This window comes from Mesocricetus auratus, unplaced genomic scaffold, assembly GCF_017639785.1.
Source record: "Mesocricetus auratus isolate SY011 unplaced genomic scaffold, BCM_Maur_2.0 Super-Scaffold_100013, whole genome shotgun sequence".
Lineage (NCBI taxonomy): Eukaryota > Metazoa > Chordata > Mammalia > Rodentia > Cricetidae > Mesocricetus > Mesocricetus auratus.
Genome location: NW_024429196.1, coordinates 79,556,864 through 79,663,553, shown reverse-complemented (window position 1 = coordinate 79,663,553; position 106,690 = coordinate 79,556,864). Strand labels below are relative to the sequence as shown.

General features: G+C 48.1%; 2 protein-coding genes and 1 pseudogene across 4 annotated transcripts; 1 reads left to right on the top strand and 2 right to left on the bottom strand.

Annotated features, from left to right (window-relative positions):
* The first annotated feature begins 5,038 nt into the window (after positions 1–5,038).
* Golm1 (golgi membrane protein 1) lies at positions 5,039–51,643 on the top strand. Its single transcript, XM_013119311.3, has 10 exons — positions 5,039–5,166; positions 15,503–15,652; positions 16,792–16,971; positions 38,800–38,854; positions 39,776–39,878; positions 42,565–42,694; positions 43,677–43,803; positions 45,017–45,247; positions 46,737–46,844; positions 49,326–51,643. The coding sequence occupies exons 2-10, from the start codon at positions 15,524–15,526 to the stop codon at positions 49,433–49,435; spliced, it is 1,173 nt and encodes a 390-aa protein (XP_012974765.1). The 5' UTR covers positions 5,039–5,166; positions 15,503–15,523; the 3' UTR covers positions 49,436–51,643.
* A 183-nt stretch (positions 51,644–51,826) lies between these two features.
* Positions 51,827–97,916, bottom strand: Naa35 (N-alpha-acetyltransferase 35, NatC auxiliary subunit). Of its 3 annotated transcripts, none has more exons than XM_005078418.4 (23): positions 97,820–97,916; positions 97,117–97,243; positions 87,259–87,292; positions 84,804–84,918; positions 83,991–84,065; positions 81,918–82,085; positions 81,314–81,380; positions 81,183–81,226; positions 80,541–80,591; positions 79,897–79,980; positions 79,135–79,249; positions 74,744–74,922; positions 70,824–70,883; positions 67,066–67,172; positions 63,517–63,583; positions 61,838–61,936; positions 60,807–60,985; positions 57,435–57,571; positions 56,707–56,774; positions 55,609–55,749; positions 55,168–55,290; positions 53,126–53,206; positions 51,827–52,195 (listed from the first exon to the last, which is right to left on the bottom strand). In XM_005078418.4, exons 2-23 carry the CDS (start codon positions 97,235–97,237, stop codon positions 52,136–52,138), a joined length of 2,175 nt encoding a protein of 724 aa, XP_005078475.1. In that variant the 5' UTR covers positions 97,238–97,243; positions 97,820–97,916; the 3' UTR covers positions 51,827–52,135. The 3 variants fall into 3 exon arrangements, with proteins under 3 accessions (XP_005078475.1, XP_040612047.1, XP_021087706.1); XM_040756113.1 differs by lacking the exon at positions 97,820–97,916 and adding an exon at positions 97,324–97,415; XM_021232047.2 differs by lacking the exon at positions 97,820–97,916 and adding an exon at positions 86,693–86,865 and having other exon boundaries at positions 97,117–97,196.
* Positions 97,917–98,701: 785 nt separating this feature from the next.
* On the bottom strand, positions 98,702–100,145 carry LOC101833002 (annotated as a pseudogene).
* Between the last annotated feature and the right edge of the window lie 6,545 nt (positions 100,146–106,690).

Sequence of the window (106,690 nt, the reverse complement as noted above, 5' to 3'; positions counted from 1 at the left end):
ATTTCTCGGGATCGCTCACGACAAAATCGGAGGGTGTCTGCTCTTTTTTTTTTTTTTTTTTTGCCTGCCTGCCTGCTTCTTTTCTGTTTTAATGGCTGTCCAGTCTCCCTGTGAGGAAGGCTCCTGTGGTGTGGGTGGAGTCCTAACGAGGAGTAGTGGTCACTTTTCACTCTTCACTACAGAGTCTAGAGACGTTTCCCCATGCTAGTCTGGGGGAGGGTCACACCATTAGACCCCTCCCACTGGTAACCCTGGTTGAGAGCCTAAGCAAGTACTGGGGCCTGTTTGGAGGGTCCTGCTCCTCAGAAGAAACAGCAGCGTGCAGCAACACACAACCCTGAGTAGAACTGCACATTTGTTTCTCTGCTGGGCGCTAAGTTTGCTTCCAGCAGGTTCTCAGCCCTGGCTCTGAGGCCACATTGGAGAGCCGGGCTTTGCTTGGAGTAAAAAGGAACCAGGCCCACAGATGCCGTCTACGGAGATGAAAGAGAGTGTGTGGCTGAGACGGGCAGTCCCAGCACGTCCTTGTGTTCCAGGACTGGAGTAACGGACCATCTGAAGTAACGGGTCTCTCTTGTAGGCAGAAAACGTCCCCTCAAAAGCTGTTCCTGTCCTGGAACCTGTGACTGCCTCCTTCCGCGACTGAAGGGACTTTGGGAGTGTCTGGTTGAAGAGTCACGGTTGGTGGCAGGGAGTAATTCTGGAGTATTCAGGTGTGACCCGCATAAACTCGGGAGCCCTGGCAGTGATGACGCCCTCCTAACGAGGAACGGGGTTGTAACTGCGGAAACAGGGTTAGAAGACCCTGGACTACTGACCCAACAAGGAGTGTCTGCAGGAAGGCTGGGACACAGACCCTCCCCGAAGCCCAGAGAGGAGGCCCTGCAGACAGCCGGGTTTTAGTTTAGCCCAGTGACATTTCCAACCCACAGAGTGTAAGTAAATCTGTGTTGTAGGGGATTGGCTCTTGTGGCACACACCTTAATCCCAGGACTTTAGTCAAGGCCAGGCAGGCAGGTGTACATAGAGAGTTCCGGGTCAGCCAGAGCTGCAGAGCGAAACTGTATCTGACAAAACAAACAAAAATGTATTGTTTTAAGACTTTAAGTTTGCGGTAATGCGAAAAACCAAAAAAAAAAAAAAAAAAAAAAAGCCGGGCGTTGGTGGCGCACGCCTTTAATCCCAGCACTCGGGAGGCAGAGGCAGGCGGATCTCTGTGAGTTCGAGACCAGCCTGGTCTACCGAGCGAGTTCCAGGACAGCCTCCAAAGCCACAGGGAAACCCTGTCTCGAAAAACCAAAAAAAAAAAAAAAAAGTTTGCGGTAATGTGTTGAGCCAGCAAAGAGAAAGCTGATCCCTCAACATCCATCCCTCAACTTGGGGAAGACATTGCTTTGATTGAGAGACCGACCAGAGACCCCACTCCGGGAGAGCAGACAGGATCCTGTGACAGTCAGGGGGCATTTAGCAAGTAAAGGGAAAGAGGCTGTGAAGACAGAATGTCAACATGTCTGGAAATCGGCTGCACGTGGATGCTGGGATCCAAGAATTCGATAGGGAAGATGAAGGAGAAAAGGGCTGGAGAAGGGGGCTCAGTGCAACCTCCACACCTACTCAGTGCAACCTCCACACCTACTCAGTGCAACCTCCACACCTACTCAGTGCAACCTCCACACCTACTCAGTGCAACGCCCACACCTACTCAGTGCAACGCCCACACCTACTCAGTGCAACCTCCACACCTACTCAGTGCAACGCCCACACCTACTGAGATGCACACAGTAGGGACTACAGCTGCAGCTTAAAAAATCCTGAGCTTTGTCCAAAAGGAAACAGGGAACCTTGAAAAGGAGTGGGTCTCCGTAAAGACGGAGCCAGCTCAGGCAGATGCCTCGGCACCTAACCACACAGACCTACTTGCTGCACAACGGGCTCCAGAATCACTGGTTGAGCCTCACCAGGAGGCGCCTAGAGCCATCTTTGTGTAGAACGGTGCTGTTTAATAGAGACTCACAGCTTGCCAAAGTGCAGAGGGTAAGTGTCTACGGACAGCTCAGCCACAAACGGGACGTCTGTGTCCCACACCCCCCCCAGCTCACAAGCCTGGGCAGAGAGGGTCAAAGGTTGGGGAGGGTTGAGGGTACAGCGTCTTTTTTCTGGACGGGACGGTGCCGTTGCTCTCATCAACCCCCCCACAGCTATGGCTGCCGCACGAGATCAAGCCAGCCAACATTCCTCAGCGGCCCCTGAGCCTGGATGGTTGACATAGACAACTGGTGATTTCTTCCTGCAACTGAAGGGGGTGGGAGGCTGCTGATGGCTGCCCTGTGTGAACAGGCGGGCGTAATCACAGGGCAGTTTGACAGGGGCTGCGTATCTGTTCTAAACAACAGTAGAAGCTTCCCCACTGCAGCTGTGACCTCGCTAGCCACACAGGGTTTTGTCTTGTGGGATATTATTTTAAGATGTGTCACTTTTGTTTATGCTCTGGGACATTTGTCCAATGACGCAAAGATGTGTTTGATTAAATAAAATTCACCTGCAGACAGGAGGCTGGGCCAGCAACTGGCTGACAGGAAGTTGGGGGGGGGGGGGGGAGCCAGGCGGAGAAGGGTTTATAAGGAGGGGCGAGAAAGCCCATGAGGACTTTCTTGAGAGGCTCCAAGAGGTGAGCGAGCTGAGCTGCTTGCTATTCAGCCTCTCTGGGAAGCGGGATTCCACCTCAGCCTTTGAATCTTGAGTTCTTTAGTGGGACAGAGATTTAAATAAGTTTCCTTAGTAGCTTTCAAAGAGTCAGTGCCTTTGAAAGGAACAGAATTCCCTCAGGCTTTGACTCTAGTGCACAGCCGCTGTTGGTAACTGCTTGGAGTTACAGTTGCTGAACAGGATAGCCATAGCCTAAAAGAAAAACAATGATTTTTGTGTGAGTAACAACGATTCTCACTTCATAAAGAGTCCGGGGGCTCCGAGTATTGGAAGTCAAGAAGTTTATTTTGCAGATTTGCGAAGTTGGAAGTCAGCCTTGAATGGCAGGTGCACTGAATTTACAACCACTAACACAGGGAGCACTTTTGTGAATAGTCTTACAAGTCGTCTGGTCTCATATTGCGGGCCTTTTACTCAACAAGGCCCACCCATGGTTCATCTCTATCATCTCTATGCTTTCAGTCCATGTTAAAGCTTTTTTTTTTTTTTTTTTCTCGAGACAGGGTTTCTCTGTATTGTTTTGGAGCCTGTCCTGGAACTCGCTCTGTGAACCAGGCTTGATCTCGAACTCACAGAGATCCTCCTGCCTCTGCCTCCCGAGTGCTGGGATTAAAGGCGTGCGCCACCACCGCCCAGCTCCATGTTAAAGCTTTTTAGGGCCATGACCTTGTAGGCAAGCCTGGCTGTTACTGCTTTTCTACTCTATAAACTTGTAGTTTGTGTGTGTAGGGGGGGCAGGGGGAGGGCGGTAGCTTAGCAGAGTCGGGAAGGCTGCTGGACGAACAGGTATTAGCAGGGATCTGTTTTTGTTTGTAACTGGGCCTAAGCTGCCTCAAGGCACCTTTGAATCGCCAGGTGCCTCCCTGTGAACTCTCGGCCAGTGGGCAAGTTGCTGGACGCATCCAGAACAGCCTGTGCCTCTACTATGTCCCTTAGCATGCTAATAGCAGGGTGTGAAGAGTCCCCAACCCAGCCTGGGGTGACCATGTTCCTGTGGCCGCCTGCACAGTACCTTCTAACACTACAAGCGCTAGTCAGTGGAGGAACTCCCCGCTCGGCCCCGGTTTGGCTTCTCCGTGCCCCTCAACCACATGGTGTGCAGTCTTCAGCAGCCACAGGGTCTTAGAGCTTAGTTCTGGCGTTCAGTCCACAGCTGTGACAGCTACCTGCATTGTTTTGGTGGCCAAGAACCCTTCAGAACGCAGAGCAGCCCGACAGGGGTACTCCTTGGAAGTCAAAGTCGGGGCACCCTGGCAAGGTGATTCTGAATCAACAGCCTATGGCTCCGGAGAGGGCCGCCCACCCCCACAGGTCTTTGAGTTTTCTAATAATGAACACTGGTAGGTGGGTCCTGAACAACTTCCCTATGCTCTGAGAGAGCCCCGTCTAGAAAATGTCAGTCTCCAGCCACTGTTGTATTGCTGTGAAGAGACAATGCAACCAAGTTAACTTGTAAAAGAAAACATTTAAAATTGGGGGCTGGTTTACTGTTTCAAAGGGTGAGTCCAGGACCATCATGGTGGGGGGGGGCACGCTTATGTCTTACCTACCAATGGGAGGCAGAGAGCTGGGGAACCCGGCCCCAAAGCCCAGCCCATCGACACACCTACCCCAAAAGGTCAGGCTTCCTAATTCTCCCGGAACTGGGAAGCCAACACACAAGCGAAATCAGCCTGGAGGTTCCATTTTCATTCAAACTACCACAGGTTGTCTACCGGAAGAATAAAAGCGGGTGGGGGATGGGTGAGGTCATGGGGCTCTGCTCAGTTGTTTATTGTGGTGGGGTTTTAAGGAGGTGTTCAGAGAGAACCGGCTTCCTCGGCCAGGCAGGGAACCTGGGAAGCCTCGAAAGAGAGCTGTTCTCAACCCTAGCCATGTACTAAGAAAGGGAGGCTTAAAAAAAACCTGGGAAAGAATCCCAGCACTTGCGAGGCAGAGGCAGGCAAATCTATGACTTCTAGGCCAGCGTGGTCTACATAGCGAGTTCCAGGACGGCCAGGGCTACACAGAGAAACCCTGCCTTGAAAAAAGCAAAGCAAAGCAAAACAAAACAAAACAGACCGTGCGGACAATAATACCAGTGTTCGGAGCCAGAACCCAGGACCGTGCACCCCAAAAGCCAATGGTAAATGCTGCCAGAGAGGCAGAGTCCCGGAGGGACTCCACGAGTTCGAGGCCATCCTGGGTTGCACAGTGAGACCCGTTCTGAGAGACAAAATCCTGCTTCGCGGCTAGCGCGGAGGTCACCCGTCTGCGGTGTGGCTCAGGCCTGGAGGACTGCACGCCGGGCGGCTCGCACAGGGCGGGGAGCAGGCGGAGGAGGGCGGCGCCGCGGGGCTGGGGCCTGGGCTGCAGCTCCGCCGGAAGTGCCCGCCCGCCTGCTCGCCCAGGGCCGCCTCGGCGCAGAACGCGGTCGCACGGAGACAGGACCAGGCGGTCCCTCAGCCCCGCAACCCGCAGGTGAGCGCCGCGCCTCTCCCGCGGGATGCAACGCGGACCGCCGCCCGCTGCCGCCTCCCTCATCCTCCTCCACCCCTTCGCCATCCCTCTCTTCTCTGTCTCTCCCTCCTCCTCTTCTCTCTGTGTCCTCCTCCGGGCTTTCCTCTCCTCTCCTCTCCTCCTCCTCCCTCCCCGGCAAACCCTGCAGGTGGCCCCCGAGTCCCCCGGGTCGCCAGCCACAGGCAGCTGCAGCCGGCTTTCTGGGATGCTCCTTGCTAGCTTGGGTGGAACCGCCTAACTTTTGTTGCGTGCTAGAAGCGCTCGCTGGGGTTTTCATACTCTTGTCTTTAAAAAACGTTCACGATTGCTTTAAAAAAAAAAAAGTAAGACAAGATTGGGAGACAGTCCCAGTTTTGATGAGTTCTTTCTAGCAATTTGAGAATGGCGAGTTTGGTTGGGGAAGTTATCAAGGGCTAGCCATTTCCAGGTATCATATGTCGAAGTCTTTTTTTTTTTATTTTAACTTTCAAGGTTTGAGGTTTTCTTTGTCTGGTTAGAGGGTCTCAATACACACACACACACACACACACACACACACACACACACACACACACACACACTGAGCAATGTTCTTTAGAAGCGGGGTAAAATGCACACCAGTTTGATGAACTGTTCTGCGGTGATGGAATGGCCTGACCACGGGTGAATGAATGGTCATCAGCTTGGGTCAGCTTTGACGGTTGTGTTTCTGAAGGTGAAGGCTGGAGGTCTGGGAAGCCACAGCAGTACTCCTGTTGGGTGTTAGGGCATTGCAACTCCTGCAGCTCGTCTTAGAGACAGGTTCCCCCGCCGAGTGAGTCCTTGCTATTGGCAAGAATCATTTTCCCTTGTGAATCGAAAACAGTAGTCAGCAGACTACTGACGACTCTTTGTCAGGGCGGACGCTCCTGAGAGTGCTCGTGGACAGTAAGTTTCATTCTTAATGAATGTGAAGAAAGTATGTGGGTTTTCAGGCCTAATTCTCCCTCCTAGGGGATTAGGGGATGCTTATTATGTTTTGCCTGTTTAAATGAATGGGTTTTGTGCAAAAATAACAGAAATGTTTCTTGTAGGGGAGCCTCTGTGTGTGTGTGTGTGTGTGTGTGTGTGTGTGTGTGTGGTGATGAGACACTCTGACCTGTTCTGGCCTTAGGCGTTGGAGTCCATGTGCATTTTAATTACTGGTGACCAGTCTGGTTATTGGTGGGGGATGGGGAGGGTTTACAATTGCTTGTCTTTAGGGTAGAGCACAAAGAGCAGGGAGCTCTTTCTGTGTGTTTCCATGGCCACCTCCAGCAGGGAGGGCCAGCCAATATCCTGTCAGAGTGCCAAAGCAGTAAAGATAGGACCTGGGGAGCTGGGCCTCCGAGGGGCAGCTGGAGGGCGGGGAAAAGCCACTGGAGTTCCCTGGTGCTGAGGGGAAAGGAGGAAGGTTGTGAGGTCTTTGCTAGTCCCTGGAGTTTCTTGACTTAAGGGTTTGTTTCCTTTAAGGCCCAACATGAAAAATAACATCCGTCATTTCTTTTGTAAAGCATTTCTTGTTTGGGAAAAGAAAAAATAAAATAAAGGTAGGAGGAGTGGCCTTAAAATGCCTTTGCTTTCCTGCTGGGGAAATGTCTGGGGTGTGTGTAAAGTGTCAGTGCAGGAGTTCATTCCTCAGTGAAAAGCCACACTCGCCCTGTGACCCCAACTGGGGACAGGACAGAGGCCCCTGGAGTCTGACCAGCTAGCCAGGCAGAATCAGTGAACGGCCCTGGCTGAAAAGTGAGGTAGACAGAGAACCACAGAGGAAGATGGTGCACATGAAGGGGTACCCCCCCACATGTGTGCTCACCAACATGTCATACACATACACACAGACACCCTCCACATGTACATGTAAGCATGCATAGCACATACAAGCACTTCTTCACATGTGTGCACACCAACATGTCATACACACAGACACCCCCACATGTGTGCACACCAACATGTCATACACATACACACAGACACCCCCACATGTGTGCACACCAACATGTCATACACATACACACAGACACCCCCACATGTGTGCACACCAACATGTCATACACATACACACAGACACCCCCACATGTGTGCATACCAACATGTAAACATACATAGCACACACAGACACCCCCACATGTGTGCTCACCAACATGTAAACATACATAGCACACACAGACACCCCCACATGTGTGCACACCAACATGTAAACATACATAACACACAGATACCTCCACATGTGTGCACACCAACATGTAAACATACATAGCACACACAGACACCCCCACATGTGTGCACACCAACATGTAAACATACATAACACACAGACACCCCCCACATGTGTGCTCACCAACATGTAAACATACATAGCACACACAGATACCCCCACATGTGTGCACACCAACATGTAAACATACATAACACACAGATACCCCCACATGTGTGCACACCAACATGTAAACATACATAGCACACACAGACACCCCCCACATGTGTGCACACCAACATGTAAACATACATAACACACAGACACCCCCCACATGTGTGCTCACCAACATGTCATACACATACACACAGACACCCTCCACATGTACATGTAAGCATGCATAGCACATACAAGCACTTCCTCACATGTGTGCACACCAACATGTCATACACACAGACACCCTCAACATGTGTGCATACCAACATGTAAGCATGCATCGCACACACATAGGCTTTGGCTTTAATCTTAGAAACCACAAGAGGTATTGAACACTTTAAAAATTCTGTGGCAGTTTCACACCTAGAAACATTCCTATAGGATCACCCATGAGTTTGCTTTCCAGGCTTTTGAAGTTACTGGTGGAATTAGTTAGGGAAAGACTTGGCTTGAGGTTTTCAGGTGTTCTGGTTCTCCAGAGTGACTTTCTCGTGTCTTGTCAGGTGTTGTATTAACAGCCTGACTGGGATCTGGGTGCCTGACACAAATGCTCACATAGACTGTTAAATGGTGACAGTTGCTTATGTCTCAGTCTGATAATTTTCATTTCCAAAGCTGGCACCCTTCCCCACGTGTTTTTATTTCTCTATAAATGACATGACATGCATATACTGATACCCTCGTGGTATTTCTGAAGAGTCAGTTTTCACTTTTAGCTGATCACGTCAGTGGGGATAAGAGCATGCTTCAGACCTCTCACTTAATTTGGGACTGATTTCCTGTTGGGTCTGCTTATATCCTGAGGGTTTTTTCTTTTTAACTAATTTTATTTTGTGTGCATCGATGTTTTGCCTGCATGTATGTCTGGGTGAGGGTGTCAGATCCTCCGGAAATGGAGTTACGGACAGTTGTGAGCCTCCATGTGAGTGCTGGGAATTGAAACCCGGGTCCTCTGGAAGAGCACCCAAAGCTCCTGACCACTGCGCCATCTCTCCAGCCCCCATCCTGAGGGTTTCTACTCTGTGTGGGGGCTCATGTTCAGAGCCTGTGCCTTGCCTGACCCTTTTTTTTTTTTTTTTTTGGTTTTTCGAGACACGGTTTCTCTGTATTGTTTTTTGGACCATGTCCTGGACTGGAACTCGCTCGGTAGACCAGGCTGGTCTCAAACTCACAGAGATCCGCCTGCCTCTGCCTCCCGAGTGCTGGGATTAAAGGCATGTGCCACCACCGCCCGGCCTGACCCATTTTTTTTTGTGTGTGGCTTTTGTAAGTTTCATTTGCGCCTTTGACGTCCATCCTGAATGCTTGCTATTCCTTGTATGGTTTCCTGCAGCTGAAATCCGCCCATGTACCCCGCCGTAGTTGGAATGTGATATTGCCCATGCTCCCACCTCTCAGGCACGCCGGTGACTTTCTGACGGAGGGACCCGTGGGGGGTGAGGGACCCATGGGGGATGCCCACTTGTGCTTCCTCGGGTTCTGTCAGTGTTTTGCGATCCTGTGATACGGTTGGAGGGAAGCCATGAAGTATGAGTGCTTCGTGGACAGTATACATACGTGCACACCGCATGCAGGTGTAATGCCATGCTCATGACATGCCCTGCCGCTCTGTGGCTGGATGAGGAGGAGCGTCTTTCTTCCTGGCTCGGTGTTGCCTGTCACCCTCACCCCCACGGATGAAGTGCGCCCAAGGGGACAGCTGGTCTTCGGCTTAGGCAGTTCTCTGATCCCCAGGAGGCGGTGGCAGCACTGTCCCCTCTGTGTTTACACCTTTCCGTGAAGGTGACTGGTTCCCCCACATCCCTTACTCTCTTTAGGTTTCACAACCACCTCAGGCAACAGTCGCCAGGTGAGCCAGTGAGTTTTTTTGTTTTTTGTTTTTTTTTGGCACAAGCTAGGGTCATCTGAGAAGAGGGACCTCGACTGAAGATTTGCCTCCATCAGATTGGCTTCTGGGCAGGATCTGTGATGCTTTTCCTCCGTTAAAGATTGATGTGGGCTGGGGTGGTCCCGCCCCTGGGCAGGGTGGTCCTGAGTGGGATTCTGAAGCGGGCTGAGCAAGCCATGGGGGAGCAAACCAGAAAGCAGCATTCTTTCGTAGCCTCTACGGCAGTTCCTGCCCTGAGTTCTTGCCCTGACACCCCTGCATGATGTGGGAAGTTTATAAGTCAAGTAAACCTCAGAAGGAGGCAAACTAGGATGGCAGGGTTACCCTCACGGAGTGGCCTGCAGGTTCCAGTTAGAAACAGGCTCCCAGTTTACCAGGCTAAGATGGCAAAATCTTCTGTGTCTCTTTGGAGTGGAGGCCTCTCTCTTCTGCCTTGTTCTTTGGGTGGTGGTGTCTAGTTCCCTCGGCGTGAAGGGGACCAGCTTTCCCACTTCCTGGTGCACACGGGGCACTGTGGCTGCATTGAACAAGGACGGCGTAAAGGACTACGAGATGCAGCTCTAAGATTTGCCAAAGTCTCGGTCTTATCCCTTTCTTTCTTTTTTCTTTCGAGACAGGGTTTCTCTGTGTTGTTTTGGAGGCTGTCCTGGAACTCACTCTGTAGACCAGGCTGGCCTCAAACTCACAGAGATCCGCCTGCCCCTGCCTCTCGAGTGCTGGGATTAAAGGTGTGTGCCACCAACGCCCGGCTCTTATCTCTTTCTTACATTGTATTTATTTTCACCATTTTGCTCTTGTGTTAAAAACATATTCATCGAAGAATAATGAAATTAGAATAGTGGGGAGAACAATTCTACATCATGCAACTTATCGGTGTCCTTGCTGCTTTTATGCATTTATTTCCCATGTATAGATAGGAAAATGTATTCATGCACTGGATGTTTTTAAGTTTGTTTTTTTTTTTAATTTTCCAACAAGCGCAGAAACATGCTCTATTGGTTGTTCTGTAACTTTTTCACACTCTAGTTTGTTCACTGATGATTTGTTTTGCAGATTAAACATTATGATTTTACTCGTGCTAGTAATTCCCTGTGTTGGTAGCTCTGCTAGGTGATTCTTCTCCACACAGTACTGGCCAGGGCTGTAGTCCTTAGGAAACTCAGCTTGGGAAGCTGAGAGTTCAAGACGGCTCATTGGCTGTTACCAGTTTGAAAAATTGTCTTGCTCATTTCTTAGCAGGGACAGGATTTTATTACCCTAGCCAAACAATTGATTGGTCTGGTTTTCCTGGAACTGGAGAGCTGGTGTTTACCATCTGTTCCTCTCTGTTGCCGGGACTGAGGCAGCAGACAGGTTATTCCTTACCCCACCCCACCCCACCCTCGCACCCCCCCCACCCGCTACCCCCCACAACGCCACCACTGCCCACTTCCTTTCTGCTCACTGTTGCCAGGTCCCGCAGAGACAGGGCTGCTCTGCGCTCACTCTGATGGGCACACTAGCCTTGCCTACCCTGTGCAGAGACTGATCGATGCAGAGATAACCTTAGACCAGGAAGCTGCCTTAGACGGCCACGTCCGCTCTCCTGCAGAAAGTGAAAAACAGAAAGCCTGCGTACACAGGGCAGACAGTCAAAAGGTCCCGCTGTGGGGAAAAGGCTCTTCTGTGTAGAGGCTCTGGTGCTAACGCTGGGAGAGAACCAGGCGGCCACAAAACAGCTAGGAAAATGACCAAAAACCTCAACCCCCCAGTGGCAGGAAACACGACCATTACTCCAGAGATAAATGGGTCACTTCCTCTGGTGCCTCGCCAGATCCGTGTTGGCCCTGTCTGGAGGGAACTGAGGAGAACAGGTGTGGTCTCCAGCCTTCCTTGGCATCACCGGCCTGTGTGTCTGCTCGTGGTAGCCTGAGTCTTTGAAGTCTTGTGCGTTTGCCTTGAGCCTGGAAATCTGCGCTTTCAACAATTCTAACACGGACCCAGCGAACACACTTAAGAACTGTTAACCTGGGTCTGGAGAGGTGGCCCAGTGGTTAAGAGTACTTGTTGCTTTTTGTGGAGGGCCTGGCTTTGGTTCCCAGCACAGCATGTTGGCTCAGAACCATCCTTAACTCTGGTTCCAGGGGATCCGAAGCCTTCTTCTGACTGCTGAGGGCGCCAGGCACTCACAAGGATAGGCTTTTCTTGTCCTTCCCTAAGCAGTGTGGCTCCTGGGAGGACTTGGCCTCACCTCTGTGGGTGTTTCCAGCGGTGTGGCTCCTAGGAGGACAAGTATAGATAGGCTAAGCCATTCATGATAGGGATCACGCTGTCTTAAGAAGCCGGTGTCCCCCGAGGGCTCGTGGCATGGAGGATGCGTCGTCTACCTGGTGGCTCAGCGCTTGTAGACGTGGCACATGGTAAAGCCAGCACTGTGCCTAGGAAAGTTTTAGTAGGCACCCAGAGCAGGGCTTGTTTTGCCAGAGAGTCTTGCTCTGTGTGTGTAGCTCAGGCCAGCCTAGAATTTGCCATCCTGCCTTATCTTCCTGAGAGCAGGGATGGCAGGCATGACCCACCATGTCCAGGTGTGTAGTCATGTTTTTTTACATTTCGCTTTCCAGAAACTATAAACATCCAGAATTTGGGGAACCGTGGTTTACCCTTGGGGGGGGTGAGAAGAAAGCCACGTCTTGTGTTTCCTGGTGACTTCTTGAAGGAAGTTAACCAGACTTGCTGGATTTGACCTTGCATCCGTATTAGAGGAAGCGTGTGACCATATAACGATTGTTAATGTTTAAACCCCACAATGGTCCTATTCAGAGGTCTCTGATTAAACGGCTCGTTTCCGTCTTATATCTGGAAAGCGGTTACAGAAGCCATGGTCATATCAGGGAAGCCACGTTTACAGGGGTTGCCTGCTACGGGCCATGGGCTGAGTTTGATGATCCCTGACTCAGAGGCAGCTTGAAGACAGGGCTTACTGATTTTTTTCTAAACGTCAAAAGTGACGTGATTGATGGCGCTGCTGTGCAGGACACAGCTCTCAGGGTGGTGGCGTTTGAACTAGCTGCTCTTTGGCTTGCTGTCCGGGTACAGGTGGGGCCCGTCCTGAGGGTAGGGACAGGGGGTGCATTACTTTCTGCTTTGGTGACTTTTGTCTCCTAGGCAGGCTTTCTGTTGATGTGAGAGAGCACACTGCGTCCAAAAGCCACTTGGGGAGGAAAGAGTTTATTTGGCCTGTGGGTCATAGTTCATCGTTGAAGGAAGCCGGGGTGGGACCCTGAAGCAGAGACCATGTTGGAATGCGGCCTCTTAACGGCCTTGCTGCCCATGACCTGCTCAGTGTGCTTCCTGATACAACCCGGGACCACCTACCCAGGGGTGGTGCGGCTCACAGTGAGCTGAGTCCTCCCGTGTCGGTTACTCCAGAAGATGCACCACAGCCTTGCCCACAGGCCAGTCTGAAGGAGGCGTCCCTGCCAGTCGGTTTCTCTTCCCAGGTGACAAAAAAAAAAGACCCCAAAAACAAAAAAACAGAAGCTGACTGGCAAGCGTGGCTATCCTGACCCTTCTCATTTGTTGCTCAAATGTATTTGGTTATATGATTAAAAATCTGTGCAAAATATGTTTTTTTTTTTGTTGTTGTTTTTTTTTTTTTAAGGCTGGTTTCTTTCTGTAGCCCTGGCTGTCCTGGAACTCACTGTGTAGACCAGGCTGGCCTTGAACTCAAGAGATCCACATGCCTCTGATTAAAGACCTGTGCCAAAACCAACACCTGGCCTAAAAAAAAGAAAAATTTCTAAATGGGAAATTCTTAAAGTGTTTGAAATGCCCGTGTGTTTGATAGGTCATCCTTTCTTATATGCTCGCTCCCCCTCCTTCCCTCCCTCCCTCCCTCCCTCCCTCCCTCCCTCCCTCCCTCCCTCCCTCCCTCCCTCCCTCCCTCCCTCCTTCCCTTCCTTCTTCCTTCCACCTGGCCAGGTGTGGTGGCACACACCTTTAATCCCAGCACTTGGGAGACAGAGGCAGTTGTATCTATTTGAATTAGAAGTCAACCTGGTCTGCATAGCGAGTTCCAGGACAGCTAAAGCTACATAGAGAGGCCCTGTCCAGGCAGACAACCTTTAAATGAAGGTCTTCATCCCCACCGCCTACGTGGTGCTGAGATTCTAACCCAGTGCCTTGTTTGTGCTAAACACAGGCTACCATTGGGCTACATCCTCAGGGTCCTTTCTGTTTTCTGTTAGGCATAGCATTGTGGCTGCTGATGCCGGTAATCCCAGCACTCAGGAGGCTGAAGCAGGAGAAACACGGAGGGTTCAAAGCCAGCCTGCGCTACAGAGTGTGACCCTGTCTTAAAAACAGATAACATTGTCTTTTAAGAAAATATTAACTTTAACCAGTTGGTTAAAGTTTTAAGACACAGTAAAGTTGGCGAGCAAGCGTTTCTGCTTTATGGAGACTTTTTATCCTGTTGTGGTGGCTCGTGTCTGTAGTCCCAGCAGGTGGGAGACTAGGACTGGAGGCTGGGGAGTTCAAGGCCAGCCTGGTCTTCATAGTGGAACTGTTCTCCCAATCCCACTGCCAAAGACTGAAACTTTTTTTTAAAGATTTATTTATTATATACGCAATGCTCTGTCTGCATGTATACCTGCAGGCCAGAAGAGGGCATCAGATCTCATAACTGATGGTTGTGAGCCACCATGTGGTTGCTGGGAACTGAGCTCAGAACCTCTGGAAGAACAGCCAGTGCTTTTAACCACTGAGCCATCTGTCCAGCCTGCTTTTTTAAACAAACAAACAAAAAGCCCACAAAACAGTCTTATGTTCACAGCAGGAAAGCCTGGACACGGGGAGGTTTGCAGAGTTCAGACGGGTTTGGATTTTATAGTCTAAAGTGGGCCACAGAAAAGTGAGGAGTCCTGCCTGCCTGCCGTCCTCATCCAGCGTAGCTGCTCAGACCCTCAGCTGTGTGGCCTTGCCAGTCAGGCGTGGCCTCTCCCTCTTTGCGGCTGCTTTCCCACATGAGACCCTTGTTCCCACCCACAGGCAGGGTGGTTGCTGGCTTCGAAGGAAGTTTGCATGCCCTCCCGGGCGGCCACTCTCTGGGCCACAGTGAGGAAGGAGCTCCTTTTTCTCGGGTTGTTGTGTGGACATTACCTTCTGTGGTCACAGCCGCAAGCCACCCACTGGTGATGGTGTTTATCAGCCCTGCCTCAGCGGGCAGGGGAGTCAAGGGACAGCAGCCAAGCAGGACTCAGTACAGGAGGGAGCAGACTTGGGGGGGGTCTGCCTGTCGCTGACAGTTCTGTGTCACTGTAACCAAAGCTGTGGATGGAAACAATGAATCAATTTAAGGAAAAAGTGTATCTTAGCTCCTGGTTTCACAGGGATTTCAGGCTCTCATGGTTCCCACCCCGGCCTCAGCCCTAGTGCACATCTGACTCCCACCCACCCCCTGCTCCTGGGAAGGACAAGTAAGTCCTCTCTACTTGTGACGTTGCTCACGATGTAGTTAACTCAAAAAAACAGTTCACACTCGCCTCCAGCGCGGCATGCCCGCGTTGCCCACGAGGCTTTGTTGGTGCGGCAGCTGTTATGTGAGGACGAATGGCCAAAGCCTCCCCCACTCTCTGGATAGCCTGGAAAGTGTGAGATTTCTCACAGACGTGGACACGAGGTTTTGTTACTCCTGTTTGCCAGCTTGAGTAATCTCAGATGATACTGGAGATGTGGGTGCTTGCGCTGCACCCATTATACAGATGAGCGATTTGGGATTCAGGAGGCACGGTGCCGTGCGTTGAGCCCCGAGTGGCGTCCGGGCACAAGCCTCAGCCTGGAGCACTGACCTCACCATGCAGGCATGTGGAGACCTGTGGCTGTGCACCGTGGCTCAGACTCTTCATGAAAGGGTCCACGTGTGTGACTCAGAGAGAGGTTCCTCACGGTTGCCTTCCCGTGGTCTGACGCTTTGGGGATGGTAGACTTAGCGTGCAAACCTGTGTGTTTTTACTTGGCAGATTCTCCGCCCTGGTTTTAAGATGATGGGATTGGGAAATGGGCGGCGCAGCATGAAGTCTCCGCCCCTTATCCTGGCTGCCCTGGTGGCCTGCGTCATTGTGCTGGGCTTCAACTACTGGATTGCGAGCTCCAGAAGCGTGGAACTCCAGGTATGGTGTTTCCAGTGTATGGAATCCACGAAATGTTTAAAGTGGCTGGACGACAGCACCACAGCCTCCCTGTTCAGCGTTAGTCAGCGCCTTGGGTTCCGGGAACCCACACAGACAGTATTTTGGGTACCAACCCCCTCCCTAGACTTGGTCTCACGCCCCAGCTCAGCACCACTTACTCTGTGACTATTGAGTTAACAGTCCACACCTCATGTGGGGAGGCCTGGACTGCCGGCCTACAGCGATGGACTGGATACTACCCGCTGCTGGCCTTCGGTCCACCGGAGAAACCAAGGGCGCTGTGGACATTTATGTTAGCTTTCTCACATGTCACGGCCGATTCTGGGTGAGGCCATGCAGTCCTGGTTGTTGTCGTTGTTGGTTTGGCTTTTGTCAGCTTGACACAAGAGTCGTCTGAGAAAAGGGAACCGAGGTTGAGAAAAACCGCTTCCGTAGATTGGCCCGTAGGCAAGCCTGTGGGGGCATCTCTTAGTTAGCGGTTGATGTAGGCGAGCCTGTTCCAGTCTGGGGTGGTGCACGTGTTGGTAGGAGAGAGGAGTCCCTGGGCAGATAGACCGTAGTTGCACAGAAAGAGAGCGGTACATGAACAAGGGGATCAAAGCAGTGAGCAGCACTCCGTTTCCGTTCCTGACTCCGGGTCCCTGCCCTAACTTCCCTCAGTGATCAGGACACGTCAGCCAAACAAAAACCCTTTCTTGCCAGGGTTGCTTTTGATGGTCCTGGTGTCCATCATAGCAGCAGAAACCTACCTCAGATGCATACTGAACAACGACAATGTGTCTGCCTGACAGACTAGAGCTCCTCTGAGGTCTCCTAGGTCATGATCACTCTTTTTGCTCTGCCAATCTTGAGTCCTGCAAGGGATATGCTCATCTGTCCCCTAGGTGTCTAAGGTCGTTGGCTGCCTCTGGCAAGTGTCTGATTAAAGTGTGTTAGCAAGTCCCCCTACCCCCCTTGCATCCCTTGGGTAAGCTTGCACCCACCACCCCTTCCTTCCCTTGCTCCGCTCTTTGCTGGGCTGTAAGCTTCGGTCTCGTGAGATCTTTGCGGAGGGGGCTGGCATTGTCTCTGCCGCTGCCGCGGACCTCAGACCCTCAGGGCTGTGGTCTCCCTCGCAGACGCGCGTTGTGGAGCTGGAAGGCCGGGTCCGCAGGGCAGCCGCCGAGAGAGGAGCTGTGGAGCTGAAGAAGAAGGAGTTCCAGGGCGAGCTGGAGAAGCAGCGACAGCAGCTGGACAGGATCCAGTCTAGCCACATCTTCCAGATGGAGAATGCCAACAGGTTGCACGAGGACGAGAAGGTAAGAGCCCACTGGTCCCCACTGCTCTCTTCCGAATGACACACCCCGGCCGCGTGCCTGGGTTCCCCGTGTAGGTCTATGTTGTTGCATGGAGGTGTGAGCACGCTGGTGGCCGCGTGCCTGGGTTCCCCGTGTAGGTCGATGTCGTTGCATGGAGGTTTGACCTTGGGCGCCGGCCCCTAAGCGCCACTGTTCCCAGCTGACATGTTTGCAGTGCCAGTAGCAGGGCAGGGGTGGGGGTGGGGGCGTGGGCTGGGAGGGGTGGGGGGATGGAGTGAGCAGAGCAAGGTGGGGTGCAGTCGCCGGCTGCTGGCAGTGCCAGCTTTCTTTTCTGCCAGGCTGTGTCAGATACTGGTCACCGGCAGATTTTTGCGTTGTGTGTCTTCAGAGATCTCACACACACACACAGATTAGAAGCAGCCTATAAACTAAGGAGGATATGGGACATACATGTCAAAAACTAGTCTCTCTAAGATCTAAAAAATACAACCGACCCATGCAGCGAAAGACCAATGCCCTCAATGACTTTTTTTTTTTTTTTTTGGTTTTTACGAGACAGGGTTTCTCTGTATTGTTTTGGAGGCTGTCGGTCCAGCCTGGCCTCGAACTCACAGAGATCCGCCTGCCTCTGCCTCCGAGTGCTGGGATTAAAGGCGTGCGCCACCATCGCCCGGCCCTCAATGACTTTTTTAATGGAAAATATAAATACAAAATTGGAAGAGGAAGAAACAGAAAGCTATACAGGAAAAGACTAATGCAAATTAAATATGAAATGTACCTTTAGGCAAAAATCAAAACAAAATAAAAAATGTCACTCAGAGGGAAGGTATTGCTTCCTAGCACTATCAGGAAAGAGGGGCTCAGCGCGTGGCCGTAAGCCGCACCTTAGACCAGGTCCTGTTCATCACCTGCCTGATCCCCCTTGGTTTTTCTGAGGGCTATATGACTAAACTCTCTTTATTCGAGTTTAAGATGGTGGAAGTCATTAGTGTTCATCAAAGCCATGGCTACTTATCGTAGCCTTCCTGGTTCGCGCCACGCAGCAATCTCTCCCTGGCCACGGCTGCTTTGTTGGAAGGAGGCTCGTGTGAGGGCTTCGTTCACAGGTCCCAGGTGTTGTCCCCTACCCAACAAATGCCTGTGAGAAATTGCTTCATGGAGCACTGTTCACAGAGTGCTCTGTTCACCGGAGACTCTGTTCAAGGAGGACTCTGTTCACGGGGGCTCTGCTGCTCCCCTGGTGGTCCCGGAGGCAGGGCAGCAGCTCCGTCATGGTTCAGGGAGCAGGTGGTGCTCCTTTCCCCTTTTATCCTGCCTCAGCCCCCGGCCTGGGGCGTGGTGCACCCATTCAGTATGGCCTCCCGCTTAGTCACTGTGTAGAAAGGAGCCGCAACTCCTTACCAGTCTCCGAGGCATCCCTCAGCCTGGTCAGGGTTCCTTGTCACTTCAAGCTGAGCCTTCCACAGCCTTCTTCTCGCCCTCTCGAAGTCGTGGAGACTGAATCCAGGGCTTCCCACCGGCTCCCTGCTCCACTTTTTCCGCAACGGTTTTAGGTTTGGGGGTAGGGCCCTACTAAGTTTCCCAGGCTGGCCTTGACTTGACTGTGTAGCCCAGGCTAGCCTTGAACTCGGTGCTTTTGCCTCAGTGTCCTTGATGTTGGCGTTTTTGTTGAAGATGTGGGCACAGCAGTCCCTTGGGGGCCAGATTCTCCTTTGTTTCCGGCCGCCTTCTTCCTTCGGCGTAGACACAGTGTCCCTTCCTGGGTGCACCCGAAGGTGGGGTTGCTGAGGGGCCGCCCCGGGTCTGGGAAGGTCGCTGATGTGACTGGATGGTGCTGTCTGCCTTTTCACCACGGACACTCCCAGCACAACCCTCTGTGTCTGTGCTGTGGAGACTGTGGCGTGCCAGCTAGCTCTGTTTGACAGGCCTGCTCCTTCTGAGGTGGCCAGGTCCGGCTCCCAGTCCAGTTCCTCAGGGTCTCTTCTTGGGTCTTTTGAGGTAGTCTCGCTGAGGAGCAGTGAGTGCTCAGTGGTGGAGTTTTCTTAATGGTCGTTGTGTTGTCTGTCTGTCTGTCTGTCTGTCCGTATGTCTGCCCGTCCGTCTGTCCTCTGCAGCACGGCAACTGCTAGCAACGTGAGGCAGTCAAATGCTTGAATGGTGGCTAAAGGGGCCAATGGGCAGAATTTAGCTTTTGTTTTTTTAAAAAAGATTTTATTTATTACATATAAAGTGTTCTACCTACTACCAGAATAGGGTACCAGATTGAATTGTAGATGGTTGTGAACCACCATGTGGTTGTTGGGAATTGAACTCAGGACCTCTGAAAGAGCAGTCAGTGCTCTTAACCTCTGAGCCATCTCTCAGCCCCCCAGAATTTACTTTTAACCAACTGAAATAAAACTGCTGCATGCGGTCAGTGGCTGTATTAACGGTGGCGTAAGTATGGGTGATCGGTTAAGGAAGCTGACTTGGGCTGAAGTTTTGGGAGTCGTGTTCCATGAACAAGCAGGCTCGTGGGCGAGTCCCGGGAAGTTCTTAGTTTTCCTCCCTGTCTCTGCGAGGGTCACGTGTGTGTGTAGGGCTGGGCACCCCAGTTCTGACAGTCTGATATCTGAAGTGCGCCACATTCTGAAGCTTTTTAAGCACCCCACTCAAGACGGTGGTGGATTTGGGCGCACGTCGGACGCCATGTTCTCAGATGCTGAAAAGTTTGTGGAAATAGGGCTAACAGCTGAAAAGCTGTGGCCCTGATACACTGGCGGTCCCAAGCATTTCCCCAGCAGGAGTGGGTAGTGGGGGGCGAGACCGCCCTCGGCGGGTGCCTGCTCCCCCCAAAGTCTCACTGCTTGCAGCTGGGTGGTTGGCAGCTCATCGTGCTGGCTGCTGTTGGCGCCTCCCTGTGGGGTTTGATCTTAACCTGAGCTCGTGGGGAAGACATAAAGCGGTACATGCTGTCCCAGGCTCTCCAGGGCTCGAGGGCTACCTAACTTTTAAAGGACTGCCCACATGTTCCCGTGCTGCCTCATTTTTCCCAGTCCCCAAGTCACCCCGACACGGAGGCTGTAGTCTGAGACCTCATGGTTGGTGGCATCAAAGCTAAAAAGTAGATAATCGGGCACTCTCTTCTCAGCCGTTTGACGTTTCCTAAGTGTATGGTTTTTGTTTGTTTGTTTGTTTTGGTTTTTGAGGCAGGGTTTCTCTGTGTAACAGCTCTGGCTGTCCTGGAGCTTGCTTCGTGGACCAGGCTGGCCTCAGACTCACACAGATCCACCTGCCTCTGCCTCCCGAGTGCTGAGTTTAAAGGCGTGGGCCAACACATCCAGCTAGTAAAGTCCCCTGTGATAAGCGATACGATTCCTTTAAACAAGTTGACAACAGTGTTGAACTATTTAAAAAAAGATTTACGTATTCTATGGTGTGGGTGTTTTCCCTGCATGTAAGGGCTGCAGGCATGTGCCTGGTATCCACAGAAGCCGAGAGCGGGCACTAGATCCCCTGGTGTTACGGTTGGTCGTGGGCTGCTGTGCGTGTGTGCTGGACACGGAACCCAGGTGTCCTCTTCGAGAGCAGCCGCTGCTCCTGATGGCTGAGCCCTGAACTAAACTGTATGTATTCAAGCTTACTGGGATTGCGGGAAGTGACGCAGACTTGGAAACTCACTTCTCGTCATTACACCTCTCACCAGATGGGCTGCCTTGCCCAGAGTTTGATCTTGGGACCCTTAGCGCTGAAACCAGCTTCTTACTCAAGGACCCTTTCCTTGGACCAGGGTGTTGAGCAGGTGCGAGCTGCCACTTCAGAAGCTCACCAGGACCCAGCAGTCTTCTTAGCCTGGGGGCTCCACCCTCATTTTATCCAGTTAGGGACAGGATCCTTGAATCCCAGGCTACCCGAGAACTCTCTGTCCTCTGCTTCCCAAATGGTGGGGTTACAGGTGGTTAATCCCCCGGGGCAAGAATGAGACCACCACCATAATTCTGGAGGCAGATTTGAAGCAAGCTGTATTAAACGCTGACCGGGATGATGGACACTGGTCAGGTCTGTACCAGGGGATCCCAGAGAGTGGATGTGAATAACGTTAGCCCAGTACTTACAAAGGCAAAACCTGCTTCCTGCCTTTGCCCAATTGGGGGCAAGCTTACATCCTGATGTATCTTCTGCCTGTATGTGGCCAAACCCATCTTGTGCTGTTGAGGCAGACAACCTCGTTGACAGAAGTAAAAACATGTGGCTTGTTATCTTTTTTTCTTATTCAAATTCATTTTCTTTTCTTTTTTCTTTTTTTTTTTTTTTTTTTTTTTTTTTGGTTTTTCAAGACAGGGTTTCTCTGTATTGCTTTGGAGGCTGTCCTGGAACTTGCTCTGTAGACCAGGCTGGTCTCGAACTCACAGAGATCTGCCCCCCTCTGCCTCCCGAGTGCTGGGATTGAAGGCGTGTGCCACCACCACCTGGCATCATTATTATTTTTTATTCATTCATTAAAAATTTCAGTTATTTTAATACCAGCCACAGTTTCCCCTCTCTTCTCTCCTGCTGTCCTCAACCCCCCACCCCCCACCATATCCACCCCTTTCCCATCCATTCCTCCTCTGTCTGTGTCTGTCTAGAAAGGGGTGAAAGGGTCAGGCTTCCCATGGGCATCAACAAAGCATGGCACATCAATTTGAGGCAGGACCAAGCTCCTTCCCCTGTATCAAGGCTGGGTGAGGAAACCCAGCTCCTGAGCCAAGTGGGGCTTACAGGTTAGAGGCATTTCTGTGTTATAGATTTTCTTTCTCTCTCTCTCTCTCTCTCTCTCTCTCTCTCTCTCTCTCTCTCTCTCTCTCTCTCTCTCTCTCTCTCTCTCTCTCTCTCTCCTTCCTTCCTTCCTTTTTTTGGTTTTTCGAGTCAGGGTTTCTCCGTATTGCTTTGGAGGCTGGCCTCGAACTCACAGAGATCTGCCTGCCTCTGCCTCCCGAGTGCTGGGATTAAAGGCGAGCACCACGGATGCTGGGCAAGCCCTTAGTTTTGATAATATTTCATTCTTCTCTCACCGCTTTCCTCCCGTGTGCCTGTCCATTTAGGTTCTTTCATGATGCTCGCCGACACTTAATAAGAAGCCCAAGTGTTTGGTTATGGAGTGAACTGAGGCCTGTGCAGTACACACAGACTTACTGAGAGGCACAGATAGGACTTTGGCCCTGTGTTGTAGGTAACTTCCATTCAGTTTTCAAGGAAGATGAGATTTTTTCTCAAGTATTTAGGCAATATTTAGATGAAGTAGTCTTAAATGAGACGTGGAGTTAATGCAGAGGTCAGCACACACAGCAACGTAGGGCAGGGTAGGACAGATCCTAGCTGACTGGTTAGTTTGTTAGGGGATTTTATATATATATATATATAATGCAGGTGTTGTTGACAACTTTGTCTAATCATTCCTCCCACAAACGATCTTTTCCTACGTCGCTGCCACTCTCATAGAAGGATAGGTGTTCTCAGAGAAAATGTGGAAATAGGATGGAGTCTATCTCTTGGCCAAGACGTTGACGGACCGGCCAATCAGGTTCCCTTGAGCCAAGTCCCAGAGACTTGGTTTTGATCTTTTAGCAGTACTGATTGAGTGTGTCGTGTCTAAAATGCTGAAGACTAGAAGTGTTTCCAGTTTTTAAAATTACACACACAGATACACAGACACACACACACATCGCAGACAGACAGACAGACAGACAGACAGACAGACAGACAGACACACACACACACACACACACTTTACTTAACTTTCCTGGTTGAACACCCTTAAACTGAAAATCTGAAATCCTCCAAAACTCTTGGTTTATTGAACATTTGCTTTTGGCACGATGGCACATGTTTGCCTATTGGCCCAGCAGCTGAGGCTCACTTGAGCCCAGGAGTTGGAAGCCAGTCTGGGCAGTGTAATGAGATCCCATCCCAGAACACTTCTTTAATGCTTTAGATTTTTGCTCTTTGACTAGAGCCACTTAGCATGCACGTAAGTTTAGGTAAGAAAGTCTTCAGCTGAGGAATGTAACTCAGTAGCAGTGCTTGCAAGCATGCTTGGGGGTCCTAGGTTCAGTGACAAGTCTCTAGAATGTAAATCCCACTCTCAATTTTGCTGTAGAAGAGTCATTAATTTCTTAGGATCCATATTGAAAGAACCCTCACAACGGTCTAATGTTAATTCCTTTTCTTCAGTCCCCAATAGTGGGCTGCTGTTTGCCGTAACTGGCCGCTGTCTTGGTCCATTTAAACCCTTCAAGCTGACTGGGTACAGGCCTATCATTCCATCTGGGGACTCATGTTTTTGTTATGTAAAACACAGAATTTCTCAAAGACTCTCTTTTATTCTCAAAGACAAAACACTATTGTCTCAGTCTTCAAAATCGCATACCTGGGATAAAAATCTGTATTTATTCAGCACCATTGGCAACCAGAGTAATCTTAATCTTATAAGTTACGGGTTTGGCCCTCCTCTCATCTCAGGTCCAGCCCATGCTGTTGCTGCCCGGAGCAGTTGACTATTTTGAATTCAAAACTTTGCACCTGATTCAGGTGAATGGACATAGCCACACTCCGGTTTCTGTTCCTGCACCACGGATTACATTGAGGCGCTGGTTAAATCCCTGTTGAGCATGCTTTGTGGGAGAGGCTGTGTTTCCTGTACTTCTGTTGGCCGGAGTGCCCAAAGGTGTTGGCGACAGCCACCTGAGGACTCGGCCATGTGTCCTGTCACTGCCACGTGTCACCCGAGAGCTCACTGTGGAACTCACCTGTCTTTCCCACACACCTGTTTGGCCTCCTTATGCTCATATCCAGCCAAGAAGGCCTTTTGTCTATATCTGCAAGTCCTGCCATTACAAATGATCACAGAGTAAGTGGCTTATCCATCTAGACTTTTCCCTTTTACTTTTCACGACGTGTCAACAGGGTCCTGCCCTTAGGGACTCCAGGGACAGCCTTCCTCCTGTCCTTGAGCTTCCAGACATCCTTGTGGACACATTACTCCAGTTTATTCCTCCCCACTCATGTGGCCTTCTTCCTTCTGAGTTTCCATGTCTTTGTCTCTCTGTTGTGAATTCCAGGCAAATGGAATAGGGACTTTTATTAGCCTCGGTAGTTCTGTGTGGATACACTGTGTTTCTGAATGCCCTCGCATACACTGTGTTTCTGAATGCCCTTGGATACACTGTGTTTCTGAATGCCCTGGCTCACTCGGTTCCAAGTGATACTAAGTTTTAGATACATGCACCCCATCTTTGCTGTGTCATCAGGGTCACTTCCACAGTACTAGTGAGCACACTAGCGAGTCCGGCCACCTGTAAAGGGTGTTACACCTCTGCCTTTGCAAAGGGCTTAATCATAGTCACGTTTTTTTAACCCACCAGTAAAATATTATGCTTTCTTCTGTGTGTGTGTGTCCGAGTGCGTGTGTGTGTGCGTGTCCGAGTGCGTGTGTGTGTGTGTGTGTGTGTGTGTGTTTGCGCCCATGTGCATACTTGTGTTCATATGGAGGAGAAAGGAGGTTAATGTCCTGTCTCCCTCAATCACTCTCCACCTTGTGTTTTGAGATGGTCTCACTGAACTTGGGGCTCTTGAACTTAGCTAGACTGGCTGGTCAACAGACCCTAAGTGTCCTCCTGTTTGTCTCCCAAGAGCTGGGATTATAGGTCTGTGCCACGGAGTGGCTTTTTACACAGGTGCCGGCACCTGAGCTCAGGTCGTAATGCTTGGATGCTTACCTACAGAGCCATCCCTGGTCCTTTTTCGTTAAAGATTTTTTTAAGACTTATTTGGGTGTTTATGTCTCTCTGTGTGCGTGTATGTGTACATGTGTGTGCGTGCGTGTGTGTGTGTGTGTGTGTGTGTGTGTGTGCAGAGCAGACACCACAAGAGTGCTTGGGGTCCTCTTCTGTTGCTGTCCTCTACTTACACTTTTGAGGCAGGGTCTCTCCCTGTCCTGGGCTTGTGTTTTGTCAGTTAGGCTGGAGGTAGCAAGCTTTAGCAGTCTTCCTGTCTACCTTGGAGCTGGGGTTACGGGAGTACATCTAATGTACACGGGACTACATGGGAGCTTGGTTTGTCACACGGCTGCTGGGACCTCAAGTCTGGTCCTCAAGATGGCGCAGCAAGTCCTCTCGCCTGCTAACTATCTCTCCAGCCCCTTGTTTTTGGAGGCAGTCTTACCTGAAACTTACTGTGGGGCTCAGGCTGGTCTCAAACTCACAGCGATTCTCCTGCCTCAGATCCGCAAGTGCTGAGTTGGCAGACATCAGCCATCATTCCTAGCTCAGTATTTCCCTTTAATAGGTGCATATGTGTGTACATATGAAAATTGGTCTTTGTTTGTCTTTTATTAATTTACTTATCTTTAGTTTTGGGGTGTAGTCCTTTAAGTCTGGGGTGCTAGGGTTGTAGGCATGAGCCCCAAACCCGGCTTAAAACATGTTTGTAAAGACAGAAGAGGCCGCAGAGCTCAAGGTTCCCATGTACAGAAACCCGTAAACACTCACTTGTGAGGCTCCGCACTGTCTCCCAAGGTCGGTTCAGTTCCTTCTGTTGTGTTTCTGTCAGGAGGTCAGGAGGCTGATTTGGGGACTGGTGATCTACCGAACTCTTGAGGCAGGGGCAGGGGACGAGGCGGGAGACCATGGTCTACAGAGTGGGCATTGTCAGGACAGACATAGAGATCTTCTTGGCTCTGTTTGTTTGCCAAACCTTAGTCAGAAATAGCTTCCTTGTTGGGTGTCTGTGTTTGTGATGTCCCTGGCTAGTCTGGAGTCACGCCTTGACATTCAGGGATTCTGCGTTCTTGTTAATTAGCCGGCAAGCACAGAGCAAATCCTTTGTGATGGAAATAGAGTTCCTGAGGGAAACCAGGGAAAGAAAGGACGGTGTGTGTGTGTGTGTGTGTGTGTGTGTGTGTGTGTGTGTGTGTGTGTGTGTGTGTGTGTGTAGATCTGAGAGGATGGAAAGCCACGGAGGCCTGCTCATCCCTTTGTGTCCAGAGAGAGACCTCACAGAGAGAGCTGCTGGTGCTGGTGAACCCTGGGTTCGAGCCCTGGGAGGCCGAGAAGGGCTGGGTCTCTGGCAGGGAGACCCCCACTTCCAGCTTGCCAGGGTGCACTGCAGTGCTGCCAATGTCCTGATTCTGCCTGTGTGTGACTGAACAAATGTCTCCTTGCCCCAGATAGGGAACCAGCAACAACCCAGGAATACGGACACCAACAAAGTGCACTGCGGCAGACCTGTGAGTTTGATGCTGGTTGCTCTCAGGAGTAGAAAAAACGATTCAGGCAGCTTTGCTTCTGCAGGGGGAACCACTCACCCACGTGAGTGCTTCTTGTTGGCCTCAAAACCTAACTGGGGAATGAGTGTGGAAAGTGGAGCTGAGCTTTCCCGCCTGTCTGTGCATGGTGAAAAACGTGCCTGGGGCACACGCTGAGGTGGGTCCATGGCGTCCTGCACCACACGGCTGTGCATGGTCTGCTGCCTTTTCTACTTCACTTGGAAGAGTCTGCTGGGCCAGAAGTGAGTGTGGCAGGATGTTACTGTTTGTGGCTGTCCTCAGCAGAGGGTGATGTTGCTGTGTAGAGAGGAGCCCCCTGGCCATTCCCAAGGGTGTGTTAAACCAGGAAAGACTGCTAGACCTGGAGTTCAGACTTGAGAGTTGTCAACAGGGAAGCAGGACCGAAAGCTGGTCCCCCTGTCAGGGGGCTCTTGAAATGCCTGAAGGAAAAAGAGCCATCACATTGAAACTGGGCGGGAGGATTGAGATAGGGCAGCGGGAGGGACCTGCAGCTTGTTATAAAGGACAGAGACAGCAAGGAGGGAGAGGAAGCAGGTTAGTATAAGCCATTGCAAGTGTGTCTCCATGTGGGGGAAGAGCTTGTGTGGGCTGTGTCAGATGACGACACTCGGTCTTACTAGATTGGAAATCCTCAGTGTGCAGATTTGATTTAGAGTCGCAGCCAGGGTTGTCGTTAATCTCAAGTAGCTGGCACCCCACAAACTTAACACGACCCTGAATGCGTGCTCTCTGAGTGTCCCCTCTGCTCAGATCTCATCTTCCCTTGAGGAAATGGGTCTGTGCTCCATGGTGGCTACACCGAGGGAGAGCCTCAGGAGCCTGTCTGATTGAGACGGCCACGCGGTGTCTTGCAGCGTGAAACCGGCCGTGATGTTTGGTGACTGAACAAGCAGGACATATGCACTGTTCTCTTCGTCTGCGCTGGGTTTGCCCGCCTTCTGTTGCTGTACCTGAGGCTGAATGTCCCAGTGCGAGCCTTTTAGTGCCGGCACTCAGGAGGCGTAGGTAGGTGGATCTCTGTGCCTTTGGGGACAACCTGGTCTTCATATCGAATTCCAGGACAGCCAGAGTGACACAGAGGGATGCTGTCTCACAAGCAGACAGACGGGACGAAACAAGGATATAGCCGAGACAGGACATTTTATAAAGCGTGGAAGTAGATTTAGCTCCCGGTTTGGGAGGCTCACATTGCTGAAGGCAGGGTAAGGCTCCCTCAGGGGCACAGCGATTTTGGAGGCACAGGGTCAGCAAACAACAGAAAGAAACAAACTCTCCAGACGTCCTGAATCTGAGGTTTGACTTCATAATCACGGCAGTGGGCTGGAAATAGGTTAGGTTCTTGTCTGTTCTCTCTGCACCCAAGATTGCCTCGGTGAGTTGGAAATTGTCTTTTATCACCTTCTGTGCTTCCTTTATTGTCAGTTTCCTGTCTTTGCCATCAAACCTGTGTCCTTATGTATATATTTCTGTGTTGGCAGCCGCTCCCAAATAACCAACATGGAGACTTAATATTAATTATAAATGGTTGGTCAGTAGCTCAGGCTTGTTAGTAGCTAACTCTTACAATTTAAAAATTAACCCATTTGCCGGGCGTTGGTGACGCACGCCTTTAATCCCAGCACTCGGGAGGCAGAGGCAGGGGGATCTCTATGAGTTCGAGACCAGCCTGGTCTACAAGAGCTAGTTCCAGGACAGCCTCCAAAGCCACAGAGAAACCCTGTCTCGAAAAACCAAAAAAAAAAAAAAAAAAAACCAATGGTTTCATTCTAAACAAAACTGGCTGGGACCTCACTGTGTTGGGAGAGTAAGGCCCCCCCCCACTTCTTACAATTACAAGGCGTTTTTTTAAAGGGGGGGGGGGCTGTGAGACTGCACGTCTCAGTTCCCAGGGTTTCCACGGCTACAGAGATTTTTTTTAACAACGTACGGATTTTCCGTACAAGGCCATCATGAAACAGAGGGTATCGGACAGAGAAGGCAGTGACTGTCATCCGTTTAGGTAAGATCGATTAGCACAGTCTTGTGGGCCAGGGGTTTACGACCGGCCGCAGGTCAAGAGGCCATCCAGTCCCCAGTTCTCTTAAGACAGTGGGCACAGGGAAGGCGTTGCTACAGCCGGCGGTGGGCTCCCTTTTTCTTCTGGGAGCCGTCTGTGGCCTCTGGTCCCATACTCTGTGGTCAGGGGGGTCATTTGCTGCTAGCTGGAGTTCCTCCTTTCGCCTTGCCACAGCCTTTAGTTTTTGTGTCTCTTAGTTATTCATTTCCCATCACCCCCCCCCCATGGTCCTCAGTTATCAGTGTCAGGAACCAGCGGCATATCCTACGTGTCTCTCACCGTTGACTGGACGCCTGGGAAATTCAGCTGCAGGGAAGAAGTGCTTAAGCGGCTAAGGCCCCGTCCACCGTGGCGGCAGAACAGCCGTACTGAGGGAGACCGATGACGTAAATGCTTGTTCCCTCACGGTCCAGGCTTTGCCCCCTCAACCTCACCACACCCAGAACCTTCCTCACAGACATGCCCAGAGGTCTCTCGGGTGATTTCAGGTTCGCCAGCCTATCTGTGATTAGCTAAGGTACAGGCTTAAGTCCCCAAATACCTGTGCCGATGAGTGCAGATGTTACCTTCTCCAGGAAAGGAAAGAACGTGGGTGAAGATTTCTGTTTGGGAACTGCACAGTGTGGCCACCACAGGGGATCCACGCAGGGCTTCTCAGGCCTCCAGCCCAGGGGATGCCTGTCTCCTGGGTGCTTAAAGCAAGCTAGGAAGAGTTCAGGACTGTTGGTGCCAGTGTGCCCTCCTTCAGAGTCAGAGATGAGATTCTCAGGCATCCCCCTGCCTCAGTCCCGGGGTGTGTGCGTTCCTCCGTCCTGGCCTCTTCCTTGCTGTTGTGGTGGATGAAACGGCTGCCCTAGGACCAACCGTCAGTCTCCGCCCTCAGCCCCACAGCTACTGCCTTGCTTGGTGCCCAGCATGAGGACTTGGAGGGGCTGAGTGTGTGCAGGCCAGTGTGCAGGCCAGTGTGCAGGCCAGTGTGCAGGGCAGTGTGCAGGGCAGTGTGCAGGCCAGTGTGCAGGGCAGTGTGCAGGCCAGTGTGCAGGCCAGTGTGCAGGCCAGTGTGCAGGGCAGTGTGCAGAGCAGTGTGCAGGCCAGTGTGCAGGCCAGTGTGCAGGCCAGTGTGCAGGGCAGTGTGCAGGCCAGTGTGCAGGCCAGTGTGCAGGCCAGTGTGCAGGCCAGTGTGCAGGCCAGTGTGCATTGCCTAGGGCTCAGCCCACATTCCCTGGCAGCAGAGACCCCGGGGGAAAGGCCAAGGAGGCTGTGGTCTGACTTCAGTTTTTTGTTTTTTTTTTTTTTTTACTACCGAAGCATCAGTGAATGTTCTGGGGCTCTCCATCCTGGTCCAAGTTACCAGTAGACGCATGCGAGTGGGCCAGGACCCCGGGAGGATGGTAACTGACCCCCTGCTCTTTTCCTTCTGAAGGGGCCTAAGAGCCACAGGTGGGACCAGGAAGGCCAAGGCAATGTTCCCTGAGGCGGCAGAGGACATTGCAAGGAGAAACACCAGGGGAGCACCAGGGCAGGTTTCTAAGCAAGGCCGGTAAGGGAGAGGGAGGCCCCAGGGGTCCTATAAAACACCCAGGCCAGCCATCTGTCTGCTCAGCAGACTTTTAGGTGGCCTCTCTTGTCCTAAACTATGAAGCTGCTACTTTCCCTTTCTCTGAGGTTTAGTCTGTCTTTCTCAGCCATTCATCTCTTTGGCCAGAGAATGGATTTTGCAACCTCCAGGCAACAGCCATCACTCTAGTGCCTGCCTCCCCCTCCCCTCCCCCCTCCCCTTCCCCATTCCCTTTCCATCCCCTCCTTCTCCCCTCCCCTCCACTCTCTTCCTTTCTCTTTTCCTCAGACCCTGCAGAGCCCCTTTCCTGAGGATTCTTTGCTCCAAGTAGCCATTTTGGCCTAGAGCTCACTTTGCACAGCCCCCTCCCTTACCCCAGAGTGGGTGTGGGGTGCCCTGGTCCTCCACTTGAGCTGCCGGCTGGGCCTTCCTGCTCAGCCCGGCTGCGAAGGTGGAAGGAAGGGTGTTGTTCTCCTGCTTAGAGGCACAGGGTATCCTGGCAGGAGCTGCGTTGGTTGTGTGACACGGCCAGCCTGTGTGCACTTGGTGCTTCCTGCATAGGTGTTGTTTGGCCCGTGATGTTGAGTTCCTTTGCCTCTGACACACCTGAGGCAGTGCTCAGCCACGGGCCCGCAGCTGGAACGATGAGCGTCTGCGATACCTTCCATCCAGTGCTGATCCGGAAGCCTGGGCGCGGACAGCTTATGGCCATGCCTCTCGGTGCTTCTCCATTTGGGCATCTCGCGCATACCTGTGCAGGTCTGCTGCATGAAGGAGTTCCCGGAGGCAGCTGTTTGTCAGGGAGCAGCCATGCTCTCCCAGTTGTCTGCCCCCCCCCTCCCCCGGCATAGCCAGAGTCCAGAGGAGACACCATCCAGCTCCTTGGCGTTTGGAACAGTGGCTGTGTAGAGAGACAGGAATGGTGTGGCCATGAAGGCCAGAGGTTGCAGTTTAAGGAGCTTGTGTGTGTGTGTGTGTGTGTGTGTGTGTGTGTGTGTGTGTGTGTGTGTGCGCGCGCGCGCGCGCGCTGGCCCGGCCTACAAGCCTCCCGAGGAACTTCTTTGCCCTGCAGCTGTGGAAAAGGAGGGAAGCCCTTTCCTGCCTGCTCTGCGGTTCGATTGCGGACTGTCTCACTTAGGCGCCTGCACTGGTTGGCCCCAGCTGGCGTGTTATTTCGGGAGGCTTTGGAAACAGGTCACCGGGGCATCTGCAGCACTGTGCAGGTTCCTTCCGGTTGAACCACTCCCTCCTGGAGAGGGAAGGAATGCTCAGACACTGAGGAAGCCAGCCTGTGGGGGGACTCGTGGAGCTGCCTGCAAGTTGAGCGGGGAGCTTTGGGGCACAGCTTTCCTGAATGCCAAGCTGAGTTTCAGGGATGCGTCAGTCAGTCAGCCATGCCCCTGTTGTAACTCCTCACACATGTTGCCATGACCGCCCCGTTAAAACTCTGTAGTTCCCCAAAGCTAGGCTTGCGTTGCGTCCGTTGGAAGTGAACAGTGTTTGTTCCCGTCTCCCCACGACAAGTCGTGAAGAGGCAGGCCCCCAGGACGACCTTGTCCCTGCCTCTACCTGCGTTCCTTACCACGATGACCTGCCCGCGACCTCTGGAACCCCTATCCAGTGTCACAGTGACAGAAAAGCCTACACAACTCATTACGAAAGATCAGTTCCCCTTGCATCAAAGACAGGCTGACGGGACAGAAACACACCAAGTTTCCGTGACCCAGGGGACCCGGCATCTCCGTACTTAAGTTCAATGCAATGGGAATAGCTGTGTTGAAAAGTGGAGCCTCAGGAAACACTCCAGAACAGCCCTGGGAGGACACTAAGGCTGTGTGTAAACGAGTCACCTGGGTGGCTGCTGTCCCGAGGCAGGGCCCTTCTGCAGTGCCAGCTGATGTGGCCCAGAGTGTTTGTGGCCTGGTCTACACAGAGGTCCAGGGCAGCCAGGGCTACATACTAAGATCCTGTCTCAAAAACAAACAAACGAACGAAAAATTAAATCTGAACAGTTTAGGCGTCTGACATACTAACTGTGAGGCTTCTTTAGAAAAGTAAATTAGAAGAGGCAAAGATAAATTCTGTTTTCTTAAATTCTGAGTAAGTTCAAGGAGTTCTTAGGACAGATTTTGAGTGACCTCTGTGTAGACCAGGCTGGTCTTGAACTCACAGACATCTGCCTGCCTCTGCCCCATGCAGGGGTTAAAGTCATGTACCATACATCCTACTTTCAGATTTAATTTTTATGAATGTAGTAGAGGTGTGTGTGTGTATGCACATGCATGTGTGTGTGGTGTGTCTGCGTGTGATGTGTGATATATGTATGTGTGTGTCTATGTATGTATGCATGTGTATGTGGCATGTGTGACGTATGGTGTGTGTGTGTGTGTTGTGTGTCTGTGTGTGTATGCATGTGTGTGGTGTGTATGTGATGTATGGTGTGTGTGTGTGATGTATGGTGTGTGCGTGTGTGTTGATTGTGGGTAATATGAACAGGAAAGCATGTGCGGAATGGGCTCGCTCCTTGACGCCGTGAGCCTCACATCAGGCCTCGGCTGTGTCAGCCATCTTTGCACACAGTGGTAGTGGCTGCCTCTCCACAAAGGGCTGAGATACGTGCAGTCCGTAAGACCATATGGGGCAGAGGATTCCAACTCCCTGAAGCTGTGCGAGCACATTCCCCTCCTGTGTTTGCGAGGAGCTGGTGTCACAGCACACCCACCCACTGCTGACTGTAAGAGAGGCGCGTGCGTGGTTCATAGAGGTCATAGAACCCCGTAAGAAGCAACTGGCTTTGTCCTTGCCATGCTCCGCTTTACGTGATTCCGTCTGAAATTACCCCGGCTCCAGCAGAGGCTTGCTGTAAACAGCGTGCCGTGTTGGGCCAGCAGCGGCCTCGAACCGTGTGTGTGTGTGTGTGTGTGTGTGTGTGTGTGTGTGGTGACTCCCCGTTGTAGGGAGGCCACATCAAGTGTGGACCTGTTTACTGTCTAGGTTCTTAAGTACACGTTAGGATGTTGACACCCCGATACAATCATCCGAGGCTGCTCAGACAGCGTCCCCTTCCTTAAGTGGCAGGTGACAGCAGCCTTTATAGGCACAGACACCATTGTCACGGTGAAAACCCAGCAATTCCTTCATGTAAACTCTTCAGCCATAGCTCAGCTGTCTGTGAATTTGCTTAGCCACAGAATCTTGTCAGCACTGACCAGCTGTCGCACCACAGTGTCCCTGTTTATGTGGGGACATGCATCCTGTGACCCAGTTTGGCTTTAGAGGGCTGTGGTGGAGGCAGAGTGTTTGGGGGGGGGGGTGAGTGTGGATTTCAGCAGGATGTGGTCACTGAGTGTGTCTACTGCTTGCTGCTCAGCTTCCTGCTCTTACCCCCCCCCCCCCCCAGCTTTCTGTGCTGTCCCTGGCACAAGTATTTGTTGAGCGCTTAAAATGTTTGGGTGAGATGTGCTGTGACCACAGTGTTGAGAGCTCAGAACTTTATTCTGAAGACAGTAGAGTATTTCCCTAGTCATTTTTGTTGTAGATTACATCTTGAGATAATTTGGATATGTTAACACAAACAACATTAGATAAATAATAGTATTATTAAACTGGGGGTAAAATACATGTAAAACTCCCTATCCTGTAGAGAGAGATCTTGCTAGGTACCTGTGGCGCTGACCATGCCTGTTTGGGCGTGGCCACAGGTGCGTGTGGGGCGTGTGGGATATAGGCCTGTGTTCAGACTCGGGTATCTCTTTTAAATGAATTTGGGGTGTGGATGGGAAAGGTATGGTTAGGATAGGATATAGGTAGATTAGCATAATTTCTTGTGATTTACTTTAGTAATTATTAGCTACAGACAATTTACATTGTCATAGATCCTCGTATGATGTAACTTGTACGATCAAGTTGTATTCCTTTCTTGGATAATTTGTATATCACATTTTGTCATACTGTGTAAGGTCTTCTTTCTATTTACGATGTTTGATGCACAAATATCCTTATCATGTTCTGTGTATATATGCTTTTACATATGTTTAAGATACTTTGCATACTGACACAATTTAGTACATTTCTATCATGTTGCACTATACAGTTCTATCTCTGATTAAGGCACTTCAACTCTACCTCTGTCTTAGAGATTTACATATATATGTGTATATAGTTATATTGCTGTAATCTTGGTCCTTGCTAAATTATTTAAGAAGCTTAAGCCTCTGTACAACTAGGTTCCTGAGAATTACAGATATTTTCACCCACATTCTTGTATCTATGAGATTAAGATTTTGATCTTCAAACACTTCACAGTCCTGCAGAATATGACATTAAATGTTTTATTATTAGTACTCTGTTGACGTGAGACACAGTTGCTCTGACAGCACTGAGCTATTCCCAAGAAAATGTTGGGCACCGATGTCACTCCTTCTGGAGTCCATTCTCTCCTCGGCTAATGGCCTCTTGGGCAAAGAACTACCTCACCTTGACTGCTGACTTTGGGCATGCTGTCCTACTGTGCTTGCAGGAGATAAATTAGAAGACTGCTGAACCTTGCCAAGTCAGGGTTAGACAGCCTTTCTACCTCCCTGCGTCTGTGTTGGTCAGTCTGATACTCCAGGCCTTAGACAAAGCTGTTTGCCCCTACGCTGCTGTGAGACTCTGGGTGACTGTCCAGGCAGCCTGCTGTCTCTGTCTTCTCTGCACTTTTGGATGCTGCTCACCTGCACTTCCTGCCTACCCTGGTATTGTTATCCTCCTTCTCAGGTCTTGGATGAGGCTGAAGATTAGACTGTGACAATTATTGTTCTCTCTTCCTAGATAGAAATATTAGGTACAGGACTTAAACTTTCCAGCTTAGGACAGCTGTATGGTAATCTCTGTTATGCCTTTACCCTAGGACTGGATATGGAGTTCTTGCCTTTTGCTGTAGCTGCTTCCCTGGCTGTGGGTCTTAAGTGTATGCGCTCCTACTTTGCCTTCTCCTAGAGCACACTTGAATTTTGCCATCTTTGTATATAGTCTGGTATCAAGTCTAAATCTTTTCTTTAGACTAAAAGGGGAATGGTAGGGAGAGATCTTACTAGGTACCTGTGGCGCTGATGTGCCACAGGTGCATTTGGGGTGCATGGGATATAGGCCTGAGGGGAGAGAGAGAGGCGAGCTCTCTCTTGACATTCCGGTTGGATCTCGGAGAGCAGCTGAGACTGGGTGCTCGGAGCGGTGACCCTGGGTTATTGGTTTCTCATGTAGGTGATTTCTCCCCAATAAAAATAACCTACGATGTCCCTATCCCGTGCATGGTAATCTTCTTCCAATACTATCCTGGCCATTTAGAAATGTGTCAGGAGGCCAGAGAGACTGCTCAGCAGTTTGGAGTGGTTAAGAGCACTGACTGCTCTTCCAGAGGACCTGGGTTCGGTTCCCAGCACACACACAGCGGCTCACAACTGTCTGTGACTCCAGTTCCAGGGATTCACACCCTCTTCTGACCTCTGTGAGCGCTATGTGCAGGCAAAACACCTATAAAATACAGATACGTTTTTTAATGTACCAGCCGTCGCCGCCGCCGCCGCACGGTTGTCATTTGTAATAATGTGCGGCCATCCGTCACACTCATTTCCCATTGTCTCCAGCCCTGAAGTCTCTCGTCAACTTTGCGTGTGTGTGGTTTGTTCACTTGGGATCTGTACAGTGTCCTTTGTGTCCGGCTCCTCTCCCTGAGCCCTGTGCTTCAAAACCCTCCATCTTGTCCCTGTCTGGGAGCTTGCTCTGAAACACTGAGCTAATTTTCCAAGAATCTCATGCAGGAATAATTTGTTTCCAGACCAGCATGGCTGGGATAAACTTGTGTGTGTGATAACTAGCAGGTTTAGTTTCCGTTTAATTCTGGTGACACTGTACGGGGACACCCCAAAATCACTCAGGATCAAAGTAGGAGGAAGAGCTGGCTGTCTAGAGTTGAACATATCGATGTCATTTAAAAATAACTGTAGGGTAAATACAACCAAAGCACGTTATGTGGTTGTGTGAACGAATGGCCCAGATACTAGCAGACTAGTATAAAAAGTATAAAAATCGCGGATGCAGTTTCCCATCCCCTCCCCAAACAAACAAGCTAGGAAGCATTTTCAATATTCTTGAAAACAGTTTAGCGTTTTCTATAAGTTTAAAATTATACGCAGAAAACTCGGCGGCCTTTTGTGGCCCCATTTTCATGTCCTCAGGAGGCCATGATCCTTTGTTCATAAGTAAGTAGGAAAGGGGAGAAGACGTTTTCTTTGGCAGGATGATAGCTGTGCGGACGCAGAAATGCCTTTGGTAGCTCCTGACGGCTGCAGCTCCCAGAGGCAAGGTAGCAGGGAAGGGTGAGCTCAGCGAGGGATATCGGTTCACCTGGATGTGCAGTGGACATCTGTGTCACGGAGACTGCACTGACTGCACACCCGTCCTCGCTCCCCTCGCAGCAATGGAAACTTCCTTCGGCTGCCCTGGGATTTCACCACTTGAGGTTGCTCATGTGAGTGGAGCCCAGCTGGCATTTTCCTGTTATAGCCAGATAGTGATGGCACGTGACTTTAATCCCAGCACTCGGGAGGCAGAGGCAGGTGGATCTCTGTGAGTTCGAGGCCAGCCTGGTCTACAGAGAGAGTTCCACGAGAGCCAGGGCCACACAAGGAAAGAAACCCTGTCTTGAAAACCACAAACAAGAAAGAATTTCCTTTTGTGACTGGTTTGTTCTTTCACTCCCCCCCAAGTCTTGGAGGTTCATCTGTGTTGTATATGTGCTGTATGTAATCTCCTGTTTAAAGGCTACGCAACATGCCGTGTCTGGACTCCTAGATCACACTTCACCTCACTGCAGTGAATGTGGGTGGCTTGAGGGCTCTCTGAATGCTTTTGTATGTGTGTATGTATGTATGCATGTATGTATGTATGTATGTATGTATGTATGTATGTATGTATGTATATGTTGTGGGATCAGGGACAGATTCATCCATGTCGTTTAGGAAATGCTTTTTTGCCCAGAGCAGCAGGAATTTGGAGCTGGGGAAGTCGTCTTCCTAGGGTGGACCCTCCTAGTCCCGCAGTCTCCTCATTCTCTCATCATTTTACGTGTGTAAAAGAAACACTTCTCTAGAAAAGTGTCTCCCTGGTAGAGGGTTTTTTTTTTTTTTTTTTTTTTTTTTACCAATACCACTTTGGGGACTTCTCTACCATTGCCCAAATTACTCCCAAAGCAAGCACAGGGCTTGGCTGGATCTCATCTCTCAGCATGGGTTCCTGTCTCACTACAGATGGCTGTGAGCCACCTTGTGGTTGCTGGGAACTAAACTCAGGTCCTCTGGAAGAGCAGCCGGTGCTCTTAACCTCTGAGCCATCTCTCCATCCCCCTGCAGCACCCGGTATTCCCAGGCAGTCCCCATCCAAGTACTAACCGGGCCTGGCCCTGTGCGTGTTACTGAGCATGTTTAGTGTCTGTCTCCCTTCTCTCATATTTATATTTATTTTTAGCATTCTGCCCTCAATTATACTGACCCGTTATGAGAGGGCTTGTCAGGGAAATCGCCTCATGGGGTTGTGGAGTCCAGGAGTCCCAGACCAGCTTCCCTGTGGACTGGAGATCCCAGGATACTGGATACTGGGAGATTAGTTCACTCCCATGTCTGAAAGCCCCAGAGCCAGGAATGACAGCTGCTAGTGGTAGCCCTGGAGTCCTAAGACCAGACCAGGCTCTAGACTCACAGCTGTGACTCACTCACACCGTGCCCCATGTCCCATAGCCAAGAGAGCCAGTGGAAATCCTCTGCCCTGATTGGCTCTCGCTAGCACCAAGCTCACTGGATAGAATCCACCCACTCTGAGGACAGATCTTATTCTCCCGGTACACAGCTCCCACCAGTTTGCAGAGTCAACACCCAGGAACACATTAGCATGTCTCTAGGGACTCCTCAGGCTAACATTGTTGGGTCCCAGCCCCACGGATTTCTGTGCATTGCTTGTCAGCTGATAGCTACAGGTGCATCCTGTGTTCTCCAGTCCCGTCTTACAGCCCCTGCCTTGCCCGCCTGACATCAATGTCTAACACCAGGAAAACACGCGCTTTCCACCTGGGGTTTCTCCACTGTGCCGTAAGTCTGTCTATAAGGCTGCTCACTGCTTACGGCACACACACAGGCAGACATACAGACGCGCATTCTCCTGGCAATAAAGGCGGCAGACGCATTCTTTTAGCACAAACGGTTGGACGTCCTGTCTTTCGTTTCCTGACGCCTCGGACTCGCTGGTGGCGCGGACGCCACGGACATCACAGGTGCAGTTCATGGAACCTGTCTTGCTCAGGTTCCTAGGCACTCGCAGAACAGCTGCTAAGAGCCTATTCTGCGGGGTGTGTCTGGTATGGTAGCCTTTGTGTCTTCTTCAGCCTTTTTAATATCGAGCCACTTGAACAAACTGTCTAGGCCCACGTGCCCATCTCCTGCCATAGGATAACGACCTGTCCAGCTCCTACAGCGGCGTGAGGTGCAGACAGCATTGTCTGACCCAGAGTCCTCGGCGTGTGCCGGCTTCCCATCCACACTTACATCTCTCTCCTCTTTATTGTGTCGTGGCTCCCTGTTGCCTCTTCCCCACATCGTGACTGGCTGGGACCGTGTTAGGAGCTGCCTGGAGTCTGCAGGCCAGGGAGAGGCTGTGCTGGCTGGGAGGGGTGTTTGGGAACTAGAATTGAGGTGTCCGTTTGATTACTTCTGGGGTGGCTGGAAGGAAGTGTGCCACTGTGGGTGGGCAGTGTGGTGGAGCAGGGCCTGGCTGCCCGATGGCTGGCCGGGTGCCGCTCTCCTCCTCTGACACATGCTCTGAGGGCTGAGTTGCTTGGGTGAGCGCTGTCTGACCCTGCAGTGTTTGCCTTCCTTGCAGGCGCTGTTAGTGAGTAACATCACCACAAGCGAGAAGCTCATCAGAGACTTGCAAGGTAAGCCCCCTCTTGCCAGCCCAGCAGCTGCCTGGTCCCAACGCCTCACGATGGCCTCAGGGGGCTCTGTCACTATGATCTTGTGTTAGCGGTAATTGAGCCATCCTTATAAAACATTACTGTGAGCCGGGCAGTGGTGGCACACGCCCCTTAATCCCAGCACTCGGGAGGCAGAGGCAGGCGGATCTCTGTGAGTTCGAGGCCGGGCTGGACCGATAGCCTCCAAAACAATACAGAGAAACCCTGTCTCGAAAAACCAAAAAAAGAAAAAAGAAAAAAAAAAATATTACCGTGACGTTGCAAGGTATGATGGGCGTAATTCAGCCCCCAGGTTTATGAATCTTTTAACAAATACCGGGAGGCGTGTGCTGAGTATGGGGCAACTTGCCTGGTGTCTACAAGACCCTGAGGTTCATTCCCCACCACCAAGCCAGTAATGGAATTGGATGAGCGTTCCTAATCCAAGACTCTGAGCACCAACCTGTGGAAAAACCCCACATCTGACCTCAGGCCAAGGTCAGAGCGCACAAAGTTATTTAAAACTTTGTATGACGTTACCCTCAAGGCTGTGTGTATATAACGCACGGATGAGGGCTGGCTGGCGGCAGGGCACAAGCAGGAAAAATCACTTGCTGCTGCTGAGCCTGACGACCCGAGTCTGATCCCAAGACCCACACGGGGCGAGGAGAGGGCTGACCTTTGACCTCTGCACACGCCCAGTGGTGCACAGATAATCTAGTAGTTAAAAATCAGATAGGACTGAGGTGCAGGTTTCTGTGGGGGGAGAATTTCGGTGGTTGGCGGTGTGATGGCAGGGAGGGGCTGTTCTCTCGCTCCTTTTTGTCCTGTCTCGTGCGTCTGAGTGGCACGGCAGCCACACAGACACCAGTGGAGTTGATTTGTCCTTCTGGCTTGGCTTAGACCAGCTGAAGGCTCTGCAGAGGAGTTATGGCATCCTGCAGCAGGACATCTACCAGTTCCAGAAGAACCAGTCCAGCATGGAGATGAAGTTCACCTATGATCTGTGAGTGTGTGGCTCGGGATAAGCCCCGCCCCTTGGAGGAGGGGGATAAACCCCACCCCCCTGGGAAGAGGGTCTGGGTTCTGTGCATCCAAGGCCAAGGAGAGTCCAGCTGCTCACCCTGCCTGTCACAGACTGGTATTCACTGTGTGTAGTGTGTGTGAGAAGAGACTTATGGCTTCTAGGACGCATGTCTTTTAGAAAACCAGCATTTTGTTTTGGTAAGGGCTCATTACACGGGTAAGAAAGGTTACGTTTGGGTACACATATGCATGTGCATTCAGAGGCACACACACACACACACACACACACACACACAGGCAGTGCCCGGCAGGAAACGAATTGTCATCGTACCATAACGTACCATGACAATACAAAGCACAGTAGTACCGCTTACCTTGGCAATCTGAGCACTTAAAAAAATAAAAAGTCAGGTGTGGAGCTGGAGAGGTGGCTCAGTGGTTAAGAGCACTGGCTTGCACTACCAGAGGACCCGGGTTCAGTTCCCGGCACCCGAGTGGCGGCTCACAGCTGTGGGTAACCCCAGCTGCTCTTTTCACCTGAGGTGGCTTCTCAGTCCACCCACCACCACTCAGCCCAAACACCACACTACTGTTTTTTAAGTCTGCTTGCCTTATACATGCAAAATTCATAGAGCTCCAGAGTGTTCATCATTTAAAAGCTGTTTGGGATTTTTCCTACTGTGAGACACCTCAGCCTAGGTTTAGCTTGTCGTTAGATGTACATTGCCAAGTTCCTTTCGTTCCTTCTTGTTTTATTTTTGAAATGGGGCTTCCTGTGTAGCCCAGGCTAGCCTCAAATTTTGTATTAGCTCGGACTGGCCTGGAACTCATGATCTCCCACCCAAGTGCTGGGATCACGACACAGTACGTCCTTTCCTAACGGCTTTCCAAGAGTGTAAAGCTGGGTGTGCGGTCCCCCAGCAGCTGAGGGTGAGTAGGTGCCTCACACAGGCCAGCCTCATGGGATAGATACCTTTGTTCTTTTGCCGTAGCAGTGGCTTGCCTGAGTTCCTGATTGCTTCAAAACCCAGTCCTGCAAAAAAGCGTGATGTCTGGAGCACATTAACGGGTTTCACAACAGCAGGGCGGGTGCCGAGCACTGAGCCAGTAGGCAGTCGCCCTGTGTGAACACTGCGGTGGCCTTGCGATGACATGGGTACAGTCTCACTTGTCCTGTGTGTTTTCCCATGGGCCAAGAGGTCATTGTGGGTCACATGACTTTTTACTGCAGCAGTCAGAATGACACATCTTCAGGTATATAAAGAGATCATTGCACAGCACACACGTGTGAAAGAGCCAGCCCGGGGCCTCCCAGGAGTCACATTACTCAGTCTCCATTGTGTCTCAGGATCCGAGACTCACACCGGGAGGTCTGCTCATTTCCTGGCTGCTTTCGAGCTGGGCTGTGGGGTGTGGATATCATTTGCATGGCCGAGAGTTGGAGGGCGGCCCTTCCTGCTTCAGCCCAGTCCGGTACTTCCCCTGCGCAGGCATAGAGGCTCAGGAGTAGGAGGTGGCCCGCTCGTCCATTCCTTAGCCAGCTGCTTCTCTTTATCCGCCGTGCTCCAGCCCCTTTTGCGAGTCTGTCACTAGCGGCTCCACCGACTGTGGGAAGCTTTTCAGTGAAGTCTTTGCTTGCTTCGTCTGCCCGAGGTTCCCGTTATCTCCCAGTTCCCTTCTGCGAATGGACTGTTGTATCCAATGATGCCCCGAACTGCCAAAGGGAACGCTCCACGTTCGGGACTGAGGCTCCGGAGCGCTTCCAGCTCGGGCCAGGCTGCACAGAAAGAACACAGCGGTCTTCTGGGAACTGAGTCTGTCTCTTGGTTCTAGCAGGAACAGGGCACCTCTTAGCTTCCCCGCTTAGCAAGTGGTTTCTGCTCTGCTCTGCCCTTGCTGAAACCCTCTTAGATTCCAAGTGGAAGGCTCCAGACTCTAGTGCATCTCAGGGGAAGGTCTTTGACAGCCGTGTGTCTCCCCCCCCCCAGTCAGTCCGGATGCTGCCCCATGGGTTAAAGGACTCAAGCTCTTAAGACAGGCCAGTCACAAGGACTGTGTGTCCCCCGCCACCCACGGGATGGTTTGCAAATTCAGGGATACCTGCCATACTCCTTGATAATTTGCTGGAACAGCTCACAGAGCTGAGGACGGCGTTGCTATGAGGCTTTCATCACAAAACGTGTGATGGGTGAACAGCCACCAGTGGTAGTTATAAGGCAAGGTCTGGGAATGGGGGCTTTGTTTCCCACGGAGTCAGGGCTCAACCCTGTATCTGTGTATTACCAGCCCAGGAGTGATGCACCCCCTGCGGTCTAGAGACATTAGCTGGGTTTGTTATGTAGACATGACCGGTGGCATCGTTGTCTGTCCAGTCCCTCTACCCCCATGAGTCCTCTCATCAGCACAGCCACAGGTCTGGCCCACAGACCTCACAGGTGAGGAAGATGCTCTCAGCACCAGGGAACCACAAGATTTTAGGCACACTCTACCTGGTAGCCAGTGTTTCTCTCCCATCCATCTGATACTTAGCAAGTCCCCATTTCAGGCCGTGTCCGGAGTAAGAAAGGGATGTTCTGCCTCCCGCTGCGTGGATTGTGGGTGTGGGGTCCGGCATGGGCCGGGGAGCGCTGAGGACGTCCACACGCCCTCCCATTTGCCTTCCCCAGGAACCAGTGTATCAACCAGGTGAAAGAGGTGAAGGAGCAGTGTGAGGAACGGGTAGAGGAGGTCACCCGAAAGAGAAACGAAGCAGCTGTTTCCAGAGACACAGGGGAGAGGAACGACCGACCTCAGCAGGTGATTTGGGTCTGTTCTGGATGGGGTGTGTTCAGGGGGTCCACCTCTTTCTCCTCAGCTTTTGCTCTGTTCTCCCCATGGGTGTGGCTCCCTGTGGGGCAAAGCCTGGCGACAAGATGCCCAGACCCCGGCCACGTAGGCCGGCCCCAAGCTCAGAGCCCTTGTCTTTAACATCCCTGCTTCTGTGTTGGCTGTTTGAGGGTGCCAAGCTCAGGCCAGGGTCAGCCTGGCCAGTGATGGGGCCCACAGTGATATCCCCTCAGACCCTCTGGTGTCAGAGCATTATCTTTTCACAGGGTGAGCTTTCGCTTTCACTGATATTCGATTTTTTCCCCTGTTTTAATTAATTTATGAGCCAACTCATGGACCTTCTCTTCTATTTACTTTGGATTTAATTTGCTAATTGGCTTCATGGCTTCTTAAGGTACAGTCTTGATTCCTTGGCTACAGAACTTCCTTTCTCATATACACAACCAATGCTACCAATACGTTTATAAAAAGCATTGCTTTTACTGCAGCAATTCCAGTAAAATTGTATAAAAAAACCCTATAAATTCCAGTAAACTGTTTCCTCATTTCTATCAAAATATTTATTTATTTGTTTGTTTAGTTTTTGAGATAGGTTTTCACTGTGTAGCTCTGGCTGTCCTAGAAATCACACTGTAGTCCAGGCTGGCCTCTGACTGAGAGATCCACCCACCTCTGCCCCCCAAAGTGCAGAGATTAAAGGTGTGACCAAACTATTTGGGTGCTGTAGACAGTTTGGTCAGGTAACTTGGCTTATTGGGATGGTTACATTTCCCTGTATTTCCTCCCTTGTTGAGTGTGTTTTCTGGAGAACCTGGACTTAACCACAGTCTACTAATCTATGCCATGGGACAGGGTAGACGGTGGCGTTTGAGTTAGGGGGCTCTTGCCTGCTGGTGATTCAGTGAGGGTCCCATGACCAACTCTTGTAGTTCTGTGCTTATTTCAAATCCAGGACCCCAAGCCTCAGCAAGTAGTCCCGCCAGAGGAACAGGTGGCTCAGGGGGAACGGGACGTGCCCACAGGCAAGTCCCAGACACCAGCCGCCAGCTCAGAGGTGTTGAAACCACACACACAGAATGGTAAGTGCAGAGAGACAGCCATTGGTTTTATGTCCTCCAAATTCAAGCAGCAGTGTATGGTTCGGGCGGGTCGTTCAGTCACTGGGGGCGGTGTGGCCAGCTGGTGGTACTTCTCTTGGGGCCCTGGATAGGGGACACAGGCTCCCACTCTGTCTTATTAACGCCTTGTCCTTGTCAGCTGAGTGCTGACTTCCTTGGCAGCTCTCTAAGTACAGGTACAGAGAGGGTACTTTAATCCAGGGTACCGGAGGATTGTGGGACTTCAGTGCAGAGGCCAAGCCCTCGGTGGCTGGTGCGGCTCCTAAACAGATGACTATGAGAGCCTAGCACTCGCCCTCAGGGTGTCCGGGTACCCAAATCCATGTCATTTTGTGATTCTTGTTTTGTTCGTTGGGTTTTGTTTTGAGACAGATCTCAACTTAGATCTGGATGTCCTGAAACTTGATTTGTAGACCAAGCTGGCCTTGAACTCACAGAAAATCCACCTGCCTCTCCTGAGTGTTGGGGTCTAAGGTGTGTGCCACCACACCCCGAAATTTTCTGCTACTTAATCTGTGGATGAGCTGCAGCACAGAAACCTGTGGTAAGCTAGGTACCTCAAAGTATGTAGCTCACCTTGTGACCACTCTTTCTGGCAGTACTCTAGGAAGTAAGTGGTAACACTTCCTTTTGTTTTTGAGATAAGTTCCTGTGCAACCCAGGCTGACCTAAAACTCACCATGTAGCCCAACATTCCCAGTGCCCGTGACCCTTCAACACAGTTCATGTTGTAATGGTCCCCAACCGTAACATATTTTCATAACTGTAACTTTGTTACTGTTACAAATTGTTAATGTAAATAGTTTTGGAGATAAAGGTTTGCTAAAGGGGCTGTGACCCACAGGTTGACGACCGATAATGTAGCCCAAGCTAGCAATTGATCTGATCTTTTTGTCTGCTTCTGGAGTGATGGGATGATAGGTGTGTGCTCCAAGCCCAGTCACGGCTAGGCATGGTGGCGCATGCCTTTAATACTGGCACTCACTCTACAGGCCCTGAGGGCAGGAGGATCTTTACGTTCTGGCCAGCCTGGTGTACAAAGTTCTGGGACAGCCAGGGCTACACACAGTAACCCTGTCTCAAACAACAACAACAACAACAAAAACCAGACCAAAGCAACAACAACAAAAACAAAGAGTGCTCTTGCAATAATCGATCTGTGTTCTGTGCACAGAGGAAACCAACCAGACTCAGGGTGGCAGTGAGGAGCATGGTCTGGGACCGCAGAAGGCATCAGGCCAAGAACAGGCCGCCGTGAATGGCACGGTTGTAGGAGCTGGGGAGCTTCAGATCACACCAGTGCCAGCTGGCCTGTTGGCCAAGCCTCAGAAGGATGCCCAGTACCCTGATCGTTACCAGCTTGTCATCCAGGAAGGGCAGGAGAAGCAGCGTGCCGCCGAGGAAGGTGAGTGACTCTGTGGGCTCCCAGGCTTCCTGCCATTTGAATTTCTCCATCTTGAATTTCAGCAAATGACCTTCATGACTTGTGCACTTATTTCTTTCTGCTTATTCGTTGTCCATTATCAAGAGGGAAACAGGAAGGGTAGGTTGTGCAAAAATACAGTATTTTGTTTTTCAGAAACAGTATTAATGTCAGTGGGACCCTGCAGGTGTGTGACACCTTGAGATGGTTGCTTGGCAGATATAAAATGTTACCTCGTGGCAGGCCGGCCACCTGTCTATCTCTGCTTGCTGTGTGTTGACATACTGATAGCACCTGGCAAGAGGAGGAATGAGGGATGTTAGTGCATGTGAGGGACTGTGACAGGTGAGCCCTGCCTTTCCTTCCCTCGTTAAAGAGCGGAATCTTCCTTCAACTAGGTATCTGGGGTGCGCATTCTATCGCCTTAAGGATGTGGAAACTCCCCATTCCTTGGTGCCAGGAGCACTCATGACGACACGTGTGCCCCCGAGTGGACCAATACCAGACCTGAGGGATGTGTCCAATTCCTTCAGAAACGCGTGTCCTCTGCTGTTCTGGTTGAGGGTACATTTTGTCAGCCTCCCCCCCCGACTGTCATTGATCACAGCTTTGCTTCCTAACTACAACAAGATGGTGCTCATGATGGGAGGGAGGGCCCCCCCACTCTGGTGGCACTCAAGCAGCTGACTACTACTGGACATGCAGGGTCACAGCTAGAGGTAGCACCAGCCATCACTCCCTCACGCAGCGGAGACGATGTCCTGTGGAGGATACGCCGGTTGAGAGCTGCTCTGCGCAGCCTGTACATTGGAGGGGAAGAGCAGAGTAGAGATTTCCCAGGCATTCCTTTTAGGAAAGGGTTCCTGTGCCCTCCCGTGTACACACAACACGCTTCCCATGCTGGGAGACTCCTGTCGGCTCTAGTCTGAATTCCGTGCTTTGTCCAGGACAAAATGTGGTCTCGGACAGTCCGATCCTGTGCGCGGAATGGAGGCTCATGGCACTCGCTCCTTTCCTTTCTTAGAGTCATTCTGAGAAGCCACTGTCATTTCCCACATGGTTAGCCTGTGAGTTCCTCAAACAGTGGTCGCTTCTCCTTAATCTTGTTGATTCCCTTTCTCCAAGAGGCATTGAGTTTCAGAGTTTTCTGACTGAATCATGGTTTATTTAGGAGTGTGTGTGTGTGTGTGTGTGTGTGTGAGAGAGAGAGAGAGAGAGAGAGAGAGAGAGAGAGAGAGAGATGAAGCCCACAGCCTTGTGTGCTAGGTAGGGTTCAGTCACCGGAGTTGAATTTTCTAGACTCTGTGTTGAAGGGGCATGTTTCTGAGTACTCTCCACGACATTTGTACTGTGGAGAAGTTCAGAGTCCGGCTGTTTTCTGAGGTATGGGTCTGGGAACAGCCTGTACTTGTGCCGGTGTCCCAGTGGCATCAAGAATGAAATGTGGCTGTCTGGTGTCCTGGCTTTGCAGAGAGAAACCAGCAGAACCAGGGAGATGAATATAACATGGAGGAAAATGAAGCAGAGTCCGAGAGAGACAAGCAGGCAGCCCTTGCAGGGAACGACAGAGACACATATGGTAAGAGCAGACGTGCTTTCCTTTCTTTAATTAGTGGTGATACCGTAATACCACAAGTAGTGGTCAGTTCAGGGGGGTCTGTTTTCTTTCTTCTTGGATTCTGGTTTTTGAGACTGGGTTTCTCAGTATAACAGCTTTGGTGCTCCTGACATTTTGTGTCGTTTCTCGATTCCTTGCATCCTCTGATGCTGCAGCTGAGTGCCAGCTTTCCTGAACCTTAGTCGTGGGGCATGTGCAGGGGGCGTACAGGCTACTCCATGAGTAGTCTTCCAGGTGAAATGTGGGTGCTACACATGATGCCTAACTCCTGGAAGCACTCTTCAGTTCTTTTGATAACATAAAGCACTGTGAATTTCAAATGTGCAGTGTCCCGTGGCACTCTCTGTACCCTATCTCGCTGTTCTGTTTGCACTACAAGTTTATCCCCAATAATCTTTAAAATGGGATTTCAGTTTTATGCGCTTGACTCCCTACCTCAGGAAGAACCTGAGGTATTTTTTGTAGTTGTATCTGTGTAGGCACATGTATGCACATATGGAGGTCAAAGGACAACTTGTCAGAGTCATTTCTCTTCTGCCATCACGTGGGATTTGGAGATCAAATTCAGGCTTAGGTCACACCTTTGGAAGCCGAGGGATCATTAGGCTTCACCAGAAATCCAATCCTCTGGTCGGCTTGCTCCTTAAGTATTCCCATTACTCCCTCCTCACTTTTGGATTCAAAGATGCCTTTTTTTTTTTATTACCACACGAGCAATTCTTTTTTTTTTTAAAGATTTTATTATGTATATAGTGTTCTACCTACATATTTGACTGCACACCAGAAGAGGGCACCAGATCTCATTACAGATGGTTGTGAGCCACCATGTGGTTGCTGGGGATTGAACTCATGACCTGGAAGAGCAGCCAGTGCTCTTAACCTCTGAGGAGCCATCTCTCCAGCCCATGAGCAATTCTATAGTTTTTTTTTTTTTTTTAAATTCAGGACTGGAAAGAGATGGCTCAGTATTTAAAGACCCACTTTCAGTTCCTGGTGTCCACATAAGGCGGCTCACAGCCGCCTGTAACTCCACCTCCAGGGGACCTTCCTCTGGCTTCCCAGGGCCCTGTATTTACAAGTACCTATGTTCACAGGCATGTAATTACAAATAAAATCTTTTTAAATCTTAAAAAGTAACAAAAGGATTCCCATGCATCTTCTCTCCAGTCCCCAAGTTATTATCTTAAGTAATTACAGTCCAGTTGTTCCCATGAAGAAATGTTGTTCAAATATAGTTAATGTTTGTCCAACTGACGCCATCTCTGTCATCCAGGCTCACTCATGCTCCGCAATTACTGTCCTGCTTGTGTCTGTAACTTATTGCTCCACTACTTTTTGTTTTATTTTTCAAGACAAGTTTTCCGTGTGTAGTCCTGGGTGTACTAGAATCACTTTGCAGACCAGGCTGGCCTCAAACTCGGAGACTGCCTGCCCCCGCCTGCCTCCCCAGTGAGTGCTGGGCTGTGATCAAGGGTGTGCACCACCGTGCCTGGCTTACTTGGCACTCTTGGTCATCTTTTCAAGGGTACTGGCCTAAATCTGGATGTCTGGCTCAACAGTGTATTCTTACAATTCAGTGTTTATCCTGCATGTCACTTGTTTCAACAAGGAAGTTTAGAGTTTCTAGAAAGAGAAACCCCAGTTTGACTTTTAAGTCATATTCATGTACTATATAGGTGATGGTTTTTTAGGCATAGGGATAACGTTAGCAGGGGAAACACTAAGCAAATACAAGGTGTCTCTATCTCCACACTGTCTGGCTTCTTTCTGGTTCTAGTGTAACAGCCCTGCAGTTGAGTACCCCGCTAGGTGTCTGGCTTTGAGGTGGAAGCCTGGGATCGTTCATCCTCTATACAGGTGTTCAGAGCACTCTGATCGTGTGCAAGGCTCCCAGCACAGTGAGGAGCAAAGCATGGGAATGAAGTAAACAGCTTAAGACCTTGCTTGCCCCGGGGACATAAGGTGAAAAAGACATTAGCTCCAACTTTGCAGTCTCAACACTGCAGCGATCAGACATGGCAGTTACACTGGCTTTAAGTCTTGTGACATGCTTGTGTATAGGACTGTCAATACCCCAGGTGGAAGCTTCGACCTCAGCTCTGTAGGGTGAGCTTCGGAGCAGCAGTTTCCCCGGATCTACAGGCGGGTGGCTCTGGGAAGGCGTGTGTGCTGTCAGCGCTAACCTGTGGGGGTCACACAGCACAGGGGGCTGCACTATTTCACCATTCGGCAAAGGTGGCGTTTCAGCGGCTTTCAGCTTCCGTCTGTGGCACACTGTTAGCCTTATGCACGGTTTCTTTTGCTGTCTTCATGGGGACACTATTCCAAGCTATAGTATTGCCATGGAAGATAAATTCTCTTTATGAAAATTCTAAAAACGGACATGAAGTGAGCCTGTTTCTCCAAGTGCTTAATATCGGAATGCTGTTTTTCGTTTTTTAGTTTTTAATGCTGAAGATCAGAAGAGAGGCCCAATAAATTTACCCAGTGAGAATGAGAAGCAGAGGCTCATCCAAAATCAAGTAGAAGTCCATATTCCTCAACAGGCCTGAACGGAGATCCTACAGACACTCAACTGGGAAATGGACAATTGATGATTGTTATGGGGTTTAATCAGTACATTTTAGCAAAGACCAATGGGACCGTCTCAGACAGTTTGGGGTTCTTTTAAAGGGTCTACAAAGGTTGTCAAAATTGGTGAAGCTTTCTTAACAGGTTATTTCTGGAACAAGTCAGGCAACACTGAAGAGAGAAATGCGGCTGTCCTGTAAGGGGTGGCAGAGCCTCATTATTCTGCCGTGTGAGACAGCAGCCTGTGGGCCAACAACCGCTCCCCTTCTTGTGCTGCTGTTCGCTGGTGCCGAGAACAGCTCATCTCTCCTGTACACACTGGATTCTACTATCGAAGGCCTAGAGCTCACTGTCAGCATAAACACCCTCGTCAGTTTGAAAACGTCTCAGTATAAAGCTGTTCTTTACAAGCAGCAAATAAAGACAGCCAGGGCATCTGGTTAACTCTAGGACTCAGAAAGCTTGAGCAGGAGGACCGTTATAGGCTCTGGGCCAGCCTGAGCTACATAGTAAATTCCAAGTCAGGTTGGGCAAGAAGGTAAGACTTGTCTCAAATCACCAATCGAGGGAGAGGGGTTTCTTTCTTTGAAGACTACTGGTTTAAATAACCTTTGATATTCTTTTGATGTTCAGACCGCTATTAAGTTACTTAGTGTGAGCACCTATGGCAGAAACCTTGTTTTCTGTTTGAGTGGGTAAGGGCAAATCTCTAGTAAGCCACTGCACCTCACCAGGAAAGGCAGCGGCTGGACTGGGCTCTGGACAACAGCTACACGCGCAGCCAGGAGGCAGAGGGAGCATTGCAAGGACAGGGGCCCAGGGACTTGTGTCGCTAAGGTTGTCCAGGAAGACGGGCTGAGGGATACCCAGGTTTGAAGTTGGGGACACCTACAAAGGCAGGAGAAACACACCAGCTGCATTCTCTGTAGTTTATGTACTGTTTGGAAAATGTACAGGCTTAATGTAGTTCATTGACTCTGATCAGGGGGTTCTCACCAGCTGCAGTGTGACTGCAGCAGCCTGAGGATTCCTGCCTCCTGTGACGCTCTCAAGAGGGAGGCACTCTCGGGGTGAGGGTGTCTGCCCCTGGAGAATGCCTTCTGAGGCTGGCTAAAAGATCCCTGCAGTCTAAGCGGCTGCCCAGGTGGTCCAGTCTTCCTAGCCCATCATTCCTCTCTCTAAAAACATACATTTCATCACTTGTGGCAGATGTTGGCTGTCTTTCCCTGCCCAAACCACCAGGCTGGGTGCTTTTCCCGCCCAGATCTGACATACAACCCCGTGTTTGTATGGACCCTCGTACTACAAGGTCCTCAGATGTAGTCTTTACCGTACAGTCGTTCTACTCCAGAGGACTTCTTGTGCCCATTTCCCGTCTTAGCTTTTAGTTCTGAAGTATAGGTATGACTGACAAGCTATGCTGATTTCCCTTCAACAAGTAGAATAGGTGAGAACGCTCTGGCCTCAGGGCTCTAAAACTCCAGGCTGCCTAGTGTCTGTGCTTGGCAGCTGAGCCAGACTACCTCTGTACTGGTGAGAAGTCAGCAACATCCTTACCTCCACCTTCACTAGCGTTTTAAGCAAGTTCACTCAGGCATGTTTCAAAATATTCCTACGAGGGTGTTCCCGAGAGCATCTGCCTAGTGTGTGTGAAGCCCTGGACTGCATCATCACCCACAGTGTCAGATTAGAGTTAGGACACTGAGAACTCAGGCTTCTCCTTACCATAAGCCACGTGAACTGCCAACGACATTAGGCCTACTGCAGAACCAGGTTTAACTTCAGAGTAGCTCACTGTGCTTAGCACGCCCCCACAGAGGATGAAAGGGGAACCACAGGCCTAGACGCCTGTCACAACACACGCCCGTGCCAAGGAGCGGGCAGCAGAACAAGAATGGGAACAAAGCCTGCGTCTCAGTACACTTGAGGGTCCGACTGGAACAAAGGTGTGCACCACATCCAGACAAGATCCAGACAGACTCAAAGTTCAGCAGTGCACACGCCGCAACTGCCCCCGCCGGCAGCAGACACTGCAGAGTGATGTGGTCCTTAAACAAATGGCTGTGCATCCTTACAAACCCGTGTCACAACACAGCCACAATCCTCATGTACTGTAGAGTCCGTCCCCCCTCAAAGTTCATTTCACATCTCACCAGAATCTAAATGCTTAATAAACTCACATTTCGGAACTTGTGCTCAGTTTCTGAGGTTGCTTGGTGTTTACTGTACTCAAGCACAGTGTGCAGCGTGGGTAACTGAAGCCTGAGCGTGCGGCCTCTGCCCGAGTGCTGGCTTAGAGGCTTGCAGCGCCACGGCCAGCGTGAGTAACTGAAGCCTGATGGTGTCCACGACAGTTCTCAGTGCAGCACCAGTGCATTGTATCAAGAAATTTATTAACCTTTACAAACACTATTTCACTCAATCACTTATTAAAAAAAGTTTTACAATTAAGTCTATAATAAAACCATGTAATGTTCGCCAATGCATTCCAGCCCAGTTACACCCATGGAGTATAATAAACCACTTTAAAACAGCAGTTTTCATTGCCACCAGGAAAGGGTGTTAAACTGAAAATCTTCCTTGTAACAAGCTGTCATCCAGGAAATCCACTTTACGTCTCTGTATGTGGCAGAGTGACATTTCCGTGGAGCGGACACGGCCCATCATCTGTGCAGTCTGTTTCACACCAGCTTCACAACAGGAAAGTATTTGTGAACAGAGAAATCAAATTCGGGAGGAACCTATGAAGAAAGCCAGTGAATAAATACATCTGCGAATGTGCGGGCAGTGCCGTCACGACTTTAGATGTCATGGGTCAGAAACGGAGAGCCTGGCCTAATGGCAAAGTAAGAATGAGGGGGTTTTCTCTATCAGAAAACATCTGACCATGTTTCTTACTTCCAGAAAGCTAAAGGAAGATGGCCTCACTTCCAGACGGCACTCAGCCAGGTCAGGGTGGCAGCAGTTTACTTTAGGGTTAGACAACTGCTACAGAGCTGCACCAGAGGCTAACCTGTGACGGGCAGGGCAGGGCAGGGCAGGGCAGGGCAGGCTCCCACATTAACATCTTATCCCTGTCTAAACAGTCTTGGGTTGGGGCGTGCCTGTTGAGCAGTGTTTACTGTGCAGGATGAGAACCCGATTCCCAGCACCCATGGTAAAGAGCAGGGCACGATGGCACACACCTAAAATTCTAAGAGCGGTGGAGGTGGAGGCAGCTGTCTCGGGGCTGGCCAGCCAGGTGAGCTAAATTGGTGAGGTCCAATTCAGTGAGCTCTGTTTCAAAAACTAACGATGAGTGAAAACACATTTTCTTTAAAATATTTTATTCCATTTATTTTGTATGTGTGTGAGGACCTGTTACCATGGTGAGTGAGTGTGTGTGTGTGTGTTGGGCTCTTTCCTTCTGCAGGGTAGGCTCCAGTTGTTATACTCAGGTCAGCCTGGATGGCAGGCATCCTGACCCACTGATCATCTTGACACTCTGGCTCATAGTTTAACTGCCCCAAGTTAGCAAGTAATTTATACAGGAGCAGGAGAAAAGTTCTAACCCTCAAGATGATCTGACGGAAAACGGCAAGCTTTGCCCTCAGCACCTCCCCCACCTCTAGGATGACGTGCACAACGGTGTGCCCTCTTCTCTGAGAGCACACAGGGAACGCTGCACTCACCTTTGACTCTTTCTTGTGTCCTCCTGCTAAAAGCTTCATAACCACGAAGTTGGGCTTGGCCACCTTTAAGATCCTACTGACCTAGAAACAGTTAGGAGTGCTCAGCCGTCGTGGTCAGAACTTGGAGGACACCCCAGCCTTACCACCTGTCCCAAGTCCTCTCACCAGTGAGCTCCTCGCCTGCATCCTCACAGAAATGAAGACATTGCCATCCCCATCTGTGCGTTTCGTGCTGCACATAGACTGTGGTTGCAGACACTGAAGAGCACAGCCTCGCTCTGCACTCGCGGTACATGGCTGCATTTAAAGCTTAGAAACACCCCCGGCAAGTAGTGAGTGTTCCTGGAGCATTAACATGTACTTCTGACAACTGTAGTCTAAACAGTTTCATTGAAACACCCGAATCATAGTAACGGCGATTTCTCCCTTTCTCTTAAGTAAGCAAGTTCCCACTGTTGTATATTGACTGCTGTCTGGAAACACAAAGGGCGCCTGGGCTCTTTGATCCACCCGCCTTGAGGCAGCAGCGCCACTAGACATCTAACGCAAAGGCAGACACAAGTTCATAGCTGTAGCCCGGCACCTGAGGCTGACCAAGAGGCCCACCAGGTCGAGGGGAGCCCAGGGGCTCCAGCCCAGTCTGAGCTACAGGATGAGACCTTCCCTCAAAAATACATTTATAATAATCATAATTTGGCATGTCCAACACACTGTGGCCCACACCAAAGCAATCTTGTCACCATGGAAATCAGTTTATTCAGCTGCTCAGGCCAAAAGCCTTCAAGTCATCCCTGACTCTCTATATCCCACTTCTAATCCAGGAGTCAACCCAGAAGACTTAAATCCAAAGAGAAGGTATCTCAGTTGACACCCCTACCACCCCTCACCCGAATCACTGCTGCCTACTTCCTGACTTCCACCTCTGCAGTGTGCGCGTGTTCCTGGACCACAAGTCACAGCTGGCTCTCTGCTCACACTCCACTGTTCCCTTGCTTCTCCCAATTCCACAGAGTCCCTGGCTGCTGCTCAAACGCTCCAGGGACAGATCTGCTCTGCGATGCTCTGCATCTGGGTCCTGGGTTCGGAAGGGTTCATCCCAGACAGCTATGTGACTTGCTTCCCCTTCTAGCATTTACTCAAATGTGGAAGTGTCTGCACAGAGTGTCTGTTTTCTGCTGGGAAGCCAGTGGATGCTTGACAAATTTTTGAATGAATGAAATTCCCACTAAATGAAAGACATCTTCTATTATTAAACCTCCCTCAAATTTTTACAACTACCATTTTTATTAGCTGGAGTATACACATTTTTTCTTTCTTTTTGAGACAGGGTCTCACTATGTAGCCACGGTAGGCCTTGAACTCAGAGATCCTTCTGCTTCTGTCATCACATCCAACTAGAATATGATTTTGACGTCTCCTTCCTGTACTACTCACAGTTTAACCCTTGCTATCTTAATCTCCTTGACCTTATGAGTGTCTGCATTTCAGTCATACAGTTTGCAATTCAAACCCTCCATGCTGATTATTCAAGCATATTCATGTGCACATGTACCCGAAAGGTGATCCCCCCTCTATTCATTTATTTGCAGTTCTTTGTGCGGCAGGCAAGCACACTCCATCTCCATGCCCAGCACTGGTTATTTCTGATAATGATAAATCAAGTGTTCCCCCAGTGACCAACACGTGTCAAGAGCAACTCCTGTGCTAACAAGGTAAATACAGCTCAGTTACATTGACAGTGCAAACTATTAAACCATCAAAAGCCTGAACCATGTTTGCTTTCACAGTTTATTCTGGTATATCAGTCTTACTGCAACAGCTTTTTACTCCAAGTGGTCAAGTATGGGATAATGTAGTACAGTAATGACGACGTAGTTTTTCATATCGAGGACTTACAATGGAAGCAGGGCACGGTAGAACAAGACCTAATAACTCGATCGCCGCTGAGGCTGAGGGTCACCAGGAATTAAGAGCAGCCTGGACTAAGCGTGAGACCCTAGGGACGGAGAGAAGACACCTAAGTAGAGCGCACCCTCTCTTACCTCACGGTCTGGGTTGGGGATGTTCTCCAGGATCATCTTCGCTTGCTGGAAGTGCTTGCTAGCTGCCACGTACAGCTCTGGGGACTGAGGAGGAGGGCTGTATTTATTGAGGTCCGACATTTCCTAAACAGAAGGGAGACTATCATAACGTATTTCATAGAAGCCCTTGGAAGTTATCACAGAGTTCTTAACCGACCGCCCATCCACAGACACTTAGCACACCTCAGCCGGACCCTTCTGACATGCAGTCCTAAGCCTGCACACACCGTATCTTACTCGTCGTAATGACTTACACCCAACAAGGCCAAATACCTCGCACGCCACGTAAGACGGTTACCCTGGCACTTGTCCCACTGGCCCAGCAAGACGGGTTGGCACAAACACAACCCTCTAGCATGGTGTCCAGCCTAAGACCTTGCTCTGCCCTCCCCGAGAGCTCACCTTGAACTGCAGGTAGTGCACAGGCGGTGGTGTCATCACGCTGTTGAACGGTGCAAATCTGTGCTCGTACCGAACCTGCTCACTATCGAGCTCAAACTTGGGCTTGCGCACCTTGCCGTCCATGTCAAACGCTACCATTGTCTAAAGGCAAAGGGGATGAGAGACAATGACAATGAGAGAAATGCATCGGAAAAAGTGAACATGTGCATCAGCACAGGGGAAAAAGTAACAACTTAAACAGAAGCCATACTTCTCATCCATTTTAACCTATGCACCATGCTTTATACAAAACACTCCAGCCTCCAGCTGTTCACCCATTACCAAGTGGTCAGCTCTGAAATCATGTGCATCCAAGCAACAGTGTGTGGACTGGGGGACGATAGTTAGGAACACACACACGCACGCCTTTGAGAGGGAAGGGGATATGTGAGGAGTTGGAGGGAGGAGAGGGGAAAATGATACATTAATGTAAAAAAAATAATTTTTCCAGTCCCGCCCCCTCCGCCGCCAACATCTCATGTTTCTGTCACTGTTTTAAGACTTCAAGTAAAAGATGGTGAAGGAACAAGTTCCATATTATCACACAGGCCAGTGTCTTTGCCAGCGTCCCCTCTTGGTTTATGTAACTTCAGGTGAGTCACCTCAGATCCTTCCTGAACTGTCAGTACAATTAAAGATTAATGTCCACAGCCTTGCAAAGCCAGAGCCCACTCCCACACTACAATCCCAGGAATGCTAGAGCTATCGACCATGAAGCAAGGTGTCAACTGCTTGTGGAGTACAGCTAGAACGGAATAAGGTAACGCTCAGACAGACGGGAAACTCTATAGGTGATAGGAGACCTTGGGAGAATCAAGGCAAGAGGCGACCTCAAATACACTAGGTAAGAATGATAGTTAAAGCCGGGTGGTGGTGGCGCACACCTTTAATCCCGCACTCGGGAGGCAGAGGCAGGTGGATCTCTGTGAGTTCAAGGCCAGCCTGGTCTACAGAGCGAGTTCCCAGGACAGCCAGGGCTACATTGAGAAACCTGGTCTCAAGAAAAAAGGAAAAGGAATTAACAGTGAAGCAGCAAGAGGCCTCGACTTCACTCCTTACCTTGAACATCCCAGCACACATGTTCTGATACGCCTGGCTCATTGTGATCTCTCGGCTCAACGGGCGAACTGCAATTAAAGAAAAAAAATCTTCTACACTCTTTTTCCCCTTTCTCCTGAAGTCTGTAGGAGAAAAACCACTAAAACAAAACAAAACAAAACAAAAAAACCCATTTACTTACTGAACTTAAACCTCAATTTGTCTCTCTAAATTTTATCTTATGACCAAAATCTACAAATAATACAGCTGAGCTGAGAACTTAAAACAACTGTGTTCCCTGAGTAGCTGGCTTACAGAATTTTGGCAAGAAGTAACAGCAGTCCCTCTGAAACACCTGCTTCCTGGGGTTCTTAACTCTGATTACCTGTCCACACCAATGCAACAGCACAACTCAGGGTGGACCCCGTGCGCCCAGATCTCTAATCTATTCTGCTTGTACGATCCGAGTGTTGCTTCCTGCTCTAAGACTCCACAGTGCTCAGGTCTGTGAGGGAACTGAACGGCGCCCATCACTAACACTCAGCCTACTTGTGGTCTGTGCACGACGGTGAGAGAAGCCCAGCAGACCGCAGGGACTCAGCTCACAGGGAGCTTTTCACCCACTCGCCTGTGCAAGCAGACCGCAGAGCCAGGCGTGCCGGTGCACACCTGCGATCCCAACACCAGGCAGATAGGCAACTGGGCTGTTGCTCAGCCAGCCCGCCCGGCAGTGAGACTCTCTACAGCACCTTTCTTTTTCTTCTTGGTCTTTTTGCTGCTGCGGCCTTTCTGCTGCTCTTCCATTATCCTCTCTTCCGCCATCTGAGAGCCATCAGCACGGCTCAGGGTCGACATCAGCCATGCATACAGGAATTCAGAGAGGTACCTTAAAGGTCACAGAGTATCAGTTAGTGGGAGATAGCTAAACCAGACAGCTTTCCCAACACAAGTATTCATAACAACGGAGACGTTTATTATTTCATCTTGATGAGAGGACTGAAGCCACGGCCTCAGACTAAACAAACATATACTCTACTATGTCCTCAGCCCCATGTGGACAAGCTTTGTAATGCTTTAAAAGTCTGTAAAATGATGTGACAGTCTTTGATGACCCCCCCCATGGGAGGCCTCACTTTCCTTGGGGAGTAGGTGGGGGACATGGGACAATGGGACAGAGAGGAACTGGGGGGGATTGATCTACAAGATTGTTTCTAAATTTAAAAAAAGAAAAGAAAAACAAGTTTGTAAAACTGTCTTTTTCCTTTTTTTTTTGGTAAGTGCAGACCTTACAAGAAATGAGCACTGAAAGTGATCTCTCCCTTTCCACATTTTACAGCTTTTCAAAAGATTCCTGGATAATTATCTATATACATGCAAATTATAACACCCTTAAATGTTTTTCACTATCAGGACACAATTCACCCCAGTCTACTAATTACTCTTTGCAAAGCAAATAAATAAAAAAACTGACTTCAGAAAGTGTCCATAATTATTGGCATTATGTAAAATTAAACATCTAGGTTTAGTTAGTTGAATGTATTCAATAAATAAAATAGGATATTTTACTATTAATTTTTTAAAGTTTAACCTAATAAGGCATCTAGGATGGAAAAGCAGTTTAAATCTGGGAAATGGCATGTAATGTTTCCAGTATAACCAGTAATACAGAAAACTAAGGAGTACTTATATAATCAACAAAAAGCAAAGATCAGGCCGGGCGTTGGTGGCGCACGCCTTTAATCCCAGCACTTGGGAGGCAGAGGCAGGTGGATCTCTGTGAGTTCAAAGCCAGCCTGGTCTACAAGAGCTAGTTCCAGGACAGCCTCCAAGACAATACAGAGAAACCCTGTCTTGAAAAACCAAAACCAAAACAAACAAACAAACAAACAAAACAAACAACAAAAAACCCCCAAAGATCAGTAAGGTGTTCATGCTCCCTTATGATACATACTTTAGGATGTCTACTCCCAACACTGTATCAAAAGATGCCAGGCAGCCTACAATATTAAAGCACATATAAAACAGAGCATGCTAATGTCATCATGACGACGATGTGTGCGTGTGCATGTGTGTGCGTGTCACATAGTGGCGTGTCCAGAGAGCATGCATGGAGACTAGGGGACAGCTCTGTAGAGTCAGTTCTCCCTTTCTGCCTTTCATGGAGTCCACGGATTGAGCGTAGGTCATCAGGCTTCAGTGGAAACTGCTTTTACCTGTTGAGTCATCACGTTGTCCAAACACAACATTTTCAGCCAACAGAAACCAATTAAAGGTCGCATTAGGAATTATACTGGCATTCGATTTTGAAGCTGTGGTATTATGGTTGCTAAAGGTGAGGGCTACACTCATCTCCCAAGAGAGAATGTAACATCAGTAGGAAAGGCAGCTGCTGGCGCTTAAGTTAAAGAAAACACTTAGCACATAGGATCTCCTCACAGAATAAAACGAATCCCCACAGCAGAGTACAGTTAGAGGGTCCGCAAGGTCTATGGCAAAGTCGCACAGCGAGATAACAGGTGATATCTAACTGTGCATTATCTGAGGACACATGGTGACGGGGAGGGGTGACATGACTGTTTCCCTTCAAACACTAGATATTTCTCATGTTTATGAAGCGCTTTATCAACAGCTCCACAGCTGTACTTCAGAAGAGCCAGAGCGCTGAATTCCGTGACAGTGACCTCAATCTGCCATCTCTGGGCCAGCAGCAGTACTGTCTGGGCCTGGGTAGGAGCTGGAAACGGAAAGGACTGCCTCCCTCGCGCTGTAAGTCTACAAACTCGGGACTGGCTCTAGGCACGTGATTAGATGGCCATAACAGATTCATCACTTGTTTCTGATGCTGATTTTAAAGGCCTGTAAGCCTTGGGGATCACATTTATAAGCAAAACAAGATTATTCTGCAAAAACTGAGGAGCTAAATCAGTAATTCCAAAGCCAAGGAACTGTGGAGAACTTAATGGGCAGCCCACTGGTTTTGTGTATGTAGAATTAGAGTTTCAGCAAGGGTCATGTGGGGCTGGCTAAAGTCAGTTCTCACATTCAGCTTGCACAGCCCAGAGTGGCCTACAGAACCTCCTAGCATAGCCATGCCAAGTGTGGGGAAGGGAGGTCCTTCCCTTCTCAGGACGGTGATTAAGTTAAAGAAATTCAACTGTGAGTTTAGAAAGCAAATACACTGAAGTATAACACAGCAAACTTAAGTATTTGATAAACAGGAAGTAAAGTTTAAAACTGGCTCCATCCCTTGACAGATGAAGACAATTCAGAATCATCAGGGTGCTGACGTCAGTTTGCTACAGCTTTTCCATGGTTAAGGTGGCCTCAAACAGCCTCTCCCCAGGAGTCTTTATCTTTCCTCTAGTGAAGGTGCGCAGCCATGATGTCTCACAAGAAAGCTTCTTCTAGTGAGTGGGTCCACACTGTGGGCTGTTGGTGCACAACTCACAGCAAACTGTTTTCATGTTTCTCCACAGTTGCAAAAAGAAGCCCACGCCTTTAATCCCTTTAATCGGGAGGCAGAGGCAGGCGGATCTCTGTGAGTCAAGACCAGCCTGGTCTACAAGAGCGAGTTCCAGGACAGCCTCCAAAGCCACAGAGAAACCCTGTTTTAAACACCCTCCATGCCCCCCGAAAATATGTCAAACTAACCCGTTTTCTTTTATTAGTACTTTTCACAGAAGTATGAAAACAATGTTACAGCACTAAAGATGTATATTTTGACCTAGTTCTAATTCTCCAAATAGTTTACCAACTGTGCCACAAGTACAGGAAAAATGCACTGAAGGAAAAGAAATATCCCAGGGGGTCAGTGAGGTGACACAGTTGGTCAAAGCGACTGTCAGAAAGACTGACAGCCTGACTTAAATCCCCAGAGCCCATGTTAAAAATGTAAAATGCAGCCCAACATCTGCAAAGCCGTCGTTCTTACAGTGAGGCGGTGGGCAGACAGGAAAGTGACCTGGAGTTGCGTGTAGGACAGCTAGCACGGGGACCCCGCCTCAGCAAGGAGGAAGGAAAGCACCAACTCTCGGAAGGAGGCCGTGTTCCCCAGCTGCACTCTTTGCAGATGCATGCTTGCGGCTGGCTCCCCCAGCGCAGGCAGCCGCAGGAGTCCTCACCAGTAGATGTAGTAGTACTCGTGCATGCTGTAGAGCTCCAGTTCAAAGCCACTGAGCAGATACTGGATCATAATGCGGAGGCTGTGGTAAAGCACCCAGGTCCCTAGGCAGGCCAGGTGCTGTCTCTGAGGCTCCTGCTTCAGCAACATAGTGTGAAGTGCGGCATCAACCTTCTCTGCCTGTCAAGTTAATTTGTTACATTACATCAATTAATTAGATAGCGAGAAAACTCGAAAAGCATGAGCACAAAACATAAATCGCACAACCCAAGAGTTCTGCTTTCAAATGCACTTCTGGCTAGGTGTGAAAAGTTCTTAACATTTATCCAAAGTACTTCTCAAAATACACACTCATTTTCACACAAGTTATTCTGTCCGGACAAAGTGGGGTTCAGGCTTGTAAACCTGCAGTGCCATCAGCCTGTTCCAGAGACAGAGGCCTCAGGAGGATCCTGAGAGCCCCGTGGCTAAGAATAAGCCTCACAAAACAGTGAGGCCCTGTCTCACAACAACAAGCCTCAATGTGTGATTTCAGTCTTTGGTATTAGTAATGGGATCCCCTGCTGCCCACGAGTCAGCGTTAAACTGTCTCACTGTGGGGTGACTTGCCACGAAACCATGGAGGCAGAGGCAGGTGGATCTCTGTGAGTTTGACTCCAGCCTAATCTATAAAGGAGTTCCAGGACAGGCTCCAAAGAAACTGTTTCGGGGGAGGGGGAAGATCTATAAACTGTATTTTTCCATTTCTTCATGTACTCTTTTCCTCTGGAGTATAAAACTGCTACACTTTATGAAAAATAGGCATATCATAGTGAAAAATTAATCCTCAAATCACTGTTTTAAATAATTGCTTTTCAAAAGTTAAAGTATCAGAAAAACAGTCCCATATGTCTCAAGATGGCCTTGAACTCATGATCCTTCTGTCTCGTACTCCCAAGTCCAGTGACTCTAAGTATTTATTTTTTTACAGACGCATGCTACTCTTGTAATTTATGACTTGCTGAATTTTAGAAAAAGACACCTGACTCTTACCTCATCTTGCAAGGTCGCAAACTCCTCAAGAATGTGACCCAGTTTGTCTCTCTGTCGAGCCCTGTTGTGGCCATGGATCTGAACAAGACTACAAAATGGCTGTAACACACAGAAAGCTTGTTAACTGTCAACGTGAAACCTTCTTTATCCCAAAGAAATAACATGCCAGGGTCTTAACTCTTGTTTAAACGCATAAGTACATGTGGGGACATGTGCACCCAATCACACTTCATGCTTCTTACAAGGGTGTCCGTTTTTAAGGAATTCAATATTAGAATTTATAAATAGAAAAAGGTGGTTATTTGTGAAATATGATTTCCTATGGCAAAAAGAAAACCTAAACAAACAAAAAACATTCCTCCAATATTTGGACGTCTTCCTGCAATTCCTTTTCTGCTTATTTCAAGCTGAAAGCCAAGACCACAATGCTAACACGTCTGTGGTGCTGGAGTGATGGCTCCTACCATGGCTCTCCTGTTCTTAAGCACAGGAAACACAGCTCCCTGTAGTATCCAGAAGCAGCACTAATCAAACAGACACACAGGGTGAGCCAGTCTGCACTCAGGCACGACCGTGCTTGTCTTGGTGAGCTCATCAGACTCTTTTGATTAGCAACTCTTCTAGAAGAGTTAGAGGCACAGGGTGAGCACCTCTTGTCTGAAAACTCACCCCCACCCCCCACCCCCGCAAAAAAACAAAAATCTGATAGAGTCTGAGGTAGCCCAAGTTGGCCATGAATTCACCACGTAGCTGAGGACTGACTCTGACGTTGTGATTTTGCTGTCCAATTTCCTGAGTGTTTAGGATTATAGGTGTGCATTGCTAAAGTAACATTCACAACCCTCCGGACTTGGGAGCATGCTGGATTTCAGGGTTTTGGGTTAGGGATGCTTAACCCACAAATTCTACACAAACACTCCAAAATCTGAAAGATTTTTAGTCAAAAGTATTCCCCATTTCAGGTTAGGGATCTCAGCCTGTATTAACATTTCACTCTCAAAAGATGTAAATTTTCAGCAAGTAAAGCAATATATCTGGTGATAATAATAAAATGCAACAGAAATAAAACCTTTCACCATGCAATGCTGCTTCCAAACCCACACTTGTATGCACACATGTACACAAGCATGCATGAAATAGAATTATCCCCTAAATAATTGCCTAACTTATTTCTGAGAGAAATGCTGATATAATTAAATAAGAATAACAGGCAACAATCTACTTCCGGCCTGCATTTTTTCCCCTAACCAAAGACTTAAAAAAAAAGTTTGTAACCTGATTTAAACTAACACTTTTAGTTTAAATAGAACCCCTTTCATTAAGGCAGTTCCAAAGTAAACATACAAGAGTAATTTTATTTTTGTAAGGTCATAGAAGTGAGGTTTGTACATCCATTCACAAGACATACTAGGGAGGAAATGAGCTCTCAGCCAAGGGTCACGGTGTCCCTTTCTGGTCCCTACAGGCGGTAACAGGTATTCCACGCTGAATTTTTATCTGAATCTGCCAAGAGCACAGGCCATAAAGCCACTCACTGAAGTAGTGAGGAGACAGAACCGTTAATGTATTCACTAGACATGAGTAAGAGATCAATGAAGAAAAGTATAAATGCGTAGGAAAGAATTATGCACCATAATTTTCAAAGTATCAATCGCAACAAGCCAAGTTCTCGTTCTTACCCGAACACAGTGCGTAACAAAGGAGTCGATACAGTCCTTAGCCTGGTGATTATTATAGAGGCAACACCTGCAAGACAACAGTCACATCACTAAGAGCAAACTGTAGCTCAGACACAAGAAGCAGTGATGACTACAGACGCCACTGACAGAAAACACAACCGAATACGTTGAGGAAGGCAGCATCATGTTAGGTGTTTCCTATCACTGTGCTTCCCACATTGTGCAGTGAGAACACAAAAGCCCAGGTCCTACACTCCCCCAGCCGCTTGCCTCTTACTCGTCACTGTAAAACACAACACGAGCTTGTGTCCCTGGACCCCGCCTACTGTCCCTTCCTTGCAGCCTAGAGGAGCTACGGAGCCCGAGTAGATAGATGCCAGGGCTCTGAAGACACACGTGCATTTACGGCAAAGACGGAAAAGCACACGAGACTCTCCCGGGCCTCGATGGGGAATTAATTCCCAAGCCTCAAAGAGAAGCAGAACCATGACCAGACAATGACGGGGGGGGGCAGGAGAGAGAAAAACGGAAGAGCAGAGATGAGGCAAGGGATCATTCGCTAGAAGACCCCGAGTCTCTAACTGCCAGATACACATAATGAATAACCATCAGGCATAAATCTAAGTGGCTGAGGTAAAGGTGTCACAAATACCCTGTAAGAACCACAGAAAACCCTGCCTGACAGCAGCAGAGTACAGCTGATGAGGACACGAATGTCACCTGTGTGTGCTGCTGTTTACTCCAGCCAACACAGGCTGGAGTCATTTTGAAAGAAGAAACCCTGACTGGGAAAATGCCCCACCAGGCTGGCCTGAATGTCCTTTCTTAATTGATGACCAACACAGAAAGGTGGTGCTGGGTTCTCCACGTCCTCTGCACAGGTTCCTGAGCTCCCTCAACTGCCGCAGTGACACCTGACAGCTGCAAACTGAGGCAAACCTTCACTCTGCAGGTTACTTTCAGTCATCGGGGTTGTCAAAGCAACGGAAACCCTAATGAAGACTCTCAACGGGAAGAAACATGAGTGAGATGATGCAGACAAGCAATGACATGGAAAATGATCTGATCGGAAGACTTCATGTGAGTTTTAGGTAGGACTGTTCTGGTAAAACTGAAATCTTAAAAGGAAGTCCAGTGAGCAAGAGGAACGTTTCAAGTCACTTACAAAGGAAAAACGAGAATTCTCACAGCAGTGGGTAGGACAGAACCCAGAGCCTTGTGTATGTGAGGCATGAACTCTGACTTGAGCAGACATGTGGTGTACACCTGTAATCCCAGAATGTGAGAGGCAGAGGCAGGGGGAGCCTGGTCTACGTACTGAAAACCCTACCTCAACACATACAACAACAAACCAAGAACACTACTCCCTGAGGTCTGTCTGAAGTCTTACTTGTGATAACGTACTAGTTCACACCAGTGAACTACACACTATGGTCACCACATGCTATGACGTCTGCCCTTCACGAAGCTGATTCTCATTATGTGTAGTGACTCTATCCTATGAAACCAGTCCTTCCAGATGGCTCAAGGTACACCTGAGTTTGATCCCACCTGACCAGACCCCGAAGAGTACAAATGGAGAAACAAACCCTTAACGTGGTTCTAGGACCTCCATCTGCCTGCTGTGGACTAACAGAAAACACCACCACCACCACCAGTTGAGAAAGGCATGAAGAAAACCTTCTCTGAGAAGCCATAAAAACATAAGCTTGTTGAAAAACCAACCTGTTTCCATCTTGAGCTTAAAACCCACCTTACAGTAAGGACAAATTAGGCTCATTCCTGTTTATGATTAACTGTGTTTCTCAAGGCCTGGGCCACGCCCTACTGGCAGCCTTTACTACAAATGTTTCTGCACTGCCTGTTCCAGAAACGTCAATCATGTCTTTGTTTTAGGGGTCATTATGATTACCTGTTATGCCTATGTTCTGCTCTAGTCATCCTGGCTGTTTTGCCTGACAAATCCCCCATTTGGAAACCCCCTCCTCCTGAGCTTTTATATAAAAACTTTGTTCTCCTCATATCCAGGGCTGCACACACACACCACACACAGACTCAAGCGCACGCACACATCCCACAAGACTATTCCTTGGAACACATTCCTATTATGAAATATTTGGCAGCTACTAGAAAGGCAGTAAATCTAATACAGTCATGAAAAGGGTTTTTTTTTTTTTGGTCTTTTGAGATAAACTCAATGTGGTGGCTCAGGTTGACCTCAAACGTCCTAAGTGGCACAAGCTTGCTTTAAACTATACTCCTGCCTCAGCCTTCACCACACTGAGATCAAGGGCAAGAATTTAAAATGAGGTCCTTATCCTTCACAAGTCTAAAAAAGCAACGCACAGAGACCATGCCTACTCGTCACCGCATCACCAGCTGACTGAGTTGTTTACGCCCCGTCCTTCATGCTGAGCTCACCCATCTGCATGAGTTCCCTGCTCTCGTCAGTTTTCCTCCTTTGAAACAAGACATGAACCACTCCATCCCTCCAAAAACCTGAGCAGCTACCCACTTACCACAAACTTTACAAAAGCATTCAAGACACATGAGTGTCATTCTAAACCACCTACCCTCCCCTCTACTCATTCAGTCAACAAACATTCACTACATGCAGCTAACACCAGTCAACACATCTGTCTATTGTGACACAACAGCCAAAGCATTTGTCCATGTTTGTGGAGTTTATGTACTAACTGGGGCACTCCACAGACTCGAGTAGTAGTTGCAGAGCACCGTGTCCCGTCCTTCGCCCTGATAAACACCCACGTCAGCAACAGAGTCAGTGTGGCTGAGGCAGAGCAGTAGGATGAGGCTGTAGGAGCCGGGACAGGACAAGGATCCACGGCAGAGCACACTAGGCTGTCTGGGCTGAATTACAAAGAAACTCCTGTGCGGTGAACACGAGGTGGGATGACAGCTTTATTCAGCCTCCCAGGGACAATGGGAGGTGACATGCATAGGGGCCAATCTCAGGTTCTTTATCCCCCGGGAGGAAATGCTGAGGTTGCAACCACACTGTCTGCAGAGCTTTCTACAGGACTAAATAAACGCATCTGGATGCACGCCTCGTGACCCTCTTCTTTTCATGTCCTCCTCGCACACACACTGCAGCTTTTCCTGGAGCCACCTCTAAGTATACTTACATGCATACTGGTCTCAAGGTCTGTCCCCAGGAAACCCAAACACATGCCAGTTTTACATGGCATGGGGCTTGACTTATTTTAACAAATCATGGTGAGAATGCTGAAGTACTGACATTTCATGTATGAAAATTCACCTCGTATTTTCATGCTTTTACAAATGCTGAGTGGGTTCTGTGTATGAAATAATGACTCAGCTCTTCCCTTTCTGCTGGAAAAAAAAAAACCACCCTAGTCGTCTCTCAAGACACCTGCTCAAATGCTGCACGCTCTCATCCAGCCTCTATGACAAGGCGAGCAGTCTGAAGGAAACTGACCTGTCTATGTGGAGACTGGCTGAACCTGTAAGGAGTGCGGAGCGCGGGTGTCCACAAGCACACACCGGAGCGCGTCAGGTGACACTTACTTGGGGGAGAGCACCGGGGGGCTGACAAAGGACCGAAGCGCGTCTTTCACCATGTCTTGCATGAGGTGAGTTCCAAAGACCTTTTTGTTATCCACGAGGAAAGTGGTCTTGAAACAAGCATTAGACATATTAGTGTGTCACTTCTGCTGTCATATACAACTGTCACCACTGACACACACACAACCTGTAATACTACAGAATGCAAAGGGATTAAAATAAAAAACCGGTAGATACATTATAAATCAATTTGTAAACCCTGTTTTAGTTTAAACCCTGTTTTAGTTTCTATTGGTGTGTCTGGTACATGTCTGTGCACCACACACACACATGCCTGTGGAGGTCAGAGCAGGCGCCAGGTCTTCCGGGACGCGAGTCACAAACGGTCGAGAACAGCGCTGTGGGTGCTGGGAGTCCAACTCAGGTCTTCTCAAGAGCAGCCAGTGCTCTTAGCCACTGGGCCATCTCTCTAGCCCCTATTAATCTTTATTTAGGGAGCATTTTGATAGAGATTAAGTAACATATAAGAGTATAATTCCCAGTCAAGAACAACAATGTGGAGTTGAATGAGTCAACAGACTGAATCACAACAGATGTTTGCTAAAAACATAATGTTAAGCAATTACTTGGTGACATTGGCCAATCAACAAAAGTTTACATACTGGAAGTCTATATAATAAAGGACTGATTAAAAAAAATCCTATTGGTCGCACCAATTCATCTGTCCATCATTGTGCCAATACCAGTGTTGAATAGTATGCAACCTTTCATCCCATTCTGTTCCTTCAAGGCTGGTTTTACACTTTTAGTTCCTTCTCTTCCCACACACATTTGAGATTCTAGACATGTACCCACGTGCATGCTGTCGTTTTGAATGATACTACTATCAATATGCAGTATAGACCAATCTGGGGAAGAGTAACACCTTAAAAACGTCACTTCTTTCAGTTAACAGAAAGGGTTTATATCTTCAGTTATTTTTCCAGCACTATTTTTCATTTTCATCACATGACCCATGGCCCAAGTGTGGCAGTCAGAGGGGGCCTTTGTGGCCAGGCTGGCATGACAGGCGCCTGCAGTTCCCGAGGCCCTGCCTCTGTGGCTCAGCAGCACTGCTCTCAAGTGCTGTCCTCAGCTGTGTGCGGCAGGAGCATGGAGGTAACAGTCTATTCAATTCACCCACCTACTTCAGCAAGGTCTTTGTAGACCCTCGGCACTCTGCACAGGACGTCTGCTAACTGTGTGTAATTTCCAGCCCTCACTGGCCTCACTGCAGCGGCTGACACTGAGTAACAAGAGGAAGGGAAGAGATGGCAGGATGTGCTAAGCAGACAGCCTCACTGCGTCTTCCCAGACTCAAGAGGAAACTTAACTTTATTATGTAAGATGTGTAGTGGCTGCAGGATTGTACATAGACCCTTTATTAAGAGTGCTGTCTTCTACTCCTGTTTCTGGCTTTTTAAAATTGTGAATTGATGTTAATCCTGTCACATTTTCCTCAATTTACTGAGATTTCCAATTGAACAGTAAAGTATACCAATTTCCTTTTTTCCCCCTTTGGGTTTTTCGAGACAGGGTTTCTCTGTAGCTTTAGAGGCTGTCCTGAAACTAGCTCTTGTAGACCAGGCTGGTCTCGAACTCACAGAGATCCGCCTGCCTCTGCCTCCTGAGTGCTGGGATTAAAGGCATGCGCCACTACCGCCCGGCACCAACTTTCAAACGCTGAACCATACTTGCATTCCCAGGACTAACCCCACTGGTCATGATGTAATTATATACTGATGGGAGATATCATTCTGAAATTTGTCTCTTATTGGTTGTTAAATAAAGCACTGTTGGCCAATAGGGAAGCAAGATATGTGGGACTAGGAGTCCAGGAGGACTCTGGGTAGGAGAAACATAGGGAGTCACGATGTAGCTGCCATAGCAGAAAGAAGTCCAGACCTTTCCTCCAGTAAGAGAAATACTTAGATTAACAATTATGGAGTAAATACTTAAGTCAGAAGTACCCACTAAGAAACCAAGCAAACGACCAACAACACAGCTTCATAATTAATATAGCCTCCTGTGTGTTTATTTGGGGACTGCCACGCGGCAGAATCCAGGCAACTGACGGGGGAAAAACCAAAGCGGCTGGCAAGGAAAAGGCTACAATCTACAATATACTACTGCCTTCAATTTGCTGCTACATTGCTTTCTGCTATAAGGGACACTGTTCTGCAGTTTCTCATGTTTATGAAATTAGCTTTGCCTTGTTACTGACTTAATTTATTAGTGTCAGATCGTTAACTCTTCTTGTCTCTGGAAGGAACTATGTAGAACTGGCTTAGAATTTTCATTTTGGAATGTTTTTAACTATTCAATTTATTTAATAGATTCAGGGTTGTTCTAATTATGCCTTAAGTTTTGGGAGTCTTTCATTAAAGAAATACATTTGTTTTGTCTAAGTACTTTTAGACAATGGGTTACGTACCCTGTCCCTCATTATTCTTTTCATTATTTGTATCTTCCCTTGTTTCCCTTCTGTCTGTGAAGCTGTGCTCACTTTTCCTGGTGTTTCTAAGCAGCCTTCAGTTGCAGTGGTTTTCCCTATGGCTTTGATCCGTACTTTACTGACTTTTGCTGACCTTTGTTGTTTCCTTTTTTCTTGTGCAATTTGCTCTTTTTGTCCTTATTGTTTCTGAAGACAAAAGTATCACACAGTAATGCTTTTCTTCATTTGGAGTGTGTATATGTGCATGTATGTGGGCGGTGTGCACACACAGGTGGAAGTCAGAGGTCAACCTCATGTGCTGTTAGCTGCCTGTTAGCCCCCGCTTTTCACATGGCTTCTGGGGATCAAGCTCCTGGTCTCACGTGTGTGTGTGTGTGTGTGTGTGTGTGTGTGTGTGTGTGTGTGTGTGTGTGTGTGTGTGCACGCACGCACAGGCTTTACTACCTGATCCAGGTCTCACGTGTGTGTGCACACTTTACTACCTGATCCATATCCTAGTCCTGGGCCCTCCTTTAAGTCAAGACAGTGTTAAGTACTTTAGTTTTATGACTTTGTGTACTTTAAATTTCTCATGCCTCCCCTTTTCTTCTTGTGTGTACATGTGTTTTCCCTGAGTCTGAGCACACATGTATCCACATATGCACATCTGTGCACGCAGCTGCAGGCCCGAGGCTGACTCTGGACCACTTGCTTTCCCATCTGATGCTCTGAGGCAGGACCCTAACCACGCCAGAGCTCACAAGTGTGGCCGGTGCTACAAGGCAGCTTGCTCTGGGGCATCCTGTCTGTACTTTCCAAGGCTGCAGGCACAGGCCGGCCACCACACGACCCAGTAATCCTGTGGGCTCAGGGGCACAAGCTCTGGCCTTCAGGCTTGTACAGAAGTGCTATAACCATGGAGTCACATTTACTTAATTCAGGGTTTCCAGTTCCCCTCAACAGGTGTGATCTGTGAGTTACTTAAGTGTTATTCAACTTCTCACTGTTCAGAGTTACTTCCCCCTGGCTACCTTGAGTAGCACTCTGATTCTAAACTTGGTCAGAAAGCATGTTACGCTGTGTGCTCCCACTTCTTACAGCACTCCTGAGGTCTGTTTTGTGGCCTGGCACAGACCCTCCCTAACGCAGCGTTTCAATGAGTGCAGGGAGGACACAGTGGTGCGGCTCTCACGCAGCAAGTGTAGGCCAAGACAAACGGACGCAAGGCAGGATCACCACCCCAACAGCGTCCGCTTTTGTTCATCACCAATGAGAGAGTGGATCTTACCTGCAGCAGAGACCTTGAGAGAACACACGGTGACTGCTCACTAAACTCACAGAAAAAGTCCTGAGAGAGAAAAGCAGTGCTGTTAGGACAGCAAACAAAAGCCAGCCATGTTTGCAAATAAAATGTCATTGTTTGGAAAAAAAATATCCTACTAGTGTTAAAATAAAGAATTAAAGGTCAACTTTATTAAAAAACGTTTCATTATACCAACGGGTTGACTTCAGAGTCTACAAAAACTGTTTCCAAATCTGACCAAGATCTGTACATGTGAATGTGCACACCAACATAGAATTTGTATACTAAGAAAAGTGTCAACAGTAATTAGGTGATGAAAAACCTTAGCTGCAATTTAAAAGAAGTGTGGGGGCTGGAGAGGGTTCAGAGACTGAAGAGAGCACACTCTTTTGTGTGGACTCAACCCAGTACATTAGGTGGCTCACAACCTCAACTGCTTGTAATGCCAATTCCAGGGGGATCTGACACCACTAGCCTTCAAGGACTCAAGCATTCATGTGCACACATCCTCATACAGACAAACACATACACATAATTTAAAATAATGAAAATAAACCTCAAAAAAAAGTAGCCAGGTAACTGGTATTGCTTAGAGTGAGGATCAAGAAATACAGATTATACAGGGAGAAAGACAAGAAAATACACAAAAAACATTAACATCTAAAAATTAGAGAGACAGTGGCTAACACTTTCCGAACCTTCCAATTTTTGTATGTTGAATTTTAGTATTTGAAACGTTAAAGATAGGTATGTGTGCTTTTGGATGCCTACAATATTTCTGCAGGCTGGCAGTGAGAACAAAAGGAAGAGACGAGATGTGTTCCCAGGTGATGTCACCATGGAAAGCAGCTACTTTTCCACAACAGAGCCCGAGTCCTCCCAGGTACAGCACTTGTCAACAACAGAGAGGGCATCAGAAAAGCCTGTCACAGCTCAGACCGTCAGAGCAAAGGGTACTGCAGAGGGCTCTGACATTCCCGACTGCTTATGAATGTGTCTCAAATACATGAGGGAAAGGGAAGGAGGCGGGGGGGAGGGGGAGGGTCTTCACCTAACTTCTGCCTAGTTAAGCAGTTTCCTTTCTCTCCTTTAACTGCTATCCCCTCTAACAGTCCTGCACTGTGCTAACTCCTTTTAGGGAAACAAACAAGCCTGTACTCTTCAGTCACACTCATCGTCTTTACACTCTTCCTGGCTTCTTTACTGGCTTCTCTTCTCCATCCTAAATTTTAGGCATGGATACTCTTTGCTTTCCTTCAGCTACTTGCACCCCATGTGTCTTAGTTGCACTTCTATTCTGTGATGAAACACCAGGACCAAAAGAGCCTGGACAGGAAAGCGTTAATTTGGTTTGCTATGTTTTCATATCACTGTTCATCACTGAAGGAAGTCAGAACAGGAACTCAGGCAGGGCAGGAACCCGGAGGCAGCAGCTGAGGCAGAGGCCATGGAGGGTGCTGCTTACTGGCTTGATCTGCCTGCTTTCTTACAGAACCCAGGGATGACCCAACAAAGAATGGGCTGCCTACCCCCCATCACTAATTAAAATGTCCTAAGCTGGATCTTGCAGAGACATTTTCTCCACCTAGGCTCCTTCTTTTCAGATGACTTTAGCTTGTGTCAAGTCGACATAAACCAGCACAGCACAGGCGTAATCTGCATGTGTTAGCGAGTGTTCTACGAAACTCTACCATTCACGTTTGTGAGACTATACTGGACATATCCTAAAACACCATAAAACTGGTGTTCACTGAACACACCGCTGTGTTGTGGCATATTCCTTTACATGTGTGAAGATGTGTCACTGTGACTGGTTCAATAAAAAGCTAAGTGGCCAATAGCTAGCAGGATATTCAGGGCAGAGAGGATGCTGGGAAGAAAAAAGGTGGAGACACCGTGAGATGCAGAGTGAGCAGGATGGACATTAGAGATGGGGTAATAAAGCCACGAGGCAGAGAGTAAAGTAATAGAAACATGTTAAGTTAACAACAAGCCTAAGCTATCGGCCAAGCATTCATAATTAATAAGAAGTCTCTGTGTGGTTATTTGGGAGCTGGCAGGCAGGTCATGAAAGTCATGTCTGTGTAGGTGTATTATGCATGTATGCACACAGCATGTGAAAGCCAGAGGTCAATACTGGGCTTCCTCACTGATGACTCCCTGGCTTACTTTTTGAAATAGGGTCTCTCACTGAGCCTGGAGCTGTATGTTTCAATCTGGCTTACTGTCCTTGTACATAAGCACACCTCACCACGCCACACTTCCCCGAACCTCGACAATGACAGACACAGACTGCTAACCCTTTCCCTGTCCACACTTCCTCTATTGCTGCCACTGTGCTGCCTGGGGTCTTTCTGGGAGGTATTTGTCCTTCCTCACTAAGCCCTCTCCTGGCAAGGCAAGTCTGCCTACCTGCGGATGGAGGAGAGCTGAGGAGTTACTCTGCTGTGCTAGTGTATCTCTAGGGATGAGAGTCACACCCCGTACAAGAACAGACAGGATGATGACGGATGAAAGTTAAATTAATGAGGAAAAGCTCTGCTTTATGCAGAGATGTACGGGAACCATCTGCTGCACAACACTCTCAAAGTAAAGCCTTCCTTTGCTTAGTACTGTCTGCTGTGTGCTGCCTTGAGCTAGCCCAGGCTAGCCAACAACCCAAGCCTCTGCTTCGGTCTCCCTGGTGGTGGGATTAGAGCCACTCACCACTGAGTGTTTAGCTCTGTTCTTCCTCTACATCACAAAGAATGAGGGCTTCGCATTATACAAGGGGTTTCACTCAGAAGAGAAAATGCATGCTGCACAGGGTTACATAAAAAGGTTTCATCTTGGTACTGTCTGTCTGTTAAATGCGAAACAATGAAATTTACCTAAATGTAATGTGATATGAACTAAAAAGCAATTGTGTTATATAAGCTTTTATAGTGAGATATGATGGGGGAAATCCTTCTGTATATATGTTTGTCCTATTGGTTGATAAATAAAGCACTGTTGGCCAATAGGGAAGCAAGATAGGTGAGACTAGGAGTCAAGGAGGATTCTGGGAAATGTAGTCAAGAGTGGGGAGTCGCCATGTGATCCCAGGAGGAGGGGGAGCAAGTCTGGCATTCTTGGTAAGAGAAGACCTTATAAAAATATATATTATTAATTATGAACTAATAATTAAGTCAGAGCTAGTCATCAAGAAACCATAGCAAACGGCCAACAGCCTCATAATATAGTGTCTCGTGTGTTATTTGTGGGCTGAGACAACAGTGGGACCCAGGCAGCTGGCTGGAAACAATACACGGTATAGAGATATGTCTTCAAAGTAAAGCAGAAATTTGTGTATTTACTGATATGAAAAGAAAGCACCTGTAACACAAAGTTCTCACCAGGACAAACAAGGAAGGTCACCAAGGACCATATGTAAGAACACTGAACCCTGCCAGGTCTGGCAACACAAGCCCAAAGCCTCTGCTTTCAGGAGGCTGGGGCAGGAAGTCACAGCTCACAGCCAGGCTGTGCGACAGTCTGTCAATGTCAGCCTGAGCCACCCAGTGAGAGTCTATCTGGAGAGACAGCTCAGTGGTAGAGGACTAGCCTTGCATGTATGAGGCCCTGGAGTTAAATCTCCAGAATGATATTTAAAAACAAAGAAAAACTCTCTCTTATGTGTACACATACACACCCTCATGCAAAAAATATTTTGAAGACAGAATCCTATTCCTAAAATTTGGGGTGATTTACCTAATATCTTGAGTTTAGCTTCTTAATTTCTAAAAATGAATCAAATCCTTATGAAATTAACCATGTGCTGTGTGTGCACACACTCCAATGCTATCTACGGGTCTGTCAGTCAGTCTCTAGAGTGACAAACTATCCTGTTACTGCACCAGAGCTCCAGAATATAACTTTATACTCACCAGAATACAGTGTAGGTTTGGTAAGTTCACGACTTCACAGACTGTTTTTATTCTGTCTATTAATCTTGAGAAATAGTTGACCATTTCTTCTCTTTTAATTATTTTTGCATAGCGAGGGAAGGTGGGTGGAAGCAGCCTCTGGTTAACAAGAGGCTCAAAACCCATCATAATTGGATGGTCTAAAGAAGAAAGAGGAAAGAAAGTAAAATTTCCAAAGTTTCTCTGGATTTTAAAATCAAAACTATTAAATATAAAAAAGAAAATGTCCAAATTTTAAAGGCATTTCCAATATTCTAATCACAAATATCTAATAAATTTTATAACTGACAACGAAGTTTGAATGAGATTTAGGGACTTCACACTGTACTCCTAGCCACATGGTGGAGGTAGAGGTTAGTGCCAAAGCTGCGACAGCAGGGATTCAATGAAAGCCAGGGCTGCCAGCTGAGTCACATCTCCACCACGAGAGGAGACCTAACCTCCAGAGCTGTCTGGAGGGACACTAATGACTAGCCAACCAGTTCTAAGTGCACGGACCCTCCTAAGACAACAGGAGACCCTCTGGAGCACAGCATCCTGTGAGCTGCGCTCCTGAGACCCCTGCAGCAGTCAGGACAAGCACAGCTGCTGGTCACCAGCACTGGACAAAGAGCCTAAGGGAAAGCTGCCAGCTCTGGGGATCACTGAAAAGTCAAAAGCCTGAGGATACAAGACAGGAGCCACTGTGGACTTTACACCTTCACAGTGTGCACTTTCTTCTGCTTTACAATAAGCAGCCCCCCTATTCTTTATGCTTCACCACTCGACTCATCTGAATTCTTTCAATGGAGATGACCATAGAGCAGAGCAGAGGATTCCAGAGTAGAACCCTGGTGACATTACCAACGCTCACACGAGTGTACCCTCAGGCTTTTTCTCAACCTGGAATCTGAAATGAGATACACAGCCTTGAGGAAGCATTTACACAATCAACATCCAAAGCTGTGCTCACCCACAAACAAGCTACCCCTAAGAATACAGTTTTAGATGTGAGACAAAACTGAGGCTTCACAGCTATACTGTGAAGAGTCAGAAGCTGCCTGACTGACTACAACACTCTGAGCAGTGCTCTGATGCCCAGTCTGTCTCATCTTTGTGGCTGCTACAGGCCCAGGTTTTCTTCTCCACAATAACGTCTCTCTCCTGGCGGTGACTTCTATGAATTACTCTTATACGAGACCAATACAACTGCAGACTCAGATGAAAACAGTTGGCCCACAGCCTTCTCACCTATTCATCTCAAAAGGCAACTGCGAGGGGCTGGAGAGATGGCTCAGAGGTTAAGAGCACTGACTGCTCTTCCAGAGATCATGCGTTCAATTCCCAGCAACCACATGGTGGCTCACAACCATCTGTAATGACATCTGGTGCCCTCTTCTGATGTGTACATGGAGGCAGGGTGTTGTATTCGTAATAAATAAGTAAATCTTTAAAAAAAAAAAAGGAGGCAACTGCGAACACTGTCTCTCTCAGAAAGCGGGAGCTCAGCCCCACCGTCCTGAAGGGCAGCGACCTTGTCTCACGCAGGGCTTTGCCCACCTTCCATCAGTGACCAGCTGGCAGGGACTCTGGTTCCCACTGCTCTTCTTCTTCTCTGACGTGTGTGATGCTCCTTCACCCCATTAGTCCCTTTCACCACCACCTCAGCTTTTGTGTAAAACACAGCCTGAATTTCCCTACCACAAAAGCTTAAAATGTATTTTTTATTTACTTATGTATGGATGTATGCCTGCATGAATTTATGAGAACCACGTGCAGCCAGGAGCCCATGGAGGTCAAAGGCATCAGAGCCCGGAACTGAAGTTGCAGGCAGTTGTGAGCCACCGTGTAGCAGAGGGAATCAAATCCAGACCCTCCGCAAGAGCAGTCAGCACTCCTCACCTCTGTACCTTCTCTGCAATCTCCCGCCTGCCCCATAAGCTACAGCACAGTGCCCTGAGGGAGCACTGGGAAGACCTCAGTGATTTCCCGAGACTCAACAGAAAATATCAACTCCCTCTTGGCTCCATGAATGCTGTTTTTCTCTTGTCAGTTATGTGTGTGCATTACCCATGGAGTCCCGAAGAGAGCGTCAGATCCCCAGGACCAGAGTTAGGGACAGTTGCGAGCTGCCATGAGGATGAGGGCGTTGAAGGTGGCCCCCTGGAAAAGCCACCAGTGCTCTTAACTGCTGGGCTATCTCTCCAGTGCCATGAGATCAGGTTCACAAATCCATTACATGTGGGGAGATTATACACACAAATCCCATTCCCAACTATATTCACTGACTTTATCATTTTATGTGGGGAAAAAGTAAAAATGCTTTGTTCCCAATTACAATTAGGCATATCATTATCCCATATACATCTGCACTCTTTAAAAATAATTTTGCTGGATGGTGGTGGTGCACGCCTTTAATCCCAGCACTTGGGAGGCCGAGACAGGCAGTTCTCTTGAATTTGAGGCTAGCCTGGTCTACAAAGTGAGTTCCAGGATAGGCAGGACTACACAGAGAAACCATGTCTTGAAAAAAATAAAACAATGACAACAAAAAATTTAAGCGGAGAACTGGGGGGTGGGGAGTGAAGATATAGCTCAGTGGCAGAGCGCTTGCATGCATGAGGCTCTGAGTCCAATCCTAACAACGCAAACACACCAAACCAGACATGGGACCTGGTGACACACACCTGTAATCCCAGCACTTGCAAAGCTGAGGCAGGAGAAATTGACAGTGACCTTTTTATAACATAAGTCTGAGGTTATCAAGAAAAGTTCTTTAGCTCTGAATACATGAACTCTCAGGCCTCACACAAGCAGGCAACTCAATGAGTGACACGTAGTGTCTCAGTGTCAGTCGTCTCTGCTGAGAGAAACCACTGGACACGAGAAAGGTTCAATAGGCTCACAGTTACAGCTCACAGTCCATCACTGTAGGAACTCAGCGCAGCAGAAACCTTAAGCAGCTGTCACATCTGCAGCTGAGAGCAGAAAGAAGAAATGCATGCAAGTTTGCTCTCTGCTCTGTTAATATGAATAAAAGATGATATTGGGGTTCATCCTGAGGATCAGGAAAGCAAAGCCCCCAGCCACTAGCTCTCACCTCAAGCTCAGGCTGAAATGGCTGATTCACACGCAAGAGCTCTTCACCAAGCCTCAAACTGCTGCCTCTCCTCAGTGTGGCTAGAGAATGAATGACTCCTACTGACTACTAAAGACCCTGCTTCTATCTTTTATTCTTTTATACCCCTCTATTGCTGGCATTAAAGTCGTGTTATCTGTTACTCTTTTAGACTGATTCAATCTCATGTATCCCTGGGTGGCCTTGAACTCAGAAAGATCTGTCTACCTCTTAACCCTGAGTCTCAGGATTAAAGATGTGTACCACCACCTCCTAGCTTCTGGCTTCTGAGATTAAAGGTGTGTGTCTGGCTTCTCTGTTTGTGGCTGATTCTGCTTTCTGAATCCTCAGGCAAGCTTTAATAAATCACAAATAACATCACCACACGGCTCCTTTCCTCCATGTATTGCTTCAGGACCTAGCGTAGAGAATGGCACTACCCAGAGTGGTAGTGGACATAGCTACATCAATATAATAAAGAAAATTCCAAGAAACATGCCTAGAAGCTAATTTGAACACAGAATTTCAGGAATCACAAGTAAGCTACTTTTACATGTTAAGTCTTTTTTTTTTTTTTTAAATAAACATTTCCCAAACTAGTTGTGTTTCAGAGTTGTGGATATTTTACACCTCAATAATATTAAGACTACAAATACCACCTCAGGAGTTTTAGGGATAATTAGTGTTGCTGCACACTTGAAAATATTGACCCACTGGTGAATTTTACAGCGAAGATACATCACTCCTATTAACCCTTATTTCACATATAAAATATATGACGCATCAACATGTCAAGCGCTCTATTCCTAAGGGTCCAGAATCTCATGCACAATTCCAGTGCAGTGTGAAGGCAGGCACCTGTGAGTACAATGAACCTCAGGACACTGGGCCTGCCCTGTGGAGTGAGGTGAACTATACACTGGGCCTGCCCTGTGGAGTGAGGTGCACTACACAACGACGTTAGTGGCTTTCTCAAAGAAGTAAAGAAAGGAGACGGTCAAAAACTAAGTTACTGCTGGCATCATAGTACAAACACAAGACAGGGTACATACAGAGTCCAACAGTAAGATACACGATAGGGCCAAGTTTTATCAGTTGTTTCCAACATAGACTAAATCTACAAAGAAGCCTAAAGCACTCTGAAGTATTCAGAAGAAACACCCCAAAGTCCAGGCAGACTGAGTTAAATCAAAGTCAGAGCTAACTGTAGTACATGTTTTGACAGAGAAATATAAGAGCAAACACTGAGAATTACCTCCTTTGGTAGTGCCATTCTGAGCCTGGATGCCATGGTGCAATGAAGTGTGGATGGCAGAAAGAAGGTCTGCTGCTTGGACCATTAGTTTCTGAGCCTCTGCAACAGCACTGGTCTAGCAAACAAACCACGGAAACACACACGTTAACTATAAGACACAGAGAAGAGGAGGTCCTACAACAGCACCGAGACCCAGTGCACACTGTGCTAACACACAGAGAAGAGGAGGTCCTACAACAGCACCGAGACCCAGTGCACACTGTGCTAACACACAGAGAAGAGGAGGTCCTACAACAGCACCGAGACCCAGCGCACACTGTGCTAACATGGGTCCTCACAAAGCAGTCACTTAATGCAGGATGCCCAATCCTGACAGGATACAAAGCATTTGTCTTCAAAGCTGAGCGCAGCTGTGTGCGACTGCAGACTGTTTCCCAATCTGTATCTTATTTGATGCATTAAAAAATAAAATGGTAAATATTTCTGGCTTATGGTATAAGCTGACTTTTTAAGATAAAAGATCAGAGATAAAGTCAAGTGTGAAAAGGGAAAAAATTCCAATACTACACAGCCATTCACAAATATGGGGTGGGAGGAATCCAGGAAAAAGAATTACCTATCTACAGACATGACAGTAAAGCAGTAATCACGTTTCCCAGAGGCACAGGTAGATATGCTGTGGTATAACTATACCAAACACAGACAACTGTGAGACCAGGAGGGCACTGTGCCACCCTGCGCCGACCACGGCAATCCTCTCACCTCCTTCTTAGTAAAGGCGATGAGCACTGTCAGCAGCACGCGGGTGAACTTCACTCTGCTGAACGCTGCCAAGCACTGCTGGTGCTGGAACCAGAAACACAGAAGTGTGGTGAGAAGCAGGGCCAAGCATGGCCGCAGAGAGACTACATTTTAACCCTTGCGACTCCTAAATCTTTAAAGTGCCAGTCACTCACTACAGCAAACAGGCTTCTACTTGGCTTTGTAAATGCCTACAAAAGAAGCCACCAAAAACTAGTTAACAACACCTACTCTTTTGAAACAGAAAAGAAACTATACTGCACTCCAGTTCAAAGTCAGGGCTAGGCTATTATCTCAAAAACATGTAGTTAGCAGTTAGGAAGGGGTTAAAAAGTTCAGCAACTTTTGATGGTATGGAAATTTTTGACTGTGCTAAGTTTTGAAACACATCTATAAGTGATCTTTTTTTTCTAATTCCTGCTTCCCAGGAATTCTGAAGAGTTTTGAAATCAGATAATCAAAAGAGCTGCATTACCACTCTACAGAAATGAAGCCCTTGCAGAAGTACCATGAAAGGGTTTCCATAAATCACAGTGCAGCTCAGAGAACCGCAGCACTCAAGATGGGCTTCTCTGATCTTATCTACAGAAAATAAGGGCAATTACTTCTAGTTCAACTTCTGGATCTCTCTCTTCTCCTTGTCGACTTCGAGTACTCTAAAATTAAAAAATAAAGTAAATTAAGACAAACACAAACCTAGAGAAGTAAAGAAAGAGGTTAATTTACTGGGCATACACAAAACTATCTGAAAGAAAAAAGGCTGTGTCCAGTGTTTATCTTTTTCCTATGAATGTTTTATGCATCTATTTCTTTATAAATTAGAAAGATCATGAAAATAAGCAGGTATTAAAACAACAAAAGCAAAACAAAGTAGCAGAAGGAAAGTATATGGCCCACAATACCACTGTCTTTAAAAGTCTCAGCACTCGGGAGGCAGAGGGATCTGATTTAGAAGCCAGCCTGGCCTACAGAATGAGTTCCAGGACAGCCAGGGCTACACCGAGAAAAAACGAACAAACAAACAAAACCCCCCAACATCATCCCTATCATTTTTTACAGAGGGCCTGGCTAAGCCTGATGGTGCATGCCTTAACTCTAGCATGAACGAGACGAAGGCGAGCAGAGTGAAGTGAGTTCAAGCCCAGCCTGGTCTACATAGTGACTTCCAGGCCAGCCAGAATTACACAGTCAAACCTTGTTTCAAAAAAAACCAATCAAGCCCTAAACCAAAGGGAAGGAAAACGGACCTTTACTCTCCTTTGCATGTCATCTTCCACATCTTTCAGCATTCCTAGAATGAGAACATTAAGTTTTAAAACAAGCAAAATACAAAACCTACAAAGTACTGTTGTGATTTTTCTCTGTGAATGGCTTATACCTGTAACTCGAAGATCTGTCACACTGTTGGCCATTTTAAATCCGTATGTCATTGACTGGAAATCTTCCTAAACAAAAAAGGAGGGATTATGCTCTTGGATAGCAGCAACCGTGTTTTTCTAACAAAGTGACTATTTACTTGGAAACAGCACGTCTCGATACTGCCATTATACAGCTAGCCTTCCTTGTAGGTACACAATCAGATACCTAGACATTAAATACTGCTTTCTGTCCTTGGCTTTAGCTGCTTGTCAGTGGTCTAGAGGTTAAGTACTCTCAAGTAGCATCACTCAAAGAAAAATGGCAATAGGACATTTGATAGCCTGTGGGTTAAACAAAACAAGTTGGGGGTGCCCGAGTCAGTAACAAACCTAAGCTATCAGCCAAGAGCACTTTTAATTAATAAGTCTGTGTGGTTTATTGGGGAGATGGAGGTCCCAGTGACAACCCACCCACACCTTCCCGTTATGAAGCCAGAAGGCGTTTTAATTACTATTCCTTAGCTATACATGTGGACATCGGCGTGCATCATACATATATATGCATCACAGAATCATTCATCTACAGCAAGGTAAGATGGCCAATGAGCTTCCGGGTTTCTTTACCTCTTCAAAAACAGCAGCTTTATTTACTTTTTCCCTTGCAATGTCACAGATCTTCAAGATTCCCAGAGCAAAAGCTTTCATGGCAGGATCTTCTATGAAGTCTGGGTTATGAATGTAAAGACAGGTGAATACTGTCTGTGCCAGGGAATGGCCTTCTAGCCATGTGATCTGTGACAGAGAGAGAAGGAATGGATTAATCACTTACAGCGGTATACAGGTTTGCAATGTCTAAACTGAGTCAGAGTCCTAGACCCCTATCAGTATAATTAATCGTGAGATTGAGAAGATAATTAAGGAGAATGCCACAGAAGACAGGACTTGCTTCCTGGCTACACTGTTTAAGAAACCTATATAGTCTGAGTCTCCAAAACACTTTGGAACAAGAAACTCCTCTGTGCATAAAGCTAAGTGCTCTAAGGACTCTATAGTTCAGATTTTCACAACACAGTGCTCCTTCTGCACTGAAGTGCTTAGCCATCTATGAGAAACAGCCTTAAACCTGATAATCCAGTCTACAACATCTTAGTGTCTAATCAAAGTGGAGAAACCATATAGCATTCAAAAGCAAAGAATTCCACAATGCAATCAGTAAAACCTTACATGTTAGGGAACTCAGTCTGACAACTGACCAGGTCCATCACTAACTCAACACCAGAACAGTCTCCTTTACATCATTACATAAACCACACTACAGTGCTCTTGCCTCCCATACAGGACTCTCTACTCCAACAAGAAGGACCTTCCCACAACAAAGATAAACATCAACCCTGTTTCTCCGTAAGCTAGAGGGTGGAAAGCCAAGTCAGTTCTAACTGCCATCTTGCCAAAATTATGCTCGACACTCTTCATGCATCTCACCCATGCTTCTCTAGTCTTTTTAGAAAAGAGGTGATTTTCCTCCTTCCACATGCAAGGGAGCAAAGTCAGCAAATTTAGATAAGTTTCCCCAGGTTTATACTGCTGCATTTTACTGTAACACCCAAGGACTATGCAGCCGCAGGAGAACATGTCACTAGAAGATACAGTGAGAGATGGACGGGAAATGACATAATTAAGGTGTGAACTGAGAATGATGGTTCTGCAGAAGATTTTCCGGATGATAAAGACTGTGTCTTTAAAGCCCCGACTCTGGGAAACAGTCTGCAGTCGCACACAGCTGTGCTCAGCTTTGAAGACACTGCTCCCTCTGCCTGCCTCTCCATCCTTCTACAGGGATAACATCCATTCTGGCTCTGCCTGCACAGTCCTCCCTCTGACAACAGTGCTATGAACATTCCGGTCAAAGGCCTGGGCTCTTCACAATCCCATGTAACAACATCCAAAACCACTGTCTAGTTATCAGGATTGTTTCTCTGCACATCTGTTCCCAGCAATCTTCCTTCCCTATGCCTTTAGGAAGAGTGTATTACTAAAAGCAATAAATCTTTCAAGACAGAGACAGAACTCTGCTTGTACCCCTTTCAGCACCGCAGCCTCAGGCATCACAGTAAGATGCTGGAGCCTCCAATAAGCAAGGCCTAGGTGGAAAGCAGCACACGTCAACAACCACTAGTGTGCATGTGCTTCTGACACACTCCATTACCAATACTGCCTAATGGACAAGTCAACAAATGCCACACACACACACACACACACACACACACACACGAGAAAACGTATCCTGCACAGGTAAGTCACTAGAATGCTTTTGTTGCAGAGGACAGCTAGTTCATGACAAGTCTGTCCTAGAGCAGCAAAGCGTATCTCCAAAGCTAGTCCACACTTTCAACCATGCTCATCTCATGGAACCTCAATTACAGATTTTCCTTGATAACTTGGAAACAAAGCAGCATCTGGATAATGGCTGCAGTCCTATCTTCACTGAAACAAAGCACCCACTTAACACAACACGTGACCACAGCCGTGCCGGCCGGAGGACGAAGCACTTCTTGTGGCTTAGCTTAGCCCGGGAGTCCTGTGTCTGCTTCTGAGGCCTGACTCTTCATAGTTTCATATTCAATATGGTGCACACACTTTGAATTCAAAGATTCAGGTAAGCCACAGTTTAGCAAACAGTCTTGTTTTAAATCTTACCAAACAGCAAAAACAGGTATCCATTATTCCTATCAATTCAGGCAAGGTGAGATCTTTAATTTTGACGGTGCCGTCCTATAAAGGAGGAAGCATACAAACAGAAAGTTTAAAAAAGTTATTATGTACACCTGTGTTTGCATTTTAAAATTAGGTATTTATTAAAACAAATAATTCAAAGAAAACACTAACATCTGATAAAACCAAAACGCCAACTTAATTTTTGTTCTTAGGAAGAAAATCCTGTTTCTTGTTCTGTCTGAGGAGTCATGTGGAGACCAGGGTGATCTGGGTCCTCCTGATTCCCCCTGCCTCCACCTCCCAAGTGCTGAGCCTACAGGGAAGAGCCATCATACCTGCTTTAAAGTACGCTAATTCTTGTGTCTGAGAGGCTTCAAGAACACAGTTCAACAGCCTGTATAATTTCACTGTTAAGCATGGGTTTTGATGTTTTTTCAAAACAGGGTTTCTCTGTCCAGAAAAACACTCTGTAGGCCAGTCTGGCCTTGAATTCACAGAGATCCACCTGCCTCTGCCTCCTGAGTGGTGGGATTAAAGGCGTGCGCCACCACTGCCTGGCCAAGCACATTTTAACATTAAAAAATCAGGGACAAGCTGGTGTTGGTGGCGCACACCTTTAATCCCAGCACTCGGGAGGCAGAGGCAGGAGGATATCTGTGATATCGAGACCAGCCTGGTCTACAAGAGCTAGTTCTAGGACAGCCTCTGAAGCCACAGAGAAACCCTGTCTCAAAAAAAAAAAAAACAAAAAGAAGAAGGAGAAAAGGTCAGGGACATAGAAAATACAGTAACTACCTTGACAGCTTGTTCAAAATTGAGAACCTTCCGATTCACTTGGTTTCCAATCATACCAGCATCCATCTTGGGATCCATCATTTCAATAGCAGACATGGCTTCAAAAAGACCAAATCTACAAATAAATGAACCCACAAGCCGTTTTTGAAACCAGATTTCTACAATGGCACATGATTTATCATGGTACTTTAACAACTACAGTATTCCACATATTTATTTGTATTATATGTATAATTTGCTAAAATTTCCATTTCAATTAGTCATCATTTAGCACATAATTCATGTGCTCACTATACGCACTACCCTTCACATTCTGAGGAGGAAAGAATGAGAACGCCCTATGCTCCTTTCAACAGGACTCGGATCAGCAGCTCTGGAAAAAAGAGACCAACCCCTGCCCAACAACTTCATACTCCTTAAGTCATTTTCTTTAACTTTCAGAATAAGCTGTCATGTGTGATTGTTTTCATTTTCCATGTATCTTTTTTTGAATGTGTGGGTGCTTGTGTACACATGTATGTGCATGCATGTGCATGCATGTGCATGCTGTGTGTGCACGTAAGCTGGAGGATGGGCTCAGGTGTCATCCTTTGACACGAATCTCTTACTGGCATGGAGCTCACTAATTAAGCTGGCTCTCTGGCTGCAATGCCCCAGTTACCCTCTTGTCTCTGCCTCCCCATTTCTGGATTTTACAGGATTCTAGAGATTAACTCAGGTCCACATATTTACAAGGCAAACACTTTATCAACTGAGACATCTCCCCAACTGTAGTTTCATTTTCTTCATATCTTAATGATACGATAATTGATTTACAAAGTCCAACATTTTGGCAATTATACAATGTAAAACAATCCAGAAGTTCTGACTATTCACCATGGAAAATAGTTACTATATACTGGAAACTGATAAGAAAGAATTGGGATATGCCTCAAGAGACCTAGCTAACAGCCTGACTAACCGTTGCCCCATCACTCTGCATTGCTAGTCTTCAACAGAATCAATACTAAATACACACACTAAAAGCCAACAGAAACATGTAGAAAAGAGCTTTAAGGGCGGGTGACGTAACTCAATGGTAAAAAGCCTGCCCAGTACATGAAATGACTGGGTTCAACACCCAGTTTTAAAGAAACAAAATAAACTCCATGGAGACAAACTTCCTGTTGTGACACTAATGTAATGTTCAGGTCAATACACTCTGGCCATATGCTTACAGTGCAGAAAACACAGAATAATGTAACTCTATGAACAGTCCATACCCAGGTTCTATGGGAATTAAGCAAAAAGAAGGAATTTCACACTACTGGAAACACCAGTCAACACTGTTGAGAAAAACCACTTATCACATGGGAAAATCCTAATATATTCATACAATTTGAAAAATCAGATTTACATTCTAAACCTGCAAAACAAGAAAACAAAACCCTTCTCTGATAATCTACAAGTTATAAGGGAAAAAGCAACTGCAGAAATATTCTAAATTCTTGTGGTGGCCTGAATGCAATTGGCCCCTATAATCTCATAGGGAGTGGCACCATTGGGAGGTGTGACTTTCCTGGAGTGGGGATGGCCTTATAGGAGGAAGTGTGTCATGGTAGGGGCAGGCTTTGAGGTTTCCTATACCCAGGATTCTGCCCGATGTCTCAGTCCACGTCCTGCTGTCTGCTTGCATGTGTGTTGCCATGTTCCCCTTCACAATAATGGACTGTATCTCTGAAACTCTAAGTAAACACCACCACAATGAAATGTTCTGCTTGTGAGAGGTACCGTGGTCATGGTGTCTTTTCACAGCAATAAAAACCCAAACTAAGACAGCTCTCCATTAGATTAGCTACTTATCTCACTTGGGAAGGTGTTGCAAATTCACTGTTCTCAAGCTGACTTACCAAATATGCAACTTGGATCCAGCCAGGTGTTTTGAAAGTTTTCTAGGTTAGCATGCAAAGAATAAGGTTTTAAGAGCAAATTTCAGCCTCTTCCTGCTCCTCCAGTCAACCAGGCAGTTCTAATTGTATCTACTTGCTAACTCAAGATTGTGTAGTCCTCACCCTGAAGTAGCCTGGCCGCAGTGTGTTTTCAGCACCATGGGGGAACAAACAGAAAAACATCAACAGCCAGTAGTACTTCCTTTTGTTTCTCTTGGGGGTCTTCAATTTTCTTCCACACCAGCATTCAGTCATCAATAGAGCTGCCACACTAGACACACAACTGACAGTTTTCTTCAAGAAATCCCATGCTCTCAGTGTGTCCACCTTCATGAAAAGGGACCCACATTGTTAAGTTTCACATCTTAACCAGGCCAGCCACTCAAGACAGCTCACTCAAGTTGAAATTGTATTCATAACTCATTTTCACAGCTTTGTGGCATAAACTGACTTGGACTTCAAGGAATATTCTACATGAGAAAACAAGATTAAAGTATTACACTATTTCAAAGCACACTGATACTCACAGCTTATCATGAAGCAGTTCTCCCAACTTCAGTTCTAAAAGAATAAAAGTGAAAAGTTACTTGAATAATACACAATGAGGTTTAAGTTTCAACACTAACACAAAATGCTTGATTTCTAAGGATTGATTATCACTCAATCACAGTGGTGCTTTCAAGATCTTTATAAAGTAGGTGAAGAAAAGAAAACAAAATTGAAAATTAACAAGCAAGTGACCATCTTAATATTCCAATAAGTATCACAAATTTAAAAATCATTTTTAAAGTTACTAATGTAGTTTACCATGTTATAAACTTTCTCACAGAAACAACTGCTACCTCTCTGGTTGTTTTTAAACAACACAGGGTCAACATTTAGTCTTTGTTGTTACAGGAACAATGGTAAAATCACACTTAAAGATTCAATTTTACTTAAATGTACAAAACACTTTGAGTGAACTGCGAATCCAAACAGAGTTCATGAGCTGGACACGAAGGTCAGTTGTAAAGCAATCACCAGGCATGCACCACATCTAGTTCCATCCAACAAAGGGAAGGAGAGAAAGCAGCAGAGACTGGGGTGGGTGGGGGCACACACAGAAGGATGATGAGGACCACAGGGACGACAACGACAAAGTCCTCAAAGTCGAGTTTTAAAATGAAGCAGAGATCATTCTAAACCTGACCTTCAAACACCATTCCAAACCAGCCAACCCCACATGGGACTCCAACAATGCTTCTAAAGCAGTCTCAATGATTTCAATGTTCAGATGTAAGACAGAACTCACTGGCAGAAAGTGTCAGAAAGTTTCAATGTCAACTTTGGTTTTCTACTCTGGCCAATCACAGGTGAAGAGTGAGGAATGCTGGGGGATGAGGTGGGAGGATGAAGGGAGGGGGAACAATCGGAAGATGCCAGAGGGAACACAGTAGAAACTACAAGAAGTGCTGCTCCTCACACACAGTCCAGTAACCAGAAGAGGCCACGGTGGACTCGGTGTGTGCGGTGTGTGTGTGTGTGTGTGTGTGTGTGTGTGTGTGTGTGTGTGTGTGTGTGTGGTGTGTGTGTGTATGTGTGGTGTGTGTGTGGTGTGTGTGTATGTATGTGTATGTGTGTGGTGTGTGTGTATGTGTGTATGGTGTGTGTGTATGTGTGGGTGGACTCGGTGTGAGTGTGGTGTGTTTGTGTGGTGTGTGTGTATGTGTGTGTATGGTGTGTGTATGTGTGTGTATGGTGTGTGTGTGTATGTGTGAATGTAGGTGTGTATGTATGTGTATGTGTGTGGTGTGTGTGTGTATATGTGTGGGTGGACTCGGTGTGAGGTATGTGTGTGTGGTGTGTTTGTGTGGTGTGTGTGTGGTGTGTGTGTGGTATGTGTGTATGTATGTGTGTGGTGTGTGTGTGTGTGTGTGGTGTGTGTGTGTATGTGTGTGGTGTGTGTGTGTGTATGTGTGGGTGGACTCGGTGTGAGTATGGTGTGTTTGTGTGGTGTGTGTGTGTATGTATGTGTGTGGGGGGGGGTTTAAGGGATCTACCAGGAAAGAGCCTACGAGCTCCCCTCTCCCACACTCCGAGACCTCAGAGGACAAGAAGGCTGCAGAGACAGAGACTCCCACTCCTGTGCCTTCACACGGCGCCTGGGCCTGCTGAGCTGGAGGATCCAAGGGCTTCACCTTTCAGACCAGCACATCTGTGCCAGCAAATTCACCCCACAAATACCCTCTGACTGATTACTTCCTACGATTTTATCTCTACTCCTGTCATGTGTGCTGAGGGCCAGTCCAGTCCCAGGACTTTTCCTGAAGCCCTGATATACAAGAAGGAACTTAGTTCCTTGGCTAAAACCAGGACCATGCTCAGCAAGGCCAGTAATAGCCTGGGGCCAGGGCCTTTGGGGAGCTATGGTTTTGGATCCTGGGAACTCAGTTTTCCCACTCCTTGAAGGGCTGTGGTCATCAGTCTCAAGGAACCTTAGATCTGAGGCACACCTGAGACATCCTGTGTCTCTGAGTAGCATTACTCAATTACCTTCCTGCTGACTCTGTCCATTTTGCTTCTGCAAACTGTGTATGAGAGATGCTGTACTTGTTAATGAACTTTCTTGGCAAGACCTTGCTTGTGAAAGACCTTCTGAGGCCAGCTTTCCTATCTTCTTTATTTTCTGATCCCCTGGTCCTTTCTCTCAGACCCTGTCATTACACAACAACCTTCTTTCTGGCCCAGATCACACGTGTCTCATGATGGTTTTGTTTGCTTGTATGTTACTCAGTAAGGTTTAGGACTGTTCTTATGCCTCACCACCCAGCTTACAGGAAAGGTCTTCCTTACCATTCTTACTACATGTCACCCTTATCCCTTCCTCTTTTTACTAGTTAATTATAACCTCCATAGGCATAACACAGCTCCTCTAAATTTTCTAATCCTCCAGGAATGGTACCCACTTAGGGTGAACTAGATGAAATCCCAGAGAATTTAAAAGATGATTTTAAGAATGTTCAAAAATAGGGCTGGCTCAGTAGTTAAGAGCACTGACTGCCCTTCCCGAAGTCCTGATTCAATTCCCAGCACCCACAAGGTGCCTCACAGCCATCTGCAATGAGATCTGGTGCCCTCTTCTGGCATAAAGGTGTACATGCAGATAGAGCCCTCATACATAAAATAAATCTTAAAAAAATAATGTACAAAAATACAAACAGCAGAAAGAAATAAGGAAGGTGATGGAGAATATGAAAGGGGATTCAACAAAGAGATACTGAAGAAAATCCAACATAAAATGGTGGAAATGAAAAACATAATAACCAAATAAAAAGATCTGAACAAAGTACAATGGATCAGAGAAGGGAATATCTGGGCTCAAACACCCAGCAGAGGAACTGGACACTTCACAGGACAAGAGGAGGTAACAATGGCTGGCACAATGGCTCAACAAGCAAGGCAGTCACTGCCTGATGACTCAAGTCCCCAGGACCCACACGGGTGGAGGACTGATTCCTGCGAGCTGTACACACACACACACACACACACACACACACACACACACACACACACACACACACCCCACCACCACCACCACCCTCATTCTCTCTCTGTCAGTTTAAAATAATAAGCACAAGTGGTTATTCTGAGATATCTGACATCATGAAAGACGAAATCTATGGTTATGAGCATAGGAGAAAAATCCCATTATAGAAACATTATTTTCAAAAGGATCCTAGTGGTTAAAAAAAAAAAAAGGCCAGTGAGATGGGTCAGCTAGCAAAGAGAGACCAGCGGGTAAGGTCAGAAGCAGTGTCTGCCACACTGTTCCTTCTCTGTGAAGACGCTCTCCGAGCTGGGGTTTCTATTGCTTTGGTGAAACACCATTACTAAAAGTAATTGTGGAGAAAGGGTTTATTTCACTTGAACTTCCATGTTAACAGTTTGTCATCAAAAGCAGTGAGGACAGAACTCACACAGGGCAGGAACCTAGAGGCAGGAGCTGATGCAGAAGCCATGGAGGATGCTGCTCACTGGCTTGCTCCCTAAGGCTTGCACAGCCTGCTTTCTTAAAGCACCCAGAACCACCAGCCCAGGGGTGACACCACCCACAATGAGTTGTCCTCCCACCCCCAAATCACTAATTAAGAAAATGCCCGCCGGGCGGTGGTGGCGCACGCCTTTAATCCCAGCACTCGGGAGGCAGAGGCAGGCAGATCTCTGTGAGTTCGAGGCCGGGCTGGACCGATAGCCTCCGAAACAATACAGAGAAACCCTGTCTCGTAAAAACAAAAAAACAAAAACAAAAACAAAAACAAAAAAAAAAAAGAAAATGCCCTACAGGTTTGCCTACAGCCTGGTCTTACGCAGATCTTTTCTAAATTGAGATTCCTCCCCTCAGATGAGTGTAGCTTCTGTCAAATTAATATTAAACTAGCTAGCAGGCCTCACAGCCAAAGCAGCTTGTGAAGGGAACCATTTAACTGGTAGTCCTGGGAACTTGACTCCAGAGAGAGCCCATTTCCATCATGGTGGGAAGCAGGGCAGGGCTAGTGAGGAAGGTGCTGAGGCAGCAGCTGAGAGCTCACACCGTGTGTGTTCACAAGCGGGAGGTACAGAGCTAGCAAGAGCGAGCTGCAAAGCCTTCAAGGCCACACCTAATCCTTCCTACCCCACCCACCAACTGGGAACCAAACATTTAAACACACCAGCCTACAGGTGCCACTCATTCACAGCATCAGGAACGGGAATTAGGCTTAAGAGATGCTAACTGTGGGGCACGTGCAAGTACTGCCAGCTGCTGTTAAAAAAAAAGCAGGCTGAGTCGCTTTTGGTGATACTATTTTATCACAGCAACATAAGCCCCAAGACAAATACTCGTTAAAAAAAAAAACAAAAATAAAAACCCTCCTTTCTTCTTTTTAAATCTGGATAACTGCTTGCCTGCAAGTACAACACATGTCTGCCTAGAGCTCATCAATGCAGGAAGAGAGCATCTTATTTTTGCAACTGGAGTTACAGATGTTGTGGGCCCCTATGGGTGCTGGGAACCAAACCCTGACCCTCTTGCAAGAGCAGTCAATGCTCTTCAACCACTGAGTCATCTCTATGCACCTGCCCCCAATCTTATCAGATCTCCACATTTTGCTTTCTGTGGCTATGATAAAACACTGACCAAAAGGACCTTGGGGAAGAAAAGGGCTTCCTTGGCTTACGGGCGGGCGACAGTCTGCTTGGGAGGGAAGGACAGCAGGAGCTCAGGGCAGCGCCCTGGAGGGACAGAAGCAGACAGTGGAGGGGGCTTGTCTCTCTGGCTGGTTTGTGCAGCCCAGGCCCACCCACCCGCCCGCCGGCCGTGAGGCAGGCCCTCCCACACCACGCCAAGCAGCTGGCAAGAAGCTGCCCTCAGATGCACCTGGAAGCCAATGCAACGGAATAACTTCTCAACTAACGTCCCTCTTCTCAGGTGAACCCACTTTGTGTCAAGCTGGCAAAACTTAGCACAAGACCAAGGAAGGAAGGATAAAATAAACGCACGGCTACCCCCACCCCCAATATACAAACACCACACACTTTGGCAGGAGCAGGAAGTCACTGAGAGAATCAGGAAGGAAATCACAAAAGAGCAAGCCCCCCAGAGTCTGGGCATGGCCATGCCAGCCTAGAAAGAAAGCTCAGCTCTACAAGCGCTCACGTTAAAACCAGCAGCTGGGGAGATGGCTCAGTGGGTAAGGCACTCACCCCAACACCAGTAAATGACAACGTGGGGCAGACACTAAATGAGAGAGAGCAAAAGAACAATGCAGAGAACTGGTCCTTTGAAATAAGTAACAAGACTGGCAAACCTCTAGCAAAACTAACGCAAAGAAAAGACCCCAACTCATAAAATCAGTGATGAGAAAAGAGCTGTTACACAGACTAATGAAATCCAGGTCCTTGGGGGATAAGACTTCGAAGACTAGCCGGGCGTTGGTGGCGCACGCCTTTAATCCCAGCACTTGGGAGGCAGAGGCAGGCGGATCTCTGTGAGTTCGAGGCCAGCCTGGTCTACAAGAGCTAGTTCCAGGACAGCCTCCAAAGCCACAGAGAAACCCTGTCTCGAAAAACCAAAAAAAAAAAAAAAAAAAAAAAAAAGACTTCGAAGACTTATATCCCACTGGGCATGGTGGTGTTCGACTTTAATCCCAGCACCGGGAGGAAGAAGCTGGCAGATCTCTGAGTTCCAGGCCAACCAGGGCTATACAGAGGAAACCCTGCTCAAAAAAAAAATCAAACCAAAGCAAAAACAACCTTACATCCTGCTAAGCAGGAAACATTCCCCTCAAACAAAAGGGACTAACAAACAAAAACAATGGATTAATTTCTAGATGCATACATCTTACTGCCCTCGTTTGCCTTCTGTTGCTGTGACAAGAACAAAGACCAGAGGCTCTCTGTGCGGAAAAGGAGAGGGTCTATGTGCTTTCACATCCCAGTGGCTGACTCTCACATCCCAGAGGAGCACCGCTCACTGGCTGGCTCCCCATGGCTTGCTCAGCCTGCTTCTTATACAGCTCATGCCCACCTGCCCGGGGCGGCACCCCCACACTGTGCTGGGCCATGCCACAACACTCATTAATCTGGAAAATGCCTTACAGACTTCTCCACAGGACAGGCAATTCCTCAACTGATATTTCCTCTTCCTGAGTAAATTTAGGTTTGGGTCAAGTTGACAAAAACTAACCAATACATCTACTAACATTAATTGTGAAAATAACATTTCTAAAAGTAATCTACAATGTAATCCTCATTAAATTTCCAATAACATTCATGACAGAACTAGAAAAAACAATCCTAAAATTCATACGGAAACACAGACCACAGATAGACAAAGCAATTCTCATCAAAAAGAACAATGCTGGAGACATCATAATGCCTGTCCTTAAACTCTACTACACAGCCACAGTGCAAAAGATAGCATAGTAACAGCAAAAAACTTGACATTTAGACCCACAGAACAGAACAGAGGACCCATAAGTAAACCCACACAGCTATGGCTACCTAATTTTTGAACTTAGGTATCAAAAATCATAACACTGGAAAAAGGCAGCTTATTCAATAATTGTACTGGCAGAACCGAGTATTGATTTGCAAAAGAATGAAATTAGATCCTTATCTCTCACCCAGTACAAAAATCAACTCAAAGTAGATTGAAGACCTTATTGCAAACCCACAACCCTAAAACAGATCGGGACAGACACCCCAGATGTAGGTGTCGGCAAGAACTCCCTGACTAGAGCGACAGCCACACAGGGAGGAGCACCAGGAGCCGCAAAGAAACCGTCTATAGAGGGAACACAGCCTACCTACCAACTGAGAGAAAACCCTTGCGAATTATTCTTCAGACAGGGTTAACATCTGGAATAAAGAACTCCAAAGCTAAACATCAAAAGAATAAGCTATCAAACAAGAAATGGGATAATGAACTGAACAGACCATTCTCAAAAGAAACACAAGTAGTCAGTAACTTACAAGAATGATAAGCACCCTTTATCCTTAAGGAAATGCAAATTAAAACTACTGTGCCACTACATTTCACCCTAGTCAGAATGACTATTGTCAAGAAAATAAACAATAACAAATGCTGGTGAGGACGTAAGGAAATCCAGAACCCTTAGTTTACTGTTCATGGAAGTGAACCCTGACACACCAACATGGAAACCAACGTGGAGGATTCCAATAAAGGAGGGAGGGAGGGAAGGAGGGAGGAGACAGACAGACAAACTACAGTTATCACACTACCCTTTGCTTGAAGCCTGGGCACAAACCCCAGGACTCTTCACCTCACCGCAGACACCTCCATTCACATATACTGCTGTTCCAGTCACAACCGCAAGGAAACGGTAGCAGCCTGTGTGTCCACTAACAGACGAACAAATAATGAAAATGGATACGCATACACTGGAATTTTGCTCAGCCATGAGGAAAAATGAAATTTATAGGAAAATGGGTAGTAGAAAACAAGTTATATAAGGTAACTCAGGTTCAAAAAGACAAACACCATGTGTACTGTCTGTTTCACATGTATGTGTCATGGAGGTCATGGAACCAGAAAAGGATCCACAGAGGGGCAGGAAGAGTCTTTAAAGAAAGGAGCTTTGGAGCACAACAAGACATAAGTGACAAGGCAGGATGGAGGGGAGCTAGGGAGGGATGTTAACTGAGTATGTGTGAAATGGGATAAGGAAACAGACTATTCTGCATGCTAGTGTTTAAATCAGTGGACTAAAAAGTTTACAACGACATCAAGGAGACTACATGCACAATCTCGGGCTCAAAACCCTTCCTACTGTCAATACAACAAGCTCAAACCAATCAAACAAAACCAATGGCATGCAAATTTTCATTAGAAACCGTTCTGTAGCCAAGCAGAATTACTCGGCATCACCAAAACAAAAATTCTTAATGAACTCGAATGGTTTACCTCAATCTAGGGCAATCTCCTCATCTTCTACAGAAATGTGGCCTTTCCTTTAAGAACAACTTTCTCACTTGGGTTCATGAAAGCACCCCTCTTACACAGATGACTTTAAAAAACAGAGCAAAAACCACACGATGAGACATGTGAACCATTTAATCACCCAAACTTTTGAGCGTAAAATCTACCACATAACATGTATGTCTCCCTCTGGAAGACATACAGCAGGAGACATATGGGGGTCTCCCTGCACTGAGACACTTTGACGTGCAGTTCCAACAGTAAGGGGGTAGCACGTGACCCATCACCTGGCTTACACTTAGCTGGTTTCCTTTGTATGTGACACTGCACCAAGGTGTCACCGCACTCCTTCAAAGCAATATTCAAGACCGCCGTAGTATTACCACAGACCCAGCCTTGGGAAACAGATGGATTGGGAATGAATTCCTAACATCTGAGTTTACCACTTCCATCCTTGCAGCTCAAGCTCTCCCTAATGCTTGCTCCAGCCTCTCCCATAAACAACAAACACACCCATGTTTCTAATCACTTACTTACAAACACTTACTGCTTGGAAAAGGTGACTATTGTAGAGGGAAGTCTCTACAAGCCTCAGAATGATCTTGAACTCCTGGGCTTCAACTTCTGAATAGCTGGGACTACCGGTGTGCGACACTGAACCCAGTTATTCCCGAACATTGGACCTACTGTGTGCCATAGATAGCTTTATAGTCTAGGATTACACACATGATCACCACCCTTATCAAACTTACATCACGATAGGTAAGGCTCACAATAAGGAACAAATATCTACAATTATGGCTTCTGACAGACTAAACCACTGAAGAAAGTAAAACACGGTGATTCTGTTGAGTTTATCTCAGCTGATCTGCTTACAGCTGTCTTTTGAGCTCTTCATTGGGAGGGCGACCTCACACAAAACTCACTCAACTGCCTGACAGTCAGATGCAAAGTAGCTTAAGGTAGAGTAAACAAAATTCAAAGGGCTCTGGCAAGGCAGTGTGGTGTTCAGTGAGATGGGGGTGACTGGAAAGGACAGAGCAGGGAGCAGGGCCTGGGGCTTAGGAGACCCTGCGGAAGGAGTCTGGACTTCTATTCTACTCCAGTAGGAAGCCATGAGAGGATCTTAAGAGAGCAGCGGGATGTCATCATTTTAAAACTTCAGACACGCAACAAGTCCTTTGCCCAATACAGCAAGTGCTTCCACAGCTGGACAGCACTGTCCCTCATGCTAGCATCTTGGTTTCCCTTCTTCTGGTGAGGGAGGGCCCCTCTCTCGCTCTGTAGCCCTGGCTGGTCTGGAACCATACTGACCAGGCTGGCCCTGATCTCAGAGGCCGGCCGGCTTCTGCCTCTGGCTGTCATGTATTATCTAACCTCTTAAGGTTACAGAAACTTAGGGGGAAAGACGGCTCAGCAGTTAAGAACATCTGGTGCAAAAATCAGCAGGACCAGAGAGTTTGCATTCCAGCGACAGCCAGGATCCCAGAAAAAGGCCCGTAACCACATCTCCAATGGACCCAATACCTTATCCCGGCATCCGTGTGCACGATGCATGCAAACACCTAAGTAAGAAATTTTAAAAAAAAGTCTAAACATCCGCATTTAATGTCTTACCAGATACACACTGGCTTTAGACCAAACTTAAAAGCAGAGAGCAGAGTAAAGCTTGGGTTCACAAAGCTGAATCTGTCATGATTGTAATCTCAGCATTCAGGAGGGGCAGGGATTCAAGGTCACCCTCCACAGGAGACTTCTCTGTCAGTCTGGGCTACAGGAGACTTTCTCAAAACAAAACAAAACGACCACAAACGTGATTTAAAAAAAATCACAGGCCTGATCTGCTTTGTTCTGAAAACAGGGCAAGCCGAGAAAACACAAAATACGACTTTACTTTCGAACCGGTAGCCCAAACATTCAAACTCACCTCGACAAGCATCTTCAAAATCCTGGGTTATGTCCACCCAGCTCGCGTTACTCTTTTCCATTTTCTCAGGGACACCGAGCTCCCATCCCGAGTCGTCGTCTACCGCGGTTTTCATAACCATTATGGCCTGCGGAGTGAACACTGGCGTGAGACGGAGCGGGAGGGACAGGGTTTTTTTCCGGCAGAACGGTGTTTCTCCGGGGCTACCTAAGCTCTCGGTGAAAAGGACTTCCTCAAGTCCGGACGGGCACGCCAAAGACGAGCTCCGTGCAATCAGACCCTCACGCTGAACGCGGCGGCTGCTGGAGCTGCTCGCGCACCGAGGTTCCCGCCCGCCCGCCCGCCAGGACTCTCGGTTGCTTCCCACGAGCTCGCCCCGGCAAACAGGCCCGGAGAGCCCGGCTCTCGACGCAGCAGCCGCCGCCGCCGAGCATCCCACGCCTGGAGGGCTCGCCCTGCAAGGCGCTCGCGGCGCAGGGTGGGAGGCGGAGAGAGGACGGGGGGGCACCGGCACCGGGCGGCCCTCGTCGTCCGGGCGACACCGGCACGGCCGGGCCTCGCGGCGCGCGCTACTCCCCCCTCCCGCTCCCCGGCGTAACGCCACACGCGAGTTGCGAGGTCGGGCCGGCCACACACACACACACACACACACACACGGCCTCTCCGGGTTCTTTCCCTCACGACCACCCGCGCCACCACGCACCGTCCGCGCCGCGGAGAGAACGACGACGCCGCCGCCGCCAACACAGCCGCAGCCACAGCCACAGCCGCCGCCCCCTCCCTTCTCAGCCCCGCCCCGCCCCGCCGGCAGCGTGCGCGCATGCGTACAACCCCGCCCCCTCCGTCTTGGGCCTCCGCGCTCCGGCCACGCCCCCGCTGTCCCCTCCACCACCAGACCGGGATAGACAGGCGTCCTCTCTTCTCGCGGGATCATAGCCCACCGCGGGACCGGAAGCCGCTCTCCTTTTCCCTCCCCTCCGGGTAAGAGTCCTGGCCCCGGGGAAGGGACCCGGAGAGGGGCGGAGCCAGAGGGCTTGGCGGCCCGCCTCACCCAGCGCAGCTTCCCGGAAGACTCTTGAAAGGTGACTCCAGGGTGAAAGGGAGGGGCGGAGCTTCCGGTGGGAGGCGAGCGGCCTCGCTGCTCTTTGGTGGTACTGTGCAACCCTGACTGGGTGTCCGTCTTCTGGTAGTGCGGGAGGGCTTCGTAAGGGACAGGGAAACAGAACATCTACGTCGAGCCAGCAGCGTCCTCCCAAGCTCAGATGGTTTTAAGTCTTTCTTTCCTTTTCTTTCTTTTTGAATCGATAATACTCAGAGGTTGTCACTGTTTTAATGGGGTTCCAAAGCAACTGCAAAAATCACAATGACTTGCATATTTTAAATCTGGTGCAAGGCGTAAGCTACCAACAGAAACGAAGCTTTCTGTCCTCTAAATAGAGTCCCTGCAAATACCTGTGAGCGCGACCAGGGGTACTCGGGTGCTTCCATACTTGAAACGACAGTTTATAGAGATGGAAAATTAAAAGCCTTTATTATTATTATTATTATTGTTAGATGAGAGTGTGCAGGTGAGCCCTTGCTAAAGCTATGCAGTAAGAAAATGGAGCCCTTTATTCCCAGGAGCCGTCCTTTTGTCACTCGACCCGTTATCCCCTGGGTGTTCGCCATCGCCATGACTTCTGGGGTCTTGTCTTCTGGTGCGCTCTTCAGTAGGGCTCCCCTGGGGCCGGGCCAGTCCCTCACCTCCCTTGGCCTGTGACTACCAGGACTCCTGCCTCGGCTTCTCCCGCTGCTCCCAGCCCTGCTATGACTTCGGATGCCCCCGTTTCTGCCAGACCCTTTCCTCTCCGGACTATGACGATGGCTTCTGGACTTTTCTGTCAGAACCAGAAGGGACCCGGTTGCTGTTCTCCCCAGAACTCTCTCTCGTTTTGGAAGCCTTGATGTTTCCTTGTCTTTTCCCCTGTCGCTGTGAGTGCTAGAAAGTTCTTCGTGAAGTTTGTTCTGAGACTTACCCTCTTCAGAGTCATCCGTTTTACTTCCTGAACATTTGGTTTTCTTCCTTTTCTTTCTCTTTTCTGTGTCGTCACTCTCACTGCTGCTTTCTGAAGTGTCGGAGGAAGAGGAGGAAGGGGAGGAAAGGGATCTGTTTTTATATATATATATTTACTTCTGCTCTTCTGTAACTTTCCCTTTTTCTTATCACTTTTCTTTTTCTTCTTTTCAAGTCTATGCAATTTCCCGAGGAGCTTCTGCTCCTGTCTGCTTGCTAGGGGCTTCAAGAGTTCACCTCCAGGGTCTTCTTCGACATCACGTGCAACACAGTCCTGTGGTGGATCATTTGTGGTCAAGTTTCTCCCTCCCCAGTACATTTCGTTTCAGGGCAAGCCCACTGTTTTCTCATCTCTGCTGTTAGCTCTGAGGGGTGCACACCGACGGCCCTGAGCCATCAGCAGGAACTGAGCTTGCGCTGATTCCAGAAAGACCAAACCAGGCACATTCTCCATCTGTGCTCACAAACCCCACTTGTGAAATTTCGTACACCTTACATTTCGAACCTGAATACCGAAGGGCTGGTCTCGGATGTTTGTGTCATCTTTGGCATCTTTCTCTCTCGGAGCACCTTCCCGCCATTCCAACTTGCATTCCAGGTCTCTCCTTCTGTTTCTTCTTTCTCTTTTCCTTTTCTGACTCCTGGTGGGTGCCTCATACATGAAATTCAGGCCGTTCTTTACACGCTCATCTCCCTTGAGCAATCTGTTATCGCACGACTCTTGTTCTTTCAGGTACTGTTGCTATAGTTCTTCTCCTTTATTTTTATCACATGATATTTTCTGTTCTGCCACCCATTACCTCCTTGACGTTGTTGGATTTGGATGCAGGATGGGAGTCCTTTTTGCACGTGAAATTAGCGAGCGACTTCCCCATCTTGGAGTCCCAGAGGGAGAAGCCAAGTGTTTCTTCTTAAGTCAGACCTCAGTCAAGTAGATTTCACGTTGGCGTTGGTGGAGCTGGGAAAAGAACCAAGGTCCTTAATTAATTAAAAAAAAAGAAATAAAAAGGGACGGACGTGTCTGCTCCTAGGTTTGGTGGAGGAGAGGGGCTGTTGTAGATATGAGGGAGAGCACAGCCAGAGGCAGCGACATCTGGGGGAGTCCAGAGTGAACACGAGAGGTGGGGACTGAGGAATGCTGGGAGAGCCTGGCAGCGCCCAGCCATTTGTCCTGGGTGTGAGACTTCACACTGAATAGGAGAGTGTTCCTCAGTCAGTCACTGAGCTACATCTTCAGGATCCACGTAGATTATTTAAAGTGTTCTTTGTTTCTGTTTTTCGAGCTACGGTTTCTCTGTGTAGCCTTGGCTGTCCTGGAACTTGCTCTGTAAACCAAACTGACCCCGAATTCACAGAGACCCACTTGCTTCTGCCTCCTGAGTGCTGGGGTTAAAGGGATTGAAAAATTGTTTCTAACATAGAATGTGTTTCCTGAGGACAGGAACTTTTATTTCTATTAAAACTATGCTATTAGCCATGAAGTTAGTGCTCACAAAATACACAGAAGATGAGAATGTAGAAAAGGAGTTACAGACACTGATTAGCGAATGCTCTTTTGAGACGCCCAAAGAAACAGAAAAAAACATGAAGAGGGTGCTTCTGAATTGTTCAATAGTGTACGTAAAAGTGTGACCAAAGCTAGTCTTATAAAGAATCATTGTGGGGCCCAAGAGATGGATCACCCGCTAAAGAGTGCTTCTTGGTCTTCCAGGGAACTTGAGTTCCGTTCCGAGCACCTGCTTCAGGCCACACACCGCCTGTAAGCCCAGCTCCAGAAGGGCACCAGCATATAGGTGTGTTCCTTCACTGGGGATTTAACTGAGGGCCAGTAGTCTACACTGAGCTAAACCCTCAGCTCTGTCATCTCCAGACCACTCATTTGTTGGGACCTAGCCCCCAGAGGGTCTCTGAGTTGTCAGCTGATAGCCACAGGTGCACCCTGTTTCCTAGTCCTGGCTTACTGCCCCGGGATTGCCCCAATGACATCAACATCTAGCAGGAGGAAAACTTGCTGTCTTCCACCTGGGGTTTTTCTACTGTGTTGTAGACTGCTACCTCCTACAAGAGAGAGACCTCTTAGCACTTGCAAAATAAAGACACTTCTTAGTACAAACAGCTGGGCATCTGGTCTTTCTTTTCCTGATACCTCAGAGTTACTTCCAGCGTGGGGATTGTTCAGATTTCAATGCTGAGCTCAGATTAGCTAGAGCTCCTGCTCGAGGATTGGTTAGTTTTCTGCAATAGAGTTAGGGTCAGATTTGGCTCTGGTTTTAGGGCCAAAGTGTTTCTCTGGTCTTTTTTAGCCTTTTGGCTCTGGTTTTAGGGCCAGGGTGCATTTCTTTCACTGGCTCTGATTCCAGGTACAAAGTGTGTTTCTTTAGCACTGGTTTCAGGGTCAGGTGTATTTCTTTGGTTCTGGCTGCAGGCTGCAGGGCCAAAGTGCGTTTCTTTGGCTCTGCTCAGGGTGTGTTTCTTTGTCTGATCCTTTTTCCCTACAGGGTGATGTGTCAACTGCAGGCTGATCAAAAGCTGAGCGCTCAGGCGGGCACTTGGACTGCTGGCAGCTTTGGGGGGTGGGGGGCTGCAATAGCTGCGGAGAATGTGGAACTGGGCTTTTGGGTTCCTTTCCTTTGTTTGGAGACTCTCTGGGTGGGTGGGATTTGGAGAAAGAGAGGCAGGAATGGGGCTTTCTGGACTGTGCAGGGGCAAGCAGAAGCTCCAACCTAACAAACTGTATTTTCTACTTTTTCTTCAACCATTCCCCTCGCGCCTGTGGGTTTTTTTTTGTTTGTTTGTTTTTTGGTTTTGTTTGTTTGTTTGTTTTTTACATGACAGCGTTTCTCTGTATTGTTTTGGAGGCTGTCGGTCCAGCCCGGCCACGAACTCACAGAGATCCGCCTGCCTCTGCCTCCCGAGTGCTGGGATTAAAGGTGTGCGTCACCACTGCCCGGCACCCCTGTGTTTTTTTTTATAGAGAGACTGATAAGTTTCCACTCCTCCACGGTGAATGGTTTTGTGATCATAGTGTCTGAACACACTGGATCCCAATGTCCTTACTTATGAAAGTTTGTGATTTTGATGTCCTGTGAATGGGCCACACAGCGTCCCTCCTGCTGGGCAAGTGGTCTATCACCCAGTTGTATCGTCTGCAGCTCTTTATTTTCAGACAGGGTTTTCCACTGTAGGTCAGACTGGCCCAGAACTTGTACGTCTCCTGCCTCGGCCTCTGCTGAAACCAAGATCACAGCCCTGTGCCACCAAGTCCAGCAAGCGGCAGACTATGTCACTTGCAGGGTTCTAAGAATCAGAGTTTGATAAACTGCAAAGTTACATAACACATCACTCTTTGCAATGTTTTGATATCTTCATTGTTAAGTGCTTCTTGTCTAGGTTACTTGGCTCCACGTAACAGGGGAGTCAGTACTTTACTATGTGGCTGGCTGTGTGGCTGGTCTCTGGGGTCCTCCTCTCTGCCTTTTTCTTCTTCGGAGCCTAGATTTGTCCTCCTGAGGCCAGATTTCTCCTCCCATTTATCCTTTGCGTGCCAGCCCCAACTATCCTCTCTCTTCTGTCCACCTATTGGTTGTTTAGCTCTTTATTAGACCAATCAGGTGTTTTAGACAGGCAAAGTAACACAGCCTCACAGAGTTAAACAAATGCAGCTTAAAAGAATGCAGTGCATCTTTGCATCATTAAGCAAATGTTCCACAGCATAAGCAAATGCAACACACCTTAAACTAATATTCCTCAACAATGGGAAACTAAGACTGGCCGATGTTGAGTTTGTTAGCGCCCAGACCCTCCTGCAGCCTCTTTCTGACACAGCTGCTTTCTGCAATGAGCGGACAGGCCACACCCAGCGGCAACCTTTCTCCACTCATAGCTGTGGCAAGAGTCAAGACCACCAGTGCTCCTTGTGGAAATGGTCTCTTCCAGAGAGCAGTGGCCTAGACAGAGACAGACTATAGCTGGCAGGACTTTTAGGGGACATACTAATTAGGCCCATTGCTCTTCTAGACATCCCTTTTCTAGAAATGTCCGTGGGACTTGCCAAACACCTGCCACAGTAGAATTCGGTCTAGGTGGGGAGGGAGTAGCAGCCATTCTTGGGCCCTCGCCTAGTTGTGCATTTGAGAGGCCGCCCAAGTTGCCTCTCCTGGCTGCTGCCAGAAGAGCTGAAGTGGGAAGCCAGGAGACTCAAGGCAGCCCAGCACGTGAGTCCACACGCATGGCAAGTGGCTCCTTCTCATCCCGGCGCCTCCTTTGATAATGGCTGTGAGCTCCCTGGTCAGCAGAGCATGGTGTGTCGCATAAAGCATCACCATGCTATCTGTCTTCAGAAAAGTGTCTAGGATGTGGAGACAGCATTACCCTAACTGTTCTCCAGTAATCAAAGAAGGCTGCTGGCATTCCTGTGTTCCTCCCCACGTTGGTTAGCCCTCCAAATTCCCTTCCTGAGAAGTATCAACATTTGGTTATTCCCACACCCACGTCACAATTCATCATATCCTCACGTAACCTTAATTCAAACCCCAACACTGCCCCTCTTTCTCCCTACTCTCACAAGGGAACGGACTCTTCTCCCTGGGCAGGCTGAAGCTTGCCTTCAGAACCCTATGGGTGTTGCCAGCATAACAAAGTCTTTCCCTGCATGCTGGACCCATCTTCATTTCTCTCTGGAACCTGTCCCCCTCTCACATGTAACTATTACAACAAAGCACTGATTTACAAAAAGCTACTTTAGGTTGGAGAGCAAGCTCAGTGGTAAAGAGCACATATTGCTCTTGCACAGGATCCAAGTTTTGGGGTTCACAATCATCTATACCTCCAGCTCCAGGGATTCTGACGCCCTCTGCTGGCCTCTATGGAACCTGCACTCACAAGCACATAGTCCTCCCAACACACACACATCCACATGTATTAAAACAGAATTTGTAGCCAGGTGGTGATGGTGGTGGTGCTCGCTTTCAATTCCAGCACTTGGGAGGCAGAAGCATGAGGATATCTGTGAGTTTGAGGTCAGCCTGGTCTACAGAGTGAATTCCAGGACAGGCTCCAAAGCTACACAGAAATCCTGTCTCGAAAAACTACAAAAACAGAGCCAAAAAACCCAACCAATCAATCAAACAAACAAAAAAAAAACCCCAAAAAATTAAAAATATCAGCTCATGCTAGGGTGATTGTACATATTTTTAATATCGGCATTCAGGAGGCAGAGGAGTTTGAAGCCAGCCTGGTCTACAAAGTGAATTCTAAATCCAACAGGGCTACATAATGAAACCCTGTTTCAAAAAAGCATAAATCATTGTTAACATTATCTTATTATCGTCACAGTACTTAGCTAACAAGCATTTACATAAAAAGGAGGAAGAGGCAGGCAGACCTCTGTGGGTTACAGCACAGCCTGGTCTGCATCATATATCCTGGTCTACATTGTGAGTTTCAGGACTAGGGCTACATAGAGAGTCCTTGTCTCAAACAAAACAAAACAAAACCCAGCTCACAACTACTTGAGAATGGAGTGGAGATGTGAAAGCCATGGACCTTTTTCTACCTGTGGAACTGATTAGTCTTTTAGACTGGACAGCTTAACTGGGGGAGGCCAACGCTCACCCAGCTCCAGCAGCAGCGGTGTTTGTGTCTACTAAACTGGAGTTGCTTCAGCCGGAGACAAATTTTATCTTTGAATTTACACAGGTTGGAAACTAGTTTTTTAAAACTCCCTTGTCCTTGAAGGAGTAATTTACATGAGCAAGGCAGGCGTGTAAGCCTAAGAATCTTGGAATCATTTACCTTAAAATAAATATTTCATCGAGAGAAAATAGTGGTTTCTCCCTTCAGTGCTCAGTGTAAATTTTAGCATCTAAGACAGACTGTGTTGTTATAATCTCTCTCTGGGTAGTCGGACTTTCTCTGTACCACCAGCTCCCAAATAATGACAGGGAGACTTTTATTAAGTGTGAAAGTTTGACCTTAACTTAGGCTTGTTCTCAAGCCTAAGTTTAGCTTTATAATTAAATTATATAATTTAATATAAGTTTTATAATTAAAACTTATTAATCTATGTTCTGCCACATGGCTCATTACCTCCCCTCAGTATAGTATGTCTGATTTCCTCCACACCTGGCTGGCAGATCCTCCTCTCAGATTCTTTCCCTGAGTTCCTAACGATCTTCTCCTGCCTAGCTATTTGCCAATCATCCCCTTATCAGAAGGTGCCTTAGGCAGGTGAGGTGAAACAGATACTTTCACACAGTGTGATCAAATATCCAAATATCCCACAACATCTCTCTGCAGGTGGAGCCCAGTAGTAGAGCATTTTCCTAACATGCACAAGGTCCTGAGTTCAATTCTAAGCAAAACAAAAAACCTCCCTACTTTTCTCTGTTAGGGAAGGAAGGAAAAAATGAAGGCAGGAAAAATATCAGTAGTTAAGAAATAAACAAGACTGGACATTGTGGCATGTGCCTTTAATCCCGGCAATCTAGAGGCAGAGGATGTAGTAGGATCTGTAAGTTTGAGGCCAGCCTGGTTTACATAGTGAGTTCTAGGCAGGTCAGGGATACATGAAACCCTATTTGAAAAAGAAAAGAAAAAAGCAAAATCTTATTACTGTCAAAGTACTTAGCTAACGGGTTCTCATTTAGGGCAATGCCTAATCCTTAGTTGACTCATTTGTTCTAACCTTTCTTCATTCAATCTGCCGTTGAATGACAAAAGATACAGAATCTTGAGGTTTTTGTCTTACCATTTGCTCAAGTTAGGTTCGATCTCTTCTTAATTAGGAAGGTACCTGGGCATCTTTCTTTCTCCCACAAGCTCTCGAAAGGAAAGACAGACTGCTTCCCCAAACATCCTATCTGTGGAGCAAGGGCTCTCCAATGCTAGCCGCCCCTCGTCTCTGACTGGAATTTAAGAACAGTGTGTTGAAATGAAAAGTCACCCTATTTGTTTCTTGCCATTGTCTGAAATTTAACCTGTACTGAAATGAAATATATCAGTATTAACAACCAAAAAAAAAAGTGTGCTGTTGTTGTTGGGGACGTGAGGCCTGTGTTCCAGTGTACAGCGAGGGGTAAAGCCACATCCCTTTATAGAGCGTGTCAGTCAGAAAAGACATTTTAGAACTAAAAGGCATGATTCAAAACTCTGTAAAGGACATTAACTCATGAGTACCCAGCGACAGTCTAAGTCAACATCAGTAATTCTCTTTGTCTCCCAGAGTGGAAAGGTGGGGAAATCCCGCAGTGGAGCTCACCAGCCCTGAAGTCTGCTCTAGCTTGGAGTTTCATTTGGTAAAATAATGAATTTCATTCTACCAGGGTTGTTAGTCTGTGTGGTATAAAGCATTCCGGAGCCCACAGACCCTTGGGAATGTCCACTGCCATGGCTTCACATCAGAATTAATGATATCACAGGACACTGTCACCTCAGTCTCTTAGACCAGTACCCTGGGAGCCTCAGATGGGCTTCATGAGGGTGTGCTAGCATATGGGAGACTCCGGTAGATGAACTTCATGA

Excerpts from the sequence above, each read along its gene's own strand:
- Golm1 (XM_013119311.3), top strand. The coding sequence starts at position 15,524 with ATGATGGGATTGGGAAATGGGCGGCGCAGCATGAAGTCTCCGCCCCTT. Across the intron at positions 15,653-16,791 it reads CCAGAAGCGTGGAACTCCAG|ACGCGCGTTGTGGAGCTGGA; the intron begins GTATGGTGTTTC and ends TCTCCCTCGCAG. Across the intron at positions 43,804-45,016 it reads GAAACCACACACACAGAATG|AGGAAACCAACCAGACTCAG; the intron begins GTAAGTGCAGAG and ends TTCTGTGCACAG.
- Naa35 (XM_005078418.4), bottom strand. The coding sequence starts at position 97,237 with ATGGTTATGAAAACCGCGGTAGACGACGACTCGGGATGGGAGCTCGGT. Across the intron at positions 79,981-80,540 it reads ATCCAGAAGTTGAACTAGAA|CACCAGCAGTGCTTGGCAGC; the intron begins GTAATTGCCCTT and ends TTCTGGTTCCAG. Across the intron at positions 55,291-55,608 it reads TGCACTACCTGCAGTTCAAG|GAAATGTCGGACCTCAATAA; the intron begins GTGAGCTCTCGG and ends CCTTCTGTTTAG.